Below are 144,179 nucleotides of genomic sequence, written 5' to 3'. Positions count from 1 at the left end.
TGTCCTTTAACTATCAGTTTACATGGGCTGATGCTTGCAAAGTGTCTTTTGAGGATGTGAAGTAGGAGCTTGCCAAAGCACCTATTTTAAAAGCACCAAAAAGGGGTGAAATATTCTATATTTTCTCACCAACAACCATGTATACTATCAACTATTGTTTAGCTCAAATTTGGGATGAAAAGTGGCACCATCCGATAGCTTTTGCCAGTCGGAAGTTGGGCATATCGGAAATTAACTACACCTATATGGAGAAGTTGTGCCTTGCAATGGTATTTGCGACCAAAAAATTTAGTCACTAGATTCTTTATGAGAGGGTGGTTTTTTATACAAAGGCGGAAGGGCTTCGATTGTTGTTGAATAAGTTATAGCTGCCTGACTATTTAGCAAAGTGGTTAATCACTTTGCAGGAATTTGATTATGAGATTAAGAGCAAGCGACCGAAGCTTCAAGGCATTGTAGAGTGTCTTGTGGATTTGGAAGAACCAAAAGAGGTCTTGGCTGAAGGAAGTGACATGGAAACTTTGTTCAAGATTGATACAGCATCTATTCCCTCCTGATATGATGCTATAACACACTATCTTTCTACGGGAGATATTAGAGCTGGGTTATCAAAATCGGAGAAGAGGAAGATTAAACAGCAGGCATTGAAATTTTCCTTGATTGTAGGCACATTATATCGACAAGGTGTTGATGATATCTATCACCGATGTGTGATGCATGACGAGGTTTCCTTTATTTTGGAAGATTGCCATGACTCCGCTTGTGGAGGGCTGGGCAGTTAACGGCACAGAAGGATTTATGAGCTGGTTATTGTGGCCATCCATTTTCCAAGATTCATTTAACTATGTCAAGAGATGTGGTACCTGTCAAAGGCATGACAGCAGAGAGAATTGGAAGCATCCACTTACGCCTATCATGGCTATCCTTCCATTTGAGAAGTGGGGCATTGACTTTGTGGGTCCTATCACCCCATTCATCTACTACTCAAAAGAGATATATTATAGTAGCAACTGATCACTTTACAAAGTGGTCAGAAGCACGGGTGATGGGACCTCAAATGGGCCGGCACTGGCTATGGCACTAGCCGAACCTCATGCTCATGACAGACAAACACACCCACACGGCCTCGCAGGCCAGGAGCGTCTATCTACTGCTAAAGGACAAACTATCCTAAAGCCTAATCTATGCGTTTATAGTTTTGCAATCCAACATTTTTCTTTCTATAAACTCCACAGAGGGAGAACCCATACACATTGGCAATAAATGCCATGATAATCACATACATGGGAGGCAACATCTCTCGGTGAAAACACCGCAGCCCCACTGCAGCTCTCCTACATCGCAAGGATTAGCCCCTTGATGCGCTGCTCAACATATAGAACAAATGAACAAACTCCACTCTTTCATTTTGAACGCATTCCAGGAGATACCATGTGTCCTTACCAAATAATCTCCCAAGAAATAAACGTCTATTATACGACTTAGCTTGCCTTTCCACACTTAAGAGTGGGTCATCATAATGGAAAACAAGTGGTATGCATCCAGTCCTTTGTATTCTGATACCATGGTTGACATGCACATGCAAAAGTGGATGATCCTAAAGTGCTCAAACATAATTTTCAATCAGAAACATGTTGTGCACAACCAGGCTTTCCAATGTTCATTCATTAACTCTTTGCCACGATGTAAGAATAGCACCAAGACAACACTTGTGCTACTATCCTCTTAATTAAAATACAACAAACTCTATGTCATGATATGCATTCGTTGCATAGGTGTAGAGGTTCATTTTGTCATGTTTTGATGTATGAAAAGTGATAAATCACAAACTTTGACAAGGAGATAAGGGAAACTGAGGCTAAACCTCATGCTTTGCCACTACCATACATCCACAAACAATCATTATATTTTTTCTTATTTTGTGAGTCATATTTCTATTTTTTCCTTATTTTCCCTATTTTCTTGATTTATTTGGCAATAAAATATGCTATTTTCTGATTTTTCTTATTCCAATAACTTCAACATACTAACATTCAATTTATTTTCCATTTTTCCCCCATGGGAACACATTTCACCCACCCGAAATGACAAAACTACCATTTTACCGCTTAAAAACCGCATTTTGGGTTTTCGAGAATTAAATAGCACATGTAAATCATTGCAAAATCAAAATTTTTTGATAAACAGTAAGTAATCATAATGCAACCAGCACTCAAACAAATTTTCATCCAATAAGAACATTATTACCATCATAAACTATCAAAAAACTTCATTTTCCTTCATAAAAATGGTCATACTGTGTTTTTACGAAACCGGAGACGCATTAAATGACTGCATGACCAGCGGATGGAGCCTCCATTACTCTCAATCTAATGCTACACATCAATCTTCAGCATCTCCATCAATCTCCATCACTGTTTGCTTCAATCTCCTTCCCGATTCCTCCTTCAAGATAATGCACATGAACGTTCCATAGAGAGGAGAGAGAGGGAGGAGAGAGAAAGACTAGATTCTGATCTATTCATCCAGACAGCCATATCTCGCGCGAAGACCGGCGATAGAATCAGGAAAGAGGGAGAAGTTACCGGCCAATCTTTATTCCATGGGTTGCATTCAGCCCCAAAATCGATTGTGGGAGGGGAGCGATTTTTGCGTGGCCATCTTCTCCACGACGTGCTGCCGCCATTCCATGTGAAAATGAGGGAGGAGGGGGGGGGGGGGGGTGTTAAAGTCCCAAAGGGCACCCCCTTTTGGCCTAAGTTTTGTCCACCCTTTCAAATCGTGGCCAATTTTTGGCCTCTTTCACATTCGGACTCCGTTTCGGCCTCTGAAAAATCCTGCGCATCTGTCTCAGCATCCCACACTAACTAGCATCCTGCACTGTAGTCAGAAAAATTATCAAAAATTCAGAAGTGTCGCTTGGGCGCCTTTTAAAAGCCATCTTTCAGTTGGTGCTTAAAATCGTCCTAGCTGCAGCTGCCGCCTTCAATGTGGAATATTTTTCCCCTAAATTCTGAATTTTTTGGCAAATTTTAGGCGCATCCCGGGCTCAAAACTCCGCTCTCATTGGTGACCACAGGATAGGGCGACTCAGCTCGTCGAATCCCACAACAAATATGTACAAAACAACCAAAGGAAGCATCAATCTGATACAAAATAGGTACATATTAAACCACAGCACAATGCTCACCCTATCCCTTGACAAAACCAAGGCATGAAATCCACAAGGAGTAGGCCTAGCATAATCTGATAGAAGGTCCGAAGCTAGTCACTAACTGACTGCTCCAACACGGCTAAACTAAAAAGAACTATCAAAGAGGTTGCCCTACGTGGTGGTCTGAACTACCTACCTAACTAAGGACAACACAACCAAGAGCTCCTACTAGGTGAGGACTCCTATAGCCTGATTAAGAAGTATTTTCTTTTAGCACATTTCTTCTTTTAGGTATTTATTCCCCCATACTCGGGAGTGTAAAAAGGAGGGAGCTGAGCATAGTGACCCAAGGAGAATAGGGTATCGGCCTCAGGTCCTGTCTCGGTACCCAAGGACCTACCAAGCCCTCGCGAGGCGACACTTAATCCTTTTCTGACGCTCACTTTTATTTTTGCTCCAGCCTTCCTTACTTTCCTCTTTTCCAACCAGACGCCACCCCTAGGAAGACAAGGCATCGGCCCCGGGTCTGACTCATCCCCAGGAACCTACCAGGCCTCCGCAAGGCGGTGAGCAACTGCTTATAAATTTTCTTGTCTTTTCTTTTCTATTTTTATAGAGGTTAGAATCCCTTTTTACACACCTTTATATATATTTATTTTCTTTGAGATATTTAGGGTTTTCTTTTCCTCTCTATCATCATCATTTTTCTTCGGCAGGCTTCTCTAACTGCCTCACAACTAACAAGAACTCCTAGAACAGCTGCCTAGCAGGCTAGCAAAACAGGGTCACTAGGACTACTTTCTGAAACAGGCCTCTCGATGCTTGGCAATGTCTTTACAAGAGGCAACGACTACTCAGACCTCCCTCAGACATACCTAACCTAAACCTGGGACTTCATGCCTTGGATGCCAGTCCCCAACAAGAAAAGAAAATCCCCTACAAGTACACAGACACATATAGCATCAAAACACGGTACTTGTAAAGGAGAGATATCACCTGGATAGGGCCACGAGAAGTCTCCTCGTGACATAGGCTCCTTCCAAGCTCTTCTTTAAACCTGCCTAGCACAGGACTAAAACAAGAAACCATTAACCACACCCATACTAAACAGATGACTGGCTCTCTTGGCCTAATGAAATAAAACATTTAAAACCTCACAAAACTAGCCCTCTTGGCCTAATGAAATCAAACAGAATAGCACCTACACATCCTCCCCGAAATAGTACAAATATACAATAATATGCTCCTTTCCAAGGAGGAAAACAAGGACTCGCAGCCCTAAACTAAATGCATAAGATTATGACTCATCCCTCCTGCATATATAGCAAGAGGCGTACGCATAACATGTTGTCTAATTAGCCTATGGGTCCAAGACAACAATGGTAGATGGGTCTTGGCTACTCTTTGCATCACCCATATCAACCATCGCCTGCCATATATTGCATGCTCTGATAACATTCCCCACAAGCTACCGGGTCTTGTCTCATTATTGATGGCAATATCCAAACTAGGACCACAGTTGAAGAAAAGGTCTTCTTCATAAGCAAGATTTACTAGTGAATCCGCAAACTGATTCCAGTAACGTGGAATCAGCTGAAGAGACACTCTCTCAAACTCCTCAAGTAGGGTCATAGTAGCAATTCGATGATACATACAAAGGATGGGATTCTGTACTGTGTATGTCCCATCTAGCTAATTCAAAATCAACCGGGAATCCCCTTTTACTAACAACCACCGAATACTACCTTGCTTGACAATATGTAGACCCATAATCAAGGCTTTATACTCTGTCATATTGTTAGTGAACCCTACCCCGAGATAAGCAGCTAACTTCATCGTAACTCTACGTCAGGGATCTCGGATTACTACTCCAACACTCCCCTTTTTATTAGGGCCCCTGGACGCTCTGTCAAAATATAATGTGTATGTCCACAATGGGATTACACAGCCTGCCATCATGAACTCCTCTATTCGTAATTATGATAATCAAAATTTAGCATGTTTAGAGGATGAACTGACAGCTCCATCCCGTCTTCTTCATTAAACTCAACAGGGATACTTGTCAACACTCGTAAGCAGTGATGGCAGAAGACTTTGATCTCCCACACAAAGGTTCCGTCTTCTTTCTCAATCACTTTGTATCCTTTGCTCCACCAGATAAGTTTCCCCTGATGGTATCTCTGCTCCAGATATGGGTGCTCCAAATAAGGAATTAACCGCCCCATCAAACCAGCTTTAAGCTCTTTTGCAGGTCTCAAATCAGCCCCAGCATGGAGTTGCAATGCATTTCTCCGTGTTAGCATACTTAACCTTATTTTTAAATTCTACTCCATGCAGCTAGTAGAGCCGTAGACCTATTTTTCCCTATCCTGACAATCTTATAGGGGCCATCCCATCTAGGTTCTAGCTTCCCTGGAATCAGCTCCCTACGTGCATCGTAATACAAAACTAATTGCCCTTTTTTAAAGGTATACTTATTTGCTTTAAGGTCATGCAACTACTTCATCCGACGTTTAGCTACCTCATGGTGTAATAAGCTCTACAATTTCAGTTCATCCAGGTGAGATATGGCTGTGAACCATTCAAAGAGTGCATCCTCAGCTCCCAAAGAGTGGTTAATTGCAAACCGCATGGTTGGCAACTCGATTTTGAGGGGTAACACACACTCTTCCCCATACACTAATTTAAATGGAGTATGGCCAGTAGCTCACTTGAACGTTGTATTGTATGCCCATACTGCCACATACAACTTCCTATCCTAGTCTCGTTTCTTCTCCGAGACTATTTTAGACAAGATACCCACAAGCTGCTTATTAGTACTTTCGACTTGCCCGTTGGCTTGTAGATTATAGGGGGTCATTTTGTTGTGCTTGATTTGCCAAGCTTCAGTCAGGCTTTTGATCACTTTATTTAAAAAGTGGGTTCCATGGTCCGACACTAATTCCTTCGGTGGACCAAAACGGTAGATAATCTATTCTAAGAGGAAACTTGCAGTCTCTTTTGCATTGTCCTACCTCGTCGCCCGCGCTTCTGACCATTTTGTGAAATAATCAGTTGCTACTATAATGTACCTCTTTTGAGTAGTAGACGACGGGGTGATAGGACCCACAAAGTCAATGCCCCACTTCTCAAATGGAAGGATAGCCATGATAGGCATAAGTGGGGGTTTCCTATTCTCTCTATTGTCATGTCTTTGACAGATATCACATCTCTTAACGTACTCAAAGGAATCTTGGAAGATGGACGGGCACCAATACCTAGCTCTTAAAGCTTTCTGTGTCGTCAACCGTCCAGCGAAGTGCCCTCCACACGCAGAGTTATGGCACTCTTCCAAGATGAAAGGAATCTCGTCAGGCATCACACATCGGTGGTAGATATCATCAACACCCTGCCGATATAGTGTTCCTGCGATCAAGGAAAACTTCAAAGCCTATTGTCTGATTTTTTTCTTTTTTGATTTTGATAAACCAGCTCCAGTCTCTCCTATTGATAGATAATGCGTGATAGCAGCATACCAAGATGGGATAGAAGCTGTATAAATTTTAAACATTTCTTCGATATCACTTCCTTCAGCCAAAGTCTCTTTCGGCTCCCCGAAATCCACAAGGCATTCCACAATCCCTTGCAACCTCGATGGCTTACTCTTAATCTCATAATCGAACTCCTGCAAAGTGATTAACCTTTTTGCCAGACGATCAGGCAATTGTAGCTTATTCATAAGCAATCTAAGCCCTTTCTCCTTCATATAGAAAGCTACCTTCTCATAGAGGATGCAGTGCCTGAATTTTTTAGTCGCAAAGACCATCTCAAGGCACAAATTCTCCATGTAGGTGTAGTTAATTTCTGATATGCCCAATTTTTGACTAGCAAAAGCTATCAGATGATACCACTTTTCCTCCCAGATTTGGGCTAAATAGCTGATGCTATGCATGGTGGCTGTTGAAAATATGTAAAATACCTTGTCTCTTTTAAGTGCTTTTAAAACTGGTGCTTTTACTAGCTCCTGTTTCACATCCTCGAAAGCTACCTTACATGGGTCGCTCCATACAAATAGACAGCTAAAGGATAATAAGTTCGTTAACGGCAACGTCATTTCTGCCAAGGCATTGATAAACCTCCGATAGTACCCTATCGATGAGACAGAAAGCTATGTACCTCTTTCGGAGTGCGTAGTGGGCTCATAGCGACTATAACCTTGATCTTTTCAGGGTCAGTTGCGATCCTTACTGAATTGACTACATGGCCTAGCAATAGCCCATAAGGCACTCCAAAGACACACTTCCGTGGGTTAAGAGCGATACAAAATTGTCTGCAGCCCTCAAAGCACTTTCTTAAGATAATCAACATCCTTTCCCTTACAGTGGCTGCCCCCAGGTCATCGATAAATATTTCAACTCATTTGGGAAGATGTTGCCATAGGTCTTGTCTGCTATTCGTTGCTATGATCCAGGTGCATTGCACAAACCAAAGGCCATCACATGGTACGCAAAAGTACCAAAGATAGTAATGAAAGTTGTTTTCAACTTGTCCTCTTCTACAATTGCCATCTGGTTGTAACCTGCAAAGCAATCCATGAACGAATATATTTCCCTACCCGCTAATTGATTCAAAATTTGGTCAATAAATGGCAACAGGTAGTAATCCTTAACCGTCTGCTTATTCAGCTCTCTAAAATCTACACATAATCGGATCTGGTTGTTTTTCTTCTTCCTGATGACAACTGGTGAACACCATTCTGTGTGCTGTACCGGGAAGATTAAACTAGCTTTCCTTAACTTCTGTAACTCCTCAAACAGCCCGTCCCTCAATTCAAAAGGCATACGCCTTACTTTCTGACGCACAGGATGACTGCCTTCTTTTACAGGAATAGTATGAACAACCAGGCTGGGAGGAATGCCTCTCAGCTCATCATAACTCCAAGCAAAGATGTCGCGGAATTCTTGAATCAAGGACACATAGTCCTCCCTTTCTGCTAAACTGAGCATGGAACCTAATTTAATTGGCTGCGAATCATTCGGCGTGCCAAGGTCCAACTCAATCACATCCGTGTCTCTTATCCTATCTTGTGGCTCTATCGGCTCATTTAGAGTTATCTGATAAATATCCTCTGTAGTCGATCCCTCTTTAGATTCATCACTGGATGATGTCTCACTACCAAATGGATCATCTGCTGTTTCTAATTCAGTAGAGGATAAAGGAGCTCTCTCACTCTGAGGAAACTCAGGGTAAGCATTGACTATTACTCGATTAGCACCTCTACCTAGAACCACTTGATCGGTAGGTATATCGACTTGACAGTCTGTTCGTAAGATCCAAGGCCTACCTAGCAAGACTCGATATCTAGGACGTCTTGCAAATCTTATCACCCTAAAGTCCAAGAAGCATTCTACACTTGCAACTATAACATGGACTTTAGTAATGCAACCTTCTGGTTGCCTTAGACTATCATCAGCCATTCTAAGAAGAGTGGAGCTATCTTTTTGGATGCCTAGACCCAACCTCTCCATCAAATCTGAACTCATGATATTGACAGAGGACCCAGGGCAATTCTTTTCAGCATGATCAAACCAATCTTCTACAACTCATGCTATGCCTAAAGGTTCTACAATATACCCAATACACAATATCTTCTTGAATTCCTTGCGTACTCCTGGAGATAATTTAATCAGCTTAGTAGGTTTACATCTGGTTTGACTTCGCAAAGAGAACTTGCTAAATCAAAATCATGATAGGTAGCCAAAGCTCTCTTTTCTCACCAAACCATTATTTCTTTTGGTCTCGGGACCGGCTTTGGTGCTTCTTTTTTAGCTCTTGCCTTCTTTCTTGGCACTTCCTCATCCTTCTTAGGATCGTTTTTTTTGTCAACAGGCCTTAGAGGTCCACCTTCCACACCAGGATTCAGGACTTGCGTCCCCTTATCCCCTTGCTTAGGGTTTTCCTCGACCGGTTTTGCATTATCTTCATCACTCTCTTTAGCCTTTTGGCTTCTTGTCACGGCTCGTAGGTTAGAGGTTTCAATGCCATTGATGCATACAACCTCGATAAGGCTGACTCCATTGCCTTGTGGCAACTCCTCTATAGTGGTCTTTCCTCTTTGCAATATTTGTCTTGGTCCATCATTTTGCTGGAGGTTACTACCTTGCACTCTATGATTAACTGGACCTGGCTGTTTACTCCCTTGTTGGATGAAACTGATCTTACTCCAACAGGTAGCGGCTAAGTGGCCCGACTTCCCACAAATATCACATTTAACATTTGGATAGTTTCTAGGGAAATGTTGTCCGTCACACCACTTACAGCTGAATCTTGAGGGACAACCCTCTTCAGGGCGTCGACTCCCTATCAGATTCTGCTCCTTCTTCAGGAAATTGACGTCAATAGCTATTTGCCGATATTGTTCAGAAATCATGTCAGTGTAGTGCTTCATCATATCCTTAAATTCGCCAGGGACATTAGAGGCACTCGACTCATAGCCTTGCTATCCATCATTCCATTGGCCTAACAATTTGATTGGGCATTGGTTGTTGACTCACAGGAACAACATTAGGATTCAAAACTTGGCCTCCAACATTTGGTGGAGCCAACTGACTAGCTGAGAGCGGAAGTTTGCTGCCGAGAAGTGCTTAAAAATAGCTAAAAATTACAAATATCAAGGGAAAAATATTCAACGTCGAAGGCGGCGGCTCGATCTAGGACAATTTTAAGCATCAAAGTGCTTTAAAGGCGCCCGAGCGACACTTGTTGATTTTTGATAATTTTTCAGACTGACATGCGGGTTGTCAAGAGTTACCGGTCAATGCGGGATGTCAAGCCGAATGCCCATGATTTTTCAGAGCTCAATTCGGAGTCCGGACGGGGAAGGAGCCAAGAAACCGGTCAAGATTTGAAGAGGTGGACATTAGAGTGGTCAAATGTAAGTGACCTTTGGGACCTTTGGGGCATTTTATGCCACAACAAATCGTGGCATCTTGGAGAGGAGCAAAAAAACGTGGAAGAATGGCGCTTGTTTGCGCCCGAATTTTGCGCTCTCCCTCTTGATGATCATCATTGCTGGCTGCACACAACCCCCCATAATGATTATGGGGCTTCATTCCTCTCTGCCTGCTGGTCATATCGCCATGCTTCGCTCCTCCAATGGTGGCCTGAATGCAGAGATGGAAATCTAGTCTTTCTCTCTCCTCCCTCTCTCTCTTCTAGAGGCAGATTCATGTGGAAAGAAGAAGGATTGACGGATGCTTGTCCAATGAAGACCGGATTGCTTCGTGATGCAAGAGGAGGGTAGATTGCTAATTCTGGACTATCATGGACATTAATGGTGGCTGGAAATCAGTCCCGAGACATGGCAAATAAAAACCTGCAACCCGCAAAGAATGGTAATTTTATTTTTACAAAGGAAATTGATGTTTTATGCAATTTGCTTCATGAATATTTGTTCCCATGGGATGATTATGCATTATGTTATTGTTTACTATGAGTTAGATCAGTTTATGCTCAGAAAATCAAAAAATCATAAGTGTTGTGACTGAAATTAATGGTGTAAAACCTATAAAACACGCATTTAAGAGGCAAAATAGGGGTTTTTTACAAAATAAAGGGGAAACATGAGATATAACATCAATAAAACCTAAAATTTTGCTGTCAAAGAATCTAAGGGCCACAACCCACAACCAATCTCAATTTCTAGTCATTTTTTATTGAAAATAATAGAGGAAAAATACCAAAAAGTGGTGGAAAATGGGTTTTAAATGGGAGAAAATTAGGAAACTATAAAAGGAGAATTCCATAAAATTACATAAGTGTTTGTGCAATGTATAATGAAGGTAGAGCACGAGGTTAGCCTCTGTTTACCCTCATTCTATGGTTTTGTCCGTATTTATTGCTTTCTCTACAAAGAAATACACATAAAACGACTCTTACACCTATCCACGATTGCAAAACATTAAACGGTAGGGTGAGAGGGGAGTTTGAGCATCAAAGTATAATCTTAAATCTGATTTATGTGTTGCATCATGGCTATAGGATGTTGTTTTAAAATAAAGGAAAAGGCAGCATGAGCGTAAGGCTCGGTGTCTCTCCTCGTTTCAATACATAAACATTAGCATGGAAATCATGAAAATATTGGTTTCGCACGATGCACAATGCTGATTTTCTATTGTTTGTGTACTAAACCATTCACATTATGCACTATGCATGGTTCATGGTATCGAAGGAAAATCTCCTGGACTGCATAGCAATTGTTTTCTTAGGACTTTGACCCACGATTGAGAGTGTGAGGTTATCCCTTGCTATAGGGTAGAGGGTCGGTTTCCTAAGGGACTATGAAGTAAGGAAGCATGATATATCTCCTGAAAATATGAGAAATATAAAAGAGAGGAGTTTGTGCTCGTTTGTGTTATATGTTTAGTAGCACATCAAAGGGCCAATCCGTACGATGTAGGAGAGCTGCAGTGGGGCTCCGACTATTAGTCGGTGGAGTGCCTCCTATATGTGTGTGACGAGGCGTTATGCCTAAGTAATTTGGGATCTCCCTCTGAGGAGTTTAAGGGAAATGTTGGACTATAAACTATAAATGCATGAATTAAGCTTTAGGGCAGTTTGTCCTTTAGCACTAGATTGACGCTCCTGGTCCGCGAGGCCGTGAGGGTGTTTGTGTGTCATGAGCATGAGGTCCGACTAGTGCTATAGCCAGTGCCGGCCCATTTTGGGTCCCATGAGTGGTGCATCTGCCGAGAGCAATTATAAGTTGTGGTTTTTGGATCTAGGGTTTCTAGGGACCAAAAGGAAGTTGGTTTATGTCCTCTAACAAGGACCGTTAAGCCGAAATCCAGAAAGCAGAACGTGCTGAGAGGGCTAGACGGCAGTTAGAGATCGTAAGCCGCTATTCTTCTCAAAGGAGTAGTCCAGTATGTATACGAAGCAGTGGTCTTAGTCACTTAACTGCTCCACCTATTTCATTAGGGGCAGGAGGAAGCATAAGTTCTTCCTCTTCTCCACCAAGTCTACCCACTTTAAGTGTGGGTGTGAATCCGTCACTTCAAGCTCTTACTACTAATCCGATTGTCACCATGGCACAGGTTATTGCGATTCCTGCAGGGACGCCGAATTTACCAGCTTAGGAGTTCCCTTACCCATTTTTAATGGGTTAGTGGAAGAGGATGTAGAATTTCACATTTGTGAATTTCAAAGATTGATGTTCAATTATCGCATCCAAGATGAGGGACATCTCATGATGTTCTTTAATATGACATTAAAAGGAAGGGCTGCGGTATGGTATCACAGCATAGAGTCTGGAACCATAACCACCATTGATCAATTCTATGCAGCTTTTCGAGCGGAATATGCCCCTGAAAGAGGTGGTCAATATTAGTTGCGAGTCTTGAATGTAACACACGAAGATCCTCACGAGAATGTGAAAGCATATGCTAAGAAGTTGAAGGAAGTATTCCGTAAGTTGCAAACTTACAGCCGGCTGCCCAATTGCAATATTTTTTGCATGGGTTGGACTTTAATATCCAAGTACAATTGAGCAGTGTGGCTTTAGCAGATATAGATACCGCTATTACGCGGGCAGAGGGAGTAGAAGCATGATTACAAATGGCCTACTCCTCTCGAATGAATGTTAATGGGGGTGTACTACCTAGTGGCAATCCAACATTGACGAATGGAAGTCAAGGGATGCCTATGACTAACCCTATTGGGAGAGGGAGTATGGTTTCGAATGTACCTTTACTACCGGCTCCTCCTAGTGTGACTATGCCTATGGCAAGTCAGTTGGCTCCACCAAATGTTGGAGGCCAAGTTTCAAATTCGAATGTTGTTCCTATGGGTCAACAGCCAATGCCAAATCAGATTGTTAGGCCAATGGAACGACGAGTTGACGATCGAGGCTACGAGTCAAGTGCATTTAATGTCCTTGGCAAAGTTAAGGATATGATGAAGCATTATACCGATATGATCTCCGAACAATATCGACAAATAGCCGTCGACGTTAATTTCTTAAAGAAGCAACAAAATTTGATAGGGAGTCGACGCCCTGAAGAGGGTGGACCCTCTAGATTCAGTTGTAAATGGTGTGGTGGACAGCACTTTCCCAGGAATTGTCCAAATGTGAAATGTGACATTTGTGGGAAGTCTGGTCATCTAGTTGCTACCTGTTGGAGTAAGATTAGTTCTCTCCAAAAAGGGAGTAAACAACCGGGCCCAGTGAATCATAGAGCGCAAGGAAATGACTTGCAGCAGAATGATGCACTAGGCAAATATTACAGAGGGGGAAAACAAATATAGAAGAGTTGCCACAAGGCAACGGAGTGAGCCTTATTGAGGCTGTACGAGTCAATGATGCTGAAACCTCTAACTTAAGAGCCATGACAAGAGGCCAAAAGGCTAAAGAGGTTGACAAAGATAATACAAAACTAGTTGAGGCAAACCCTAAACAAGGGGATAAGGGGACGCAAGTCCAGAGTCCTAGCATAGAAGGGGGACCGCTAAAGCCGGTTGATAGAAAAGGCGACCCTAAAAAGGATGAGGCAGTGCCAAGAAAGAAGGCAAGAGCCAAGAAAGAAGCAGCAAAACTAGTCCAAAGACCAAAAGAGAGGATGGTTTGGCGAGAAAAGAGAGCTTTGGATACCTATCATGACTTCGATTTAGCGAGTTCTCTTTGCGAAGTTAAACCAGATGTGAACCTCTTGCAATTGATCAAATTATCTCTAGGAGTACGTAAGGAATTTAAGAAGATCTTGCGTATTGGGTATATTGTGGAACCTCTGGGCATAGCACGAGTAGGGGAAGATTGGTTTGACCATGCTGAAAAGAACTGCCCTAGGGTTCTAGCTTATGTGGATGGAATATTAGTGGAACATGCCATTGTAGACACTGGATCCTCCCTCAACATCATGAGTTCAGAATTGATGGAGAGGTTGGGTCTAGGCATCCAGAAAGACAGCTCCACCCTTCTGAGAATGATTGATGATAGTCTAAGACAACAGAAGGTTGCGTTACTAAGGTCCATGTTACAGTTGCGAGTGTAGAATGCTTCTTGGACTTTAGGGTGATAAGATTTGTAGGACGCCCTAGCTATCGAGTTTTGCTAGGTAGACCTTGGATCTTACGAACAGACTATCAAGTCGATATACCCGCCGGTCGAGTGGTTCTAGATAGAGGTGCTAATCGAGTAATAGTCGAAGCTTATCCTGAGTCTCCTCAAAGTGAGAGAGCTCCTTTATCTTTTATTGAATTAGAAACAACAGACGATCCATCTGGTAGTGAGATGTCATCCAGTGATGAATCTAAAGAGGGGTCCACTATATAGGATATCTATCAGATAACTCTAAATGAGCCGATAGAGCCGCAAGATAGGATAAGAGATGTAGATGTGATTGAGTTAGACCTTGGCACGTCGAATGATTCGCGGCCAATTAAATTAGGTTCTATGCTCAGTTCAGCAGAAAGGGAGGACTATGTGTCCTTGATTCAAGAATTACGCGATATCTTTGCTTGGAGTTATGATGAGATGAGAGGCATCCCTCCCAGCCTAGCTATTCATACTATTCCTGTAAAAGAAGGCAGTCATCTTGTGCGTTAGAAGATAAGGCGTATGCCTTTTGAATTGAGGGACGGGCTGTTTGAAGAGTTGCAAAAGTTAAGGAAAGCTGGTTTGATCTTCCCTGTTCAACACACAGAATGGTGTTCACCAGTTGTTATCAGGAAGAAGAAGAACAACCAGATCCGATTATGTGTAGATTTTAGAGAGCTTAATAAGCAGACAGTTAAGGATTACTACCTGTTGCCGTTTATTGACCAGATTTTGGATCAATTAGCAGGTAGGGAGATATATTCGTTTATGGATTGCTTTGCAGGATATAACCAGATGGCAATTGCAAAAGAAGACAAGTTGAAAACAACTTTTATTACTATCTTTGGTATTTTTGCGTACTATGTGATGGCCTTTGGTTTATGCAATGCACCTGGATCGTGGCAACGAACAGCAGACAAGACCTTTGGTGACATCTCTTCAGATGAGTTGAAAGTATTTATTGATGACTTGGGGGCAGCCACTGTAAGGGAAAGGATGTTGATTATTTTGAGAAAGTGCTTTGAGCGCTGCAGACAATTTTGTATCGCTCTTAACCCACGGAAGTGTGTCTTTTGAGTACCTTATGGGCTATTTCTAGGCCATGTGGTCAGTTCAGTAGGGATAGCAACTGACCCTGAAAAGATCAAGGTCATAGTCGCTATGAGTCCACCATGCACTCCGAAAGAAGTTCATAGCTTTCTGTCGTGGATAGGGTACTATCGGAGGTTTATAAATGCCTTGGCAAAAAGAACGTTGCCATTAACGAATTTATTATCCTTTAGCTGTTCATTTGAATGGAGCGACCCTTGTAAGGTAGCTTTTGAGGATGTGAAACAGGAGCTAGTAAAAGCACCCGTTTTAAAAGCACCTAAAAGAGGTGAGATGTTCTATATATTTTCAGCAGCCACCATGCATAGTATAAGTTGCTGTTTAGCCCAAATCTGGGAGGAAAAGTGGTATCATCCGATAGCTTTCGCTAGTCGAAAATTGGGCATTTCGGAGATCAATTATACCTACATGGAGAAGTTGTGTCTTGCGATGGTCTTTGGGACTAAGAAATTCAGGCACTACATCCTCTATGAAAAGGTAGTGTTTTATACGAAGGCGGAAGGACTTAGATTGCTTATGAACAAGCTACAACTGCCTGATCGTTTGGCAAAGTGGTTAATCACTTTGCAGGAGTTCGATTATGAGATTAAGAGTAAGCCACCGAAGTTGCAGGGTATTGTGGAATGCCTTGTGGATTTCGGGGAGCCAAAAGAGATTTTGGCTGAAGGAAGTGATATTGAGGAAATGTTTAAAATTGATACAGCTTCTATCCCATCTTGGTATGCTGCTATTACGCATTATTTATCAACAGGAGAGATAGGAGTTGGTTTGTCAAAGTCTGAGAAGAGGAAAATCAAACAACAGACATTGAAGTTTTCCTTGATTGCAGGAACACTATATCGACAGGGTGTTGATGATATCTACCGCTGATGTGTGATGCCTGACGAGGTTCCTTTTATCTTGGAGGAGTGCCTTGACTCTGCATGTGGAGGGCACTTTGCGGGACGGTTTTGCCAGCGCAGAAAGCATTAAGAGCTGGATATTGATGGCCGTCCGTCTTCCAAGATTCTTTTGAGTATCTAAAGAGATGTGATACCTATCAAAGGCATGACAGTAGAGAGAATAGGAAACGCCCACTTACGCCCATCATGACTATCCTTCCATTTGAGAAGTGGGGCATTGATTTTGTGGGTCCCATTACCCCGTCGTCTACTACCCAGAAGAGGTATATTATAGTAGCCCCACTGATTATTTTACCAAATGGTCAGAAGCGCGGGCGACGAGGCAGGACAATGCAAAAGAGACTGCAAGTTTTCTGTTAGAACAGATTATCTGCCGCTTTGGTCCACCGAGAGAATTAGTGTCGGACCGTGGAACCCATTTTCTGAATAAGGTGATCAAAAGCTTGACAGAAGCTTGGCAAATCAAGCATAATAAAACGACTCCTTATAATCCACAAGCGAATGGGCAAGTTGAAAGTACTAATAAACAGCTTGTGGGGATCTTGTCTAAGATAGTCTCTGAGAAGAAACGAGACTGGGACAAGAAGTTGTATGTGGCAATATGGGCGTACAATACAACGTTCAAGCGAGCTACCGGCCATACTCCATTTAAATTGGTTTATGGGGAAGAGAGTGTGTTACCCCTTGAGATTGAGTTGCCAACCATACAGTTTGCAATTAACCATTCTTTGGGAGATAAGGATTTCCTTTTTGAACGTTTCACGACTATAGCCCACCTGGATGAGCTGAAGTTGCAGAGCTTATTATACCAGAAGGTAGCTAAACGTCGGATGAAGCAGTTGCATGACCTCAGAGCGAAGAAATATACTTTCAAAAAAGGACAGTTAGTCCTCTATTATGATGCGTGTAGGGAGTTGTTTCCAGGGAAGCTGGAACCTAAATGGGATGGTCCCTACAAGATTGTCAGGTTAGGAAAGAATAGGTCTACGGCTCTATTAGCTGATCTACAGGGAGTAGAGTTTAAGAATAAGGTTAATCTTAATAAGATTAAACCTTATTATTTCTAAGTATGCTAATATAGAGAAATGCATTGTAGGTCCATGCTAGGGATGATTTGAGACCTGTGAAAGAGCTTAAAGTCGGTTGATGGGTCGGTTAATCCCTTATTTGGAGCACCCATATCTGGAGCAGAGATACCATCAGGGAAAACTCATCTGGTGGAGCAAAGGATACAACATGATTGAGCAAGAAGACGGAACCTTTGTGTGGGAGATTAAAGTTTTCTGCCATCACTGCTTATGACTATTGACAAGTATCCCTGTTGAGTTTAATGAAGAAGGTGGGATGAAGCCGTCAATGCATCCTCTCAACATGCTAAACTTTGATTACCATAATTACGAGTAGAGGAGTTCATGATGGCAGGCTGTGTAAACCCATTGTGGATGTATATATTATATTTTGACGGAGCGTCCAGGGGCCCTAATAAAAAAGGGAGTGTTGGAGTAGTAATCTGAGATCCCCGACGTAGAGTTACAATGAAGTTAGCTGCTTATCTCGGGGTAGGATTCACTAACAATATGGCGGAGTATAAAGCCTTGATTATGGGACTGCATATTGCCAAACAAGGTGGTATTGGTCGGTTGTTAGTAAAAGGGGATTCCCAGTTGATCTTGAATCAACTAGATGGGACATACACATTGCGGAATCCCATTCTTTGTATGTATCATCGGACTGCGATGACCCTACTTGAGGAGTCTGAGAGAGTGTCTTTTCAGCTAATTCCACGTTATTGGAACCAGTTTGCGGATTCTTTGGAAAATCTTGCTTATGAGAAAGACCTCTTCTTTAATTGTGGTCCTAGTCTGGATATTGTTATCAATGATGAAACAGGACCCGGTCGCTTGTGGGGAATGTTATCAGAGCATGCAATATATGGCAGATGATGGTTGATATGGGTGATGCAAAGAGTAGCCGAGACCAATCTACCGTTGTTATCTTGGACCCATAGGTTAATTAGACAACATGTTATGCGTACGCCTCTTGCTATCTATGCAGGAGGGATGGGTCATAACCTTATGCATTTAGTTTAGGGCTACGAGCCTGTTTTTCCTCCTTGGGAGGGAGCCTATTATTGTATATCTAGATTCTTCCAGGGAAGGATGTGTAGGTGTTATTCTGTTTGATCTCGTTAGGCCAAGAGGGCCGATTCTTTTTTGTGGAGAAGTGTTTTATTTCATTAGGCCAAGAGGGCCAATTTTCTGTTTAGTGCAGGTACGGTTAATGGTTTCTTGTTTTAGTGTTGTGTTAGATAGATTCGAAAGAAGAGCTTGGAAGGAGCCTTTTTTTGCGTGGAAGCTTCTCGTGGCCCTATCCAAGTGATATCCTTCCTTTTTGAGTACTGTGTTTTTTTTTGCTATATTTGTTTGGGTACTTGTTAAGGGGGTTTTCGTTTCTTGTTGGGGACCGGAAGACCAAGGCATGAAGTCCCAGGTTTAGGTTCAGTATGTTTGAGGGAGGTCTGAGTAGTTGTTGCCTCCTGTAAAGACATTGCCCGACATCAAAAGACCTGTTTTAGAAGGGAGTCCTGGTGACCCTATTCTGCTAGCCTGCTAGACAGCCGTTCTAGGAGTTCTTCCTAGTTGTGAGGCAGATAGAGAAGCCTGCCAGAAAAAATGATAATGATAAGAAGAAGGAAAAACCTTGAATATCTTAAAGGAAAAATATATACGAAGGTGTGTAAAAAGGGGTTCTAACCCCTATCAAAATAGAAAAGAAAAGAAAGGAAAATTTATAAGCATTTGATCATCACCTAGGGAAGGCCTGGTAGGTTCCTGGGGACGAGTCAGACCCATGGCCGATGCCTTGTCTTCCTAGGGGTGGCATCTTGCTAGAAAAGAAGAAACTAAGGAAGGTTGGAGCGAAAATAAAAGTGAGCGTTAGAAAAGGATTAAGTGTCGCCTTGCGAGGGCTTGGTAAGTTCTTGGGTACCGAGATAGGACCTGAGGCCGATGCCCTGTTCTCCCTGGGTCACTACGCTCAGCTCCCTCCTTTTTACATGCCCGAGTATGGAAAAATAAAAAGCCATAACAGAAGAGATGTGCTACAAGAAAATACTTCTTGATCAGGCTCTAGGAGTCCTCGCCTAGTAGGAGCTCCTAGTTGTGTTGTCCTTAGTTAGGTAGGTAGTTCAGACCACCACTTAGGGCAACTTCTTTGATAGTTCTTTTTAGTTTGGTTGTGTTGGAGCAGTTGGTTGGTGACTAGCTTCGGACCTTTTATCAGACCATGCTAGGCCTACTCCTTGTGGATGTCATGCCTTGGTTCTGTCAGGGGGTAGGGTGCGTGTTGTGCTGTGTTTAGTATGTATCTATTTTGTATCAGCTTGATGCTTCCTTTGGTTGTTTTGTGCAGATCTATGGTGGGATTCGACGGGCTGCGTCGCCTATCCCGTGGTCGCCAATGAGAGCAGAATTCTGTTGCCGAGAAGTGCATAAAAATAGCTAAAAATTACGAATATCAAGGGAAAAATATTCAACATCGAAGGCAGCGGCTCGATCTAGGACGATTTTAAGCGTCAAAGTGCTTTAAAGGCGCCCGAGCGACACTTGGTGATTTTTGATAATTTTTCAGACTGATGTGCAGGTTGTCAAGAGTTACGGCCAATGGAGGATGTCAAGCCAGACGCCCAGAATTTTTCAGAGCTCAATTCGGAGTCCGGACGGGGAAGGAGCCAAGAAACCGGTCAAGATTTAAAGAGGTGGATTAGAGTGGCCAAATGTAAGTGACCTTTGGGACCTTTGGGGCATTTTATGCCACAACAAATCATGGCATCTTGGAGAGGAGCAAAAAAATGTGGAAGAATGGCGCCTGTTTGTGCCCGAATTTTGCGCTCTCCCTCTTGATGATCATCATGGCTGGCTGCACACAACCCCCCACAATGATTATGGGGCTTCATTCCTCTCTGCCTGCTGGTCATATCGCTGTGCTTCGCTCCTCCAATGGTGGCCTGAATGCAGAGATGGAAATCTAGTCTTTCTCTCTCCTCCCTCTCTCTCTTCTAGAGGCAGATTCATGTGGGAAGAAGAAGGATTGCTTGTCCAATGAAGACCAGATTGCTCCGTGATGCAAGAGGGTAGATTGTTGATTCCGGACTGTCATGGACATTAATGGCGGCTGGAAATCAGTCCCAAGACATGGCAAATAAAAACCCACAACCCGCAAAGAACGGTAATTTTATTTTTACAAAGGAAATTGATGTTTTATGCAATTTGCTTCATGAATATTTGTTCCCATGGGATGATTATGCATTATGTTGTTGTTTTCTATGAGTTTGATCAGTTTATGCTCGGAAAATCAAAAAATCTAAGTGTTGTGACTGAAATTAATGGTGTAAAACCCGTAAAACACGCGTTTAAGAGGCAAAATAGGGGTTTTTGCAAAATAAAGGGGAAACATGAGATATAACATCAATAAAACCCAAAATTTTGCTGTCAAAGAACCTAAGGGTCACAGCCCACAACCAATCTCAATTTCTAGTCATTTTTTATTGAAAATAATAGAGGAAAAATACCAAAAAATGGTGGAAAATGGGGTTTAAATGGGAAAAAATTAGGAAACGATAAAAGGAGAATTCCATAAAATTACATGTGTTTGTGCAATATATAATGAAGGTAGAGCACGAGGTTAGGCTCGGTTTACCCTCATTTCTATGGTTTTGTCCGTATTTATTGCTTTCTCTACAAAGAAATACACATAAAACGACTCTTACACCTATCCACGATTGCAAAACATTAAACAGTAGGGTGAGAGGGGAGTTTGAGCATCAAAGTATAATCTTAAATATGATTTATGTGCTGCATCATGGCTATAGGACATTGTTTTAAAATAAAGGAAAAGGCAGCATGAGCGTAAGGCTCGGTGTCTCTCCTCGTTTCAATACATAAATGTTAGCATGGAAATCATGAAAAGATTGGTTTCGCACTACGCACAACGCTGATTTTCTATTGTTTGTGTACTAAACCATTCACATTATGCACTATGCATGGTTCATGGTATCAAAGGGAAATCTCCTGGACTGCATAGCAATTGTTTTCTTAGGACTTTGACCCACGATTGAGAGTGTGAGGTTATCCCTTGCCGTAGGGTAGAGGGTCGGTTTCCTAAGGGACTGTGAAGTGAGGAAGCATGGTATATCTCCTAGAAATACGAGAAATATAAAAGAGAGGAGTTTGTGCTCGTTTGTGTTATATGTTTAGCAGCGCATCAAAGGGCCAATCCCTGCGATGTAGGAGAGCTGCAGTGGGGCTCCGACTATTAGTCGGTGGAGTGTCTCCTATATGTGTGTGACGAGGCATTATGCCTAAGTACTTTGGGATCTCCCTCTGAGGAGTTTAAGGGAAATGTTGGACTATAAACTATAAACGCATGAATTAAGCTTTAGGGCAGTTTGTCCTTTAGCAATAGATTGACGCTCCTGGTCCGTGAGGCCGTGAGGGTGTTTATGTGCCATGAGCATGAGGTCCGGCTAGTGCTATAGCCAGTGCCGGCCCATTTTAGGTCCCATCACTAGCCATAGGCATAGTCACACTGGGAGGAGCTGGCAGCAAAGGTACATTTTGGACCATGCTTCCTCTCCTGTTAGGGTTATTCATAGGCATCCCTTGACTTCCATTCGTCAATGGTAAATTGCCTCCAGGTACTAAACCCGCATTAAGATTTATTCGAGAGGAGTAGGCCATTTGTAATCGTGACTCTACTCCTTCTGCCCACGTGATGGCAGTGTCTATATCAGCCAAAGTCACACTGCTCAATTGTACCTGAATATTGAAATCCAATCCATGCAAGAAGTATTGCAATTGGGCAGTCAACGGAATAGGAATGTAAGTTTGTAACTTACGGAATACTTCCTTAAGCTTCTTGGCATAGGCTTTCACATTCTTGTGGGGGTCTTGGCGTGTTACATTCAAAACACGCAACCAGTATCGGCCACCTCTTTTAGGGGCATATTCTCCTCGGAAAGCTGCATAAAATTGGTTGATTGTGGTTATGGTTCGAGTCTCTATGCTATGATAGCATACTGCAGCCCTACCTTTTAATGTCATGTTAAAGAACATCATAAGATGTCCTTCACCTTGGATGCGGTAAATAAACATTAATCTTTGGAATTCACAAATGTGAAACTCCACATATTCTTCGGCTAACCCATTAAAAATGGGCAAAGGAACTCCTAAAGCTGGCAAATCTGGCGTCCCTGCAAGAATTGCAATGTGTTGTGCCATGACGACAATCGGATTGACAATAGGAGTTTGGACTGATGGGATCGCACCCCCACTTGAAGTGGGTTGACTTGGTGGAAGAGAGGAAGAACTTGCGCTTCTTCCTGCACCTAAAGGACTATATGCAATAGTTGGGTTACTAAGACCACTGCCTTTTATGCGTATCTGGCTACTCCTTTGAGGAGAATAGTGACTTACAATCTCCAACTGCCGTCTAGCCCTCTTAGCACGTTCTGCTTTTTGTATTTCGGCTTGACGATCCTTGTCAGAGGACATAAACCAATTTTTTGGTCCCTAAAAATCCTAGATTCGAGAACCACCACTTGTTGGCAGCTCCCGGTAGACGCACCACTGATGGGACCTCAAATGGGCTGGCACTGGCTATGGCACTAGCCGGACCTCATGCTAATGATAGACAAACACACCCACACAGCCTTGCAGGCCAAGAGCGTCTATCCGCTGCTAAAGGACGAACTGTCCTAAAGCCTAATCTATGCATTTATAGTTTTGCAGTCCAACGTTTCCCTTTCTATAAACTCCACAGAGGGAGAACCCATACACATTGGTAATAAATGCCACGATAATCACATACATGGGAGGCAACCTCTCGGTGAAAACACCGCGGCCCCACTGCAGCTCTCCTACATCGCAGGGATTAGCCCCTTGATGTGCTGCTCAACATATAGAACAAACGAACAAACTCCACTCTTTCATTTTGAATGCATTCCAGGAGATACCATGTGTCCTTACCAAATAATCTCCCAAGAAACAAACGTCTATCCTACAGCTTAAGTTGCCTTTCCACACTCAAGTGTGGGTCATCATAATCGAAAACAGGTGCTATGCATCCAGTCCTTTATATTCTGATACCATGGTTGACATGCACATGCAAAAGTGGATGATCCTAAAGTGCTCAAACATAATTTCCAATTAGAAACATGTTGTGCACAACCAGCCTTTCCAATGCTCATTCATTAACTCGTTGCAGTGATGTAAGAATAGCACCAAGACAACACTCATGCTACTATCCTCGGCAATAATTAGCACGCAAATCGCACCATTCAAACATCCCAACCCCCTACGTTTAGGTATTGCTTTCGTTGCATAGGTGTAGAGGTTCATTTTGTCATGTTTTGATGTATGAAAAGTGATAAATCACAAACTTTGACAAGGAGATAGGGCAAACTGAGGCTAAACCTCATGCTTTGCCACTACCATACATCCACTTATTTTCCCTTATTTTTCCCTATTTTCTTGATTTATTTGATAATAAAATATGTTATTTTCTAATTTTTCTTATTCCAATCACTTCAGTATACTAACATTCAATTTATTTTCCATTTTTCCTCCATGGGAACACATTTCACCCACCCCAAACGACAAAACTACTATTTTACCGCTTAAAAACCGCATTTCGAGTTTTTGGAAATTAAATAGCACATGTAAATCATTGAAAAATCAAAATTTTCAATAAACAGCAATTAATCATAATGCAACCAGTACTCAAACAAATTTTCATCCAATAAGAACATTATTACCATCATAAACTATCAAAGAACTTCATTTGCCTTCATAAAAATGGTCATACTGTGTTTTTACGAAACCCGAGACGCATTAAATGACTGCATGACCAGCCGATCAATCTCTAGTATCTCCATCAATCTTCAATATCAATGCTGCACATCAATCTTTAGTATCTCCATCAATCTCCATCATCGTTTGCTTCAATCTCCTTCCCGATTCCTCCTTCAAGATAGTGCACATGAACATCCCATAGAGAGGAGAGAGAGGGAGGAGAGAGAAAGACTAGATTATGGTCTCTTCATCCAGACACCCATATCTCGTGCAAAGATCGGCGATAGAATCATGAAAGAGGGAGAAGTTGCCGGCCAATCTCTGTTCCATGGGTTGCATTCAGCCCCAAAATCGATTGTGGGAGAGGAGGAGCGATTTTTGCACCACCATCTTCTCAATGAAGTGCTGCCGCCATTCCACGTGAAAATGGGGGGGGGGGGGGGGGGGGGGTTAAAGTCCCAAAGGGCACCCCCCCTTTAGTCTAAGTTTTGTCCACCCTTTCAAATCTTGGCCAATTTTTGGCCTCTTCCGTGTCCGGACTCCGTTTCGGCCTCTGAAAAATCCTATGCGTCCGTCTCGGCATCCCACACTGACTAGCAGCTCCCGGCATCCCACACGACAGTTGAAAAAATTATAAAAAATCCACAAGTGTCACTTGGGCGCCTTTTAAAAGCCGTCTTTCACTTGGTGCTTAAAATCATCCTAGATGCAGCCGCCGCCTTCAATGTCAAATATTTTTCCCCTAAATTCTGGATTGTTTGGCAAATTTTAGGCACATCCTGGGCTCAAAACTCCACTCTCAACGAGCAACGAGGCAGGACAATGCAAAAGAGACTTCTAGTTTCCTACTTGAGCAAATCATTTGCCATTTTGGTTCGCCAAAGGAAATAGTATCGGACCGCGGAACCCATTTTTTAAATAAAGCGATTAAAAGTCTGACTAAAGCTTGGAAAATCAAGCATAACAAGATGACCCCCTATAATCCGCAAGCAAATGGACAAGTTGAAAGTACCAATAAGCAGCTTGTGGGTATCCTATCCAAGATAGTCTTCAAAAAGAAGCGGGACTGGGATACAAAATTATATGTGACGGTTTGGGCGTATAATACGACGTTTAAATGAGCCACTGCCCACACCCTATTCAAATTAGTTTATGGGGAGGAGTGTGTTTTACCCTTAGATATTGAGTTACCGACCATTAGATTTGCAATCAATCATTCTCTGGGTGATGAAGATGCTCTATTTGAGTGGTTTACGACTATAGCCCACTTGGACAAGCTCAAATTGCAAAGTTTGTTGCACCAGGAGGTTGCTAAATGTTGGATGAAATGGTTGCATGATCTGAAAGCGAAGAAATATACTTTTAAGAAAGGGCAGTTAGTTCTATATTACGATGCGCGTAGGGAGCTATTTCCAGGAAAGTTGGAACCTAGATGGGATGGCCCTTACAAGATAGTTCGGATAGGTAAAAATCAGTCCACAGTTCTATTAGCTGATCTAGAAGGAGTGGAATTTAAGAATAAGGTTAATCTTATTAAGATTAAACCTTGTTATTTCTCAGTATGCTAATGCGGAAAAATGCATTGCAGGTCCATGCTGGGGCTGATTGGAGACATGCAGGAGAGCTTAAATTGGTTGATGGGACAGTTAATTCCTTATTTGGAGCACCCATATCTCGAGCAAAGATATCTTCAGGGAAGGCTTATCTGGTGGAGCAAGGGATATAAAGTGATTGAGCAAGAAGACGGTATCTTTGTGTGGGAAATTAAAGTTTTCTGCCATCACTGCTTACAAATCTTGACAAGCATCCCTGTTGAGTTTAATGAAGAAGGTGCGATGGAGCCGTCATTTCATCCTCTAAATATGTTGAACTTTGACTATCATAATTACGATTAGGGGAGTTCTTGATGGCTGGCTGTGTCAACCCATTATGCATGTATACATTATACTTTGATGGAGCATCTAGGGGCCCTAATAGAAAATTAAGTATTGAAGTAGTTATCCGAGATCCTCGATGTACAGTTACAATGAAATTAGTTGCTTATCTCGAGGTAGGAGCTACTAACAACATGGCCGAGTATAAAGCCTTGATTATAGGATTGAATATTGCTAAGAAAGATGGTACTAGGTGGTTGTTAATAAAAGGGGATTGATCTTGAATCAACTCAATGGGACATACACAATCTGGAATCCTCTCCTTCGTATGTATCATCGAACTGCTATAACCCTACTTGATGAATTTGAGAGCATATCTCTTCAGCTGATTCCACGTTATTGGAATCAGTTTGCGGATTCCTTAGCTAATTTTGCTTATGAAGAGGACCTCTTTTTCAACTGTGGTCCTAGTCTGGATGCTGCTATTGATACTGAGACAGGACCTGGTCACTTGTGGGGAATGCTATCAGACCATGCATTATATGGCAGGCGATGGTTGATATAGGTAATGCAAAGAGTAGTCGAGACCCATCTACCGTTGTTATCTTGGACCCATAGGTTGATCAGAAGTCATGTTATGCGTATGCCTCTTGCTATATATGCAAGAGGTATGGGCCATAATTTATGCATTTAGTTTAGGGCTGAGAGCCCTATTTTTTCCCTTGGAATGGAGCGCATTTGCATATATCTGCCTTCTTCCAAGGAGGGATCTCTATGAGCATTTTGTTTAATTTCGTTAGGCCAAGAGGGCCCTTTGTTTTCAGGTTTTAATAATCTATCTCTTTAGGCCAAGAGAGCCAATTAGTTTGCAGTGAAATGTGATATTTCTTTAGGCCAAGAGGACCCTATCTCTGTTTGGTGCAGGTATGTTTAATGGTTTGTTGTTTTAGTGATTGGACCATATAGGTTGACGAAGTCGCTGGAGGGAACCTTTGCTGCGAAGAAGCTTCTTGTGGCCATTCCAAGTGGTTTTGTCCCCTTTTGGAGTTTTTCCCTTAAGCAATTAATGATATATGTGCAGGTGAGGGTTTTCTTTCTTATTGGGGACCAAAAATTGAGGCATGAAGTCCCAGGTTTAGGCTCTGTATATCTAGGGGAGGTCTGAGTAGTCCTTGCCTCTTTCAAGGCATTGTCAGGCATTGAAAGACTTGTTTTAGATGGGAGTTCTAGTGACCATGTTCTGCTGAAATCCTAGGCGGCCGCTCTAGGAGTTCATGCTAGTTGTGAGGTAGTTAGAGAAGCCTATTAAAATAATGATGGAAAGAGGCCAAAACCCTAAAGCTCTGAAAGATAATATATGAATATACGAAAGTGTGTAAAAAGGGGTTCTAACCCCTATAAAAATAGAAAAGAAAAGAAAGAAAAATCATTGAGTAGTTGTTCATTGCCTTGCGAAGGCCTGGTACGTTCCTGGGGACGAGACAAGACTCGGGGCCGATTCCTTGTCTTCCTTGGGGTGACATCTTACCATAAAAACAAGAAAATAAAAGAAGGTTGGAGCGAAAATAAAAGTGAGCATTAGAAAAGGATTAAGTGCCATCTTGCGAGGGCTTGGTAGATTCTTGGGTACCAAGATAAGACCCGAGGTCGATGCCCTATTCTCCTTGGGTTGCTACGCTCAGATCCCTCCTTTTTACACGCCCGAGTATGGAAACTAAAAACCTAAAAGGAAAAAATTGTGCTAAAAAAGATAATACCTTTTGATCAGGCTATAGGAGTCCTCGCCTAGTAGAAGCTCCTAATTGAGTTGTCCTTAGTTAGGTAGGTCATTCAAACCACCACTTAGGGCGGCCTCTTTGATAGTTATTTTTAGCTTGACTATGTTGGAGCAGTTGGTTAGTGACTAACTTCGGGCCTTCTATCAGATTATGCTGGGCCTACTCCTTGTGGATTTCATGCCTTGGTTTTGTCAAGGGTAGGGTATGAGCTATGATGTCTTGTGTTGTGTATTTTCTGTATTAGCTTGATGCTCCTTTTTATTGTTTATGTGCAGATCTATTCATGGGATTCCACGGACTGAGTCGCCCTATCCCGTGGTCGCCAATAACAGATGAATTTTTATGTCGAGAAGTGCTTAAAAATAGACAAAAATTATGAATATTTGGGAAAAAATAGAATCAGTCGAAGGCGGCGGTGGCAATCAGTACGATTTTAAGCGGGAAGTCCCTAAAGCACTAGTGCTTATTTTCATGGAAATCAAACGATGGCAGATGACCAAGCTCGAGCTTTCCTAGATGTAAAATGACGTTAGGAATCCAATGCAAGTCTCAGATCTCCATTCTGAGGTCGTTTGATCCTCCATTTAATCCCCGCAAGGTTTGGGGTTGTGAAGAAGCTGAGAATCCGGAAGCCGAGAAGAGCGTGAGGGGGCCTAGCTTTGTAGATTTTGACGTCATGGAACCACTCGTCCTCCAGACAGATCTCAAATCCGATGTCGTTTGCCCCTCCAAAAGCAAAAAAGCCACTACCGAAAGTGTGAAACCAAAATGCATGAACTAGATAACTTGATTAGAAGATTAAAAGCTCTTAACAAAGAGCTTAGAGCAAAAAATCCTCACGAAATGTATAATATTTCCACACAAAATATTAATGATTTTAGATCCCGTACCCCACGCAAAAATGAAACCCAAAGTAATCTCCCACATGTAAAATGTTGGTGGTTAAGTGCTTACCCCGCACGCACGTCAATAAACTCTAGCCGCATGGTGCAAAAGAGGTCGAGGCTAAAAAAACCCGTAGGCCGCACAGGAACACCTCTTCAAAGGGAAAAAAGGGGATAATGGTTAAAATTGAGGCAAATTTTTTTATTATTAACCCCCTACCCCCAGCCGATGCATGGCAGGGAGAGGGAGTGTCAGAAGAGGAGAAGAACACGGGGGGAGGAGGAAGTATGCAATTAGCCATGTGTATGGCTATCTCCCCCTCCTTAGCCCTATAAGACCACCCCCTCCCCAAGCTTGAGGGAGGGGGAGAGAAGAGAGAGAGGTGTGCTGTCGTGCTGCCCGCCATCGCCGCCTTCACACCATGCTGTTACCGCCATCGACGCCTGCTGCACCACGTTGCCGCTGTTGCCTCACCACCATCATTGTCATAATCATCATTGTCATCATGTTTCCCTCCATCCCCATCATTCCTCAATTACCGTTTTCTGTTAGAAGACAGAAGCTTAGAAGCTTCTAAAACAAGGCTTCCATAAGCCTTGTTCATCCACACCATCCGGGGTTTCCTAAAACCGTATTTGCAAGGGCCGTATCCCACGCAAAATAGAAGATCCCGGACAGAGAGGGTTCGATATGCAAAAGTAACCCAAGGGAGACTTGCTAAAACAAAATATCTACGTCGTCTCTGGCTCCAAAGAAAATGGCGAGAGGCACACACGCAAGAGCTTCCACTCCGAGTTCGCGTGTGGACAACACCCCGAACCTCAATGCCCAGGTTCTTAAAATTGATTCTCGCATGAAAAGAATGCATTTAAGCATGTCTTTAATTTACGTAGCTGGGTTAAATACATTTGGAAATTTTAATTGCTCACCCGATTTTACAAGATTTAGCTGCATGATATGCATTTGAAATTGCTTGCACTTCCAAGTTGCAATCCTCAACGCATATTGCATAAGTAAAAAAGTGGATTTGTCTAAATGCATCCTTGTTTTCCTCACGAAAAAGAACAGCGCATAATGCACTTAGGTAACGATTTCCTAGTTGTGATTCGTAGGAAATAATCGTTGACGTCCATAAAATATTGTCCAAGTAGTTGCATTGCATGAAAGGGATTTATGTACCATGTATATTGCATGCGATGATAATTATGTCCTAGGTTGGGTTAAGTATTGAAGGACAAATTAAATCATTAATGGTCTCGTGGCATTCATGGAGTGTTGAGATGACAAGCTCAACACATGCGGACATTAATGATAGACCGCCTGGTTAGATGGATCCACACATCTACACTTAGCACGTCGGTGGTCATTATGACTCTCACATGGCCACTGACTCATTACTTATTATATTCAGGTTGTTACACCTATTTACAGCTGGCATAGTTATAGCGCCAGTCGACTATTGTAGTCGGTTATGCATTTTTTGACTTAGCAGGCCACTTTCCTTTATGTTATATCTTATCTATACTTTGTGTACATTGAAAAGTGTGTGGAAGAAGAAGAAGAAACTAGCAAGAAAACGTTTTGGCCTCCATCTCTCTTCTTGTCTCTTGAGTGAGCTTCTCCTTGTGCATTCTGTGTGTGTTCGGTGCAGCAAATTGAGCAAGTCCTCCCACCACGCGATTCTTGACATGGTATCAGAGCTGCACCACTGATTGAGGCTGGTTTTGAAGGCTAAAGCAAAGGAGAGGAGCCAAGGATTCGAGCAAGCAAGCAATGGGTAAGAAGCTCTTCCATTCTCTACTTTTTCTTTTGGGCAGTGCCTGTGGAGGCACTGGAAGCATGGTAGAGCAAAAATCTCAGATTGCACTAAGATTTGGTGTGTGCGAAGAGCACTGTGTATTTTGCAGATCGAACCTTCAGGGCTTTCTCGCTGCTATTTTGGCCATCCGAGGTCATTTCAGGCCCCGTTTTAGACTCGCAAGGATGCGGACAGCAGTACGAGATACCCTGTAATTTCAACTGTGTCTGCCATATACAGGTGCACAGGTTATAGATTTCAGTTCTGTAAGTTCAAAGGTGTCTACCAGTGAATAAACTGTATTGTTGAGCAGATAGTGAAAAAGGCTATTTGGTGTATTGCTGTGCACTACAGGTCGAGGGTTGCAGAAGATTTGCTTGTTGTTTGGTATTAGTTTTGTGATAATGGCAGAGAACAGTGGAAACCCCATCATTGAGAAGCTCAAAAAGAACAACTACCCTTCATGGAAGTTTCGTATCACGAACTTCCTTATTAAAAAGGCCTCTACGAGTTTATTTCAGGTGAAGAAAAGAAGCCGGAGGTGAGTGATCCTCCAACTGCAGAAGAGACAAAGGCACGGAAGGAATGGAATGCAAAAGACAAAAAGGTCATGTATTGGCTGTCTGTAGTAATTGACAATAATATGTTGGGACATATTAGAAATGCAGAGAATTCATATGCAGCTTGGACCATACTTGAAAGTATGTTTTTTATAAATACAAAGGCACGAAAGATTCAACTCAAGCAAGAGTTGAATACATTGAAGAAAGGAAAGATGTCTATCAATGAGTATGCACTGAAGGTAAGGAGCATTGCAGATGCCTTCGCAGCAATTGATGCAATGCCCGATGATGATGATTTGGTGTCATCTACCTTGGGTGGACTTAACAATGAAAAAGCTTGGAAGTCTTTTGTAACTTCCGGATATGTCAGAAAGCCATTTCCAGATTTCGATGAGTTGGTCTCCCTTATGATCACTGAAGAGATCAACATGCAGAGTGAGACATCTGAAAAAAGTGGTGAACAAGTCCAAGATTTCTACTCTAGTTCAGGAAGGGGACGTGATAGGTCCTCTTCAAGAGGCCATGGTACAGGACGTGGTAGTGACAACCAGCAAAACAGATTGAATAAGCAATTTGGCGATATGCAGGTTTTAGGAGATCATAGTAACTTTAGAGGTAGGGGGAGCTTTAGAGGAAGAGGTGAATGGCAAAACAAAGGTTCTAACAACTTTGGTATTGTGTGTCACTACTGTGGAAAAACAGGTCATATTGCAATCCAATGTTATGCTAAGAAATATGATATTCGCAGTGGTAAGTTGCAGCAAGGAAACCATGCATCGTCTTCACGACAGAATGAAGACAAAAATGAACATCTGTTTGTTATGCAGCATATGTTGAATGCTGTTACAAGAAAGGAAACACATGATGATGTTTGGTATGTTGATTGAGGTGCATCCAATCATATGACTAGCCATGCAGAATGGTTTGGAGAGATGCAGGATTTGCAAAATGTAGGTTATGTGCAGACGGGTGATGATTCATGCCACCCAATTTCACACATTGGAAAAGTTTCCTTTTCCTTGCATGATGGTAAGACAAAGAGTCTTTCAAATGTATTACTTGTGCCATCTATTACAAAGAACTTGGTGTCAGTTAGTCAGATTGTAGAGCAAGGGCTACAAGTCAAATTGAATGCAAAGGGCTACTTTGTAGAAGACTTCAATGACAACTGCAGGTTGGTTGTAAAGGGAAGTAGAGTTGGACATATGTTTACTCTGGATGCTGGAATTCCTACTATGAATGCTGCTATGTATGCTAAAGGAAAAGGTGTTGTTGCAGATATTGAAATTTGGCACAAATGCATTGGACATGCAAATGTACAAAGGCTAAAATTAATGCAGTCCAAAGGGTTGGTTACAGGTTTGCCTACACTTAGAGTTGCAAAATTTCATAAGGTATGCGAAGCATGTCAGTTTGATAAGCAAGCAAGACAACCCTTTTCACATGACAGAGATATAAGCAAAAATATCCTTGATGTTGTGCATACAGATATTTGGGGGCCTACACAAAATATATCTCTTGGAGGCAGTTCATACTTTGTCATATTCATTGATGATTGTTCTAGAAAGCTGTGGGTATATTTTATGAAGGAAAAGAGTGAAGCGTTTGAGCACTTTGGAACTTTCAAGGTTGTAGTTGAAAGAGAAACAGACTTGAAAGTAAAGTGCTTGAGGTCAGATGGAGGGGGAGAGTACCTCTCGAATGAGTTCAGTGATTTTCTGAGGTCTCATGGGATAAAGAGACAGTTCACATGCAGGTATACCCCACAGCAAAATGGTGTTGCAGAAAGGAAAAACAGGCATATTGCAGAAGTTGCACGCGCCTCTGAAAAGAATATGCCTAAGCATTTTTGTTATGAGGCTGTTCATATTGCTGTTTATATTATGAACAAAACTCCCATAGCTGCATTTCATGGTATGACCCCCGAAGAATGTTTTACAGGTAAGAAGCCTGATGTCTCACGCTTGAAAGTGTTTGACTGTATTGCATATGTTCATGTGCTAGATGAGTTGTCGAAGAAATTGGACCCAAAGGCTGAAAAGTGTGTCTTTATTGGATACTCTTTAGAGCACAAAGGGTATCATTCTTATAACCCTGTCACATGTAAGTTTAGAGTGAGCAGGGATGTTATCTTTGATGAAATGAGTAGTTGGTATGCATCTAGTGGTGATGCATTGGATGATGATAATGATCATGGCACTCATGTGCAAGCTGAAAAGCAAGAATCATGGACTCTTAGTGGACTAGAGACATCATCTGGTAGTCCTTGGTTTGGGAGACTAAGGAGTAGCTCTACATCTTCAGGTGCATCTAGTAGCACTACAGGTAAAGACAAAGGAAAGAATAAAGTGCCAGATGGCATTGATGTAGTTCTTGATGGAGACTCCAGTGGCTCAGAGAGCTTGGATGATGAGCTTGGCATTCCTTCAGTGAGGACTCCAGGTGTGCAAAGAGCACGTGTCAATGCAAAGACTCCATTGAGTGATTCGGTGGTACACAGATCTAGCAGGGTCAGATACCCTGTTAAAAGATTTGGTTTTGAAGGTTATGCAACTCACCATTATGCTTATATAGTGAAACTAGTTGAGGATGTTGAGCCCACTTGTTTTGAGGATGCTACTGGTCATACTCATTGGGATGCAGCAATGGATGAGGAGATGGCTGCGTTAGAGGCCAATAAGACTTGGGATCTAGTATCATTGCCAAAGGGCAAGAAAGCTATTGGATGTAAGTGGGTTTATAAGATTAAGCACAATGCAAATGGTTCTATTAGTAGGTACAAAGCTAGTCTAGTTGCAAAAGGCTATGCCCAGACATATGGCATAGATTATGGAGAAACCTTCAGTCCAGTTGCTAGGATGGCATCTGTCAGATGTGTGATTGCTTTGGCAGCAGCAAAAGGTTGGAGGTTGCAACAAATGGATGTGAAGAATGCCTTCTTGCATGGTGATTTGCAGGAAGAAGTGTATATGGATCAGCCAGCAGGTTATGAAGATTTAGAGCATCCCACATATGTGTGCAAGTTGAAGAAGGCGTTCTATGGGCTCAAGCAAGCACCTAGAGCATGGTCTGACAAGATCAGAGAGTATCTTGTCAATATTGGCTTTTATGTTTCTGATGCTGATCACTCACTTTACGTGAGATAGGGAGATGCAGGTTTGGTCATCATAGTCATCTATGTGGATGACTTGATTATTACAGGTGATAATGATAGTGGGATTACTAAAGTGAAGAACTTTTTGAAGAAGAAGTTTGAGATGAAGGATTTAGGTGAGCTAAGATAATTCCTTGGCATTGAGTGATCAGATGTGATGATGGCATATGGCTGTCCCAAAGACAGTATGGCTTGGATATGTTGTCAAAGTATGGTATGACAGCATGCAAACCACCTTCAGTCCCATTGGAGCAGAATGTAAAGTTGAGTGCTGATGTTGGGGATGAGATAGAAGACCCTACTATGTTCAGGAGGATAGTGGGGAGTTTGATCTACATGACCATTACAAGGCCAGAGTTGAGCTACGCTGTTGGTCTTGTGAATTGGTTTATGCAAGTACCTAGAAAGCCACATTTGGATGCAGTCAGACGCATATTGAGCATAGACTTCTCTATGAGGTAGGTAGTACAGATGTACTGTTGTTTGGATACATAGATGAAAATTGGGTTGGTAGTATGTCTGATAGAAGATCTACCAGCGGATACATGTTCTCTCTTGGTAGTGCATCAGTTACTTGGAGCAACAAAAAGCAATCTACAGTTGCTTTGTCGAGTACAGAGGCTGAGTATAGAGGTGCTTTTGTTGCAGCATGTGAGGTAGTATAGATAAAAAAGTTATGGGCTGATTTAGATGTGCAAGTGGAAGGTCCAATTGTCATTTATTGTGACAACATGAGCAGTATACAGTTGGCTAGGAACCCTGTGTTCCATGCCAGGATAAAACATATTGAGGTACACTACCACTTTGTGAGAGAGAAGGTACTAGGAGGTGAGATTGACTTGGTGTATGCCAGCACATAGGATCAGATAGCTGACATCTTCACGAAGACATTGGGTACAGAGAAGCTTCAAAAGTTTCGAAGCTTACTTGGAGTTGTAGAGATGCAGTTGAGCTTGAGGGGGAGTGTTGAGATGTCAAGCTCAACACATGCAGACATTAATGATGGACTGCCTGGTTAGGTAGGTCCACACATCTACACTTAGCATGTCGGTGGTCATTATGACTCTCACATGGCTACTGACTCATTACTTATTATATTCAGGTTGTTACACCTATTTACAACTGGCATAGTTATAGCGCCAGTCGACTAGTGTAGTCAGTTATGCATTGTTTGACTTAGTAGGCCACTTTCCTTTGTGTTGTATCTTATCTATACTTTGTGTACATTGAAAAGTGTGTGGAAGAAGAAGAAAAAACCAGCAAGAAAACGTTTTGGCCTCCATCTCTCTTCTTGTCTCTTGAGTGAGCTTCTCCTTGTGCATTCTGTGTGTATTCAGTGCAGCATCTTGAGCAAGTCCCCCCACCACGCGATTCTTGACATGGAGTTCTTTTATCGAAGTTTGTATTTAGAAAATGATGCATTTCATATTAAAGCTTGAATTCAATGCATTAAACGAAGGCTTCATAAGCATAGTTCTTGATATAAATCAACGTAGGGTTTATACGAGTTAGCCCTAAATTGTAAATCGTTATAGTTTAGGCAAGGAAAAGAAATGGTCATTGTACATTTTATAGTTGCATAGAAGGAAAAAAGTCTATGAATTGCATACTTGCATGGAATGTTATAGCTTGAAATTATTTACATCTTTTTAGGAAAAGTATTTGCATCTCTAAGGAAAGGTTACCTCTTATCGCAAGACAATTAGATCAATTAGGTAATTCGCTTGTAATGGTGTAACCCAAATGATGATCACCTCAATGCGCTACGTGGAGTTAAGCCGCATTAAAATTTTACCTAGTATCGCACTCGAGAAACCGCCTTAGTATTTCCAACCTCAAAGGTCCTACCCACATTCACGGAATGTTAGGGTTAGTTAAACGCCTATGCAAGAACGATCTAGGGTTCTTACCCTAAGGATCAATTGGCCTAATACTAGACTTCCGCAAGGAAATTAGAAACCCTAAGGCTAAGCGTTATCGGCCTAGCAGGGTTAGGGTTGGGTTGAGTCAAGAGGATATCCCAAACCCTACACCTTGACCAAAGGTATTCTTGACCAAAGAATACCGTGCGATGGGAGAAATGATCCTGCAAGTTAGGTGCGACACTTGTCTCGTGCAACAAGTTGCAACGTCACATGATTTTGTGACTAAACCACAAAATAGTATTGCCACTCCTTAGAACAAGTTTGGCAAGTTCTAAGTACAAGTCTAATTTGCAAGAGGATGAGTAGTCATCCTGCTACATCACCCTTCCCTGGGCTGATTTGCCAAGTTAGGGGAGTTATGAATTGTCTAGCAAGCAATTGACCAATCAAGTGAGGATAATGAGGTTTTTCCAGGATTTATTGACCTTAATATAAGGAACCTAAGGTGTTTGTCAATTCGGGTTAACAGGGTATAAACCCTAACCCAAGGATAAAAGGGTAAACAAGCAACTTAGCTTACAAAACCCTTGGGGATCTTGCCAAGTTGAAATTGATCCCGGATCGAATGCTTGATGTATTCGGAGAGAAGGAATTCACACCTTAGTAGTTGGCCAAACAAACGACCACTGGATTGATTGTGTTTGTACAATTAGGAGCACTATTTGTATTTCTTTGCTCAAGGAACTAATGCTGGAAAATAAATAATGCTTCAGGTTGAAAGCCTGGAGGGAGAGGCAGCATAAGTTACCCCCAACTGTCTGCCTGACCCTATCCAAGGGGGTTGTTAGCCACACCGGGTACATGGACCGAACCGACCACGAGAGGTCTCTCCGTGGGTGCTACTTGGAGTAGGAGGACGCTTGGGTGCCAGGGGGGCTCTAGCCGTAAATCCCTTGCCTCCGGGTGCTGCACAAGAGGCCGATGTGACTCGAGATTGGATCTCGAGGCCCGGATACTAGTCTACAAGCGAAAACTTGGAATAGCAATCCCTGAGGATTGCTGGAATTGCCTTCGGGCGGATTATGGATTAGCCTTCAGGCGGATTATGGATTAGCCTTCAGGCTAGATTATGGATTAGCCTTCGGGCTGGATTATATGATGTATCCCAAAGACTGATAAATAAGATCAAATGTTGAAAAGGAACTTGCTTGACATTGTTTTTTCTATGCCAGTGCTTAAGTTACGTGAAGGAACCGGTGATTCATTGGATAATTAAGGAAACTATTTTCGCTTGTCGAACTAAATGTTGTTCAAAGAGTAGAGAGAGAGAAAGGGAAAGACTCCATATCCATGAGCCTTCAGGCTCTCAAGCTCATTCCTTCATTTCCACACACTAAACTGAAAAGCACAAACACTCTACAAGATAAAGTGACCTAGTGTAAATGTAGACTAGACTGACTAACTCTAGTCAGGTCACTGACTAACTACTAACCCGACTTATTTAATGTAGTCACATCTAGACAGTTGTACACACTAGCTGTCATAGATGTCGGTCATAGATGAAGACACACTGACGGTGAGCTTTATTTCTAACACTCCCCCTCAAGCTCAAACACAAAACTCAAATCATCTGCATCACTCCAAGTAGCTGTCTAAAGTGAATGAACTTATCTTTACCAAGTGATTTGGTAAAGATGTCTGCTACCTTGATGGACCAAAAAACGGGCCGGCATTGGCTCATGCACTAGCCGGGCCTCGTCACTATGCACAAGACAACCCCTCGGCCTCGCGGCCAGGAGCGTCTATCAAAATCTCTGCCTTCCTAAACATTGCATTTGTAATACGTTGTAGTCCAACTGATCCTCACCCAATATTACTCTTCAGAGGGAGTCCCTTGCACATAGCCAAATAGGGCTCGAATCACATACACACGGGGTTCCTCCTACGGCTGAATGCCATCAACCCTCTGCGACTCTCCTACACCTCGGGGATTGGCCCCTCGATGCGTCGCTCAACATATAGACATTTCGCACAAACTTCACTCAAGGTACCAAATAAACGTGTCCAGGAATGTACCATTGTCCTTACTTGATTTCCCCTCTAGGATCCCACGACTAGCCTACAGCATGGGTATCTCACTGCCTCTCAACGTGGGCCATGTCCTCATAAACCAATTGCAATGCATGTCCAGGAGCTGACCACTGATACTTTTAAATATTTCCATGATTTATGCATTTGGTGGATGTCTAGTGCTCAAACATTTAGCCAAACAGTATCGTGCACAAATGAAAAACACCCTTTCAATGATTTTCAACTACCGTTCTTATGTGGCGTTGCACAAACCTAGCACCAAGGAAACCCTTGTGCTACTAGGCTCTTATATCATAATTATTATCCGTCCTAAATGCTATGCATAGAAATTAGCAACTTTCCCATCATATCACACGGCATTTAGACATATTTCAACTCCTCTACCTTTCCCCGTTTAAATAGTGCATCATTGGATAGGTTCATAGGGTATTTTGACATCATTTTATGTGCAGAAAGCAGAAAAACACACACTAGAACAAGAAAGTGGGGTTGAACTGAGGCAAATCCTCATGCTTCAATCCCCACAAACATTCACAAACATTACTCTTATTTATCCTTATTTTTCCGTACCCAAAATGTATTTTTTCCCTATTTTTCATGGTTTTTCCCTATTTTCCCTTATTTTTCTGCATTATTTAATTACTGAAAATTCAAAGCAGATTATGGGCTGTGGCCCTTAGTTCCTTCTTGCAGAAAAATGAAAGGTTAGTTGATGTTCCTATTCATTTTTCCATTTTTATGCCCAAAAACCTCATTTTCCTTTGTTTTTTCATATTTTACGTGTTTTAGTATATTATTTTGAGCCATAAAATGCATATTTTTCTGCTTTTCTGATTATGACCAGCGAGAACTCATGGAAAACAGTAGCATGCACGGTTTTTATCCCACATGAACAACTTTTCATCCATCAAAAGCCATAAAAACTCAAATTTCCTTTGAAAATTTTAAATTACCGCTTATTTGCGTGTTTCGGGTTTTGTGTCCATGGCTGCAAACTTGAAAATCAGTAGCACTTCATGTCCAGCAACATCACAAATCACCATTCTCAGCCCGTGGAACAATCCGATCCATGCCGGACAAGCCTCCATCGTTCTTTCTTCTTCCTTCTTCTTCCCACATGAATTCCCCCTTAGAAGAGAGAGAGGGAGGAGAGAGAAAGACTGATTTTCTCTCTCCCTCTACAGGCCACCATTTCCTGCGCGGATTGAAGCGATGCGGAGCGTATGACGGAGGTAGAAGCCAGGCATGATGTAATCTATGGCTTGTGTATCAAGTCTGATCATGATTGAGAGGGGGAGGGGGGGGGGGCGCCGTTTTTTTTCGCGCTGATCTGCGTGAGTACATGCCACCCTCCTTTTTTTTTACATGGGGGGGTGCCCCCTTTGAAGGGACACCCCTTCAATCCTCAAGTGGCCACCCTTTCATTTCTGGCCCTTTTTCGGGTACCCCGGCCGGTTTCCGTCCATCTTCCGCATACGGACTCCGATCGTCAGACTGAAAATTTCTATGAGCTTGTCTCGACATCCCGGATAGGCCTCCAGCTTTATTGATTGGCACAGGCGCGCGGAAAAATTATGAAAATTCTCGGAGTGTCGTACGAGCGCCCGTCAAGTACTTGACGCTTAAAATCGTCCTAGGTCGAGCTGCCGCCTTCGTGGTTGAGCATTTTCCCCCGCATTTCCATATTTTTCTCCTATTTTTAGGCACGTTCCGGGGCCTAAAATCCATCCTTCATTGGCGACCACGGGATAGGACGACTCAGTCCGTCGAACCCACAAACATATCTGCACATAAACAACCAAAGAAGCATCAAACTGATACAAAACAAATATATATTAAAACTCAGCACAATGCTCCCCCTACCCCTGGACAGAACCAAGGCATGACATCCACAAGGAGTAGGCCTAGCATCATCTAATAGAAGATCCAAAGTGAGTCGCTAACCAACTGCTCCAACACAGCCAAACTAAAAAGAAATGTCAAAGAGGTTGCCCTAAGTGGTAGTCTGAACTACTTACCAACTAAAGACAACACAACTAGGAGCTCCTGCAAGGCGAGGACTCCTATAGCCTGATGAGGAAGTATTTTCTTTCAGTACATCTCTTCTTTTAGAGTTTGTACTGGATGAACAGACTTGGGTATGTAAAAAGGAGGGAGCTGAGCGTAGTGACCCAAGGAGAACAGGGCATCGATCTCAGGACCTGTCTCGGCACCCAAGAACCTACCAAGCCCTCGCAAGGCGACACTTAATCATTTTCTAACGCTCACTTTTATTTTTGCTCCAACCATCCTTGTTTTGTCATTATTTTTCAGCAAGAAGCCATCCTTAGGAAGACAAGGTATCGGCCCCGGGTCTGATTTGTCCCCAGGAACCTACCAGGCCTTCGCAAGGCAATGATCAACTACTTATATATTTTTATTTCATTTCTTTTCTTTGATAGGGATTAGAACCCCTTTTTACACATCTTCGTATTTATATCCATCTTAACGGATGTACAGAGTTTGCATCAGCATTATGATCTTCTGGCAGGCTTCTCTAACTGCCTCACTACTAACAAGAACTCCTAGAACGGCTGCCTAGCAGGCTAGCAGAACAGGGCCACTAAGACTTCCTTCTAAAACAGGTCTTGCGATGCCTGACAATGTCTTTACAGGAGGCGATAACTACTCGGACCTCCCTCAGACATACTTAGCCTAAACCTGGGACTTCATGCCTTGGTTGCCGGTCCCCAACAAAATAGATCCCCTTGACCAGTACAGATACACATATAATAGAAAAGAAAGGTACTCGAAAAGGAAAAATACCACCTGGATTGGCCACAAGACGCTTCCATCGCAGCTGCGACAAAGGCTCCCACCAAGCTTCATCAAAGTCCATGAACCACGACATCTGTCCAGCATAACACTAAAAAACCCAATTAAACGCACCCGCACTAGACAGGGAAATGGCCCTTTTGGCCTAATGAAATCATACATGTCTTTGCGACAAAACTAAATCGGCCCTCTTGGCCTAATGAAATCAAACAATGCTATGCATAGCATTTTCCTGGAAACAATGATGATAGACGTCAAAGCATACCATTCCCAGGGGAACAGGGCTTGTAGCCCTAAACTAGGTGCATTAAATTATGACCTATCCCTCTTGTGTATATCGCAAGAGGTGTTCGCATCACATGTCGTCTAATCAGTCTATGCGTCCTTGATAATAGAGGCAGATGAGTCTCGCTTACCCTCTGCATCACCCAAATCAACCATCGTCTGCCAAAGAGGGCATGTTCAGAAAGCATACCCCACAAACGACCAGGTCCTGTCTCACCATCAATAGATATATCGGGACAAGGGCCACAATTAAAGAAGAGGTCCTCTTCATACGCAAAATTAGCCAATGAATCAGCAAACTGATTCCAATTCCGTGGAATCAGCTGAAAAGACACTCTATCGAATTCGTCTAGCAGGGCTATGGCAGTATGATGATACATACAAAGGATGGGATTCCGTACCATGTATGTCCCATTGAGTTGATTTAAAACCAACTGAGAGTCCCCTTTCACCAACAACTGGCGGATACCACCCCTCTTTGCAATATTCAAACCCATAATCAGGACTTTGTATTCGGCCATATTATTGGTAAAATTCGCCCCGAGATAAGCAGCTAACTTCATGACAATGCGTCGTCGGGGGTCTCGGATGACAACTCCTATACTTCCTTTTTTGCATGCACCCCTGGACGCCCCATCAAAGTACAAGGTGTACGTCCATAAAGGGTTTACATATCCCGCCATCTTGAACTCTACTTGTAATTATGGTAATCAAAATTCAGCATATTCAACGGGTGGACTGTAGGCTCCATCCCTCCATCATTATTGAATTCAACAGGGATGCTTGTCAAAATTTGTAGGCAATGATGGCAGAAGACCTTGATCTCCCAAATAAATGTCCCACCTTCTTGCTCAATCACCTTGTATCCTTTGCTCCACCAAATGAGCTTTCCCTGATGATACCTTTGTTCTAAATATGGGTGTTCTAAATAAGGGATCAGACGACCCATCAACCTCTATCACGATTTCCTTGCAGATGTTTGATCGATCTCTCCTAGACCTGTAAGGTAGTCATAGCATTAGTGCAATCAGAAATAATAAGGTTTAATCTTATTAAGATTAACCTTATTTTTAAATTCTATCCCCTCAAGGTCAGCTAACAACACTGTGGATTTATTCTTTCCTATTCTAACGATCCTATAGGGCCCATCCCATTTAGGCTCTAGCTTACCTGGGAATAATTCACGTCGTGCATCATAATACAGAACAAGCTGTCCTTTCTTGAAGGTGTATTTCTTGGCTTGGAGATCATGTAGCTGCTTCATTCGGCGCTTCGCCACTTCTTGGTGCAATAAACTCTGCAACTTAAGCTCATCTAAATGTGCCAGTGTCGTCAAGCGTTCAAAAAGTGCGTCTTCATCGCTCAAAGAATGATTGATGGCAAACCGAATAGAGCAGCTTAATTTCCAAAGGCAAGACACACTCCTCCCCATATACTAACTTGAATGGGGTATGGCCAGTGGCTCGTTTGAAGGTCGTATTATAGGCCCACACTGCCACGTATAACTTTGTATCCCAATCCCGTTTCTTTTCCGACACAATTTTGGACAGGATGCCCACAAGCTGCTTGTTGGTGCTTTCAACTTGCCCATTGGCTTGCGGATTATATGGGGTTGTCTTGTTATGCTTGATTTGCCACAGCTCTGTCAAACCTTTAATCACCTTATTCAGGAAATGTGTTCCGCGGTCCGACACTAATTCTTTCGGCGGACCAAACCGGCATATTATCTGCTCTAAAAGAAAACTAGCAGTTTCTTTAGCATCATCTTTCCTTGTTGCACGTGCTTCTGACCACTTTGTGAAGTAGTCAGTTGCTACAATTATGTACCTCTTTTGTGTAGTCGATGACGGAGTAATAGGACCCACAAAGTCTATTCCCCACTTCTCAAATGGAAGTATCGCCATAATAGGGGTGAGTGGTCGTTTCCTATTCTCTCGACTATCATGTCGTTGGCAAATATCGCATCGCTTAATATACACAAATGCATCCTGGAAGATGGCAGGCCACCAATAACCTGCTCTCAAAGCCTTCTGTGCTGTAAGCCGTCCAGCAAAATGGCCACCACAAGCAGAATCATGACACTCCTCCAAAATGAATGGCACCTCGTCAGGCATCACACACCGGCGATAAATATCATCAACCCCTTGCCGATATAATGTACCTGCGATCAAGGCAAACTTTAACGCTTGCTACTTAATTTTCCTTCTCTCAGCTTTAGATAATTCGGATCCCGCCTCTCCTGTTGATAAATAATGCGTTATTGCAGCATACCAGGAGGGAATAGATGCCGTATCTATTTTAAATAACCACTCCACATCACTACCTTCAGCCACAGATTCTTTCGGCTCCCCAAAGTCCACAAGACATTCCACGATGCCTTGCAACCTTGGTGGCTTACTCTTGATTTCATAATCAAATTCCTGCAAAGTGATTAACCACTTTGCTAGACGATCAGTCGGCTGTAACTTATTCATCAATAATCGAAGTCCCTCCGCCTTCGTATAAAGCACGACTTTCTCATAGAGAACGTAATGCCTGAATTTCTTGGTCCCAAAGACCATCGCTAGACATAATTTCTCCATGTAAGTATAATTGATTTCGGATACCCCCAGCTTCCGGCTGGCAAAAGCAATCGGGTGGTACCACTTCTCTTCCCAAATTTGGGCTAAACAGCAGCTGATACTATACATGGTGGCTGCCGAAAATATATAAAACACCTCACCTCTTTTAGGGGCTTTTAGAACGGGCGCTCTTGCTAGCTCTTGTTTCACATCCTCGAATGCTACCTTACAAGGGTCACCCCATACAAACGAACAGCTAAAGGACAATAAATTTGTAAGCGGTAACGTTCGTTCTGCTAAGGCGTTGATGAATCTACGGTAGTAACCAACCGAAGACAGAAAGCTATGCACCTCCTTCGGAGTGCGTGGTGGACCCATGGCAACTATAACTTTAACCTTCTCAGGGTCTGTTGCAATTCCCACCGAACTGACTACATGACCCATCAATAGCCCATAAGGTACTCCAAAAACACACTTCCGTGGGTTTAGGGCGATGCAAAATTGTCTACAGCGCTCAAAGCATTTTCTTAAAATGATCAACTGCCTTCCTCTCACGGTGGCGGCCCCTAAGTCATCAATAAACACCTTCAACTCTTCAGGGGATATGTCACCGAATGTCTTATCTGCTGTTCGTTGCCACGAACCAGGCGCATTGCATAAACCAAAGGCCATCACATGGTACGCAAAAGTACCAAATACAGTGATGAAAGTTGTTTTCAACTTATCCTCTTCTGCAATTGCCATTTGGTTGTATCCTGCAAAGCAATCCATAAACGAATATATCTCCCTACCCGCTAATTGATCCAAAATCTGGTCAATAAATGGCAGCAGGTAGTAGTCCTTAACTGTCTGCTTATTCAGCTCCCTAAAGTCTACACATAAACGGATTTGATTATTCTTCTTCTTTCTAATCACAACTGGCGAACACCATTCCGTGTGTTGTACAAGAAAAATCAGACCCGCTTTTCGAAGCTTCTGTAACTCTTCAAACATCCCGTCCCTCAATTCGAAAGGCATACGCCTTACTTTCTACCGTACAGGACGACTGCCCTCTTTCAATGGAATTGTATGAACAGCAAGACTAGGAGGAATGCCTCTCAACTCATCATAACTCCAGGCAAAGATATCACGAAATTCCTGGATCAAGGCCACATAGTCCTCCCTTTCTGCTGAGCTGAGCATAGAACCTAATTTGATTGGCCGCGAATCATCAGGGGTACCAAGGTCTAGCTCGATAACATCTGCATCTCTTATACGATCTTGGCCCTCTATCGGCTCGTTCAAAGTGATCTGATAGATGTCCTCCGTGGTAGATCCCTCTTTGGACTCATCGCTCGATGATGTCTCACTGGCAGATAAATCTTCTAATGTCTCCAATTCTGTAGAAGATAGAGGAGCTCTCTCACTCTGCGGGGACTCAGGATAAGCATCAACCACCACATGCTGGGCACCTCTCCCGAATATCAGTCGACCGGCGGGTATATCCACTTGGCAGTCCGCTTGCAAGATCCAAGGTCGTCCAAGTAATACTTGGTAACTTGGCCACCCTGCAAAACGAATCACCCTAAAGTCCAACATGCATTCTACATTTGCAACAGTGACATGGACCTTAGTAATGCAGCCTTCCGGCTGTCTCAAACTATCATTTGCCATTCTAAGAATTGTGGAGGTATCTTTCTGAATCGCAAGACCCAACCTTTCCATCAGTTCAGAACTCATAATGTTAACAGATGATCCCGTGTTGACAATGGCATAATCTACTAATATCCCATTGACATAGGCTGCAACCCTTGGGCAATGCTTCTCAGCATGATCGAACCAGTCATCACCAACTCGCGCAATACCCAAAGGTTCTACGATATACCCGGTACGTAGGATCTTTCTAAATTCCTTGCGTACTCCTGGGGAAAGCTTAATAAGCTGTAAAAGATTCACATCCGGCTTGACTTCGCAAAGAGAGCTCGCTAAATCGAATTCATGATAGCTTGATAGAGCTCGCTTTTCATGCCAAACCATCCGCTCTTTAGGTCGCTGAACCAGCTTTATTGCCTCTTTCTTAACTTTCACCTTCTTCTTTGGTGGTTCCTTATCGGCTTTACTTTCTACGGGCTTCAAAGGTCCCCCTTCCATGGCAGGATCTAGAACTTGCATTCCTTTGTCGCCTTGTTTAGGGTTTCCGTCGACAGGTTTATCCTTGTTGGCTTCTCTACCCTTTTGACCTCTTGTAAGGACAGCTCGCAGATTAGAGGTTTCAGCATCATTAACGCGTACAGCCTCAATCAAACTAACCCCGCTGCTACTTGGTAGCTCCTCTATTGTAGTCTTTGGTCGTTGAAGTATTTGTTTAGGCCCATTTTCTGGCTGGGAATCATTTCCTTGGGCACGATGATTAACAGGCCCTGGTTGCCGACTTCCTCGCTGGAGGGAACTGATCTTACTCCAGCAAGTAGCTGCTAAATGGCCAGATTTTCCACAAATGTCGCACTTAACATTTGGGCAATTCCTTGGATAGTGCTGCCCACCACACCATTTGCAACTAAACCTCGAAGGTGCACCCTCCTATGGGTATCTACTTCCTATTAAATTTTGTTGTTTTTTAAGGAAGTTGACATCAACGGCTATTTGTCGATACTGTTCCGTAATCATGTCGGTATAATGCTTCATCATGTCCTTAACCTCGCCAAGAACATTGGAAGAACTCGACTCATAGCCTTGGTCATTACCATGTCGTTCAATCGGCCTAACAATTCGATTAGGCAAGGTTGTTGAGCCACAGGTATGGTATTAGAATTGACCGCTTGGCCTCCACCACTTGAAGCCATTTGACTGCCTGTAGGCATCGACATGTCGAGGGGAGCTGGTAATAAAGGCACATTCTGCATCATGTTCCCTCTCCCATTAGGGTTAGCCATCGCTATCCCTTGACCACTACTGCCATTGGCTATTGCCATATTGTTTCCCAGCACTAAACCCATATTTGAATTGCCTCGAGAAGCATAGGCTGCTTGTAGTCGGGATTCCACCTCTTGTGCTCATGTAATGGCAGTATCTATATCCCCTAAGGGAACACTACTCAACTGCAATTAGATATTAAAGTCCAAACCATGTAGGAAATATTGCAATTGGGCAGCTGTGGGGATAGGGATAGAGGTGTCCAACTTACGGAAAACCTCTTTTATCTTCTTCGCATAAGCACGAATATCCTCGTGTGGTTCTTGACGGGTCACGTTGAGTACACGCAACCAATATTGCCCACCCCTTTCAGGGGCGAACTCCCTTCGAAAAGCTCCATAAAATGCATTAATGTTCAATATGGTTCCGGCTTCTAAACCATGATACCATATAGCGGCTCTTCCTTTGAGAGTCATATTGAAGAACATCATTAAATGTCCTTCTTCTTGGATGCGACAGTTAAACATCAGCTTTTGAAACTCCCTAATGTGGAGTTCCGCATCTTCCTCAACTAACCCATTAAAAATGGGTAGCGAGTAACCTAGAGCCAGCAAATCCGTCGTTCCTGCTGGAATTGCAATAGGCTGCGCCATGACGCGGATTGGATTTGTACTAAGAATAGGGGATGGTGGGGTTACACCTTCCACAATTAATATGGACTGGCTTATGGCAGGAAGGGGAGCACTAGAGCTTCCACCTTCTCCTAACTTGCTGCTTGTGGTCCTAAGACCACTAGATCCACTCCCTCGTAAGGGTTCAGCACCGCTACACTTAGGAGAATATCTCCTAAAAATTTCAGCACGTCGCCTAGCTCTCTTGTCTCTTTCTTGCTTTTGGATCTCTGCTAGACGATGCTTATCAATAAATAACGGATCAATCTCAGTATCCTTTGGCATAAACTGCTAGTTGGTCCCTAGAAAACCAGGATTCGAGGACCGCCACTTTTAAGCAGCTCCCGGCAGACGCACCACTGATGGACAAAAAAACGGCCCGACACTGGCTCATGCACTAGCCGGGCCTCGTCACTATGCACAAGACAACCCCTCGGCCTCGCGGCCAGGAGCGTCTATCAAAATCTCTGCCTTCCTAAACATTGCGTTTGTAATACGTTGTAGTCCAACTGATCCTCACCCAATATTACTCCTCAGAGGGAGTCCCTTGCACATAGCCAAATAGGGCTCGAATCACATACACACGAGGTTCCTCCTACGGCTGAATGCCGTCAACCCTCTGCGACTCTCCTATACCTCGGGGATTGGCCCCTCGATGCGTCGCTCAACATATAGACATTTCGCACAAACGTCGCTAAAGGTACCAAATAAACGTGTCCAGGAATGTACCATTGTCCTTACTCGATTTCCCCTCTAGGATCCCACGACTAGCCTACAGCATGGGTATCTCACTGCCTCTCAACGTGGGCCATGTCCTCATAAACCAATTGCAATGCATGTCCAGGAGCTGACCACTAATACTTTTAAATATTTCCATGATTTATGCATTTGGTGGATGTCTAGTGCTCAAACATTTAGCCAAACAGTATCGTGCACAAATGAAAAACATCCTTTCAATGATTTTCAACTACCGTTCTTATGTGGCGTTGCACAAACCTAGCACCAAGGAAACCCTCGTGCTACTAGGCTCTTATATCATAATTATTATCCGTCCTAAATGCTATGCATAGAAATCAGCAACTTTCCCATCATATCACACGGCATTTAGACATATTTCAACTCCTCTACCTTTCCCCGTTTAAATAGTGCATCGTTGGATAGGTTCATAGGGTATTTTGACATCATTTTATGTGCAGAAAGCGGAAAAACACACACTAGAACAAGAAAGTGGGGTTGAACTGAGGCAAATCCTCATGCTTCAATCCCCACAAACATTCACAAACATTGCTCTTATTTAACCTTATTTTTCCGTACCCAAAATGTATTTTTCCCCTATTTTTCATGGTTTTTTCCTATTTTTCCTTATTTTTCTGCATTATTTAATTACTGAAAATTCAAAACAGATTATGGGCTGTGGCCCTTAGTTCCTTCTTGCAGAAAAATGAAAGGTTAGTTGATGTTCCTATTCATTTTTCCATTTTTATGCCCAAAAACCTCATTTTCCTTTGTTTTTTCATATTTTACGTGTTTTAGTATTTATTTTGAGCCATAAAATGCATATTTTTCTGCTTTTCTGATTATAACCAGCGAGAACTCATGGAAAACAGTAGCATGCACGGTTTTTATCCCACATGAACAACTTTTCATCCATCAAAAGCCATAAAAACTCAAATTTCCTTTGAAAATTTTAAATTACCGCTTATTTGCGTGTTTCGAGTTTTGTGTCCATGGCTGCAAACTTGAAAATCAGCAGCACTTCATGTCCAGCAACATCACAAATCACCATTCTCAGCCCGTGGAGCAATCCGATCCATGCCGGACAAGCCTCCATCATTCTTTCTTCTTCCTTCTTCTTCCCACATGAATTCCCCCTTAGAAGAGAGAGAGGGAGGAGAGAGAAAGACTGATTTTCTCTCTCCCTCTACAGGCCACCATTTCCTGCGCGGATTGAAGCGATGCGGAGCGTATGACGGAGGTAGAAGCCAGGCATGATGTAATCTATGGCTTGTGTATCAAGTCTGATTATGATTGAGGGGGGGGGGGGGGGGGGGGGGGGGGGGGGGGGCGCCGTTTTTTTCGCGCTGATCTGCGTGAGTACATGCCGCCCTCCTTATTTTTTACACGGGGGGGTGCCCCCTTTGAAGGGCACCCCTTCAATCCTCAAGTGGCCACCCTTTCATTTCTGGCCCTTTTTCGGGCATCCCGGCCGGTTTCCGTCCATCTTCCGCATACGGACTCCGATCGTCAGTCTGAAAATTTCTGTGAGCTCGTCTCGACATCCCGGATAGGCCTCCAGCTTTACTGACTGGCACAGGCACACAAAAAAATTATGAAAATTCTCAGAGTGTCGTACGGGTGCCCGTCAAGTACTTGACGCTTAAAATCGTCCTAGGTCGAGCTGCCGCCTTCATGGTTGAGCATTTTCCCCCGCATTTCCATATTTTTCTCCTATTTTTAGGCACGTTCCGGGGCCTAAAATCCATCCTTCATACCTGGTCTTCAGTCTTCACATGCTCCAAGTCAATCTGATATGCTAAAACCATTTCCCTGATAAAATGGTAGTGAACCTCAATGTGTTTTGATCTTGCATGATAAACACGATTGCTTGCTAACATAACACTACTCAAATTGTCACAGTACAGCTTGACTTTGCTGTCCAAGTGTACTCCCAAGTCACTCAGTAACTTCTGTAACCACTTAGCTTCACAGGCCGCTAAGGCCGCACCACGATACTCTGCTTCCGTACTGGACAATGCAACTGTAGGCTGTTTCTTACTCTGCCAACTGATCATGCTACTACCCAATCCAAATGCATAGCCACTGGTTGACCTCCTGTCATATGTGCAACCAGCCCCGTCAGCATCAGTGTACCCCATCAAGTCAAGGGTTTTCCCATATGCATAAAACAGCCCATGATCTGTGGTACCCTTTACATATCTCAGAATTCTTCTGACTGCATCCAAGTGTGGTTTGCGAGGCTTTTGCATGAACTGACTGATCAGCCCCACAGCATAACTCAAGTCAGGTCTAGTGATCGTGAGATAGATCAAGCTGCCTACCATCTGTCTGTACATAGTAACATTCTCAATCTCTGTCCCAACATCAATCTACAGCTTGACATTCTGCTCCAAAGGCGTATCCATAGGCTTGCAATCAGCCATACTATATTTCTGTAACATGTCATGAGCATACTGCTTTTGTAGCAGCCATATGCCTTGAGGTGTAGAGACAACCTCAATCCCCAAAAAGTATTTCAACTCTCCAAGGTCTTTGACCTTAAATTCAGTCTGTAAACATGTCTTTATTTCAGCAATCCCATTTTCATCATCTCCTGTAATGATTAAGTCATCAACATAGACAACTAGAAAAACATAGCCATTATCTGTCTTTTTCACAAACAGACTATGATCAGCATCTCCCAATCGGAAACCATGTTGCTGTAAATAACTGCTGATGCGAGCATTCCATGCTCTGGGTGCCTGTTTCAACCCATATAATGCCTTTTTCAGCCGACATACATGTGCTGGAACTTCTGGATGTACATAGCCTTCAGGCTGTTCCATGTAAACCTCTTCCTGTAATTCTTCATTGAGAAATGCATTCTTTACATCCATCTGCCATAGTTTCCAGCCTCTAGCTGCTGCTGCCAAAGCAATCACAGTTCTAACTGTAGCCATCTTTGCTACAAGACTGAAAGTCTCCTCATAATCAAGACCATACTGCTGCACATACCCTTTTGCAACCAGCCTGGCCTTATATCTTTCCAATGATCCATCTGATTTACATTTTACCTTATACACCCACGCATCCAATAGGTGTTTTGCCCTCAGGCAACTGTACCAAATTCCATGTACAATTTTCAGCCAAAGCTGAATATTCCTCATCCATAGCAGCATGCCAATTCTTATCTGAAACTGCCTCATCAAACTTACTTGGTTCTCTAAAACCTGTTACTTTCGTCATATAAGCATAATGACGGGCTGAATATCCAGTGTAAGTATACCTATCAACAGGTCGTCTGACCCTCTCTGATCTCCTGAGCTGTGGCTCACTATGAGCTTGCCTCTCATGAGGCGGCACATAACGGCTTTGTCTAGCACCTGGCGTCATAACAGACGGAATCTCCAATTCACTATCTAAGCTGTCACTGCTAGATGAATCATAACCTGCAGTGTGAGTGGACCTGTTACATCTTCAAAAACCTTTTCTTTTCCCTTATCTGTTCTCCCCCTCACTGACATATCCGTGTCAGTGGATGTAGTAGTGCGACTTCGTAATCGTCCTGTCCAAGGACTCACTGTAGATGATACATCACCTGTCTGACCAATCATGGAAGTACTCTCTGCAGGAGTATTTTCAGCATGACTCATACTAGGTGAGCCATCAGTAGGCACTGCAACAGGATTCCCATACCAAGATGCTAACTCATCAAATACCACATCTCTGCTTATGAGTGTCTCATGCGTAGAAGGTACATAACACTTATAAGCTTTCCGTTCCTGTGCATATCCAATAAACACATTTTTCACTGCCTTAGGATCCAATTTCTTCCTCTTCTCATCCGGTATATGCACATATGCAATGCTGCCAAATACCTTCAAGTGTGAAATATCAGGTTTATGACCATACAGCCGTTCATACGGAGTGACATCATGAATCCCTACTGTAGGGGTTCGATTCAGCACATATACAGCAGTCACCACTGCTTCAGCCCAATAACCATTTGGCAGACATTTTTCATTCAGCATAGCTCTAGCTGACTCCATCAAAACCCTGTTTTTCCTCTCTGCAACACCGTTTTGCTGCGGTGTATAACTGCATGTGAGCTGTCTTCTGATCCCATGTTTAGCAAGATACCTGTCAAAGTAGTTTGAGACATATTCACCTCCTCCATCTGATCTCAAACATGATATGTAACAGCCCAATTCATTTTCAGCATGTTTCTTGAAGTCTTTGAATGCATCAAACACATCATCCTTATGTTTCAAGATGTAAAGCCAAGTGTACTTGCTGAAATCATCAATAAATGAGACATAATATCGTGCACCGCCAAAGGAAGCATTATGTGAAGGATCCCAGACATCAGAGTGTACCAACTGTAAAGGCCTAGTGCTGTTTTTTACATGTCTCATGAAAGGAAACCGTGCCTGCTTCCCAAACTGACATGCATGGCATACATGACCAAAATCATTATACTTGAATTTAGGTAATCCAAGTACTACTTCTTTCTGCTGCATATATTTCAGCTTTTGTACATTGACATGTCCGATTCTCTTGTGCCAAATCTCTACATCCCGAATGGCACTCTCATCATGTGCAAACATGGCTACCTTGAGTCCTGGAATGGTCGCATCCAATGTAAATATCCTGCCATCCCTTCTGCCCTTGGCAATTAGCTTGTAGCCATTTCCATACTCCTCAATGAAACATCCATCCTTGTTAAACCTCACTTGTAGATTCTTTTCTGCCATTTGACCCACAGACAACAAATTCTTTGTTATGGTCGGTACATGTAAGACATCATGCAGGCTTTTCTTCTTGCCATCAGGCATCATCAATGGAACAATCCCTTTATGCTTTATGTCATGTTGGGTATCATCCCCAGTACATACATGACCATGTGTACCTGCAACCATCTCATCAAACCACTCTCCATGCGGGGTCATGTGGTTTGACGCTCCAGAGTCAATGTACCATCTGTCATCTCTATCATGTCTCAATGCATTTTTAGATACCTGTTGCATGGAAAAGAGTCTATCAACTGACTCATCATGAGCACCACTGGAAGATGCATAGTGCCCATGTTGTCTGCCCTTTGCCTTCATATCTCCTTGCTTCTTGTAACAATCCTTTGCAATATGCCCATACCGGCCACAATAATGGTAGTCCTTGTCCCTGTTGGACTGATCAGATGACTGCCATGAACCAGAACCACCACCTCTACCTCGGGGTGATCTCCCCCTACCTCTAAAACCACCGGATCCTTGCTGGCCCTGTGTATTGGCACCATGCCAATTTCTTTGCTGCTGCTGCTGTCCATAGGCATTACGAGTGTCGCCACGACCTCGATATGAACCACAGCCTCTGGATCCTCTGCCACGCTGGCTAGAGTACAACACAGTGTCTCTACTCTGAGATGCACTAGAACCTGTATTCAAACCAAGTTTGACTTCCTCATGCAGCAACAAAGCAACTAGCTCTTCCCAGCTAGGGGGCTCTTCTCTGACAGAAATGGAAGTGTCAAAAGCTTTGTACTCTTTGCCTAAGCCATTCAAAGCAACAGCAATCATATCATCTTCTGATACACTTGAGCCAATAGTAGCAAGTTGATTAGCTATGGTCTTAATCTCCGTGGTATACGTTTGGATGCTCTTGCCATTCCTAGACATGTTATTGAATTGCTGTTTCAACTGGATCTTTCTTGCATGTGTCATGGTTCCATAATTTTTCATCAATATGTCCCAAGCATCCTTCGGAGTCTCACATCCAGTGATTTGAATTACCATAGCGTCAGATATACATAAGGAAAACCAATGCAGCACCTTGCATGCTCTTTCATTCCATAGCCTGTAGGCTCTTTTCTGTTCATTTGTTGGATTGTGTGCAGGCAACTTAGGAGAAACTTCATCTCCTGTACATAAATCCCAATAACCTCTGCCAACCAGAAAGTTTTTCATTCTGAATTTCCATAATGTAAAGTTCTTATTATCCAACTTCTCTCCAACTATCTGAGTGATATTGTCAGTCCCATGTGCATTAGCCATGATGCAATAGACTGTCTATCAAGTGCCTGACTCCCTGCAGTCCAATAAGTATGACTGACTAAGTTCAGTCCATAACAGTTTATGGCAGTTTTCTGCACTAAATTGCAGAAAAAAAACTAGGGTATTTCAGCCCACTGACACCCCAAAACAACCCTTAAACAAGTGGTCTCAACTGTAGATATAACTGTCAATACATAAGCTATGTGTTTGCTTCAGCTTAAGCTTATGTAACCTCACTGCCAGGGTACATACATGCAGTCTGAAAACTGTAAACTGTGAGTAACCAGCAGCAATTTCAAGTCCAAAACTGAGTGTGTCAACAAATTTAGTTTCAGGTTGCAGTCAACCAGAATTTAGCATACCAAGCTCCAAGCAGCTCCAAAATGTCTTCTGACCATGCCATAGATTTACTTTGTAGTGGCAAGTTCAATACATGAGCATCTGAGTAGGCATAGACAACCTGTCTTCATTGACCAATGGCATAAACCTCATGAGCTGTTTGTAATTAACCAGGATAGTGTAACTACATTTATTTCAGCTTCAAAATTCAGTTTTCAATGATGCTCATTGCTTGCTTCAATTCTCCATGCATTCAGCATGTATAGGCCAGTTCATATACATGATGGAACCCCCAAGATGACCTGTATTGCTTCAGTAATGCACAGTACTTGACATTGACTGTGTATGACAGTTTTTAGCCTGTCATTGATTTTCAGATCTGAGTATTCTGTCATTGACTGTGTATGACAGTTTTCAGCCTGTCATTGATTTTCAGATCTGAGTATTCTGTCATTGACTGTGTATGACAGTTTTCAGCCTGTCTCATTGATTTTCAGATCTGAGTATTCTGTCATTGACTGTGTATGACAGTTTTCAGCTTGTCATTAATTTTCAGATCTGAGTATTCTGAGAAAGAGATCTCAACTCCAAGACATTTGATCCAATGTATACATGCTTTGACACATTCTTGTGCTCCAAAGATGCCTTTTGAGTGTAGTACAAGGCTCCTGTGTGTTAGTAATGACTGAATGCATGCTGTACATTCATGTTTATAGCAGTTCAGAAATGATTACAGGTCTGTGTCTGTCACTCCAGCTCATAACAGAGCTCCCACACAAGCATTTACTCCTTGCACACTTCAAATACCTTCAATAGTGAGCATACATGCTCTATGAACCTTGTCCAGGTGCCCCACTGAAGATTGACAGGTTGCTGTCCACTTAGATTAGCAGGCACAGATTTTTAGATACAGGTTGCTATCCATTCAGATCAGCAGGCGCAGATTTTCAGATACAGGTTGTTGTTTTTCAAGAGGCAGTCCACGATTTTCAGAAGGCAGTCCACGCTGATTCCTTCCTTGACTATGGCTTCATTTGCAAGTGTCCAGCTTCTTCCTCATTCCTTACTTCCATCTCCTTTGCACTGCAGGTTGTCATGCCCATTCTCCCATAGCCTCATGGATGAAGCTTTGATACCATGTTCAAAGAGTAGAGAGAGAGAAAGGGAAAGACTCCATATCCATGAGCCTTCAGGCTCTCAAGCTCATTCCTTCATTTCCACACACTAAACTGAAAAGCACACACACTCTACAAGATAAAGTGACCTAGTGTAAATGTAGACTAGACGGACTAACTCTAGTCAGGTCACTGACTGACTACTAACCCGACTTATTTAATGTAGTCACATGTAGACAGGTGTACACACTAGCTGTCATAGATGTCGGTCATAGATGAAGACACACTGACAGTGAGCTTGATTTCTAACAAATGTGGTAGGTAATTAGACAACTAAAGCAACTCTGAGGAAAGTGCGGTGGATGCGACCATGGGTCCGTCCTACGGAAGGGTGGTCCCAGTTGGCCAGAAACTTTTCTCAAAGAAGTTGACAGCAAGGTGAATGATGACCTAGGATCTAGGGAGCTAGAGTCCTAAGTTATGCTGTTTTAGGGGAACGGAATGGGACTATGCCTTATGGACAGAGAGGTCGAGCTTTGCATCCCTCTCGTTCCCCATTCTCCTTGAACCAAGTGTAGCATGAATCTGCTTCGGCCTTGATTTTTTTGCGTAAATTAGTTGATGCTAGTTACTCTCTAGGAACTTGGCCATTAGGGAAACCCTGATTCAGATGGATCCTAAGTGGGAATGGCTGGAATGCTTCCGCTTCCTGGCAGACTTGAGAAGACCTAGATCGCAAACCCGGTGACATTCCGTGGGAGTACTGGGCAACGCTTTCTGGACTTTCTTTCTGATGGGCTGCTAAGATGTGTCCTATAAGTGGACAGGTGGACAAGTTACAGTTGGTATCAGAGCGAACCAACAAAGGATCTGTCTTTTACAAGGAAACTTAATGAGGAGAAGTAGAGCAAATGTTGCTATTAAGAACATTTTCTTAGTTACTTATCGATGTTGGCCTGCAGAGTCGCGAAGCATGGAACAAATTTTTGGTGTATACCGACCTGGAAAGGAGAATGAAGTTGCCGATGCACTCAGTCGCAAGACATTTCTGAATTCTCTGATTTTGCAAGATCCATCAACATCAAGATCTTTAGCCACAAAGGTATCCATGCCAAACAACCCAATTCTTGAGCTAGCTAGAGAAGAGGCATGCCATGATCCAACCTATCAGAAATTGCTAAGGGAGATCCCTATCAAGAATCAAAACCCGAAACTAAAAACAAAGTATCTAGAATTCTCTATCAATAATGGACTTGTCCACTATAGAACAAGATTATGTATACCAGCAAGCCAGTCACTCAAACAGAAGATACTTTGAGAAGCCCATGACTCCCCTTTCTCAGGACATCTTGGCTATGCCAAGACAGTCAATGCAGTCAGAAAGAGCTATTATTGGGAGAGGCTTAAAGGTGACGTTCTCAACTATGTCACTGAATGTTTGTCTTGTCAACGCATTAAGGCTGAACATGTCAAAATGCCAGGGAAGTTGCAACCACTTGACATTCCCCAAATGAAATGGGAATTCATTAGTATGGATTTTGTTGTTGGCCTACCCCAAGTTGAGGGAGGATACAACTCCATTATGGTTGTGGTAGATATGCTTACCAAGGTTGCACATCTTATTCCCATTAAGGCAAACTATAAAGCCTCAGACATTGCAAGGTTTTTCATCAAGGAGATATTCAAATTGCATGGCTTACCAAGAAGAATCATCAGTCATCGTGACTCTCTCTTCACATCACACTTCTCGAGGGCTATCTTTGAGGCCATTGGGACTTAACTCTATTTCAGTACAGCTTACCATCCCCAAACCGATGGTCAAACGGAGTGAGTCAACCAAGTTATTGAGGATATGCTAAGGGCACACTGCTGTCGCGAACCCAAAAAGTGGATCCAATATTTGCCACTAGTTGAGTTTGCCTACAATGCTTCCTACCAACAAAGCATCCAGATGACCCCTTTCAAGCATTGTATGGGCATGACTGTCGTAGTCCTTTAAACTTTTTGGATCCAACCTTGAGGGTTGAAGCCTCAAAGCAGATGCTGGAAGACATGGATGACCAAATCAAGTCAATAAGATAGGACATCCAAGCCGCCAAGGACAGACAGAAGGCTTACGCGGACCTGAAATGACAAGATAGATCCTTCGCTAAATGAGATATGGTCTTCATTTGTGTGCGTCCAAAGAAGAGTTCCCTATCCTTGGGTAAATGCAAAAAGCTAAGTCCAAGGTATTGTGGACCTTACAAGATTCTCAAGTGCCTAGGGCCTAATGCTTACAGACTTCAACTCCTTGAGAACCTAAAAGTCCATAATGTATTCCATATCAGCCTATTGAAAAAGTATGTACCTAACCCTAGTCACATACTTGATGATCAACAAATTGTAATACCTAGCCAAGGAGTCCTTGAGCTATGGCCTAACAGGATCTTAGATGTTAGGGAGAGGCATTTGAGGTCCAGGACCTTGAGAGAATACCTCGTCCAGTGGAAAGATTATCTCGAAGAGGATGCCACTTAGATGGATGAAAGTACTCTCAACCAACAATACCCCCAACTCTTCTTGCGATGAGGACATCTCGATTCCTCTAAGGGGGAGAGAATGTAATATTTCTGCACGAAATATTAATGATTTTAGATCCTGTACCCCACACAAAAATGCAACCCAAAGTAATCTCCCACATGTAAAATGTTGGTGGGCGTCAATAAACTCTAGCCGCATGGTGCAAAAGAGGCCAAGGCTAAAAAAACCCATAGGCCGCATGGGAACACCTCTTCAAAGGGGAAAAAGGGGATAATGGTTAAAATTGAGGCAATTTTTTTTATTATTAACCCCCTCCCCCCAGCCGATGCATGGCAGGGAGAGGGAGTGTGAGAAGAGCAGGAGAGCACGGGGGGAGGAGAAAGCATGCAATTAGCCACCCCCAAGCCCTATAAGACCATCCCCTCCCCAAGCTTGAGGGAGGGGGAGAGAAGAGAGAGAGGTGTGCTGTCGTACTACCCGCCATCGCCGCCTTCACGCCGTGCTGCCGCCGCCATCGATGCTGAGGAAAGAGGTGCAGCACTGAAGAATGGTTGTTTATCAGTCTGTGGGCTGCCCAGAATAATTATTAGAAAACCCATAACACACAAGACACGCGGTATGCTCCAATTTTATGAAAAATTTTGCTTGTTTTTGTTGTTTCATGGTCCAAATGTTGTTCATATGTGATGAATTTTTGTTTAAACCTTGTTTGCATCATGTTTGAGGGCTGTAACTATAGAAATACAGAATCCGTAATGATTTAGAGTCATTATTAATTCTTTAAAACCCATAAAATGGCATTTTTAATGGAAATCAGTGGTTTTTTCCGTTTTTGAGTTGGAGAAAAGGAATGGAAATGGGATAAAATCAGAGAAAATGTTAAGTTCCAGTAAAAAAAAATAAGACAATATAAATAAACCAGAAAATATCTATTTTTCATGAATAATAAATAGGAAAAATAGCAAAAAATAGAGAAAATTGGAATTTTTAATCTCAAAAAATATGAAAAAATAAGATTTATGTACATGAATGTTTGGCAAGATTAAAGCATGAGGTCAAGCCTCAGTTTGACCTTGTCCTTTGTGTTACAAAAATGATACAAAACAACCATTTCCACCTATGCACTGCAGTAACACCTAAACGGTGGGGGGGGAGGAAGTTTATGCGACAATCTAATTGCTAAAAAGATAAAAATTCTAATTTTTCTCTTTGTGCATAGCATTTAGGGATCGTTTCATAATTAAATATAGGCAACTAGTAGTATGGAATTTCCAATACTAGTCCCTAAAGCAGCGCAACACGTAACACTTAGTTAAAATTCATGAAAGGGTTGTTTTTCGCACCTCACATGGCTGGTTTATTTAATCTTAAAATAGTTTGCACAATTGTCATACACCTTGCATCAAGCATGCCACGTGGTATCTCCTAGAATGCATTGCAATTGATTGATAAACTTTGACCAACGTTGAGAGGATAGAAAACCTAAGCTATAGGTTTAGACGGGTGCTTCTGTTGGGGAAAGTTTTGTGAGACAAATCAAAATCTCCTGGAACACTGAATTATGAAAGAGTGGAGTTCGTGCGAATGTTATATGTGTTAGCGACGCATCTTGGGGCTAATCCCTGAGGTGTAGGAGAGTCGCAGTGGAGCCGTGGCAATCAGCCAAGAGGTGCTTCCCTATGTGTGTATTACGAGGCATAATGCATATATGTTATATGGGATCTCCCTCTAAGGAGATGGGAAGGTGAATGTTGGACTACATATTGGATATAAACGCAAAATCGTCATAAGCATTTATAGTGCAAAGTGAGTTTTAGATGCTCCTGGCCCACGAGGCCATATGGTGGGGTTGTCTGTCGTATGCATGAGGTCCGGCTAGTGCCATAGCCAGTGCCGGCCCATTTTAGGTCCCATCAATGGTGTGTTTGCCGGGAGCTGCCAACAAATGGTGGTTCTCAATCTAGGGTTTTTAGGGACCAAATAGTTGGTTTATGTCCTCTGACAAGGACTGTCAAGCCGAAATACAAAAAGCAGAACGTGCTGAGAGGGCTAAATGGCGGTTGGAGATTGTAAGACGCTATTCTTCTCAAAGGAGCAGCCCGTTACGCATAAGTGGAAGTGGTTCTAGTAACCTAGGTGTTACGAGTAGCTCTTTGAGTGCAAGTGGAAGTCTTGGTACTTCCCTATTTCCAGTTAATCAACCCACAACAAATGGGGGTGTAGTGTTGCCTACACAAACTCCTGTTTTCAATCCGGTTGTAGCCATGGCACAACCTATCGCAATTCTAGTAGGTACACTAGATTTACCAACATTAGGAGCATCGTTGCCCATTTTCCATGGATTAGCAGAAGAAGATGGAGAACTCCACATTAAGGAGTTTCACACGTTCATGCTCAACTATCAAATCCAAGATGAAGGACACCTAATGATGTTCTTCAACATGACGTTAAAAGGAAGAGCGGCAGTGTGGTATCACGGTCTAGAAGTCAGAACCATAGCTAGCATTGCCCAATTCTTTATGGCTTTTCGTAGAGAGTTTGCCCCCCTAAGAAGGGTGGACAATATTGGCTACGTGTTCTGAATGTAACACACCAAGAGCCAAATGAGAATGTCTAGGCATATGCCAAGAAACTAAAGCAAGTTCTTCGCAAACGTAACGCTTATATTCCTATTCCAGTGGCTACACAGTTGCAATATTTCCTACATGGATTGGATTTTAATATCCAGGTGCATTTGAGTAGTGTTGCTTTGGCTGATATTGACACTGCCATTACCCAAGTAGAAGGAGTAGAGTCGCGCTTGCAAGTGGCTTATGCAGCAAGGATAAATTGGAATGGTAATAATTTGGCCTTGACCAATGGGAGTCAAGGGGATCCCATGTTAAAAACGGGTGGCAGAGGAAATATTATGTCGAATTTGCCTATGTTACCAGCTCTCCCTAGCATGATTATGCCTATGGCTAGTCAGGTGGCCTCGCTAAACAGTGGTGGAAACCAAAAAATGAATCCTAATGTTGTCCTAGTTGGTCAGCATCCGATTCCTAATCAAGTGGTTAGGCCCATGGGGCAACAAACTGACGATCGCGGCTATGAGTCGAGTGGTTAGGCCTATGGGGCAACAGACTGACGATCATGGCTATGAGTCGAGTGCTTCTAATGTCCTTGGTGAAGTTAAGGATATGATGAAGCACTACATCGATATGATCTCTGAACAGTATCAACAAATACCTGTGGATGTCAACTTCCTTAAGAAGCAGCAGAATTTGATAGGAAGCCAACGCCCTGAAGAGGGTGCCCCCTCAAGATTCAGTTGTAAGTGGTGTGGGGGCCAACACTTCCCTATGAATTTCAAGAATGTCAAATGTGATATTTGCGGGAAGTTTGGCCACTTAGCTGTGACCTGTTGGAGTAAGATTAGTTCTCTCCAACAAGGGAGTAAACAACCAGGTCCAGTTAACCATCGCACACAAGGGAATAATCTCCAGCAAGATGATGGACCAAGGCAAATACTACAAAGAGGAAAGGCTATTATAGAGGAGTTACCTCATGGCAGTGGAATCAGCCTTATTGAGGCTGTACATGTCAATGATGCTGAAACTTTTAATCTACGAGCCGTAACAAGAGGTCAAAAGATTAAAGAGGGTGACAACGGAATTGTAAAACCTATCGAGGGAAGCCCTAAGCAAGATGCTAGGGAAAAGTGAGTCCTTAATCCTAATAAGGAAGGTGGACCATTAAGACCTGTTGGTAGTAAAGTCGATCCCGAGGAGGATAAAGGATTGCTAAGCAAGAAGGTGAAGGCTAAAAAAGAGGCACTAAAGCCGATTGAAAGACCAAAGGAGAGAATGGTTTGGCACGAGAAGAGAACTTTGGCGAATTACCATGACTTTGATCTAGCAAGTTCCCTTTGTGAAGTCAAACTAGACGTGAATCTCCTGCAATTGATTAAACTTTCTCCAGGAGTACGCAAGGAATTGAAGAAAATCCTGCGTATAGGGTATATAGTAGAACCTTTAGGCATAGCTAGAGTGGGGAAAGATTGGTTCGATCATGCTGAAAAGCATTGCCCTAGGGTTCCATCATATGTGGATGGAATATTAGTGGAACACGCTATTGTGGACATTGGATCCTCCGTCAATATCATAAGTTCGGACTTGATGGAGAGGTTAGGTCTAGAGATCCAAAAAGACGGCTCCACACTTCTTAGGATGGCTGATGATAGTCTAAGACAGCCAAAAGGTTGCATTACTAAGGTCCACGTTATAGTTGCGAGCGTGGAATGCTATCTGGACTTTAGGGGAAAAGGTTTGCATGACGTCCTAGCTATTGAGTTTTGCTAGGCAGGCCATGGATTCTGCAGACAGACTGTCAAGTCGATATACCCACTGGTCAAGTGATTCTAGGTCGAGGTGCCCATCGTGTAATAGTGGATGCTTACCTTGAGTCTCCTTAGAGTGAGAGAGCTCCACTATCCTCCACTGAACTAGAAACACTGCCCATCGTGTAATAGTGGATGCTTACCTTGAGTCTCCTCAGAGTGAGAGAGCTCCACTATCCTCCATTGAACTAGAAACAGTAGATGATCCATCTGGTAGTGAGATGTCATCGAGCAATGGATCTAAGGAAGGGTCCACTACAGAGGATATTTATCAGATAACCTTGAATGAGCTGATAGAGCCTCATGATCGAATAAGATACGTGGACATTATTGATCTAGACCTTGGTATGCTAAATGATTCGTGGCCAATTAAATTAGGGTCCATGCTCAGTTGTTTGGAAGAAAGAGAGGATTATGTGTCCTTAATTCAAGAGTTTCACATACTATTCCTATAAAGGAAGGTACCCACCCTATATGTCAGAAAGTAAGGAGTATGCCTTTTGAATTAAGGGACGGGTTATACGAGGAACTACAGAAGTTGCATAAAGCAAGTTTGATCTTCCCTGTTCAACATACTGAATGGTGCTCACCAGTTGTGATCAGGAAGAAGAAGAATAATCAAATCCATCTTTGTGTAGACTTTAGAGAGCTGAATATGCAGACTGTTAAAGATTACTACATGTTGCCATTTACTGACCAAATTTTGGATCAGCTAAGCGGGTAGGGAAATATATTCATTTATGGACAGCTTTTCAGGGTATAACCAAATGGTGAGTGCTAAGCAAGACAAGCTAAAAACGACATTTATTACAGTATTTGGTACCTTTGCGTACCATGTGATGGCATTTGGGTTGTGTAATGCACCTGGTTCATGGCAAAGAATAGTCGACAAGACCTTTGGTGACATCTCCCCAAAGGAGCTAAAAGTATTCATTGATGATCTGGGGGCAGCCATCATAAGGGATAGACAATTGATCATTTTGTGAAAGTGTTTTGAGCGTTGCAGAAAATTTTGCATAGCTCTTAACCCACGGAAGTGCGTCTTTGGAGTCCCTTATGGGCTCTTGTTAGGCCATGTGGTTAGTTCCGTAGGGATTGCAACTGATCCTGAAAAGATCAAGGTCATAGTCGCCATGAGTCCGCCACGTACTCCAAAGGAAGTGTATAGCTTTCTGTCATCGGTAGGGTATTATCGGAGGTTTATCAATGCCCTTGCAGAAAGAACGTTGTCGATGACCAACCTATTGTCCTTTAACTGTCAGTTTACATGGACTGATGCTTGCAAAGTATCTTTTGAGGATGTGAAGCGGGAGCTTGCCAAAGCACCTATTTTAAAAGCACCAAAAAGGGGTGAAATGTTCTATATATTTTCAGCAGCAACCATGTATACTATCAGCTACTGTTTAGCTCAAATTTGGGATGAAAAGTGGTACCATCCGATAGCTTTTGCTAGTTGAAAGTTGGGCATCGAAAATTAAATACACCTATATGGAGAAGTTGTGCCTTGCGATGGTATTTGCAACCAAAAAATTCAGTCACTACATTCTTTATGAGAGGGTGGTTTTTTATACGAAGGCGGAAGGGCTTCGATTGTTGTTGAATAAGTTACAGCCGCCTGATTGTTTAGCAAAGTGGTTAATCACTTTGTAGGAATTTGATTATGAGATTAAGAGCAAGCGGCCAAAGCTTCAAGGCATTGTAGAGTGTCTTGTGGATTTCGAAGAACTAAAAGAGGTCTTGGCTGAAGGAAGTGACATGGAAACTTTGTTCAAATTGATACAGCATCTATTCCCTCCTGATATGATGCTATAACACACTATCTTTCTATGAGAGATATTGGACTTGTGATATCAAAATCGGAGAAGAGGAAGATTAAACAGCAGGCATTGAAATTTTCCTTGATTGCAGGCACATTACATCGGCACGGTGTTGATGATGTCTATCACCGATGTGTGATGCCTAACGAGGTTTCCTTTATTTTGGAAGAGTGCCATGACTCCGCTTGTGGAGGGCACTTTGCTGGGCGGTTAACGGCACAGAAGGCTTTATGAGCTAGTTATTATGGGCATCCATTTTCCAAGATTCATTTAACTATGTCAAGAGATGTGATACCTGTCAAAGGCATGACAGCAGAGAGAATTGGAAGCGTCCACTTACGCCTATCATGGCTATCCTTCCATTTGAGAAGTGGGGCATTGACTTTGTGGGTCCTATCACCCCGTTCATCTACTACTCAAAAGAGGTATATTATAGTAGCAACTGATTACTTTACAAAGTGGTCAGAAGCACGGGCGATGAGGTAGAACAATGCAAAAGAGACTTCTAGTTCCCTACTTGAGCAAATCATCTGCCGTTTTGGTCCGCCAAAGGAAATAGTATCGGACCGCGAAACCCATTTTTTAAATAAAGCGATTAAAAGTTTGACTGAAGCTTGGAAAATCAAGCATAACAAGACGACCCCCTATAATCCGCAAGCAAATGGACAAGTTGAAAGTACCAATAAGCAGCTTGTGGGTATCCTATCCAATAGGCTGATATGGAATACATTATGAACCTTTAGGTTCTCAGGGAGTTGCAGTCTATAGGCATTAGGTCCTAGGAACTTGAGAATCTTGTATGGTCCACAAGACCTTGGACTTAGCTTCTTGCAATCTCCTAAGGATAGAGAACTTTTCTTTGGACGTACGCGAATGAAGACCATGTCTCCTTCCTTGAAGATTCTATCTTGATGCTTCAAATCTGGAATGCCTTCTGTCTATCCTTGGCGGCTTGGATGTCCTGTCTTATTGACTTTATTTGATCATCCATCTCTTCTAACATCTGCCTTGAAGCTTCAACCCTCAAGGTTGGGTCTGAGAAGTTTAGGGGACTTCGACAGTCATGACCATACAATGCTTGAAAAGGGGTCATCTGAATGCTTTGTTGGTAAGAAGCATTGTAGGCAAATTCAACCAAAGGCAAGTATTGAATCCACCTTTTTGGCTCATGATAGCAATGTGCCCTATGCATATCCTCGATGACTTGATTGACTCGCTCTATTTGGCCATCCATTTGGGGATGGTAAGCTGTGCTAAAACAGAGTTGAGTCCCAATGGCTTCAAAGATAGCTCTCTAGAAATGTGATGTGAAGAGAGAATCACGATCACTAATGATTCTTCTGGGTAACCCATGTAGCTTGAATATCTCCTTGATAAACAACCTTGCAATGTTGTCTGAAGCTTTATAGTTTGTCTTTACTGGAATAAGATGTACAACCTTAGTCATCATGTCAACCACAACCATGATGGAGTTGTATCCTCCCTGAACTTGGGGTAGGCCAACAACAAAGTCTATACTGATGAATTCCCATTTCATTTGGGGAATGTCAAGTGGTTGTAGCTTCCCTGGCATCTTGACATGTTCGGCTTTGATACGTTGACAAGACAAACATTCAGTGACATATTTAAGAACGTCACCTTTAAGCCTCTCCCAATAGTAGCTCTTCCTAATTGCATTGAGAGTCTTGGCATAGCCAGGATGTCCTGAGAAAGGGGAATCATAAGCTTCCCATAATATCTTTTGCTTAAGCGACTGGCTTGCAGTATACATACTCTCATTCTATAGTAGACGAGTCCACTATTGATAGAGAATTCATGATACGTAGCCTGCAGCTTTTGGTCCTGATCCTTGATAGAGATCTCCCTTAGCATCTTTTGATAGGCTGGATCATGGTATGCTTCTTCTCTAGCCAGTTCAAGTATTGGATTGTTTGGCATAGATACCTTTGTGGCTAGAGATCTAGCTGTTGATGGGTTTTGCAAGATTAGAGAATTAAGGAATGCCTTGTAACTGAGTGCATTGGCAACTACATTCTCTTTTCCTGGTCGGTACTTGATTTCAAAGTCATACTCCTCCAGCACTTCAATCCATCGGCGTTGCCTCATGTTGATCTTGTTCTGGGTAAAGATCCACTTGAGACTCTTATGATCAGTCACTAGAGTAAACTTGTTACCCAACAAGTAGTGTCTCCAAAGCTTTAGAGCATGGATGACAGCTAACAATTCTAGATCATGCGTAACATAATTCTTCTCATGACTCTTCAGTTTCCTTGAAGAGTATGCTATAGGATGACCTTCCTGCATGAGTACACATCCTAAGGCAAGTGCGCTAGCATCAGTTACTACCTCAAACTCCTTATTGAGGTCTTGAAGTTTTAGGATAGGTGCTGATACCAAAATTTGCTTCAATTTATCAAAGCTGGTTTGTTTGGGAGTTGACCAAGCAATGATGTTTGCTTCTTTAGTAAGTCCGTCAGAGGTGCTACAATCAAAGCATAGTTTTTTATGAAGACCCTATACCATCCTATTAATCCAAGAAAGCTGCGTATTTCTTTAACAACTGTTGGTATTGGCCATTCTAGCACATCTCTGACCTTGGCTGGGTCCACTGAGATTCCTTCTGCTGATATGATGAATCCCAGATATTCAATCTGACATTTGAAGAATGCACACTTCTTCATTTTAGCATACAACTTATGTGCCCTCATTGTCTCAAGGACAATCCGAAGTTGGGGTTCATAATCTTCTTCCTGTTTAGAATAGACTAAAGTATCGTCAAAGAAGACGAGTATGAAGTCATCAAGATATGGCCTAAAAATATCCTGCATTAACCTGTTGAAGGTGGCAGGCGCATTCGTAAGCCCAAATGACATAACTAGGAACTCAAAGTGCCCATATCTTGTGTTGAAGGCCGTCTTTGGGGTATCTTCTTCCTTGATCCTTATTTGATAGTAACCAGACCTGAGATCAATCTTGGAGAACATCTTCGCACCTTGAAGATGATCAAGAAGCTCATCTATTCTAGGAATAGGGTATTTGTTCTTGACAGTTGATTGATTCAACCCTCTGTAATCAATACATAGTCAAAGTGTTCCATCTTTCTTTTTCTAGAACAGTACTGGAGCTTCCCATGGTGAACTGCTAGGACAGATGTAGCACTGATCTAGCAGTTGCTTGAGTTGTTCCTTCAGCTCAATTGCTTCCAGTATGGACATTCTATAAGGTCTCTTTGCAATTGGCACAGCTCCTAGTACTAGCTTGATCTCATGATCCACTTCTCTTTGAGGCAGGAGTTCTGTCAACTCTTTAGGAAATACATCCGCATATTCCTTTAGCCATGAAGGTCCTTCACTAGACTCCTACTTTTGATCTAACTTGTTGAGCTTAATCAAGTAGACAGGTAGTCCCTTTTTGACTCCCTTTATAATCTGAGATGCCTTGGCCAATTGAATTTTTTGCACTCCAGCCTCACCTTGAGTTGTGACTAAATCCCCTTTAGAGTTCCGAAAGGAAATTTGGCCCTTTCCACAATGAATGTGGGTGTCATTAGGTTTAAGCCAATCCATTCCGAGTAGACACTCATGGATACCTAAATTCATGACTTTGAATTTGACCGAAGTTGTCTTTCCACCCAGAAGGAATTCCACCTTAGTAGTTTTCCTGGTACATGTAACCTCACGACCATTTGCCAATTCCATAAGCAAGATAGGTCCTTCTACTATGGCTATTCCTAATCTTTTTGCACAAACTGGTGAGATAAAGGAATGTGTACTGCCACAATCAATCAAGGTCTTGAAACCTTTACCTTGATAGTCCGACGGTGTCTGAATCACCAAGAACTGGCGATTCTGCCCTTTCTTGTGAAGAGCGGCATGGATTGTCGCCCTTTCAAACTCTACTTTCATGGTTGGATCTTCTTCTTCTTCGCTCATTTGCCTATTGGCAACGCAGGCGGTTCTTCCTTTGCCTCGGGTAGCAGCTCCCTGTCCACGACCAGTTCCTTGGAAAGGTGCTTGGCGATGTCCTCCCCCAAGCTTGGGACATTGCCTCTTGAAATGATCGAGCTCATTGCAGTGGAAACAGTGGAGTTTTCGACCATTGCTTTGAGTAGGAACAAAGTTGTTGACATTGTTATTTCTTGCTTTCTTTCTTTCTCTCACCTAGCCGATGCACCGTCGATCCTACGAGTGTAGTGAGCTTACCTTGATGCTCAATCGAGTACTCTCCTCTCTGTTGCACTCTGGTAGCTCCACGATCCTAGATGCTAGTCTTAGGCTACTCCTTAAGCAGGACTTGACTCCACAAGAGCGTGGCATGCCTCCCCTATTCTTCGACCCTAATGCTATAGATAAGGCTAGTGCTTTGGCCGCTTGATCGATAGTCTTCCGCACGTAGCCATTCCAATCCACCTCATCTAGAGTGTGGGCTGCTACATTCTCCAGCATGGGCACACTAATCCGATGCATTAAGGAATTGTATCGTTGGCTGGAGAAGAGCACGTGCACCAACTTGGCCTATAGCCTGGCATTAGTGTTGGGGATGTCCTGGATGCTTATGCCGTCGTTCGTAAGTACCTCTTCCTTCTTCATTTTCAGCAAGGCGTAAACATCCCTTTTTTGCCGCCTTTCTATCCTAGGTACCAATCCTAGAGCTTTTTCCACCAAGACTGGGTCCAATCGGACCGGTACCTTCTTTGCGCCCTCTCCTCGGCCTACTGTTACAATGCCTGCTTCCTGGTTTGAATTGTATGTTTTGAGAAATTCCACGCATTTGAAGTGATCCGGCTCCTGCGAGAATTTTTCAATATATTTTGTCAGGTTGCACTGTTCCACCAACCTTCTGGTTGCCTCTCCTTCGCCACCACGACTCCGATGTTGTGGATGGTTCGGAATTTCAGCTGGCCGAAGGCGCGATTCTCCAATTGGATGCAATATAGCTACCTTTCCTTGTCAGTGAATGGGAGTCTGTGGGCGCGGTCTTGCTGCGACATTTTCTGCTCCTTTCTTCCGGCTGAGAGAAGAATCCTTCCTAGGATTGGGAGTTAAAGGGTGGCATTGGTCTTGTTGGGGTAGGAATTTACGTGTGAAGAAGCCACGTGTAGAATCGTGGGTTGTATTCCAGTTGCGCATGACAATCAAGAGCAGCCGGTTGGATAGAAACCTGGGAGATGTAGGTCAAGACATCATGAAAGAGATCCCCAGTATTAAGGCGGCTGGCGACATGTAATTCCTCTTTGGTGAGGAGTTGGTCAATATAGGGGTGGGCGAGCACATGGTCGTCCAATTGCTCATTGCGGGTGATGGCCAAAACCCTAAATGAGATGGGTGCCACATAAGTGGGGTCGTATTCAATGGTTTTAATTGCCATGTGTTGCTCAGCATTGGTCATTATTCGGCAACCTTTTTTCTCCCATTGGATTTGCAGAGCAAACCATTGCTGTAAGAACGTGGAGGGCGAGCTTGCCATCTAAAGGAGCTCGTGCATCTCGTGTTCAGGAACAGAGCAGGGAGGCTTTTGATATGAAGTGACTAGGCGTTTGAGCTCCGCTTGCTGCTTTGAGATTTCAGCGTTTGCTATGAGTTCGACAGTGATCTTGGGGGATTTAGTAGTTATAAGTTCGTATTCCTCCCATGTGCATGGTAATGCACAAACCTCCGAAGCAAGGGTTCTGTCAAGGAGGCCTAGGTCTAGCCTCTCATAGCTTCTAGCGAATGTGGTGAAAGTGTCATCCAACATCCTAATGCAGGTTATTAAGTCATCCCTAGAGGTCGCAACAAGGTCGTTAGCCAAGGAGAGGAAAGGTTGTACCACATACAAGGGTCTAAGACCTGCTGGTGGGGATGGTGCAACTGGACTAGACAGTGGTGACTCTCTCATCAGTGTCACAGGTTGGGCTTTGTACGCAGAAGCACATTGAGGTGGTGCAGGAAGCTCTGGGGGCCTGGGGGTTGGGCTGGGTTCTGAGTGAGCAGTCATAGGGCTTTTTAAGCCCTCTGGATTGAGCAGGTTTAAGGCTTGTGGCGTTTGCTTTGGTCGATAGATGAGTTGAGGCTTACTAGACGTTGCTGGCAATGGCATGCTGATTATGTGCTGGTTACCACATGTGCAAGCCTTCCTTTCTAGGGCGATATCACTTGTAGATGAGCTTTTTAGCTGGCCATTTTTAGGCACCCAAATCCAGGGGTTGCCCTCGTAGTATCCCTGTGTTCGCAAGAGATCTTTATGAATCCATCGCAGCATGGTTGTTTGTCTATGGCAATAGCGTCTATACTGCCTCCCAGTATAGCAGAACAAGATCTCCTTGTTTGAAGTCTCGCTGCTTGACATGCTTGTCAAACCACATCTTTTGTTGAGCCTTCTCGCAGATGAGCGCGTGGGTGGCTAGAAGACGAGTTTCTGATAGGCGTTCCAGCTCGGTCAGGCGTTGCGTCCATGCTTCCTTTCCTTTCCATCATTCTTGGAGCGCTATTCTCAGGCTAGGGACGAAGAATTCTACCGGTAGAATTGCTTCAGTCCCATAGGTCAGCCTAAAGGGTGTTTGACTGACGGCCGTTTTATAAGCTGTGCAGTAGGCCCACAAGGCTGCCATCAACTTGTTGTCCCAGTCGCTTCTCGAGGCTGAGACCACCTTAGTCAGGATGTTAATAAGAATTTTGTTAGTTGATTCTACCTGGCCATTAGTCTGAGGGTAGTATGGCAAGGATTTGCGATGGATGATAAGAAAGGTGGATAGGAGATGTACTATCACTTCGTTGATGAAGTGTGTGCCTTGGTCGCTAACCAGTTCGATGGGGCAACCAAAGTGCAAGATCTCTTGCTCCCATAAGAACTTGGCAGTCATTCTAGCATCGTTTTTTCATGTTGCTCTTGCCTCTGCCCATTTCGTGAGGTAATCCGTGGCCACTACGATGTACTTGGCTTGCGAGTACTACACTGCAAGGCTTATTGGTCCTATGAAGTCAATTCCCCATTTTTCGAAGGGTTGGCGAGCAATAATTGGGGTTAACTCCATTTGATCCTTACGAATCGGAACTTTTTCTCGTTGGCACTCATCACAATGCTTAACAAATCGCTTGGCGTCGTGGAAAAGTATGGGCCACCATAGTTGGGACTGCAACACCTTCCGTGCTGTCATGTCTCTGCTAAAGTGTCCACCTGCAATGCCGCTGTGCGCTTTTGAGAGCACATCATGCATCTCATGTTCACACACACACCTTCACAGCAATCCGTCTTGCCCCAACCTATAGATTTGGCCTGTAATCAGCTGGTAGGGCTGGCGCTTCAATATCAAGTGCCTAAGTCGTGCCTTTTCTATTGGTCGCTCAGGTAGTCCGTGCTCGAGCACTTGGACTATGTCATCTGCCCAGTATGGCGTCAGATCAGCCTTAAATAGGTCTCTCTCTCTGGACAGGTGGAATAAGTAGGCGTCAAGTAACTCGTCAATGATGCCTTGTCCAACTGCTTCTCCTATGGGTATACAGGACAGGTGATCAACCATGTAATGCTGTTTTCCCTTTCGTACTACCACGGAGAAATTGAACTCTAGGAGCAAGAGGAGCCATCGAGCTATGTGTCCTGTAGCACAAGGTTTGTTCACCAAGTAGAGCAAGGCTTGAAGGTCCACGAAGAAAATGAAAGGTGTGGCCAGTAGATAGTGCCGGAATTTCTTCACGGCAAACACCATGGCTAGTCCCTCCCTTTTTGTTGTTGAATAATTCATCTCCATCTCAGTGAGTTGCCTATTAGCAAAGCTCACTGGGTAGTCCAAGTTATGCTCACTCAGTTGGCACAACACTGCTCCCACGGCAAACTTAGAGGCGTCAATGTGTACGTGGAAGGTAGTGGTCCAGTCTGGGGCTCGTAGAATTGGTGCCGTTGTTAGAGCCTTTTTCAATTGTTTGTATGCCCGTTGGAATGCTTTGGTCCACTCGAAGACGATTAGTAGCTTGTACAATGGCCTAGCAATCAGCGCGTAGTTCAGTACAAACCACCGATAGTATCCTGTGTGACCTAAGAAGCATTGAACTCCCTTGTAATTACTTGGGGGTGGAAGGTCAAGGATAACCCTAACCTTCGAGAAGTCCGTGGTAATGCCGTTCTTCAACACCATGTGTCCTAAGATGCATCCGTGCTTCACCCAAAACTGACATTTCAAGGGGTTTAGGGAGAGGCGATATAAGCGACACCGTTCAAAGACCGTGCGGAGTTTTTCTAGATGTTCAATCCAGGTCGAATGGACACACAGGTCATCAACGAAAACCTCCAACTCCTTGCAAAGCATGTCCTTGAATATGGTGCACATAAGGCGTTGAAAGGTGGCGGGGGCATTGGTTATCCCAAAGGGCATGACTACGTATGCAAAGACGCCCCACTCAGTGGAAAAGGCGGTCTTGTGCCTGTCTGCAGGATGCACTTGCACCTGGTTGTACCCCGAGAAGCCATCCAGGAAACTGTAGGCTTCCTTACCTGCCACTCTCTCAAGCATGTGCTCGGTGTACGGCAAGGGGTAGTTGTCTCTCTTTGTAGCAGCGTTCACCTTCTTGTAATTGATGCACAGTCGAATCTTGCCATTCTTCTTCATCACAATGACTATGGGTGACACCCAGTCTGTGTGCTCAATTTTGTAAATGAATCCAGCTCTCATTAGCTTGTCGATTTCCTCCTTGACAGCATGAGCGTGCTTTGGATTCATGGGGTACGGTTGCTGCTTGACTGGCGTTGCATCCGACGTCATGGGTATGTTGTGAGTCACAACACTCGGATCTACCCCTCGTAGCTCATCTAAGGACCAAGAAAATACATCTATGTACTCCCGCAAAAGAGCGACAAGACTGTACTCTTCTTCAGTAGTCAAGTCCTCGGCAATGAACACTAGTCGGGGTACTTCCCCTTCTAGGGCTAGGTTTACCTCCTTGACCTTGGCTGGCCCTTCGATTGGTTCGCTTGTTTGCCCTTGGTGCTTGGCACCTAGCAGAACCACTACCCTATCCCTTTTTTTTGAATTTAGTGAAGCGTTTAGGGAGGTCTTGCGGCTTTCTCTGTTCCTCTGATTGTGCATCCTTGGGACGCTTTGCCTCATCCTGCCGTAACCGTCTGCGCCTCAGGTGGACGGGTAAGTCCCCCTTGGTGCGTCTGGTCATGGGTGGCCTAGGGATTTCTGGGTCGCTATCAGAAATAACTTCCAATTCAGAGTCAAACCCTCCATTTTCACCAGAAGAGGTGGTCTCCCCTGGTGGCCGCAGTTTAGATGGCGATTCAGTTCTAAGCATTGATGTCATTCCTGGTTGGGCTAGGCCGGCTTGCTCAAGGTCTACGGCTCCTATGCATTCCAACCAAGCACGATCACATTTCATACACATGACTCCTTGGTCCATTCTAAGGGCCTGTTTTTTCTGCGGCTTGGCGTCTACCCATATCTGCTCAATTTCTCGTCCTTCAGTGTCGTACTCTATGGTATCCACTTCACCCTCACTTTCATCACCAAAGGATTGGCAGTCTTCGTATTCATCACAGGAATCTCTATCGCTCGACTGTTCATCATCTCCCAAGGCTTACTTTGCCTCATCTCGTTGGTCGGGGACCAAGGCCCAGTTATACATGAGGTTCAGCTCGTGCACCCCAGTCCACTTCCACTCGGACTCCTCCAAGAGGTCCTGGAGCGGCTTGAAGTTAGCGGCTGAGTTGCCCACTAGCCGGTCCATTAAGTGCTCCAATATTCCCTGGAGTTCCCTTTTGTTGGAAGGCACTTGGAAGGTAACAGGATCTGGCCCTCCATGGGGGACTTGCTGCCATCATGTAGAGTGGCGTAGGAAGTGTTCATTTGTCTTGCCGACCGTTTTGATGGCTTGCTCGTATGCCTCCTGGTCAGAGAACGGCAGGTCGATTGTAGCAAGGACGTGCATCCAATCCTGCTCATCCTCTGGGTATGGGATATACTTGGTCAAGGACTCATAGGGCTTCCTGACCTGAGTGTTCCCTTTGAGCATAGTAGAGATGGCGTCCAGGTCGACTAGTGAGGTCTTCCAAGTGTCCATTTCTATTCGTACGGCATTAGTTCTATTGCCAAGGAAGATCAAGCCGTTACCCCAATCTTTGATGACTCTAGCGTTGCGCATCCAGGGTCGGCCTAATAGGACATCGTAGTCCACTCCCTTCATGACTATAAAGTCAACGGAGAATTGGACTCCTGCGATCTTCACTGGCCAATTTTTCAGGACCCCGAATGGTTTCACTCTCATACCGTTTGCTAGCGTGACGTTAAACCTAGCAGCTTCAACAGGCGGGTTTCCCCAAGTCTGCAATACCGCGTGGCTAAGCACACTAACTCTGGCTCCCGTGTCTATGATTCCCTTCCTTGTTGCGTCACCCAGGGCTAGGACCGGCAGGACTGCATGCATCTCAGAGCCTTCCCAAAAGGCGTTGACGTGCAAAGATTTAGGTACAGAGTGTAGTGTGAGACTGGGCAATTGTGTTTCTGCATCCTGGTCTTGAGGGTCTACCGTGACCTGCTCTTGTGAGCCCTCGACCCAGTGCCTAAGGTCTTGCCATAGGGCAGGGTGTTGCTTAAGTAGATCTTCCATGCCAAATGTTACAGGGGTGGTCACTAGTGTGGTCAAGAGATTACTAAATACTCGTCGCTCCTTTAACTTAGAAGGTCCGGGCCAATGGCCGCGGCTGATCTGCGGCTCTGTTGCGTCTAGGCTTGGTCTCAGTGGCACTGCTAGTGGCATAGTAGCCTCGGCTGACTTAGGTTGAGGAGGTGACATTGGCATGCTTATGCTAGAGAGATCATCGATCTCGTCCCCCGTGATCGGTTCAGCATATTTGAGGTGCTGTTGAGCCTCCCTCACCCATTCCTTCACCTTTTCTATGGCCTCCAATTGTCGCTTGGGGTGTGGGTATTCCCCTATCTTAGCGCTTCCCTTTTCGACTGTCTTAGGGGCTGAAGTCTCTGCCTCCGCGTCTGAGACTTTCTTCCCAGCAGTTAAAGTCGTAGCACTCTCGGTCTTCAATGCGACCTTAGCGTCCGACCTCTTCTTTTTCTGCCTGCGGCTTTTCTTCCCTATTGAGGCTGCGTCCAGGTTGCTAGGTCCTGGCAGAGAGATGCCGGCCTACTTGGTTTGGGCTCGGGTCATAACTCGTAAGGGAATAGGTGTGGCCTCCCCATCGGGGTTTTTGACACCAAATAGCCCTAATGAGATGGATGGCAAATTAGCTGCGCTAGAGGACGGCCTCCGCTTTGGGCAATCAATGAAAAGATGGGTGATTCCGCACTCTACGCACCTTTGATCAGCCTTGTCCCTGTTTTGCTGCTCTCTTTCAGGGCAGCGTGATGAGACATGACCGGGGTGTCCGCAAGTCCAACAAGTGATTGGATCCTGTGGCTGCCCTCCTAGGCCTCTACCCCGTCCTCTTCCCAATGCCAATCACCGACACGGGTCGATAATCCATGAGGGCCATGTTACCCTCGTCGTCATGCGAGACGTAAGGGTATATGTAGGTCTCTTCATCATTTGGCTCCTCCACGTAATGAACTGGAGCATTGCTCGGTGGGTGGGTCACATAAGGACCAGGTGGTCTAGGAATGCCGGTGGGATTTATGTCCATTCTAGGGACGGTGGGTTTCATATTGTTAGGCATGGGTAGAGCCAATGGGGCTCCCCTTCCGAAGAATGGCTACGGCTTGTTAGCTAGATAAGGCTGGCTGTAGGGTTGCGAGTATGGAAACCTTCTTGGTAGTCTGCATTGTGCGGCATCGTGGCCGAACCTCCCGCAGTTGGCGCAAGGTCTTGACACTCGACCGGCAAGTGGTTTCCTCCACAGTACATGCACTGGATGTGCCAGCGTGTTGGTCATCTCAGCATGTCCTGTATCTTGGCTAATTCCATCTTGACCTCTGCCAGGCCTTAGTCTGTCTCGGTGGCTTTCCCCTTATCTTGGGGTGATGGGTTCGATCGCTCACTAGAGGCTGGCATTCTCTCTAAACTCCGCGGGTTGGTTTCTTCTAGATTTGAGCTCCTAGAGCTCCGCTCTTTCAGCTGGTCATCGACTCTGATGGCTTCCTCAAAAACCCTAGCCACCATGTCTCCCTGTAAGCTTGAGTTGCCTGCCAGTGCCTTATATAACTCCTAATCTCGAATTCCGCTGATGAATACAGTTGACACTACCCTGTCAGTCGGTCGCTCGCCTAAGGGGATTCTTTTAAAGAGACTTCTCACGTGGGTCACATAGTCATGGATGCCCTCCTCCTTCTGTTTGACATTCATCAAGCGTACTAGCAGGTTGTCGGAGTATCCGGGCTCGGCAAACCTGACGAAGAGATCCTTGAGGTTATTGAAGTTGGCTCATTCTATGGCATCCAGGCTTGTATACCACGTCCTACCCTTATCGCTTAAGCAAAGTCCGAATGCTTGGGAACGTTGAGTCTGGTCGTTGAGGCCATTGGCTTCGCAGACTTGCTCAAACTGCTCGACAAAGCTGTACGGATCGTCATGTGGCTAGTACTTGTCGAGTTGCTTGGCAACAATTGGTATTTTGGCCTGGCTCTTTGAGCCCTAGTTTGCCCCTAACCCTGCAAGCAGCGGCGTCGCTAGTGCAGTGGCACTCTGCTCTACTGCGGTGTTATCGAGCAACCGTTTCATGAGGAGCTCACTCAGTGTCGTCAGGTCTTCCCCCTAGCACTCTTTCCTGGTCCGTTCGATTCCGGCCAGCCAAGTTTAGCACTTGTTGCACCTCATGCAGCTCCATGCTTTGCCTTAGGCTCCTAGCTTGTTGATCCCTATTATACTCGGCTATGCCTTGCAATGCCTTGCGGGCTAGCCTTCTCTCCTCCTCTAGGTCTGCAATGATTGCATCTGCCGTCCTGCCACGGTGCTCGTACCGGGCATGTGCATCGTAACTGCTCACCATCTGTTGTATAGCATCTAGGAATGCGCTCACATCGAGCTCCTCGGTAAACCAATGGTCTGAGCCTTCCTCTGTCATGGTCGAATTCTTGCGCCTCGCCGCGTTGTCGATCAGGTTGACTAGTCGTGACAGGTCCTTGTTGTTGGCGCTCCTCGCTTTGTTCTCTCCTGCGCTTTGCGTGTTTGTCTATGTCCTGGGTCCTCTCCTATTGGTGGGTTCCTTGAGCGATTTATCTAAGTGAGTTCCCTTATTTACTGAATACAATTCTTAATTTACAGCCACTCGGTGAGTGTGTTGTTCCTCATGCACTTGTGCCCAATCAGGCTTTCAGTTTCCTTAAGTGTACTTCAAGTGCAAAGTTCAATGTGAGTGTAGCAAGCAATTCCTCGGCGCCTCACTCACTCTCACTCGTTTCTGGTCTGATAGGCTTGTAGATCCATTTTCCGGCCGTTCAGTCAGGGTTCAGGACTCCTTGTATGTTTCCTTGTTTGCTTCCGACCAATCAGGTCTTCGTGGCTCAGCGGCTTGCGTCCTAGTCCGTAGATCCCTCAATTGTCTACTACCCACCGCTAAGCAGCTGTGTACTACAATTTCTCTTATCCCGTGTGCCAGAATCAAGTGCTGAACGCCCGAAGGGTTTCGACAAGTTGCGCTAATGTGCATTTGCCGGTCGGGTCAAATTTCTAACAACTTTGACAAAAAGTTGCATTCGGACCGAGTGGTCCAAATTGCAAGGTCCGAGTGGGTCACTCGGACGGGCCGAATGTCGTGGGGTCAAGGGCCGAATCTCCAAATCTTGCTCGGACGATTTTTACTCGGACGGGCCGAATGGTAGGTTTGACAGATTTGGACAGGCTAATTCAGACAGGTCGAACCGCAGTTGGCCGAAGGTCGAATCCCGGGTGTGGCCGAGTTCCGATTTTGGAATTCGAACGGGTCGCTCGGATGGGCCGAATGTGCCACGTGGTCAAAAAGTTTTGGCTCGGACGATTCGAGGAGGGTCTCTCGGATAGGTTGACTCGAACGCGACTAGGGTTCCGGCTGAGTGGCTGAATGGCAAGGGGCCGAAGGCCGATTCTGGGCCTCGGCCCAAAAGCAATAGCTCGGACGGGCCGAAAACGGCGCGACGGAAATAGCGTGATGCCGATCTTGCCCGATTCTTATGATTTACTCAACCATTACAAGCACAAACCTCCAGATACCATCTAGGGTGTTTAAGGGAGGGATTCATATACCTGAATGGGTCGGTGAGTGCGTCGGTGCTGCGATCGAATCACACGGCCTGGGGCTTTCTAGCTCTCTCTCTCTCTTTCTCTCGCACTGAAATGGCACAAATGAGTTCTCTTTTGGCCTCCCGGTTCTTATATGCCCTCCCAGCTGTGGCATTGACACCCCTAATCCCTCTCTTGTCGATCTTAGTCCTCACTAGCGAGCATTTTGCGCATTTGCATGACTTTTTCCCTGTTTTTACCCTGTTTTGAAACAGTGAACCCTACCCTTTTTCGGTTCGATCTCCTAGCTCTAACCTACGGAAAATGCAACAAAAATCGAAGGAAAAAATTTGGAATAGGTTCTCCATGCTTTCCAATCATCAAACAACCAAAATATCCAAAATACTTATTTGTTCCGAAGATTAAAAGCACTCAACTTCCTACCTATCTCAAGCTCTGTTTCGGGGATGAATACCCTACTTCGATGCTCGATGTGAGGCGCGCAAGTGCTCAAGCTTGAATCCGTTGGTCCCGGCAACTGAACCAAAATGTGGGAGCTTTCGCTCAACCGCCAAGACCCACGAACCGCTTATTATTCAAGCATTCCAAGCGAGTTCTAATGGCTATCTCTCACTTAGCCGATCCTACGAGTGTAGTGAGCTTACCTTGATGCTTGATCGAGTACCCTCCTCTCTCTTGCACTCCGGTAGCTCCATGATCCTAGATGCTAGCGCAAGCATCCTCAAGCCTCCTCCATCTCCAAGCTCCATCCTCCATAGCCGCGTGCGCAAGAGAAGAGAAGGGGAGAGAAGAGAAGAAGAGGAGAGGAGATGGTGAAGAGCTTCACCCTCTTGATCCCTCACCATCACACACACTCACTCCCTCACACTCTCACACTCCCTCTCTCAAGAGCACGCACAAGCAAGAAGGAGAGAAGAAGAGAGGAAGAAGAGGACTTCTTTTGCCACACACCAAAGAACGAGCTTCTCATTCACTTTTCAACTTTATATACAAAACCCTAAATCCCTTTTGGGCGGTCATCCCCTTTTCCTCTTTTACATGGCCGGCCATAGCCTAGGCCCTCTTTCCCATTTCCCACCATTCTAATTTATCCTATTCCCACTAATGCATACACTTTGCACAGGAGCGAGCCTGGCACTCTTTTACACAGATTTGGGGGTGCTCCCACATTTTAATGGTGCGCCTTTTCCTCTTTCATTGCCGTGGCCCAACACTGAAGCCTTTTGAGGGTCGTGTCCGAACATTTGAATTTTTCAAGGGATTGGTTGCCAGTCAAGGCGCCTTTTTTGCTCTTGCGCCTTTTTTGCTCTTTTTTCTTCTTCCCAGTTTCTGCTCCTTTGTGCTGCGGTAACGTGGTCGGAAACACGGTAACACCCTCTGACCTCGAATATGTAAAGTTGAGTTTATGTGAGGCTCCACAAAAATTAACAGCTTCACGACTTTCAGGTCTTCCAACCACTTGATCCTCTTTAGGTTGGTTTGAAGGTATGCAAACTGGTGGGCAGATATATAGTAGATTCTTGAGGTGCCCGTCCATCTTCCTTCCATGTACAAAGGTGATGGATTATAGATATGCTCTAGGATGTTCATCATCCCAACCCTTTGTTGATAATCCGGATAATGCATCGCAGTCATAAACATGACTCGGAACACTAAGAACTTGTTCCATGCTTCATAATTTTGCAAGACAGCATCGAGAGTAAGGAAATGTTTGGAACAACAATACTTTCTTCACTTCATCTTGTTAAGATTTCATTAAAAAAAATCCGTTGTTGGTTGGCTCTGATACCAACTATAACATGTCCACCTATTATCTTCAAGACACGTCTTAGCAGTCCATCGGAAAGGATTTCTAGAAAGCTCCGCCCAGCACTCCCATGGAATGTTACAAGATTTGCAATCTAGGACTTTCCACGTCTGCCATGTAGCGGAAGTATTCCGTCCGTTCCCACTTAGGACCGACCTGAATTAGGGTTTTTCCTATTGGTCATTTCCTAACGACAACTAGCGTCGAACCCGAGCGAACTACTTTACACAGAAACGGCAGTGATAAGGGGGGCATGCAGCCCCCCCAGGTGGCAAGAGGTGCCGTGCTCCCCCCTCCACCATATAAGACCCCCCCTCCTCCCTAGGAAAACTCAGGTCCTCCCCCTCCTCGTTATTTTGCACAGCGCCCCCTCCAACAGGCGGCCCCCCCAAGCTTGGCGCGGTAGTAAGGCCCCCCTGGCATCCTGATCGACGGCCCCCATGGATCATTGTGAAGGAGAAGAAGAGAGAATAGAGAGAAGGAGAAGAAGAAGGAGAAGAAGAGGGAGAGAGAGAAGGAGAAGAAGAGGGAGAGAGAGGAGAAGAAGAAGGAGAAGAAGAGGGAGAGAGAGGAGAAGAAGAAAGAGAATAAGAGAAGAAGTGTGAGAGAGAAGAAGAGAAGGAGGAGGTGAAGAAGAAGAGGAAGAGGGAAAGAGAGGAGGAGAAGAAGGAGAAGAGGGAGAGAGACAAGGAGAAGAAGAGGAAGAGAGAAGAGAAGAAGAGGAAGAAGAAGAAGAGGAAGGAGGGAGAGAGGGAAGGAGAGGAAGAGGAGAGAGAGAGAGAGAGAAGAAGAGAAGGAGAAGGGAGAGAGAGAAGGAGAAGAAGAAGACAGGAAGAAGAAGAAGAGGGAGAGAGAAAGTAGGAGAAGGAGAGAAGAAAAGAAGAAGAAGAAGAAGAAGAGGGAAGGGAGAGAGAGAAGGAGGAGGAGAAGGAGAAGAAGAGAGAGAGAGAGGGAGAGAGAGAGAGAGAGAGAGAGAGAGAAGGTTCTAGAACTTTTCCAACCTTCCCTCCCCCCTAAGCCCAATTCACACACAGGCTCCCTTTTTGTGCCTTTGGGAGTATATCTTCACCATCAGGATATGCTCACGTGGCATTATAGTGCTAGAGTTCTGCAATCCCTGCACAAGAAGACACGTCCCATTAAAGCTCTCTATCAAAGTTCATGTATGAGATACACAGCTCCCAATAGGCACTCCCTATTCGTACATTGTCTCTTGGCCAAGGTTCTTACAGACTTTCTCTCCACGACTCAGAGAGTCTCATAATTGAGGATGGCCCCGAAGTGGAGATCTTCCTAAGTGAATGGGAATCCCACAACCATGGATGGAGATTCGAGTCAAGATGCCACCATCCATGCAAACACACTGCCAAGGGTAAACACTAAAGTTTCTCCCCACAATCATGTACTGCTTCGATGTCTTGCTTATCTCATGAGGATAGAGGATCATAATAAAATTTATATTGCATGGTTTGATAGGTAAAGAGCCTAGGCATGAATCTAGTTACGATAGTTGTAATATTCATAAGATATTTCATGTTTATGGTCAATGAAATGATAGGTAAAATTGATTAAGGAAAATGCAAACACTTGCATGAAGAACATTCTACTGATTAGAAGATATTTTTGTATTATACACTGAATGGATTACCCTAGTTTGCATTTAGAAAGAGCTAGAATCTTGCATTATTTTCATGAAAAGGATTGGAGCCTCGCATCGAAAGAGATAAAAATACTCCCTTATCAAAAAAATGCAATAGCATCCTAAGATTGCAAACCAGTTTTTCATGCGTAAGGATGATAGAGTACATTAAAGTAACAGTTAGATCATGCACATGTTGATATATGTTAACTTGCACACTCAATGGGATTGCACAATAAACATTGTTAGAATAGTAGTTCTAAAAGAAATTCCATTTAGAGATCCTTGTCCGAAGATTGGATAACCTATGGCTAATCAGGTTGGAATCTTGTTAATGTACTCTTGGTGATGTACTAGCAATATGGGTTAGCACTTGGTGACCTGTGATATTAGATAGCTACTCTAGGAATTGGGTTGATCTTCTACCCTAAATAGTTAGCCAGGATTAATAAAGGTCAAGATGAAATCACTCAGTTCATTTAAAGGATCTAGAAGGAACTTGTTAAATCGACCTTGCAAAGCCCTAACCCAAGGGGGAGAGCGAACTTTAGGGTAGTTGATTCATGCTAAGCATGTTTCTTGGAACTGTTGAAATGGTTTTAACAAAGGTTGATCTTGTTAAAGATGGATTGTTGACCCAAGTTATGCTTGGTTGTTTGAAAAGGTTGTAAAAGTGTTTTGATACATCCAAGTTAAATTCTGGTTGTGCATGTAATGGGATTGCGATGCTTGAAGCAAGAGGTTGTGCATTCAACTGTTTGTTAATGTGGTTTTGGATGTTAACCCAAGTGGAGTGTGGTTGATGATTTCATGGCCGGGTATGTGATGATAAATTGCCATGGGAACAAAAGGGACGTTTTCCCTAGTAAATGTTATTAGGCTGGTTGCTTCAGCTGTGGTTGATTTCCTAAAGGGTTAATTAAGGAAGGATGGCGCTAGCTACTCCCCACGAACCACCAAACCCTAACCAAGGGGGTTATGAATCCGCACCGGGAATGTGGACCGAACCCGCTGCAAAAGGTCTCTCCATAAATTACTTGGCGTAGGAGGACGCTTGGGTGCCAATGGGGGCTCTGGCCGTTAATCCCAATGCCTTCGGACCCTACACAAGTGTTCTACATGACTCGAGATGGGATCTTGAGGGCCTTCATACTAGTTACAAGGCGGAATCTTTGTAGGATAAACCTTCGGGTTTTTTTGCCATGAGATGGAAGGATTTTTCTGCAGAGGCAGAAGGAACACTTAATTCTCCTGTATGGGTGGAAGACAAGCATTAATCTGAAGATAAGTTAAGGAAGTGTTTGATCTTGTTTTATCTTGTCTTCGTGTTAGTGGCCTAAATTACGTAAAGGAGCTTGTGATTAACGGGTTAATTAAGGAAGCTGCTTTTATGTGTCAAACATAATGTGGTAGGTAATTAGATAACTAAAACAACCCCCGAGGGAAACGTGGTGGATGTGACCAATGGGTCTATCCTACGGAAGGGTGGTCTCGATTAGCTGAGAGATTTCCTCAAAGGAAATGTTAACAAGGAATATTAGGAAAAGTTGAGCGAAGACCTTGGAGAATGTTGGTTAGAACCCTGGTTCATACCATTTTAGGGGACCGGAATGGGACTATGCCCAACAGGCAAAGAGGTCGAGTGATGCCTCCCTCTTGTTTCCCATTCTCTTTGAACCAAGTGCGGTATGAGTCTGCTTGGGTCCAGTTGTATCTACGCAAAGTGGAGCGGCTGTCGACCAACGCTAGAAGGCTATTAGAAAGACTTGACTGCTAGGAACCCGGACTTCAGGTCGATCCTAGTGGGAACAGCTGGATAAGTTCCGTTGTGAGGCAGACTCGAGAGACCCTAGTTGGCAAACCCTGTGTCATTCCTTGGGAGTGCCGGGTGCGACGTCTTCTAGATTGATCTCTCGACGGGTTGCTAAGACGTGTCTTGCAATTTGAGGGGCGGGCACATTACAATTACATGGGTTTGTGCGAACCTCAATGTGCCATATGCATAAATCTATGCAAAGTCATCTATGATTGCGGAAAGAATTAACCTATGATCCCCTATGAGTTCGTTAATTATCAAAAAATAAACAAATTCAAGCTACTTGTTGAAATGAATTCATGCGCATGCCTATGCCTCAATGAATAGCAGAGATGGCAATTTGTACCTGGATATTCAAAGATGAATTATCCATACCTGACATTATATTCATATTCACATAAATGCCTTGGTCGGTGGCTCCATTTTTGGATGCGGGATTACTGCTGATGCGTGTCTCCCTCCGTTTTGGGCCCATGCCTTCACTTACGAATCTCTCTCTCTCTCTCTTCTCTCATCAAAGAAATGGTGTGTGTGCCAAGGTGACTCCTTTCGATTGCGATGGGGTTAAACTAGCAAGGAGATGGGGGTTAACCTGCGGGAAGATGGAGTGTTGAGCTCGTGGGGAGATGGAGAGAAGAGCAACACATGTGGTCACCCTCTAAGGAGGGGAAGAGGAACGAGTTTCTTCAGAGAGTCTCTCACTCACTCTCTCTCTCCTTCTTTCTCTATCTTCTTCTTCTTCTTTTCCTCCTCTTCTTCTTCTCTCTCTCTCCTCTTCTTCTTCTTCTTCTTCTCTTCTTCTTCTCCTCCTCTTCTTCTCCTCTCTCTCTCTCCCTCTTCTTCTTCTTCTTCTTCTCCTCTTCTCTTCTCTTCTTCTTCTCTTCTCCTCCTCCTCCTCTTCTTCTCCTCTCTCTCTCTCTCTCCCTCTCTCTAGAAAAAAATAGGGGGAAGAGAATAGTGCATCGAGCCCCTCCAAAAAGCTCCCTCTCTTGACCATGGGGAGGGGGGGGAGTGGAAGAGGTGTGGTGGTGGTGGTCTTTCCCGCACCCACCACCTATCATATGCACTAGTCAAAGGGGGGGGGGGTGAAGGTAATAGGTCTGTGGCCTTCCTCTTCCATCATCGTCATCACTGTCGTGTCTACATCCTCAATGCCATCACCCACTCAACGTCATAAGCTTCCTCGATGTCATTGTCGTCATCTCCTTCCTCCCCTTGCCACTCGTTTTGGCGGTGGTTGGGAGGAGATAATTGGGAAACAAAAATTATTTCATTTGATTAAAATGGGGGGGATATTACATTTGATAAGCATGGTTATGTCTGTATGGGTGACAACACATCGTATAACATTGATCAGAAGGGTATAGTTCCCTTGGTTATACATGATGGTAAAAAGAAGAATCTATATGATGTATTGTATGTTCCCTCCATTACTAAGTATGTGCGATCAATTGGGCAAATGACATAGCAAAATCTGCAACTTGTGATTCAATAAGCATGGCTATTTTATTGAGGAATTATGCTCACTCTAGATGCTAGTATTCCATGGCTAATATGAGCTATGCTTGCACATGAACACAATGGAGTTGGAGATCTTGAGATCTGGCATCAGAAGATTGGACATGTGGATGTTCAAAGGCTACAAACTATGCAAAGAAAGTAGCTACATGCTCACCTATTCGGATTTAGGTCATGTCTGTGATACATGTCAGTTTGGTAAGCAATCTCAATTTTCATTTATGAAGCATGTTCAAAATAGCTCTAGACCACTACAATTGATTCATTCAGATGTTTGGGGACCAACCTATAATGTTACTCTTGGTGGATCTAGACACTATGTAAAATTCATTGATGATTTTAGCAAATATACATGGGTGTATATATTGAAGCATAAAGATGAGGTGCTTGTCATTTTTAAGGACTTTAAGTATCAGGTCAAAGAATTTGATTTCTCTATCTCTTGTTTGAGATCCAATAGTGGTAGTGAGTATGTATCCAATGAATTTGATAGTCAGGCCTTCAACCTGAAGCATTAGATATCTTTGAATTAGATACCTAGCTACCCTAAGTCACAAAATCTTTAAGGCATAGGCGTTAACTCTAAATATCCCATTTTCAGCATTAATATCTTGTACATCTAGAGAACCATTATCGTAAAATTTAATAACCTTAAAGGGTCCTAACCAGCAAATTTTAAGCTTCCCGAGGAATTTGTAATGGAAACTGTCATAAAGTAAAACTAAATCATCCTCTTTAAACTGTCGTACTTTAATATTTTGACTATGCTAAGCTTGTGATACTTTTGCATTGCTTCCAAACTTTGTAAAGCTAATAATCACTCCACATCTAACTGATTCAACTTCTCCTGATTGTAACAACAAGGCTACTCATACAGAAGGTAACTCTTGCTCAATAGTAAATATAGCATTGGTTCCATAAACCAAATTGAACAGTGTATTTTGCACTATCACCTTGTAAGTGGTTCTATAGGCCTAAAGTGTCTCATAGAGACGCTCATCCCAACCTCGTCTATGAGAAGCAATTGTTTTAGCTAAAATACCACAAATAATGCGATTAGTCACTTCTACTTGGCCATTAGCTCTGGGATAATAAGGTGTTGATTTGAATGCTTTATTTTATTTTATTCTATCAACTCTCTAATCAAAGCATTTAAGAAATGGAAACCTCAATCACTTACTAGTTCTACTAGGTAATCAAAACGTGTAATAGAATTTAGACACCTCAATGGCTTTATCTATCTTCAGCACTTTTGCTTCCACCCACTTAGTGACATAATCAGCACAAACCAAGATATACTGATTAGATTTGTATCTTGTAGGCAAATCAATTAGACCCACAAAATCAATGCCCCATTTCTCAAAAGGTGCTAATGCCAATATAGGTGTTAAAGGTGTAGCAAAACTTTTAGAAGGTCAACCAATCCTTTAATATACATCACATTTTTTGCAGTAATAGTGAGCATCCTTAAATAAAGTGGGCCACCAATAACTAGCTAATAGAACCTTCCTTGCTATTAATTCACCAGCAAAATGTCCACCACAATGTTTATTATGCAAAGCCTTTGAAACCACCAGAATTTCATCTTCCCATACACATTAGTGATAAATACCCTCTCTTGGAAAGAATTGATAATATAACCCCCTAATAATCCATAGGAGCATGCTTGCATGAATATCTGTCGCTTTTTTGTTTATCTACACCAAGTGGGTATGGACTAGTACTAAGAAAGTTAGCAATATCCGCATACCATAGAACTTGTCTCTCCACAGTAAAAAGTGTTGTGTCAAGCAAATCATCTTCCATACCTTTCTCCTTATCTAATGTTAATAATCAAGAAAGATGATCTGTTAGAACATGCGCTTTACTAGGATGAGTGACTATCTGAAAATCAAATTCTTGGAACAATAACATCCAACAAATTACTCACCTAAAAAGTTTTACTTATTAAGCAAATACTTTGATACTTCATTATCAATATAGATAGTTATGTTATTCCCCAATAAATAATGGAAAAATAAATCGGATGATCCACCTTATTGTCATCTACTTGACATAAAACAACACCCACATCGTATATAGATGCATCTGCATGAATGTGGAATTCTTTTGTCCAATCCAAGAGTTCTAATACTAGTCCTTCAATTAACTTTTGCTTAAGGAGTTCAAATACTTTCTAACAAGTATCATCCCAATTAAATGGATTATCCTTTCATAGTAAATTTTTTAAAGGTGATGCTATCTTTGCAATATCAAAAATGAATTATCAATAATAATTTAAATGCCCGAAAAATCCTCGCACTTGTTTAAGATTTGTTGGTGGTGGAAGTGTAGAAATCTTAGCAATTTTAGTAAGATCCATGGCAATACCTTCCTTAGAAACAATATACTCCAAATCAGTTCCTTTTGAAACTCCAAAAATGCAATTTATTAGGATTTAATGAGATACCCACTTCATCACAATGTTCAAGTACTTGTGATAATAGTTGAGGCATTTATTTTGCTATATCAAAGACATAAAAGTCGCACAAACCAAACTTTGTAAGTGAATGTGCCCCATTTAGTAGTAAAAATGGTTTCAGATTGATCTTCAAGATGAATCAACACTAGATTGTAGCCACTAAACCCATCCATAAAATAATATAGTTCGTGGCTTACAACTTTATCAAATACTTGATCCATAAATGGCAAAGGAAAATGATCTTTTCATGTCTTATTGCTAAGCTTAAACAACATAGATATGGATTTTCTTGCTTTTCTTCTTTGGCACTACCATGATAGGAGATATCAATTCACTATATGCGATAGGATATATGAATCTTGCATCTAGAAGCTTTGTAATCTACACTTTGACCAATTTCACAAACACAAGATTAGTTCATCGTTGACATTGGGCAAGCAGGTTTTGTGCCTAGATCCAAATCAATATAATTTTGATAGAATTCAGCCTCAATACCCTTAAGTTCCATATAAGACCAAGCAAATCCACCAACATGGTCTCATAATACTTTCTCAAATTTAATCCTATCTTGAGGTTCCAATTGAGCACCTAGATTTAAGTATTTTCATTTTGCCACTTCAGGTTCTTCAACATATAAAGAGGCTATTTTGCGAGGTTAACCATAGGCACATATTTTGATAATTCCATTGAAACATGTTCAAGTAGACTATGCCTTGCACTTGATTTTGGTGCTTCTTCCCCTACATTCATAGGATGTACCAACGATAAAGCCCTATAGGATACAATAGCTAGATTATCCTAAGTGTCATAAATAGTTTCTATCTTATAGAGACATTTGATACATCAGATAATGACTTTCTAGTATATCTTCCGTGCTTTTTACTCGAGTAGACCAAAGTAGTTTTCAAATTCCTATTGAACCTTACTTACTAGTAGGGCACTTAACGTTCGACGATAATAATGTAAGATGAACGAGGTTTTTAGAGAATCAATTAATTGCAGAATCTGCTTTTGATCACATAGATATTGGGCACGTAACGCTCAACGATAATAATGTAAGATTTTGTTATGTTTATCCAAACATTCTTGATCATTTGAATTCCAAGACCATTGGTTACTTTTAAGCTTGAGAATAAATAAGGGCAATTTTTCACCTTTTTCACCCTAGATTTGACAACCCAAATAGTGTACCTGTTTAAGCTCTAGAAAATTCTTTGGTGTGAAAGGTTTGAACCATCTAAGCTATGGCTCATGAATCCATCCCCATAGATAGTAAAATCCATACAACCTCATGCACATTTCTCAAGTGAGCCTTAACCAATTTAAGTTGGCTTCTATGGTATCCAACTAGCTGCCCCTTCGAATGATGATACATCTTCTTATTATTGCCAATAGAATGCTTAAAGGAATGATACAACCAAGGGGAGCCAATATAATTCCTCGTTTGAGATTTAGTTTTAAGTGTGGACATAGGCCTATCTCTTTGCTCATGTTCAACTAAACATTTTCTAGAACTAGGCAAGTTTTAATCTGTTTTGTAATGTCCCCCCCCCCCCCCCCCCCCCCCCCCCCCATAGGAGCTCTCCCCCCCCTTAATTTAAAAAAAAATATTATTAGATCAAATTTTTTAAACCTCCCCTCTCTCTCCCCATCGACATCACGTCGAAGAGAGAGAGAGAGAGGGAGTGATGTGGTAGTATGGGGGGCATGCAGCCCCCCAGGTGGGAGGGGTAGTGGCCATGCCCACCTCCTCCCCCTCCTATAAAAGGGGAGGCTCCTCCCCCTCCCTCATCAATAGAGAAGTTGCGCCCCCCTCCATTGCGGCACATAGTGGCCCCTCCTCCTTGGCATTTAGAAGCGTCCCCCCCCACTGTGCTGGTATGCAGTCGCACCCCCCCTCTACGTGAAACTCATTTGAAAGATATTCCCATTTGAAAGATATTACTAGACCGACTTTCCACATCCTGCGTGAAACTCATGCAAATGTTATTTTCAGCATTGGAGTTACCAACACTGCAACTTGTAAACCATACGTAAGGAATCATGACCTCCGCATTGGCAAACCAAGACCGGGGTTCAAAACCGCAGGTGAACTCCCTCTTGGGAGGAGGTTAAGAGGATAATGTTGAGATAAATTTCAAATTTTTTTTATTTATCTTCCCCAGCCGATGCGTGACTGAGGGAAGGGGATGGGCTAGTAGGAGATCCATGAGGAAAGGAAGGGAGAGGGCCATGCAAGTTACCACGTGGGAGGGAGGTCCCCTCTCCCCCAAACTATAAAAATCCTCCTTTGGGGGGGGAGTAATGAAAGGCATGAGAGAAGGGAGAGGCTGTTAGGTTGCGCGCAGTCATCATCTTGAGAGGAGGCTGAAGGAGACGTCGAAGCTGCGTGGGGTGGAGGAGCTGCGTAAGTCTGCCGCCGCCCGTGGGACTGAGGCCGCCGCTACCATCGCCGAAAGCCCCAGCTGAGCCATAGGCTTCCACACTGCCACGTAGCTGATAGAAGCTATTAGAAGCTTCTAAGGGGGATTCTCTAAGCCCCCCTTCCCATTGGATCTCCATAAGTCCATTTTACCCCGGGATTTAGAGCCCCCTTCCCATTGAACCCTCCAAAAACCCAATTTTTACCCCCTGGGCTTTGAGGAGGAAGCCTATAAGGCCTTCCTACCAAATCTCCCAAAAGACCTTTGGCTCAGTTCTTTGTAAAGAAGAAGAGGGGTTTCTCTAAGCCCCTTCCCACTCGATTTTCCCCATAATCCATCCCTATTTTCCCCCTGGGTCTCGTAGAGAAGAAGAGGGTTTCCTTAAACCCCCTTTCCACAAGATCTTTACCCTAGAAGAAAATAAGTATAAAGCCTTTCCACCAATCTCCCACAAGCCCCTAGGCTTGGGATTTAAAGTCCCTTTTTCCGCAAGGCCCCACAAAACCATTCCTAACCCCGGAATTTCAAGGAGAAGAATAGCTCTCAAGCCTCCGTTGCTGCAAGGGCCTTCACAAGAACCCTTTCACGAATCCCCTCTTTTCCCGAAAGAAAGAAGGCTCAAGCTCCGAACCCTAAGACCTTCCAAATCCAAATTCTGCAAGTCGGTACTTCTGTCAAGGAGCCGTACTTCAAAGGGAATTTCCACGTAGTACAAGGGAGACGACTCAAGATCATAAGGACTGCGAGCCAAGGCAAGAAGTTCAAACCCACGAAGGCAAACCAGAAGCGAAATTCGCGATGGCCCCTAAAAAGTCACAAGGCACAACCGCAGGAGGATCATCTCCTAATATTCATGTGAATATTTCACCGAAAGTCCAGGTTTTCCTTCTATTTTTTATTTATGCTTGGTTAATTCATGGAATTAGGACACACTTATGACTGTCAAATCCACCTAATTAGATGCGATTGAAATAAATTGTCTATTTTAAATTTACTAGAAGTAACTCATGATTGAAGATTGGTCATTTGTACTTTCAAAGGAATGAACGAAAAAGAACATAAGGTGTCGAAGCATTTTTAGCAAGTTGCCTTTGTGCATTGCAAAGTAACGAATCTAGAACAACTAAGGACTACCATTACAAGGTCAAGATTATTGTAGTACACCTTTGATTACGCATGGAAAGATTAAATCGCATGTAGCATTTTTAGACAAATCTTCTTCATAATAATTCATTAAAAAAATTCGTTATCAACCATAGGAAATTGCAAGGCATGGAAATGATTCTAAGGGTTGCATGAAGTAGGTTAATTCTAGCTTCAATTGGCATAAATCTCAATTAACGACGTAGTAGTCAGGAAAAGGTTGCATGTTGTACATTCGACATATGCATGAAATTCATTCATCAAGGGTATACTTAGGGAAAGGCTGCATGGTTCATTTAAAGCGTAAAATCTTAAAAGCTTAGTGGTATGATTCGTGAATGCAAGTCCTAGTAGGATCAATGGAAATTATGCCATAATTTAACATGTGTTTTGGTCTTAACAAGTAAAGTTAGGGATTGTGAATCTAGTCATACGTAGAGGTAGTAAATTGCATGCTTATGTGAATTGCGACGTAATGCGACTAGTTTGCCCCTTTTAGATCAAATTAACATCCCTAGGATTGATTCGTCCTTGTCGTAAGACAAGTAAATTGGATTACCCAAAACACCTAAACCACAAAGGATTTGCATAGGATGGCTAAATCGATACAATAAATACTCCAAGTGCTAACTAGGGTTTAGCATGTGAGGACTTGACCTAGTTTTGCACTTGTTGGCAAGTCGAAACCCTCATATCCAAGGGTCCTGCCCACATTCACGGAATGTAGGGACAATTGGACGTACTTACAAGAAACGAACTAGGGTTTCTGCCCTAAGGATCACTCGTTCAAAAGATGAGACTCGGATTGAGTTGGAACCCCTAGGACCGAACGATGTCGGCCTAGTGCAATCAGGAATGGATTCGATATGAAGACACCCTAAACCATGTTTCTTATCTAATCATGATTCCGTGATTAGAAGATGCCGTTCGATGGGTGAAATAGTCCCATGTATTAGATGCGCCACTTGTGCAACAAGTTGCAACATCACATGATCTTATGGTTTGATCACAAGAGAATGGCCAATTCCTCGGAATGAGATTGGTAGATTCTTGCGCAAGTTTAACTTGCAAGAGGATGAGTAGTCATCCTGTTATAAAGTTGCCAAGATAAGGGAATTAGGTATTTGCTTGGAAGCAAGGACCAATCAATAATTTCAAGCAACATATTCGCCATGATTTATTGTTAATAGAACTTAAGGTATTGGTTAAGTTGGGTTAATAGGGTACGGCCCTAACCCAAGGACTTAAGGGTTAACAAACAAACCCATGGGGATCTTGCCAAGTCACAATTGATCCCAGATCGAATGTTGGATGCATTCAGAGAGAAGGATTCACTCCTTAGCAGTTGGCCAAATAACGACCACTGGATATGATTGTGCTTGTAACAGTTTAGAGAGCACTGTTTGATTTGTTTGCTCAAGGAACTAAAGGATGAAAAGATATATAATGCTTCAGGTTGAAGGCCTAAAGGGAGAGGCAGCCTCCGTTACCCCTGACTGTGTGCCTAACCCTAACCAAGGGGGTTGTTGGCCACGCCAGGAAGGTGGACCGAACCCGTCGTGTGAGGTCTCTCTGTTGAGCGCTACTGGGAGTAGGAGGACGCTTAGGTGCCAGGGGGGCTCTGGCTGTAAATCCCTTACCTTCCGGGCCCTGCACAAGAGGCCAACATGACTCGGGATTGGATCTGATGCTTGCATACTAGTCTACGGGCGGAATCTTGGATTAATAATCCCTGTGGATTGCTAGATAGCCTTCGGGCGGATTATGGATAAGCCTGCATGCTGGACTTTATGAATGTATTCCAAAGATAAATATGATAACCTGTTGAAAAGGAACTTGTTTGACACTGTTTTTCTATGTCAAGTGCTAAGATTATGTGAAGGAACCAGTGTGTCTAATGGGCTAATTAAGGAAGCTACTTGATGCATGTCCAACTAAATGTGGTAGGTAATTAGATAATTAAAACAACATGAGGAAAGTATGGTGGATGTGGCCATGGGTTCGTCTTACGGATGGGTGGTCTCGGTTGGCCGGGAACTTTTCTCAAATCATAATGGACAGCAAGGATATATTCTCAAAAAAAATGAATAGCAAGGGCGTTGACCTAGAATCTAGGCTATAATAAATCCCAATTTATGCTGTTTTAGGGGAACGGAATGGGACTATGCCTTATGGCAGAGAGGTTGAGCCTAGTATCCCTCTCGTTTCCCATTTTCCTTGAACCAAGTGCAGCATGAATCCGCTTCAGCCTTGGCGTTTTTGTGTAAAGTAGTTCGCTCAGGGTTTGACGCTAGTTGCCGATTAGGAAATGACCATTAGGGAAAACCCTGATTCAGGTCGGTCCTAAGTGGGGATGGCTAGAATACTTCCGCTACGTGGCATACGTGGAAAGTCCTAGATCGCAAAACCCGTAACATTCCATGGGAGTGCCGAGCGGAGCTTTCTAGACCTCCTTTCTGATGGACTGTTAAGATGTGTCCTGAAGGGAACAGGTGGACATGTTACAATTGGTATCAGAGTGAACCAATGAAGGATTTGTTTTTTGAGAAATCTTAATAAGAAGAAGTAAAGCAAATGTTGTTGTTGAGAACATTTTCTTACTTTCAATGCTGTCTTGCAGAATTATGAAGCATGGAACAGGTTCTTAGTGTTCCGAGTCATGTTCATGACCACGATGCATTCCCCGGATTATCGACAAAGGATCGATATGATGAACATCCTAGACCGTATTTATAATCCATCGCCTTTGTACGTGGAACGGAGATGGATGGGTGACTCGGGAATCTACTACATAGCTGCCCACAAGTTTGCATACCTTCGAACCAGCCTAAAGAGGATCAAGTGATTGGAGGACCTGAAGATCGTGAAGCTGTTCATTTTTATGGAGGCTCAAGTAAACTCAACTTTACATATCAAAGGTCGGATGGTTGAGCTGAACTCATATATATACGAGGAAGTAACCCGTGTAATCCCCGCCGACAAGATCAAGGTGTTGGGACGCTACGAGAAGAATGGGTACCAAAGGAAAGGATACCCTAATCTTCCGATGAATTACCGATTCCTAAAGATCCATGACCTGAAACCATACTATTATCCAGTTATCGTAGCTAAATGTAACACAACATTATTCTCCCCAAACTAATGTAACAGTTGCTTTACCATCCCAAGAAATATTGTACTCTGTAAGGGCTAGGCCCACATAAATGATATAAGACTTCTTTTTATCAATGTCTAACTTGTCTATGAGAATTGATAAAAAGTTAAGGGCTAGGTTTCTTGGTTGATAACTGAATTGGGTATGAAATATAAATCATAATGGTTAGCGAGTTATAACGTTAAGAATCCTTTATCCAGGCACAACCCCATGTACAGATTCCCAATTTGCCCCCTACATCAAGTACGGGCGTGATCCAGGAGAAGAAGTTTCTTCTCAAGCAGATCAAGCCACCAGAATGACGGAAAAGGTAGGATTGTCCAAGCGGATGCTGAGATTTGGATAGAGTCCATGGAAGATTACTTTGAAGCAGCCGGTACTACACCCGCCAACCAGGCTATGCTCGCCAAGCTAAAGCTCACCGGCAAAGCCAGGCTTTGGTGGAAGCAAGGGTGCAGAGATCAAGGGATCTCAGAGGGATCCGTTACTTGGGAAAAGCTGAAGAAAGCTGTGCAAGGAAGATACTTACCGCCTGTGTATTGCACGCAGAAAATGAATGAGTTCTACGAGCTGAAATAGCTGGGACTCACTCTTGACGCATACTACTCAAAATTTGTCTCACTTCTTAAGTATGTGCCACAGATGGACATGACACAGGAGGTGTCAAAATTTTGTGCTGGTTTAAACCCACCAGTGAATACCCACCTCGAATCTATGAGCCCAATAGATCTATAGGATGCACTCATTCGAGCTGTGCCCATAATTCAAGAGGTGCAAGCTAGGCCAAGAAGTAACAAAACTTGGTCTTGTAATGACCAAAACAGAGGAACATATAGGCCCCAAGTGAAGAGAGTCCAAGATCAAAACCGGGGACAAAGAAAGAAAGCAAGTTCTAATAATGTCAACAACTTTGTCCCTACCAAAAGCAATGGCCGAAATCTCCGTTGCTTCCACTGCAACGAGCCCGGTCATTTCAAGAGGCAATGTTCCAAGCTTGGCGGAGGACATCGTCAAGCACCTTTCCAGGGAACTCGCCATGGCCAGGGAGCCGCCACCCGAGGCAGAGGAAGAACTACCTGTGTTGCCAACAAGGAATTGTGTGAAAAAGAAGATCCGACCATGGAAGCAGAGTTTGAAAGGGTGACAGTCCATGCCGCTCTTCACAAGAAAGGCCCAAATCGCCAATTTTCGGTGATTCGGACACCATCGGACTATCAAGGTAAAGGTTTCAAAACCTTGATTGATTGTGGCAGTTGATGGGACCTGAAATGGGCCGGCACTGGCTATAGCACAAGCCGGACCTCATGCTCATGACACACAAACACCCTCACGGCCTCGCAGACCAGGAGCGTCAATCTAATGCTAAAGAACAAACTGCCCTAAAGCTTAATCTATGCGTTTATAGTTTATAGTCTAACGGTTCCCTTAAGCTCCTTAGAGGAAGAACCCATACACATTGGCAATGCCACGATCACACACATAGAGGCAACCTCTCGATAACAACACCACGCCCCCACTGCAGCTCTCCTACATCGCAGGGATTGGCCCTTTGATGCACTGCTAAACATATAACACAAACGAACACAAACTCCTCTCTTTTATATTTCTCGTATTTCTAGGAGATATACCATGTGTCCTCACTTAACAGTCCCTTAGGAAACCGCCCCTCTATCCTACGGCAAGGGATAACCTCACACTCTCAATTGTGGGTCAAAGTCCTAAGAAAACAATTGCTATGCAGTCCAGGAGCTTTTCATTTGTTACCATGAACCATGCATAGTGCATAATGTGAATGGTCTAGTGCACAAACAAAAGAAAATCAGCATTGTGCATCGTCCGAAATAAATCTTTTCATAATTTCCATGCTAACATTTATGTAATGAGAACAGGCACCGAGCCTTACGCTCATGCTGCCTTTTCCTTTATTTTAAAACAACATCTATAGGCATGATGCAACACATAAATCAGATTTAAGATTATACTTTGATGCTCAAACTCCCCTCTCACCCTACCGTTTAGTGTTTTGCATTCGTTGATAGGTGTAAGAGTTATTTTATGTGTATTTCTTTATAAAGAAAGCGATAAACACAGACAAAAACATAGAAACGAGGGTAAACCGAGGCCAACCTCGTGCTCTAACTTCATTATACATTGCACAAACACTTATGTAATTTTTTGGAATTTTCCTTTTATCGTTTCCTGATTTTCTCCAATTTAAAACCCATTTTCACCATTTTTTGGTATTTTTTCTCTATTTTATTCAATAAAAAATGATAGAACTTAGAATTGATTGTGGGCTATGGCCCTTAGGTTTCTTGACAGCAAAATTCCAGGTTTTGCTGATGTTATATCTCATATCTCCCCTTTATTTTGCAAAAAAACCCCATTTTACCCCTTAAATGTGTGTTTTACAGGTTTCATACTACTAATTTCAGCCATATCACTTATGATTTTCTGATTTTCAGAGCATAAATTGATCAAACTCATGGCAAAGAACATTATGATGCATAATCAGCCCATGGGAACAATATTTTATCAATCAAATAGCATAAAAACTCATTTTTTCTTCATAAAATTTGAATTACCGCTTAGGCTTTGTGTCTCGGGATCTCGGTTTTGGTGTGGGACTGCGGGTCAGCCCACATTCAATGTCCAGCATCTTCAAAATCAGTAATCTTCATGTCTTCATTGATCCGGAAGCAATCCGGTCTCAACCGAACAAGCTTTCCTTCACCATTCTTCATTTTCCTCTTGCACACAAGAACAGCCCCTTAGGGGAGAGAGGGAGGAGAGAGAAAGACTAGAATCAGAATTCTCCATCCACGCCACCATTGGACGAGCGAAGGGTGGTGATAAGATCGGCAGACAGAGGGCAATCAAGGGCCAATGTCAATTGGGTGAGTTGTATTCAGGCTGGCATCATGATCTCCATGATTGGGGGCGCAATTTTCGGCGCCAGACTGCCACGCTCCCTTCTTCTTTCTCTCACCACATTTTTTCCCAAAGTTTCATGCTACATAAAATTTTGGCTCCCAAAGGTCATGCCCACTTGGCCTCTCTAATGTCCACCCCTTCGCATCTTGACCGGTTTCTTGGCCATTTCCCCGTCCGGGCTCTGATTCAAGTGCTGTAAATTTCTGGGCATCCGACTTGACATCCCGCATCGATTGGCAACTCTTGACAACCCGCATGGTAGTCTGAAAAATTATCAAAAATCAACAAGTGTCTCTCGGGCGCTTTTTAAAGGTCGTATTTCACTTGGTGCTTAAAATCATCCTAGCTGGAGCTGCCGCCTTCGATGTTAAATATTTTCCCCCTAAATTTCAGATTTTTTAGCAAATGTTAGGCACATCCCGAGCTCAAAACTCCGCTCTCATTGGCAACCATGGGATAGGGTGACTCAGCCCGTTGAATCCCACAACAGATCTACACAAAACAACCAAAGGAAGCATCAAGCTGATACAAAATAGATACATATACTAAAAACACAACACAGTGCTCACTCTACCCCCTAACAAAACCAAGGCATGACATCCACAAGGAGTAGGCCTAGCATAATCTGATAGAAGGTCCAAAGCTAGTCACTAACCAACTGCTCCAACACGGCCAAACTAAAAAAAACTATCAAAGAGGTTGCCCTAAGTGGTGGTCTGAACTGCCTACCAAACTAAGGACAACACAATCAAGAGCTCCTACTAGGCGAGGACTCCTATACCCTGATCAAGAAGCATTTTCTTTCAGCACATTTCTTCTTTTAGGGTTTTATTTTTCCATACTTGGGCATGTAAAAAGGAGGGAGCTGAGCGTAGTGACCCAAGGAGAATAGAGCATCGGCCTCAGGTCCTGTCTCGGTACCCAAGAACCTACCAAGCCCTCACAAGGCGACACTTAATCCTTTTCTGACGCTCACTTTTATTTTCGCTCCAACCTTCCTTATTTTCTTCTTTTCCAGCGAGATGCCACCCCTAGGAAGACAAGGCATCGGTGACTCATCCCCAAGAACCTACCAGGCCTTCGCTAGGCGATGATCAACTGCTTAAAAATATTCGTTTCTTTTCTTTTATAGGGGTAGAACCCCTTTTTACACACCTTTGTATATATTTATTATCTTTTGGGATATTTAGGGTTTCTTTTCATCATCATTATTTTCCTCTGGCAGGCTTCTCTAACTGCCTCACAACTAACAAGAACTCCTAGAACGGTTGCCTAGCAGGCTAGCAGAACAGGGTCACTAGGATTCCCTACTAAAACAGGTCTTTTAATGCCTGGCAATGTCTTTACAGGAGGCAACGACTACTCAGACCTCCCTCAGACATACCCAACCTAAACCTTGGGACTTTATGCCTTGGACTCCGGTCCCCAACAAGAAAAGAGAAACCCCCTACAAGTACATAGACACATATAGCATAAAAACACGGTACTCATAAAGAAGAAATATCACCTGGATAGGGCCACAAGAAGCTCCCGCGCAACAAAGGCTCCTTCCAAGCTCTTCTTCAAACCTATCTAGCACAGGACTAAAATAAGAAACCATTAACCGCACCTACACTAAACAGACAACTGGCCCTCTTGGCCTAATGAAATAAAGCACTTCACTACAAAACTTGGTCGGCCCTCTTGGCCTAATGAAATAAAACATTCAAAACCTTGCAAAACGGGCCCTCTTGGCCTAACGAGATCAAACATAATAGCACTTACACATCCCTCCCCGAAATAGTACAGATATATAATAATAGGCTCCTTTCCAAGGAGGAAAACAGAGGGCTCATAGCCCTAAACTAAATGCATAAGGTTATGACCCATCCCTCCTACATATATAGCAAGAGACGTACGCATAACATGTTGTCTAATCAACCTGTGGGTCTAGGATAATAACGGTAGATTGGTCTTGTCTACTCTTTGCATCACCCATATCAACCATCGTCTGCCATATATTGCATGCTCTGATAACATTCCCCACAAGCGACCAGGTCCTATCTCATCATTGATAACAATGTCCAAACTAGGACCACAGTTAAAAAAAAGGTCTTCTTCATAAGCAAGATTTGCCAGTGAATCCGCAAACTAATTCCAATAACGTGGAATCAGCTGAAAAGACACTCTCCCAAACTCCTCAAGTAGGGTCATCGCAGTTCGATGATACATACAAAGAATGGGATTCCACATTGTGTAAGTCCCATCTAGCTGATTCAGGATCAACTGGGAATCCCCTTTTACTAACAACCGACGAATACCACTTGTGTGGCAATATGCACTCCCATAGTCAAGGCTTTATACTCTGCCATATTGTTAGTGAATCCTACCCCGAGATAAGCAGCTAACTTCATCGTAACTCTACGTCGAGGATCTCGGATTACTACTCCAATACTCCCTTTTTTATTAGGGTCCTTGGATGCTCCATTAAAATATAATGTGTACGTCCACAATGGGTTTACACAACCGGCCATCACGAACCTCTATTTGTAATTATGATAGTCAAAATTCAACATGTTTAGAGGATGAACTGACGGCTCCATCCCACCTTCTTCATTGAACTCAACAAGGATACTTGTCAATAGTCGTAAGCAGTGATGGAAGAAGACTTTGATCTCCCACACAAAGGTTCCGTCTTCTTGCTCAATCACATTGTATCCTTTACTCCACCAGATAAGTTTCCCCTGATAGTATCTCTGCTCCAGATATGGGTGCTCCAAATAAGGGATTAAGTGCCCCATCAACCGGCTTTAAGCTCTTTTGCAGGTCTCAAATCATCCCCAGCATGGACCTGCAATGCATTTTCCCCATGTTAGCATACTTAGAAATAATAAGGTTTAATCTTATTAAGATTAACCTTGCTTTTAAACTCTACTCCCTGCAGATTAGCTAGTAGAGCCGTAGAACTATTTTTCCCTATCCTGACAATCTTGTAGGGGCCATCCCATTTAGGTTCCACCTTCCCTGGAAACAGCTCCCTACGCGCATTGTAATATAGAACTAATTGCCCTTTTTTAAAGGTATACTTCTTCGCTTTAAGGTCGTGCAACTGCTTCATCCAACGTTTAGCTACCTCCTGGTGTAATAAGCTCTGCAACTTCAGTTCATCCAGATGGGCTATGGTCGTGAAACATTCAAAGAGAGAATCCTCATCTCCCAAAGAGTGGTTAATTGCAAACCGTATGGTTGGCAATTCGATTTCGAGGGGTAACACACACTCTTCCCCAGAAACTAATTTAAATGGAGTATGGCCGGTAGCTCGCTTGAACATTGTATTGTACGCCCATACTGCCACGTACAACTTCCTGTCCTAGTCTCGTTTCTTCTCAGAGACTATTTTAGACAAGATACCCACAAGCTGCTTATTAGTACTTTTGACTTGCCCATTTGCTTGCGGATTATAAGGGGTCATTTTATTATGCTTGATTTTCCAAGCTTCAGTCAAGCTTTTGATCACTTTGTTCAAAAAATGGGTTCCACGGTCCGACACTAACTCCTTTGGTGGACCAAAACAGCAGATAATTTGCTCTAAAAGGAAACTTGCAGTCTCTTTGGCATTGTCCTGCCTCGTCGCTCGCGCTTTTGACCATTTTGTAAAATAATCAATTGCTACTATAATATACCTCTTTTGAGTAATAGACGACGCAGTGATAGGACCCACAAAATCAATGCCCCACTTCTCAAATGGAAGGATAGCCATGATAGCCGTAAGTGGGCGTTTCCTATTCTCTCTGCTGTCATGTCTTTGACAGGTATCACATCTCTTAACATACTCAAAAGAATCTTGGAAGATGGACGGCCACCAATATCCAGCTCGTAAGGCTTTTTGCGCCGTCAACCGTCCCGCGAAGTGCCCTCCACATGCAGAGTCATGACACTCTTCCAAGATGAAAGGAACCTCATCAGGCATCACACATTGGCAGTAGATATCATCAACACCATGCCGATATAGTGTCCCTGCAATCAAGATGACCTTCAAAGCCTGTTGTTTGATTTTCCTCTTTTCTGATTTTGATAAACCAGCTCCAGTCTCTCCTATTATGACAAATAATGTGTAATAGCAGCATACCAAGATGGGATAGAAGCAGTATCAATTTTAAACATTTCTTCAATATCACTTTCTTCAGCCAAAGTCTCTTTCGGCTCCTCGAAATCCACAAGGCATTCCACAATACCCTGCAACCTGGATGGCTTACTCTTAATCTCATAATCGAATTCCTGCAAAGTGATTAACCACTTTGCCAAGCGATCAGGTGGCTGCAGCTTGTTCATAAGCAATCTAAGCCCTTCTGCCTTCGTATAGAAAACTATATTCTCATAGAGGATGTAGTGCCTGAATTTCTTAATCCCAAAGACCATCACAAGGCACAGCTTCTCCATACATGGTGGCTGCTGAAAAAACATAAAACATCTCGCCTCTTTTGGGTGCTTTTAAAACGGGTGCTTTTACTAGCTCCTATTTCACATCCTTGAAAGCTACCTTACAAGGGTCGCTCCATTCAAATGAACAGCTAAAGGATAATAAGTTCGTTAATGGCAACGTTCTTTCTGCCAAGGTATTTATAAACCTCCGATAGTACCCTATCGATGACAGAAAGCTATGAACCTCTTTCGGAGTGCGTGGTGGACTTATAGCAACTATAACCTTGATCTTTTCAGGGTCAGTTGCGATTCCTACTGAGCTGACCACATGGCTGATCAATAGCCCATAAGGCACTCCAAAGACACACTTCCATGGGTTAAGAGTGATGCAAAATTGTCTGCAGTGCTCAAAACACTTTCTTAAGATAATCAACATCCTTTCCCTTACAGTGGCTGCCCCCAGGTCATCGATAAATACTTTCAACTCATCTAGGGAGATGTCACCAAAGGTCTTGTCTGTTGTTCGTTGCCATGATCTAGGTGCATTGCACAAACCAAAGGCCATCACATGGTACGCAAAAGTACCAAAAACAGTAATAAAAATTGTTTTCAACTTGTCCTCTTCTGCAATTGCCATCTGGTTGTATCCCGCAAAGCAATCCATGAACGAATATATTTCCCTACCTGCTAATTGATCCAAAATCTGGTCAATAAATTGCAACGGGTAGTAATCCTTAACTGTTTGCTTATTCAACTCTCTAAAATCCACACATAGTCGGATCCGGTTGTTTTTCTTCAACCTGATGACAACTGGTGAACACCATTCTGTGTGTTGAACAGGGAAGATTAAACCAGCTTTTCTTAGCTTCTATAACTCCTCAAACAACCCGTCCCTTAATTCAAAAGGCATACGCCTTACTTTCTGATGCACAGGACGACTGTCTTCTTTTATAGGAATAGTATGAACAGCCAGGCTGGGAGGAATGCCTCTCAGCTCATGAAAACTCCAAGCAAAGATATCGCGGAATTCTTGGATCAAGGACACATAGTCCTCCCTTTCTGCTGAACTAAGCATGGAACCTAATTTAATTGGCCGCGAATCATTCAGCGTGCCAAGGTCTAACTCAATCACATCCACGTCTCTTATCCTATCTTGCAGCTCTATCGGCTCATTTAGAGTTATTGATAAATATCCTCTATAGTAGACCCCTCTTTAGATTCATCGTTGGATGATATCTCACTACCAGATGGATCATTTGCTGTCTCTAATTCAGTAGAAGATAAAGGAGCTCTCTCACTTTGAGGAGACTCTGGGTAAGCATCGACTATCACTCGATTAGCACGTCTACCTAGAACCACTCGATCGACGGGTATATTGAGACAGTCTGTTCGTAAGATCCAAGGCCTCCCTAGCAAGACTCGATAGCTAGGACGTCCTGAAAATCTGATCACCCTAAATTCCAAGAAGCATTCTACACTTGCGGCTGTAACATGGACCTTAGTAACGCAACCTTCTGGTTGTCTCAAACTATCATCAGCCATTCTAAGAAGGGTGGAGCTGTCCTTTTGGATGCCTAGACCCAACCTCTCCATCAACTCTGAACTCATGATATTGACGGAGGATCCAGTGTCTGCAATAGCATGCTCCACCAATATTCCATCCACATAAGCTGGAACCCTAGGGAAATTATTTTCAGCATGGTCAAACCAATCTTCCCCTACTCGTGCTATGCCCAAAGGTTCTACAATATAAATGCAAGATCTTCTTAAATTCCTTACGTACTCCTGGAGATAATTTGATCAACTATAGAAGGTTTACGTCTGGTTTGACTTCGCAAAGAGAACTTGCTAAATCAAAGTCATGATAAGTAGCCAAAGCTCTCTTTTCTCGCCAAACCATTCTTTCTTTTGGTCTTTGGACTGGTTTTGGTGCTTCTTTCTTGGCTCTTGCCTTCTTTCTTGGCACTTCCTCATCCTTCTTAGGATCGACTTTCTTGTCAACGGGCCTTAGCGGTCCACCTTCCATGAAAGGATTCTAGACTTGCATCCCCTTATCCCCTTGTTTAGGGTTTCCCTCAACCGGTTCTGCATTATCTTTGTCAACCTCTTTAGCCTTTTGGCCTCTTGTCACGGCTCGTAGGTTAGAGGTTTCGACGTCATTGACTCGCACAGCCTCAATAAGGCTGGCTCCATTGCCTTGTGGCAACTCTTCTATAGTGGTCTTTCCCCTTTGCAATATTTGTCTTGGTACATCATTTTACTGCAGGTTATTTTCTTGATCTCTATGATTAACGGGCCATGGCTGTTTACTCCCTTATTGGAGGGCACTAATCTTACTCCAACAAGTAGCAGCTAAATGGCTCGACTTCCCACAAATATCACATTTAACATTTGGACAGTTTCTAGGGAAATGTTATCCACCACACCACTTACAGCTAAATCTTGAGGGTCCACCCTCTTCAGTGCGTCAATTCCCTATCAAATTCTGCTGCTTCTTCAAGAAATTGACGTCAACAGCTATTTGTCGATATTTTTCGGAAATCATGTCGGTGTAATGCTTCATCATATCCTTCACTTTGCCAAGGACATTAGATGCACTCGACTCATAGCCTCGATTGTCTACCCGTCGTTCCATTGGCCTAACAATCTGATTTGGCATTGGTTGTTGACTCACAGAAACAACATTAGAATTCGAAACTTGGCCTCCAACATTTGGTGGAGCCAACTGACTTGCCATAGGCATAGTCACACTGGGAGGGGCTGGCAGCAAAGGTACATTCTGAACCATGCTTCCTCTCCCATTAGGGTTAGTCATAGGCATCCCTTGACTCCCATTCGTCAATGGTAGATTTCCTCCAGGTACTAAACCCGCATTAACATTCATTCGAGAGGAGTAGGCCATTTGTAATCGTGCTTCTACTCCCTCTGCCTGCGTAATAGCGTGTCTATATCAGCCAAAGCCACACTGCTCAATTGTACTTGAATATTAAAATCCAATCCATGCAAGAAGTATTGCAATTGGGTAGCCGGCAGAATAGGAATGTAAGTTTGTAACTTACGAAACACTTCCTTAAGCTTCTTGGCATAGACTTTCACATTCTCATGGGAGTCTTGGCATGTTACACTCAAGACACGCAACCAATATTGGCCACCTCTTTCAAGGGCATATTCTCCTCAGAAAGCTGCATAGAATTGATCAATTCTGGTAATGGTTCCAGACTCTATGCTATGATATCATACCACAGCCCTTCCTTTTAATGTCATATTGAAGAACATCATGAGATGTTCCTCATCTTGGATGCGATAATTGAACATCAATATTTGGAATTCACAAATGTGAAATTCCGCATCCTCTTCAGCTAACCCATTAAAAATGGGCAAGGGAACTCCTAAAGCTGGTAAATCCAGCGTCCCTACAGGAATTGCAATGGGTTGTGCCATGGCAACAATCGGATTAACAATAGGAGCTTGAACTAATGGACTTACACTTCCACTTGAAGTGGGTAGACTTGGTGGAAGGGAGGAAGAACTTGTGCTTCCTCCTGCACCTAACGGACTATGTGGAGCAGTTGGGTTACTAAGACCACTGCCTCTTATGCGTATCGGGCTACTCCTTTGAGGAGAATAACGACTTATGATCTCTCATCGCTGTCTAGCCCTCTCAGCACGTTCTACTTTTTGTATTTCGGCTTGACGGTCCTTGTCAGAGGACATAAATCAACTTTCTTTTGGTCCCTAGAAACCCTAGATTTGAGAACCACCACTTATACGCAGCTCCCGGCAGACGCACCACTAATCGGACCTGAAATGGGCTGGCACTGGCTATAACACTAGCCGGACCTCATGCTCATGACACACAAACACCCTCATGGCCTCGCGGACCAAGAGCGTCAATCTAATGCTAAAGGACAAACTGCCCTAAAGCTTAATCTATGCGTTTATAGTTTATAGTCCAACAGTTCTCTTAAGCTCCTCAGAGGGAGAACCCATACACATTGGCAATACCACGATCACACACATAGAGGCAACCTCTCGGTAATAACATTGCGGCCCCACTGCAGCTCTCCTACATCACAGGGATTGGCCCTTTGATGCGCTGCTAAACATATAACACAAACGAACACAAACTCCTCTCTTTTATATTTCTTGTATTTCCAGGAGATATACCATGTGTCCTCACTTAACAGTCCCTTAGGAAACCGCCCCTCTGTCCTATGGCAAGGGATAACCTCACACTCTCAATCGTGGGTCAAAGTCCTAAGAAAACAATTGCTATGCAGTCCAGGAGCTTTTCCTTTGTTACCATGAACCATGCGTAGTGCATAATGTGAATGGTCTAGTGCACAAACAAAAGAAAATCAGCATTGTGCATCGTGCGAAACAAATCTTTTCATAATTTCCATGCTAACATTTATGTAATGAGAATAGGCACCGAGCCTTACGCTCATGCTGCCTTTTCCTTTATTTTAAAACAATGTCCTATAGGCATGATGCAACACATAAATCAGATTTAAGATTATACTTTGACACTCAAACTCCCCTCTCACCCTACCGTTTAGTGTTTTGCATTCGTTGATAGGTGTAAGAGTCGTTTTATGTGTATTTCTTTATAAAGAAAGCGATAAACACGGACAGAAACATAGAAACGAGGGTAAACCAAAGCCAACCTCGTGCTCTACCTTCATTATACATTGCACAAACACTTATGTAATTTTATGGAATTTTTCTTTTATCGTTTCTTGATTTTCTCCCATTTAAAACCCATTTTTCACCATTTTTTGGGTATTTTTCCTCTATTTTATTCAATAAAAAATGACTAGAAATTAGAATTGATTGTGGGCTGTGGCCCTTAGGTTTCTTGACAGCAAAGTTCCAAGTTTTGCTGATGTTATATCTCATATCTCCCCTTTATTTTGCAAAAAACCCCCATTTTACCCCTTAAACGCGTGTTTTACGGGTTTTATACTACTAATTTCAGCCATATCACTTATGATTTTCTAATTTTCAAAGCACAAACTAATTAGACTCATGGCAAACAACATTATGATGCATAATCGGTTCATGGGAACAATATTTCATCAATCACATAGCATAAAAACACATTTTTTCTTCATAAAAATTAAATTACCGCTTAGGCTTTGTGTCTCGGGATCTCGGTTTTGGTGTGGGACTGCGGGTCAGCCCACATTCAATGTCTAGCAGCTTCAAAATCAGCAATCTTCATGTCTTCATTGATCCGGAAGCAATCCGGTCTCAACCGGACAAGCTTTCCTTCACCATTCTTCATTTTCCTCTTGCACATAAGAACAACCCCTTAGGGGAGAGAGAGGGAGGAGAGAGAAATACTAGAATGAGAATTCTCCATCCAAGCCACCATTGGACAAGCGAAGGATGGCGATAAGATTAGCAGACAGAGGGCAATCAAGGGCCAATGTCAATTGGGTGGGTTGTATTCAAGCAGGCATCATGATCTCCATGATTGGGGGCGCAATTTTCGGCGTCAGACTGCCACGCTCCCTTCTTCTTTCTCTCACCACATTTTTGCCCAAAGTTTCATGCTACATAAAATTTTGGCTCCCGAAGGTCATGCCCACTTGGCCTCTCTAATGTCCACCCCTTCGCATCTTGACCGATTTCTTGGCCATTTCCCCGTCCGGGCTCCGATTCAAGTGCTGTAAATTTCTGGGCGTCCGGCTTGACATCTCGTATCGGCTGGCAAATCCTGACAACCCACACGGTAGTCTAAGAAATTATCAAAAATCAACAAGTGTCGCTCGGGCGCTTTTTAAAAGTCGTATTTCACTTGGTGCTTAAAATCGTCCTAGCTGGAGCCGCCGCCTTCGATGTTAAATATTTTTCCCCTAAATTCTGGATTTTTTGGCAAATGTTAGGCACATCCCGAGCTCAAAACTCTGCTCTCAGCAGTAGGCATTCCTTTATCTCACCAGCTTGTGCAAGAAGATTAGGAATAGCCATAGTAGAAGCACCTACCTTGCTTGTGTAATTAGCAAATGGTCGTGAGGTCACTTGTACCAGGCAAACTGCTAAGGTGTAATTCTTTCTGGGAGGAAAGACGACTTCGATCAAATTCAGGGTCATGAACCTAGGTATCCATGAGTGTTTACTCGGAATGGATTGTCTTAAACCTAAGGATGCCCGCATTCATTGTGGAAAAGGCCAAGTTTCCTTTCAAAACTTTGAAGGGGAATGGATCACAACTCAAGGTAAGGCTGGAAAGCCGAAAATTCAATTGGCCAAAGCATCTCGGATTATAAAGGGAGTTAGAAAGGGACTACCTATCTACTTGCTTAAGCTCAATAAGTTAGATCAGAAGCAGGAGTCTAGTGAAGAACCTTCATGGCTATAGGAGTACGCGCACGTATTTCCTGAAGAGCTGACAGAACTCCCACCTCAAAGAGAAGTGGATCATGAGATCAAGCTAGTGCCAGGAGCTGCGCCAATTGCAAAGAGACCTTATAGGATGTCCATCCCGAAAGTAATTGAGCTGAAGGAGAAACTCAAGCAACTGCTAGATCAAGGCTACATCTGTCCTAGCAGTTCACCATGGGGAGCTCCAGTACTGTTCCAGAGAAAGAAAGATGGAATGCTTCGACTGTGTATTGATTACAGAGGGTTGAATCAATCAACTATTAAGAACAAGTACCCTATTCCTAGAATAGATGAGCTTCTTGATCATCTTTAGGGTGCGAAGATCTTCTCCAAGATTGATCTCAGGTCTGGTTACTATCAGATAAGGATCAAGGAAGAAGATATCCCAAAGACGGCCTTCAACACAAGATATGGGCACTTTGAGTTCCTAGTTATGTCATTCGGGCTCACGAATGCGGCTGCCACCTTCAATAGGTTAATGCAGGATATCTTTAGGCCATATCTTGATGACTTCGTACTCGTCTTCTTCGACAACACCTTAGTCTATTCTGAACAGGAAGAAGATCATGAACCCCAGCTTCGCATTGTCCTTGAGACAATGAGGGCACACAAGCTCTATGCTAAGATGAAGAAGTGTGAGTTCTTCAAGCATCAGATTGAATATCTGGGATTCATTGTATCAGCGGAAGGAATCTCAGTGCATCCGGCCAAAGTCAGAGATGTTCTAGAATGGCCAATACCAACAACTGTCCAAGAAATACGTAGTTTTCTTGGATTGATAGGATGGTATAGAGTCTTCATCGAAAACTTTACTTTGATTGCAGCACCTTTGACGGATTTACTGCATGGCCAGCTGCCGAACAATCTAGCTTTGATAGATTAAAGCAAAGTTTGGTATCAGCACCTATACTGAAACTTCCGGACCTCAGTAAGGAGTTCGAAGTTGTAACTGATGCTAGCACACTTGCCTTAGGATGTGTGCTCATGCAAGAAGATCATCCTGTAGCATACTCTTCAAGGAAACTGAAGAGACATGAGAAGAATTATGCTACCCATGATCTAGAACTGTTAGTTGTCATCCATTCCCTAAAGCTTTGGAGACACTACTTGTTGGGTAACAAGTTTACTCTAGTGACGGATCATAAAAGCCTCAAGTGGATCTTTACCTAGAACGAGCTCAACATAAGGCAACGTCGGTGGATTGAAGCGCTGGAGGAGTATGATTTTGAAATCAAATACCAACCTGGAAAGGAGAATGTATTTGCCAATGCACTCAGTCGTAAGGCATTCCTTAATTCTCTAATCTTGCAAAATCCATCAACAGCTAGATCTCTAGCCACGAAGGTATCCATGCCAAACAACCCAATACTTGAGACTGCAACTCCCTGAGAACCTAAAGGTTCATAATGTATTCCATATCAGCCTACTAAAGAAGTATGTACCTAATCCTAGCCATGTACTTGATGACCAACAAGTTGTAATGCCTAGCCAAGGAGTCCTTGAGCTACAGCCTGACAGGATCTTAGATGTTAGGGAGAGACAACTGAGATCCAGAGCCTTGAGAGAATGCCTCGTCCAGTGGAAAGATTATCTCGAGGAGGATGCCACTTGGATGGATGAAAGCACTCTCAACCAACAATATCCCCAGTTTATCTCGAGTTGAGGACATCTCGATTTCTCCAAGGGGGAGAGAATGTAATATTCCTGTTTGAAAGATATTACTAGACCGACTTTCCACATCCCGCGTGAAACTCATGCAAAGGTTATTTTCGGCATTGGAGTTACCAGCAATGCAACCTGTAAACCGTACGCGAGGAATCATGACCTCCGCATTGGCAAACCGGGACCGTGGTTCAAAACCGTAGGTGAACTCCCTCTTGGGAGGAGGTTAAGAGGATAATGCTGAGATAAATTTCAAAATTTTTTAATTTATCTTCCCCAACCGATGCGTGGCTGAGGGAAGGGGATGGGCTAGTAGGAGCTCCATGAGGAAAGGAAGGGAGAGGGCCATGCAAGTTACCACGTGGGGGGGGGGGGGGTCCCCTCTCCCCCAGACTATAAAAACCACCCTTTGGGGGGGGAGTAATGAAAGGCGTGAGAGAAGGGAGAGGCTGTCAAACTGCGCGAGGTCGTCATCTTGAGAGAAGGATGAAGGAGACGTCAAAGCTGCGTGGGGTGGAGGAGCTGTGTAAGTCTACCGCCGCCTATGACTGAGGCCGTTGCTGCCATCGTCGAAAGCCGCCAGCTGAGCCATAGGCTTCCATGCCACCATGTAGCTGACAAAAGCTGTTAGAAGCTTCTTAGAAGCTTCTAAGGGGGCTTCTCTAAGCCCCCCTTCCCACCATTGGATCTCCATAAGTCCATTTAAGGTTGCTATCCTTATTCTGCTAACAAGGCACACATCGAGACATAAAGTCCTTAACATCTTTCCATAGGCCTCTCCAATAAAAGCTATTTGAGATGAGATCATAGGTTTTAAACACCCTAGGTGACCAAATTAGTGAAGAATGCATCTCTTCTAGGATCTACTATGTGTGTGAAAGAGGAGGTGTGGGAAATTTTAATCCAGCCATGTGCCCATATGAGACCATTTTTGAGCTAATATGGGGAGTGCTCATACATAGCGCCTTGTTGTAAATTTTGAAAGATAAGGCTAAAATCAACAAGAAGCAAGTAGATCTCTTGAAGTTCCTTTGTCCAATCACTATGAAGTTCTATGATCGATGAGGCTTTGCATGCCCACATATGGGAGAGTGAATTGGCCACCACATTGTCCTCCCCACAGGTATGAGTGAGCTCAAAATCATAGACTTCCAAAGTTGCCACCCCATCGCCTTTGCTCAGGAGTCAAATTAGGCTGCGTCAAGAAGTACTTGAGCACATAATGGTAACTTTTCACCTTAAATCTATTGCCATATAGATAGTGGTGCCACTTTTTAATAGCATGAATGATCATCAACATCTTTTGATCATAAATATGTAGTAGTTTACCGCGGGATTTAAAGCCCCCTTCCCATCGAACCCTCCAAAAACCCAGTTTTTACCCCCCGGGCTTTGAGGAGGAAGCCTATAAGGGCTTTCTACCAAATCTCCCATAAGACCTTGGCCCGATTCTTTGTAAAGAAAAAGAGGGGTTTCTCTATGCCCCTTCCCACTCGATTTTCCCCCATAAGCCATCCCTATTTTCCCCCCGGGTCTCGTAGAGAAGAAGAGGGTTTCCTTAAACCCCCTTTCCACAAAATCTTTACCCTAGGATTTTGAAGAAAATAAGTATAAAGCATTTCCACCAATCTCCCACAAGCCCCTAGGCTTGGGATTTAAAGTCCGTTTTTTCGCAAGGCCCCACAAAACCATTCCTAACCCCAGAATTTCAAGGAGAAGAATAGCTCTCAAGCCTTTGTTGCCGCAAGGGCCTTCACAAAACCAGAAGCTGAATTCGCGATGGCCCCTAAAAAGTCACAAGGCGCAACCGCAAGAGGATCATCTCCTAATATTCATGTGGATATTTCACCGAACCCACAAGTCCAGGTTTTCTTTCTATTTTTGATTTATGCCTGGTTAATTCATGGAATTAGGACACACTTATGCCTGTCAAATCCACCTAATTAGATGCGATTGAAATAAATTGGCTATTTTAAATTTACTAGAAGTAACTCACGATTGAAGATTGGTCATTTGTACTTTCAAAGGAATGAATGAAAAAGAACATAAGGTGTCTAAGCATTTTTAGCAAGTTGCCTTTATGCATTGCAAAGTAAGGAATCTAGAACAACTAATGACTACCATTACAAGGTCAATATTATTGTAGTACACCTTTGATTACGCATGGAAAGATTAAATTGCATGTAGCATTTTTAGACAAATCTTCTTCGTAATAATTCATTAAAAAAAGTCGTTATCAACCATAGGAAATTGCAAGGCATGGAAATGATTCTAAGGGTTGCATGAAGTAGGTTAATTCTAGCTTCAATTGGCATAAATCTCAATTAACGACGTAGTAGTTAGGTAAAGGTTGCATGTTGTACATTTGACGTATGCATGAAATTCATTCATCAAGGGTATACTTAGGGAAAGGCTGCATGGTTCACTTAAAGCGTAAAATCTTAAAAGCTTAGTGGCATGATTCGTGAATGCAAGTCCTAGTAATATCAATGGAAATTATGCCATAATTTAACATGTGTTTTGATCTTAACAAGTAAAGTTAGGGATTGTGAATTTAGTCGTATGTAGAGGTAGTAAATCGTGTGCTTACGTGAATTGCGACGTAATGCAACTAGTTTGCCCCTTTTAGATCAAATTAACATCCCTAGGATTGATTTGTCCTTGTCGTAAGACAAGTAAACTGGATTACCCAAAACACCTAAACCGCAAAGGATTTGCATAGGATGGCTAAATCGATACAATAAATACTCCAAGTGCTAACTAGGGTTTAGCATGTGAGGACTTGACCTAGTTTCGCACTTGTTGCCAAGTCGAAACCCTCATACCCAAGGGTCCTGCCCACATTCACGGAATGTAGGGACAATTGGACGTACTTACAAGAAACGATCTAGGGTTTGTGCCCTAAGGATCACTCGTTCAAAAGATGAAACTCGGATTGAGTTGGAACAAATAGGACCGAATGATGTTGGCCTAGTGCAATCGGGAATGGATTGGATATGAAGACACCCTAAATCCTTTTTCTTATCTAATCATGATTCTGTGATTAGAAGACGCCGGTCAATGGGTGAAATAGTCCCATGGATTAGATGCGACACTTGTGCAACAAGTTGCAATGTTGCATGATCTTGTGGTTTGATCACAAGAGAATGGCCAATTCCTCGGAATGAGATTGGTAGATTCTTGCACAAGTTTAACTTGCAAGAGGATGAGTAGTCATCCTGTTATAAAGTTGCCAAGATAAGGGAATTAGGTATTTGCTTGGAAGTAAAGGACCAATCAATAATTTTGAGCAACATATTCGCCATGATTTATTGTTAATAGAACTTAAGGTATTGGTTAAGTTGGGTTAATAGGGTATGGCCCTAACCTAAGGACTTAAGGGTTAACAAACAAACCCGTGGGGATCTTGCCAAGTCATAATTGATCCCAAATCGAATGCTGGATGCATTCGGAGAGAAGGATACACTCCTTAGCAGTTGGCCAAATAATGACCACTAGAAATGATTGTGCTTGTAACAGTTTAGAGAGCACTGTTTGATTTGTTTGCTTAAGGAACTAAAGGATGAAAAGATATCTAATGCTTTAGGTTGAAGGCTTGAAGGGAGAGGCAGCCTCAATTACCCCTGATTGTCTGCCTGACCCTAACCAAGGGGGTTGTTAGCCGTGCCGGGAAGGTGGACCAAACCCGCCACGTGAGATCTCTCCGTTGAGCGCTACTTGGAGCAGGAGGACGCTTGGGTGCCAGGGGGGTCTGGCCGTAAATCCCTTGCCTTCCGGACCCTGCACAAGAGGCCAACGCGACTCGGTATTGGATCTCGAGGTCCGCATACTAGTCTACGGGTGGAATCTTGGATTAGTTATCCTTGTGGATTGTTGGCTAGACTTCGGGCAGGTTATGGATAAGCCTGTGGGCTGGACTTTATGAATGTATTCCAAAGATAAATATGATAACCTATTGAAAAGGAACTTGTTTGACACTATTTTTCTATGTCAAGTGCTAAGATTATGTGAAGGAACCAGGATGTACGGGGTGGTCAACTGATGCTTAATACCCCTCTTGTCACAAAAGTGCTCAACGGCTATAGAAACATACTCCTCCCCAGTATCTAACCATAGGCATTTTAGCATATACCCATATTGGTTCTCAACCAAAGCAAGCCAATGTTGAAATGTAGCCAAGACTTTCAATTTTTGCTTAATAGGATATGCCTAGATCTTACGTGTATAGTCATCAATGAAGGTAACAAAATACTTCATGCCACCTAATGACTTACAAGGCATGGGACCACATATATCCAAATAAAAAAGAGCCAATGGCTCACCCATGCATATCATACCATCTTTTTTATGCGTATTATGTGCCTACCAACCATATAAACAATGATCAGACTCAAACCACTTATAGTCAAGGGACAAAAGATACTACAAATGAGTAAGCATTTTCATTCCTTTTAAGGACATGTGCCCAAGGCAACGATGCCATAGAGATACATGTGGAATGACATCCACTGCAAAATATGGTCAATTGACCCAGATACAAGCAAGGGATATGTTTGGGTAAAAGGCCCTTGGGCCTGCCCGTGTACATTGACCGCCCATATTCTTTATTCATATATATGCGATAGTGCAATAAGGCTATCATGTATATCATTCTTGATAGCACCTACATTGTGTGTGCTCTTCTCTCCCGCATCTTCCTCTTCTCCTTCTCCACTGCCATTGCAACCCCTTCAACTAGTATCAAAGCTTTGGATCAAAGCTTGATCGTGGAGCTTGGCCCACAGCCCAGATTGAAGACATAGAGCTTGGAGCTTCAATGACAACCATGGATTTTTCCCCCCGAGGTAAGATTTCATCTCCTGCATCTCTCCGGCCCTCATAGGCTCTTTACAGGTGTTCATTGGCTTCATTGGGCACCTTGTATGCCCCCATTTGCCCCCTTATCCTCAGGATAACCAACAGGCCCCACAGTAGCAGCTCACGTTTTTTTTGTGCATGTTTCAAAATCTGGCTCAAAAATCCCATCTTTTCTTATATCTTGGGCATTGGAAACCCAATTTAGGCAAGGTAAGAGTCTAACTTGGGGTTTTGGCACGCTCAAACGCAATGGCGATGTCAGATTTGCCAAATTTTGATCATAGAATTTTTTGCAACATATCTGAGTTTGATTTACACTAAGAAAATGTCATGATCTTAGCTTATGTGATGCTCCCGAGGCTTGGTATTTGATGCCCAGATGCTTTGGGGATGTTTGCCCAATGTTTTGAGATGCTTTGGGACTTGGTTTGAGCTTCCATAGCACGATTTATGCAAGGATTTACTGTTGTACATTGTTTGGGCAGCAATGATTTATCAGGGATGGCTTACACATAATGCTCTTTGTTGACATTCAGTGTCCTATTGGATGTATTGATGCTTGGCCATCATGGTTTATGCTCGAATATGCTATTTGAAAGCTATTGAGCCCTGATTTGGATGCGGACGATTCGTTGTTGGTTGGGATTTATGCTACCTTGGTTGACAGGTTATTTTACCTCCAGTTTGGTTATGCTTATGGTCTACGGGTGCTCCCGACTACTCAGGATGATATGCTGATGTATTTGGATGATGCCACTTTGATGTTTATGCTCCCAGATGCTTCTTGAGAAAAGAGTAGAGCTCAATTCTTGGTTCACTATCATTTTCTTCGCAGCTGGCATTTCACTTGACAAGGTTTATGCCCCGTGCTACTCATTATGGGATTGATGTCTGATGTGGATGCTTTTGGGTTCCGGCTGTAGTATGGAAGATGTTTGGGCTTGAATCAACTTGCATTTGAGAATTTTGTGGAGCAGTTTGCATTTGGTCGACTTATCACTTATGTAGCTTGGATGCTATTTGACCCTTAATGCCCTGATTATGGATCTTGGATTTACTTTTATGCAGACATGTATTGAGCAGTGTTGCTTCCTTGTCTTGTCAGTTGGTTATTGAGCAGTTTGATCATTGATACTTGGATTTATTGTGGGATACCTAGTTGATTAGTGGACTTTACAGTGGTTGGGCTGCAATTATGGCTTTCTTGATCCCTTGTTGTCTAGCTTCTATGCTAGTTGGGCTCTTGTTGCCCGTCCATGTTAGAGAGCAGATGCTATTTGTATGCTTACCTGTCTATGCACATGGTCTACTATTGTCTACCTTACAGAGCCACTTGTATGGATGATGTTGTACAGGTGTTTGGGCTTCTCTTGGAGCTTGACTCTTGTAGGATGCTTTGCCACTTGTCGTCTTTACTTGACTTGGATGTTCCTAGGTGCATGATGTACTGCAGAGCTATGCATATGTATATAGTTATGGGCTGATTTCATGGTTGAATACCATATGCTCTTATAATAGATGTCTTATGCTTTACCATACTGTGGTTGGTTATGTCATGCAATTGGCTACAACTCTTCTTCATGTGGGAGCTTTTGCATCCTTGGCTGATGCCTTTATGTCCTCTTGTCCATTGAGGTTTCATGAGCCTTTGTAGCATGCTTCTACCATTGATGTGCTTGTAGATGATTATCTTCATGAGCAGGTTCCCTCCATTGGGATAGCCCCTGACTCATTGAGCTCCGTGGATGCTATGGATAGCCCTATTCATGATGACTTGGATTCCTTGTCATCTTCTACAGGTTCTTCAGTTGCAAATGTTGTATACTTCCATTGTGGAAAGCTTGGGCATGTTAAAAGAAAATTTTTTAGACAGATTAGAGAGCATCAGAGATAGAGGCAGACTCGACCTGAGCAGAAATCCAATGATACAGCAGGTGTTACCACTCTTTCTAGTGGTGAGATACATGCAGTTACCCATGATGATGTAGTTGAGCATGTCCTCTTGTCATCTAGTTTCCCTATAGCTTACTTGCTCAGTGATCAGGCCTATGTCTTTGATTGGCTGTTGGATTCTTCAGCCTCTTGTCATGTTACCCCTCATAGAGCATGGTTCTCTTCTTACAGGGAGGTTGACAAATGTATTGATTTGGTGCTTGAGTAGACTTATGCTATTGTTGGTATAGGGGACATACACCTAGATTTGCCTAATGGGACTTCTCTTGTGCTCCATGATGTATTACATGTTCCTATGCTTAGTAAGAGCTTGATGTCTATCTGTCAATTGCATGATGAAAATTACTCTATTTCTCTTTAGGATAGGCCATGGAAGATCTACCATGGTTGCTTGGTTTTGGCCAGAGGTTCTAGAGTTGATTCTCATTACCTAGTGCATGTCTCTCATGTGGGAGATTCTATAGTTGCAGTTATCCAGATACCACATGCATTGTTATGGCATTATCACCTAGGCCATATGCACCACAGAGAGATGGAGATCTTGTCTCGTTCAGACTCATTGTTGCCTCCTATGTCACATGCAGATCTTGATACTTGCCCTGATTGTTCTTATGGTCCTTGTAGAGCCCCTTTGGCTCATGGTGATTGTGAGAGGCATGATCCTCTAGATCTTGTCCATTGTATAGTTTATGGACCTATTTCTACCTAGTCACTTGGTGGAGCTTTACATTTTGTGACCTTCGTGGATCATGCTCACCACCATGTTTGGGCTTTTCGCTTGGTAGGGATTGAGGATACTGCAGTTATGCTTGACAGGTTTATGGATTCTACTAGTTGCAAGCCTAGGTGCTTGCAAATGGATTATGAGAGTCATGCTATCTCTCCCAGCTTTCAGTCCTATTGTCAATAGTCTGGCATTGATTTCCTATGGTCACGGTATTACGAGATTGCTCATGGCATCTGTCTGACTCTACAGGAAAAGGTTGCTTCTATGCTTACCACAGCTGGGTTATCTTATGGCTTTTGGGATGAGGGCCTTATGATGGAAGTCCACTTGCTTAATAGGACTTCGTCTCTGACTTTGGATAGTATTACACCACACGAGGATGTTTGGCTGCTAGACATTTGTATGTATGCCAGATATGCCTATGTTACGTAGATGTATCCTCCTTGATTATGGACATGGTGACTTTCAAGCTTACAGGTTATGGGATTTGGATGCCCAGCAAGTTATATGTAGCCATCATGCTGTCTTTTATGAGACACAGATATCTCTCAAGCCTCTTGATGTGTGTTTTGTGCACTTTATGGTTGATACTATAGCCATATGTCATTCAACTTGACTGAGGCTGCATACTATCTTGAGACCCTGTCTGATATGTGTCTCGGATGTTGTCTCTTCTTCTATGATTGACTTTGGAGAGTCTATGTGCTCTCGGCTGTCTCCTATGCACCACACTGATGCTATGTACTACTCTGATGATTATGCATTACAACCTTGCACTCATGAGTTGTGCTTGCTTCATGAGAAACATTCTTGGATTGCTCCTGTCGAAGTGAGCGGATCTAGAGCATGGCTATGGCGGCTTGTAGGCATAGAGTGAACTCATGATGATAGAAACAAAGACACTGTTTGTTACACAAGTGAATTAGGTTCCAAGATGGAAGCTTGGACTCATAAACACAATCTTGTGTATGACTAACAATGACAAGATACTTAACTGCTGAAAGTACAAAGCATCATGACATTGTATTCATTCTACATGAAAAGTGGTAGTCAAGTACAATGCTTTATAGTTGTTGGATGGGTAGCAATCTTCCCTCTCAGTGCATATGGGATTATTGTAGCCTGCATGTCCTAAGCCCAAACTGCCTCATATAAAGAGGCTACATTAGGTGTGATTGCAAATATCTCAACACCCCTCCTCAATCACAACCAAAAAGTACAAAGTGTGTAGACCAGAAAGTACAAAGTGTGTAGAGGCTTAGTGAAAGTAACACCTACAAAGTGTGGACACACCATAAACATGGCAAAAACACCAGAGGTTGTCGTAGAAAAGGCTAGGTGTGGGTACCACAAACATGATGGTCATCCAGCGGCTGTAGCAGGGGCCTTACAGAGGCTGTAGTACAAGGCTACATGAGGAGTTTTACAAGCTTATGATAAAGACATTTGGGCTAGACATTACAAGGCTAAAGAAGTTAGTAAAAATTTGGATCAAGGACTGGTAGGCCCTTGCAGTTTTTAGCATTACTCTTGACATAGATCTTCAATTCATTGTAGGTCTTCTTGTCAGAGTAGTCCAGCTTGCTCTTTTTGATCATGTACTTGCTGTTCCTTTGCTTGACGCTTCAGAGTCTTCATGATTTTTCTGCTTCTTCTTCTTATTCTTTTTCTCTTTGATCTTTTCTTCATGGTCATCATTTTCATGGACTTTGCTTGCATTAGTCATCTGGTTCTTGCCTTTATGGTCTTCAAATGAATTGATTGCACTTGGATGTAGGTTACTATATTTCTTCCTATAGAAAAAGCATCTTCTATGTAGTACAATTTGGCAAGGAGAATTGTATCACTCTTCATAACAAGCATCTTCATAAAGGAATTCATTTTGTTCATTCCCATAATTGAGAATGAGCTTCAAATTCTGAGTTTGCACCACAGAAGTTACACTTTAATGTGTTAATAGACACAAGAAGATTAGTGTTTATCAACACTGAATGAGTATAAAAAAGATACTATCTTGAAGCTTGGTGTTGAAACTGAGTTTGATTTCTTACTTCCCTTGCTGATTTGAATTGGAAACTGAGTAGATCAGAGTGAATTAGAATTGCAGAGGGTTGGCTGAGCCCAAAGGAGTGAGAGATTGAAGAATTTTATGAGCTTGAGCCCAAAAGCTATGGCTGCCCTTTAGGGTTTGCAATGGCGACTGGTTTTTTTGCTGATTATAGTAGCTATAGTGAAGTATTTGCCACGAGATTTAGTGAGGGAGAAGCTTACATAACAAGCTTCAAATGCCCTATGGCAGCAGACTGAATCGTGGCGCGCATGATTGGCAGAAGCTGTACAACCGAGATAGGGCGCAGATTTGGCAGTGAGCTCAAATTCACGCAATGCTGGGCTCAACGATGGGTAATGTTGGACTGTGATGTACCAGGGAGCTTCGCCACGAGTAGAGGAATGTTTCTCCAGAAGGAATTGTGAGCTGAGATGGCTTGTAGTGTGAGATCCAGGGGCTCAACCAGAGCTATGTGCTGTTTGGCTATGGCTGCCACAAGCTTGGTTGAAGATGAAGTTGAGAAAATAATTCATATAGTGATCCTGAGCAAGATGTGAGCTGGGCAGAGATTGAGAGGAACCAAGAGAGGTTGGAGAAGTAGTGCCATGCCCGACTGATGCCATGTTGAAATGAGTGGATCTAGAGCATGGCTATGGCAGCTTGTAAGCATAGAGTGAACTCATGATGATAGAAACAAAGACACTGTTTGTTACACAAGTGAATTAGGTTCCAAGATGGAAGCTTGGACTCATAAACACAATCTTGTGTATGACTGACAATGACAAGACACTTAACTAAAAGTACAAAGCATCATGACATTGTATTCATTCCACATGAAAAGTGGTAGTCAAGTACAATGCTTTATAGTTGTTGGATGGGTAGCAATCTTCCCTCTCTGTGCATATGGGATTATTGCAGCCTGCATGTCCTAAGCCCAGACTGCCTCATACAAAGAGGCTACATTAGGTGTGATTGCAAATATCTCAACAGCTTCACTGTATGGAGCTACGGAATCGCTTGTCTTTTGGATGTCATGGACTCAGGGATGCTTGACTCTTCTTTCACAGAGGTTCCCGCTTATTGCACAGCTCACTTTTCGATTGGCGTTGGGTGAGATGTCATGATTCGTCACCTTGTCTCTTTTCCTTTTTTCTTTGTTTTTTCACTCCTTGGCCCATTGGCTTTTAGTGGGAGGTTGTTGGGATAAGAGGCCCTTGGGCCTGCCCGTGTACAATGACCGCCCATATTCTTTATTCATATATATGAGATAGTGCAATAAGGTTGTTATATATATCGATCTTGACAGCACCTACATTGTGTATGCTCTTCTCTCCCGCATCTTCCTCTTCTCCTTCTCCATTGCCATTGCATCTCCTTCGGGATACACAATATTGGACTTAGTACCACATGCAATGATAAGATTCCCATGGGTAATCTTCCATGAGGAATCACCAAAAGAAACTAGATAACCTACATCATCCAAAGTGTTGTTGAGATAGCAAGCTCAGCATGTGCGGATATTGATGATGGACCGCTTGGCTAGATGGGTTCGCACGTCTACACTTAGCACATTGGTGGTCATTATGATATTCACATGGCCACTGACTTATCACTTATTATATTTAGTTTGTTACACCTACCTATAGCTAGCAAAGATATAGCACCAGTTGATTAGTGTAGTCTGTTATGCACTGTTTGACTTAATAGGCCACTTTTCTTTATGTTGTATTTTATATATACTTTGTGTACATTGTATAGTGTGTGGAAGAAGAAGAAAAAATTAGCAAGAAAACGTTTTGGCCTCCATCTCTCTTCTTGTGTTCTTGAGTGAGCTTCCTCTTGTGTATACAATGTGTGTTTGGTGCAGCAGCTCAAGCAAGTCCCCCCACCACACGATTCTTGACATGGTATCAGAGCCGTGCCACTAAGAGAGGCTGATTTTTAAGGCTGAAGTGAAGGAGAAGAAGCAAGGTTCGAGCAAGCAGGCAACGGGTAAGAAGCTCTCCCATTCTTCCACTCTCTCTCTTGGATAGTACCTGTGGAGGCACCGAAAGCAGGGTAGAGTGAAAATCTCAGATTGCTATGAGATTTGGTGTGCGAGTAGAGCACTATATGTTCTACACATTAGGCCTTTAGGACTGTCTCGCAATTCTTTTTGCCATCTGAGATCGTTTTAGGCCCCGTTTTAGAGCCGCAAGGTTTCAAACAACAGTTTCAAGGTACACTATGATTTCGACTGTATTGACCGAAAGTGGGTGCACAAGTTATAGATTTCAAATTTGTAATTTTTGAGGTGTTTGCCAGGAAGAGAACATAAGGTTCATCTGCAAACAGGTTGCAGATTACATGTACTATTGAGCAATCAGTGAAAAAGATTGTTTGGTATATTGTTGTGCACTTGTTCTGAAAGGCTACAAAAGACTAGCTCGCTGTGTTGTATCCTTTTTTGTGATAATGGTAGAGAACAATGGAAATCCCATTATTAAGAAGCTCGACAAGAACAACTATCCTTCATGGAAGTTTCGTGTGACGAACTTCCTCATTGGAAATGGCATTTATGAGTTTGTTTCAAGTGAAGAAAAGGAGCTAGAGCTGCAGATGAATTAAAAGCATGGAAAGAATGGAATGTAAAAGACAAAAAGGTGATGTACTGGCTATCTGCAGTCATTGATAATATGATGTTGGGACATATCAGGAATGCAAAAACTTTACATGCAGCTTGGACAATTTTTGAGAACATGTTTTCAGTAAATACAAAGGCACGGAAGATTCAACTCAAGCAAGAGTTGAATACCTTGAAGAAAGGGAAAATGTATGTCAATGAGTATGTTTTGAAGGTGACAAGCATTGCAGATGCTTTAGCAGCAATGATGCAATGCTTGATGATGATGATGATTTGGTTTCATCCACTTTGAGTGGCTTTAATAATGAGAAGGCATGGAAATCATTTGTTACTTCAGTATATGTACGAAAGCCATTTCCAGATTTTGATAAGCTGATCTCTCTCATGATTACTGAAGAGATCAATATGCAGGGTGACTCATCTGAAAAAAATGGTGAACATGTCTAGGAATTTTACTCAAGTTTAGGAAGGGGACGTGGTAGATCCTCTTCGAGAGGCCGTGGTACGAGATGTGCTGACGATAACCAACAAAAGAGGTTCAATTAGCCATTTGGTGAAATGTAGGTTTCAAGAGGTCGAGGAAACTTTAGAGGTAGGGGGAGCTCTAGAGGAAGATATGGATAGCAACATAGAGGTTCTGGAAATTTTGCTATTGTTTGCCATCATTGTGGCAATGTAGGTCATATTGCAGCCTATTGTTATGCTAAGAAGGATGATATTCGCAGTAGTAAATTGTAGCAAGGAAACTATGCATCATCTTCACAACAAAATGAAGACAAAAATGAGCGTATGTTTGTTATGTAGCACATGATAAATGCAATTATAGGAAAGGGGACGCATGATGATGTATGGTATGTCAATTTAGGTGTATCTAATCATATGACAAGTCATGTTGAATGGTTTGGAGAGATGTAGGACTTACAAAATCTAAGTTATGTACAGATGGGTGATAATTCATGCCACCCAATTTTACACATTGGAAAGGTTCCCTTGTCCTTGTATGATGGCCAGACAAAGAGTCTAACAGATGTATTACATGTGCCATCAGTCACAAAGAATCTAGTATCTATTGGCCAAATGGTAGAGCAAGGGTTGCAGGTTCGATTCAATGCAAAATGTTGTTTTGTAGAAGATTTTAATGATAAGTACAGGTTGGTCACAAAAGGAAGTAGAGTTGGCCACATGTTCACTTTAGATGATGGAATTCCTGTAATGGATGCTACTATGTATGCTAAAGGAAAAGGAGTGGTTGTGCAGACATTGAAGTATGGCATAAACGTATTGGACATACAAATGTGCAAAAGCTGAAATTAATGCAGTCCAGAGGATTGGTTATTACAGGGTTGCCTTCTTTTAGAGTTGCAGAATTTCATAAAGTCTATGAAGCATAATAGTTTGGTAAGCAGGCAAGACAACCCTTCTCGCATGATAAAGAAGTGAGCAGAAATATACTTGATATAGTCCATACAGATGTTTGGGGGCCTATACAGAATGTATTGCTTGGTGGTAGCAAATACTTTGTCACATTTATTGATGAATGTTCAAGGAAGCTATGGGTATATTTCATGAAGGAAAAGAGTGATGTATTTGAGCACTTCAAATCTTTCAAGGCAGCCGTTGAAATAGAAATAGGCTTAAAAGTGAAGTGCTTGAGATCAGATGGAGGGGGAGAGTACCTCTCTAATGAGTTTAGTGGCTTCTTGAGGACTCATTGGATAAAGAGCAATTTACTTGCACGTATATCCCACAGCAAAATGGGGTTACAGAAAGAAAAAAGTGGCATATTGCAAAAGTTGCACGAGCATTAATGGCTGAAAGAATATGCCAAAATATTTTTGGTCTGAAGCTATCCATACTACTGTCTATATTATGAACATAACCCCCACAGCTGCAGTTCATGGGATGACTCCCGAAGAATGCTTTACTGGCAAGAAGCTCGATGTATTACACTTGAAGGTATTTAGTTGCATTGTATATGTTCATGTGCCAGATGAGCTATGGAAGAAGCTTGATCAAAAGGCTGAAAAATGTAATTTTATTGGATATTATTTAGAGCAGAAAGGGTATCGTTGTTATAACCCTATCATAAGCGAGTTCAGAGTGAGCAGGGATGTTATTTTTTATGAGACAAGTAGTTGATATGCACCTGTTGGTGATGTATTAGATGATGATAATTATCATGATAGCTATGTGTAGAAAGAAAAGCAAGAATCACAGAGTCTTAGTGGACCAGAAACCTCATCTGGTACTACACCTACAGTGAGCCCTTGGTATGGGAGACTAAGGAGTAGCCACATATCTTCAGGTGTATCTATAAGTGTTGCAGGTAAAGACAAAGAAAAGAAGAAAGTACTAGATGGTAATGATGCATCTACTAGTCATTTGGGATTTCATGGAGATTCTAGTGGCTCAGAGAGTTTGGATGATGAGCTTGGTATTCCTTCAGTCATTAGGACACTAGGTGTACAGAGAGCTCATTGTAATGTAAAGGCTCCATTGAGTGATCTAGTGGTACACAGGTCTAGCAGGGTCAGATACCCTATTAAAAGATTTGGCTTTGAAGGTTATGTAGCTCACCATTATGCTTATATGGGGAAACTAGTTGAGGGAGTTGAGCCCACTGGTTTTGCGGGTGTTGTTGGTCATGCTTATTGGGATGCAGCAATGTATGAGAAGATGGCTGCATTAGAAGCCAATAAGACTTGGGATTTGGTACCCTTGCCTAAGGGTAAGAAAGCTATCGGCTGTATGTGGGTTTACAAAGTCAAGCATAATGCAGATGGTTTAGTTAGCAAGTATAAGGCTAGGCTAGTTACAAAAGGCTATGCTCAAACATATGGCATAGATTATGAAGAGACATTCAGTCCAGTTGCTAGGATGGCAACTGTTAGATGTATGATTGCCTTGGAAATAGCCAAAGGTTGGAGTTTGTAGCAAATGGATGTTAAGAATGCTTTCTTGCATGGTGAATTGCAAGAAGAAGTGTATATGGAGCAGCTAACATGTTATGAGGATTTAGAGCATCCCACATATGTGTGTAGGTTAAAGAAGGTGCTCTATGGGCTGAAGCAAGCACCTAGAGCATGTTCTGACAAGATTGGAGAGTATCTTGTCAATATTGGATTTTTTATTTTGGATGTTGATCACTCACTTTATGTGAGAAGAGGAGATGCAGGTTTGGTCATCATAGTCATTTATGTGGATGACTTGATTATTACAAGTGACAGTGACAATGGGATTGCTGAAGTTAAGGACTCCTTGAATAAGAAGTTTGAGATGAAGGATTTAGGTGAGATGAGATACTTTCTTGGTATTGAGGTGATCAGATGTGATGATGGTATATGGCTATCCCAAAGGCACTATGGATTGGATATGTTATCCAAGTATGGTATGACAACGTTAGAGATGAGATAGAAGACCCTCCTATGTTTAAGAGGATAGTAGGGAGTTTGATTTACATGACTATCACAAGGCCATACTTGAGCTATGATGTTGGCCTTGTCAGTTAGTTTATGAAGATGCCTAGAAAGCCTCATTTGGATGCAATTAGATGTATATTGAGATATGTGAAGTCCACTTTACATTATGGACTTTTTTATGAAGCAGGTAAGGATGTACAAGTCTTTGGATACACAGATGAAGATTGGGCTGTGGTAGCATGTCAGACAGAAGATCTACTAGTGGATTCATGTTTTTCCTTGGTAGTGCAGCAATTACATAGGGTAGCAAAAAGCAACCTACAATTGCTTTATCGAATACGGAGGCTGAGTATAGAGGTGTTGCTATGGCAGCATGTGAGGTGGTATGGCTGCAAAAGTTATTAGGTGATTTGGATGTGCACGGAGATGGTCTAGTTGTCATTCATTGTGACAACGTGAGCATCATACAGTTAGCTAGGAATCCAGTGTTCCATGCTAGGACAAAACACATCGAGGTGCACTACCACTTTGTGAGAGAGAAGGTACTTGCAGGAGAGATTGACTTGGTATATGTCAGCACACAAGATCAGATAGCTGGCATTTTCACAAAGGCATTGGGTGCAGAGAAGCTTCAAAATTTTCAAAGCTTACTTGGAGTTACAAAGATAGAGTTGAGCTTGAGGGGGAGTGTTGAGATGGCAAGCTCAACAAGTGCAGGACATTGATAATGGACCGCCTGGCTAGATGGGTCTGCACGTCTACACTTAGCACGTTGGTGGTCATTATGATACTCACATGGCCACTAACTTATCACTTATTATATTTAGTCTGTTACACCTACCTAGAGCTAGCAAAGATATAGCACCAGTCGATTAGTGTAGTCATTTATGCACTGTTTGACTTAATAGACCACAAAAGTTTTACCAAGACCCTAGCAAGACCTTCAAAACCCAAAAGGGATGACCCTTGTAGGGCCAACAGAAAGACTTGGCAGCATGAGTCTTAGCACCATCCTCAAGTCAAGTTCCAACAACACTTAAAACTCCACAACTACACAACTTATTAAACAAAATCCCTAGCTTAGATGACTTGCATGGTATTACATGCAAATTCTATACATAGACAATATGAAAGGTCCTAATAAGAACCATAGCAATAGCAATAAAAAGAACAACAAATTGCAAGAGGTAAACTAGCCTCTTCTTAGCATAAAAATAGTTCAAACCATTTGTATGCTTCTGATAAGCAAAAGAGAAGCAAGTCAAATGTCTTCCAAAGTTCAAGAAGGGTTGGTAGGCTCAACTTGCACATAGAGATATCTTCAAGGTCAAACTTCATTAGTTGGCCTTCTCTGTAGCTAGTGCCTTCATCTTCAAATACTTTGACTCCTATTGCTTTTCTTGCTTTGGTAGCTCCAATACCCCATAATCTTCAAGAAGGATGACCAACAAGATTTATAGTTTTTTGAAACTAGGAGGTTAAGGGTAGCCCATGTGGTTCAAAAGGATAGAAGGAAAAAAATCTTACAAGAGCATGAATCCACTAACCTTCATTTCCAAAATAGTAGAGAAGGAAGGGTGAACTATAGCCATTACAATCTCATATTATGTTGGAAGAAAAAAGGGACTAAGAATAGCCTATCTATACTAATGCATTATTTTCATCGTAGGTTCCGAATCTCTAGAGGGATTTCCAATAGTCCTTAAGTGTTGAAGGTTCTCAACTCCCAAGGCCTTGGTGAGAATGTCAGCAATTTGATCCTTTGGTAGTGCTGACATAAACCAAGTCAATGTCACCTGTTAGAACTCGCTCTCGAATGAAATGGTAATGGACCTCTATGTATTTGGTCTGTGCATGATACATTGGGTTTTTAGCTAGTTGAGTGCTACTAAGGTTATCACAGTAGATGGTAATCTTTTTATCGACGTGCATCCCTACATCACCAAGTAGCTTGCATAACCAAGCTACCTCACATGTTGTAACTCTTACTATTCCAAATAATAGCATCACTCCCAAAGGAAAACATAAAACCACTCATAGATCTCTTGTTTGAAATACTACTAGCCCAATTTGCATCTGTGTAACCATAAAATTCCAATGGTACATGTACATCATAGAATAAGGCATAGTCCAATGTGGACTTGACATAGTGCAATGTGCATCACAGTGCATCCAAATGTGGCTTCCATGGAAGCTACATAAATTAACTCTCCAAACCAATTGTGTAGTTTAGGTCTAGCCTAGTGATCGTCAAGCAGATAAGGTTACCCCTCACAATCTTTCGATACATAGTGACATCCTCAATGAAGTCACACTCATGTTTACTAAGTTTAGCATTAACATCAAAAGTTATAGAAATATTCTTGCCATCAACCATACCATACTTCTTCAACATATCCAACGAATATTGTCTCTGTGACAATCATATACCCTCTGGAGTCCTGATTATCTCTATGTCGAGAAAGTAGTGTAGCTCTCCTAAATCCTTCATCTCAAATTCAACCTTGAGAAGACCCTTCACATTATCAATCTCTGTCTCAATGTCACCCACAATGATAAAATCATCCACATGTATATAGTAATGATTAGCCTACATCACTCTCGCATACATAGAGTGAGTGATTAGCCTATGCTCTCCGAAATCCAATGCTAATATGGTATTCTGCAATCCTATCATGCCATGCTCTAGAGCTTGCATACATAATTTGGATGATTCTCATTCATATAACCAAGTGGTTGCTCCACATAAACTTCCTCTTGTAACTTCCCTTGTAAGAAAGTATTCTTAACATCCATTTGATGCATGATCCAACCTTTTGATGCAATCACTACTATGACAGTCCTTATAGTGGCCATTTTAGCCAATAGAGCAAAGGTATCCTCATAATCAATACCATGAGCTTGCACATACCCTTATGTAATCAGTCATGCCCTATAGTGCCCAATAGATCCATTTGACCTTGTAAACCCATTTTTAGCTAATAGCTTTTTTACTTTTAGGTAAGGGCACTAACTCCCATCTGTCATTATCCATTAATGCAGCCACTTTTTCATCCATAGCATGATCTCAATACTCATTATCCACTACACCCTCAAAAAAAGTGGGTTCCACATCCTACACAACCTTAGCCATGCATACATAGTGATGAGCTACATAGCTATTAGATATCAGTCACACTACATTGACTTTCTCACTCTACTTGCCCTATGTGGACCTACATCACTGCTAGGTACTTTAGCATCCTCTTGTGCCTTCCATACACTGGGTGTTTTAATAGATGGAATCCCAAACTCCTCATCCAAGCTCTACTTAGAGCCATTAGAATCAACATCAATAAGATAGAAACTTGATGATACATTTGTCACAATAGGTGAGTCCCCAACTTTCTCTTTATCTTTTCTTAACATTGGTGATATACTTGGTGGAGTAACTTGTGACCTCAATTTTCCATTTTAAGGTCTATCAATAGAACCATGAGTAGGAGACTCTTGTGGAGTGCATGCAAGAAGCAAGCTTTTGAGCGAGCTTGTTTTGGCAACCTCGAGTTTTATTCCACTTAGTCCACTTGGTCCTCTTTTTCTTTTGGGCATATTCAAGCACCAATGCTGCTCCTCCATTGCCACCACCACCACCACTACCACCACAAGCACCGCCACCCCCACCACTATATCTTACTCTCCCTCTCCTCATTAGAACCACAACCAATTCTCCTCTCTCTCTCCTCATATGTTGGGGACCAACCATCGACATCTCACTCCCCTCAATAACATTACCACCACTAGCACTGCCACTACACCACCACATCTTACTCTTCTCCTCCTCATTAGAACCACAACCAATTTTTCCTCTCTCTCTCTCTCTCTCTCTCTCTCTCTTATATGTTGAAGACCAACCATCGACATCTCACTCCCCTCAATAACATCTCTCTCTCTCTCTCTCTCTCTCTCTCTCTCTCTCTCTCTCTCTCTCTCTCTCTCTCTCTCTCTCTCTCTCTCTCTCTTTCATTTCTTGGAGATCCACAATATGCATCTCCCTCTCCTCCTCCCCCTCAATAACACACACACACACTCTCTTTCTTTCTCTTTTTTACCCCCAACTCTCTCTCTCTCTCTCTCTCTCTCTCTCTCTCTCTCTCTCTCTCTCTCTCTCTCTCTCTCTCTCTCTCTCTCACCCCCAACTCTATCATTTATTATCTCTCTCTCTAACAATGCATTAGTAGTTCTCTCTCCTTAAACTTATTTATGTCACTAAGAATTCTTCATTTTAAACTCCTGACTTTAACAATCAAATATTTTAATATACTAATATATTTCACATTATATTGCATGAACTTACTATAAAAACTATAAAAAATATACTAAATCCACAAATGCATTTTCAAGTTAGTGAACTACTATATGTGCAAAACAAATGAACATATTTGTTGCAAATATTAAATATCAATCCAGGTGTCCATTGCTAGAGGGTGAAATGGGTGTTCTCTAACAAACTCCTAGAATCCCTTGTGAAAATGTGCTAGCTCAATCAAACATGAAAGCATGTATTCAAAGACAATAGTATTGAAGGGATTTTCCTCAGTCAAGTAGGGAAGCATGTGTTTGAAGAGAATGGTATCCATGGGATTTTCGTGAAATGTAAATGGATATATAAAGGACTTAGGTAGGTTACAATGTATCTTCTTTATGCTATCATCCACAAATAGTATCATTATAGGGCTAAATTGTGGCCAATCAATATCATCAAAACATTTTCGAAATTGTGGCTTCACCATGACACCTTACCGAAGAATGAGTTACGAAAAGAATTGCATTGGAGGTATCACTTTCCTACAATCAACCATATTCTCGATGAGAGAGAGAGAGAGAGAGAGAGAGAGAGAGAGAGAGAGAGAGAGACAGAGAGACAGAGAGCATTGAATCACAACTCCCCTCATTCATCTCTCTAAGGAGACATGAAATTTTTTGTCACCAAACAGGGGTTGCCGGCAACCCCTTTTAAGTGAAAAAAATTCACAAGTTGCCTCCATCTCTCTAAGGAGACTTATGAAAATTTTCTTGGTTGGGAAGGGATTGTTGGCAGCTCTATGTTTAGTGATTTTTTTAAAAACAGAGGACTTGTAATAAAAAAATCGTTGAGAAGGGAATCCTGGCAACCCCCTGTTCGGTGAAAAAAAAAATTCACAAGTCTGCTCAAAGAAATGATGGATGAGACTTGTGAAATAAAAATTCATCTTGAGAAAGGGTTATAATCAACCCTCTTCTCAACGAGTTATTAGCAACCCCCTTCTCGACCAAAAGAAAAGTCAAAGTAAGTCACATAATCTCTCTCTCTCTCTCTCTCTCTCTCTCGTTTATTTCACTTTTTCCTTCTCTCATTCGTCTCTATCTCTCTCTCCCCCCTCTCTTTATATATTTTTTAGTAATCAATTAAAAATAATTAATAATTAAGTTATTAACTAAGTAATAAATTAAGTAGTGCATGTGTGTATGAGCTTCTCTCTATGTGTATGTGTTTGTGAATGGCCTTTATCTTCATTTCTCACAATGTGTATCTCTTGAAACTCTGTGTGTTTCTCTCTTTCTCTCTTTAGAGTCATTAGGACTCAATAGAGTCAATAGAGAAAGAGAGTATACACACACACACACAATTTTTTTATGAGAGAGAAGAAGAGAAGAAAGTTTTAAAATAATATTTGATGAGAGAGAATAGATAAAAAATAGTTACTAGTTAGGAAGATCAAATTATGTATATATTTATGATATGTTTTAAAATGAGACATAGTAGATTGAGACTTTTTGAATGAACTATATTGAAATGTTTGAACCTTATGAATAAAAAATAGTAATCTCTTTTGGGACATTTTTTAATCCTAACACAGAAAACTAATAATTAACATAATATACAATGGCTATTACCTTTTGCATTGTGTATTTGGAAAAATAAAGATCTTATCAAAGATTTAAAAAAGTTTTATACTATTGAAATTATAATCAAAATGTGACATTTTTATCTAATTGTACTTAGACAAAAAACTTTTAAATAGAGAAAGTTGATCTCAAGTTGGAGAGAGAGAGAGAGAGAGAGAGAGAGAAGAGAGAGAGAGAGAATGTGTGTGTATGCATTTTGATAAATGTCCAATGTTATTAATGTAAGAGAAGCCCAAAGGTAGTATTGTAGTATTATAAAAGAGAGATGTTATAATTGTTCTAAGCCATATATATATATATATATATATATATATATATATATTGTGTGTGTGTGTGTGTGTGTGTGTGTGTGTGTGAGTGAGTGAGTGAGTGAGAGTGTGTGTGTGCATATATATATGTATTGATAAAGATCCAAAGCTATTAATATGTAGGAAAGACCCAAATGTAGTATTGTAAGAGAAAGTTAAACGAACTTTTAAAGCCACACACAGACACATATATGCACACACACACACATGGAGAGAGAGAGAGAGAGAGAGAGAGAGAGAGAGAGAGAATGTGTGTGTATTGTGATAAAGGTCCAAAGCTATTAATATAGGAGAAGTCCAAAGGTACTATTGTGGTATTATAGGAGAGAGTTGCTAGAATTTTTTTAAGCTACAAGGAGAGAGAGAGAGATTGTGTGTGTGTTTTGATAAAAATTCAAAGCTATTAATGTGTAAGAAAGTCCCAAAAATAATGTTGTAGTATTGAGAGAGAGAGAGAGCGTGTGAGTGAGAGAGAGAGAGTGAGAGAGTGTGTGTATAAAGATCCAAGGCTACTAATGTAGGAGAGGATCTAAGGAAATATTATAGAAAAGAGTGCTAGAAATTTTTGAAGCCAAAGAAGGGGGCGCCCCCTTCTTTGGCTTTCAAAAATTTCTAGCACTCTCTCATATAATACTACAATACTACTTTTGTTCCCCTTTCTTTGGCTTCAAAAAATTCTAACACTCTCTCATATAATACTACAATACTACTTTTGGGCCTCTCTTACATTAATTTGAAAAAGGCATCTCTTTATCCAAACTACTTTTCACATTTCTTTTTTTTCTCTTTATCGAGAATTTTGAAAAAGACATATCTTTCTTGTCTCTCATCAATATTTTTTTAATATATATATCTCTCCCTCTCTCTCTCTCTTATCCAAAAGTCATTTTTATCTCTTTCTCCTCCCTCTCTTTTCCATTGAGTCCTAATACCCTTTCAATTGAAATTCCTTGTATTCAAGGTATCTAGAATGTATTTTTGATTTTAAGGACTAGGTAAACCATTGATGAATCACTTAGTCAAGCTGGATTAGAGTTTGTATGAGCAATAATCCTTAAATATATGTCTTTAGTTCTATAATATACAATAAACAAACCTACCTTGATTTGTCTCTCTATGTATATGTGTGTGTGCATGCATGTACGCATGTGTGTCTCATTAAGAACTTGTTTCTATATCTCTCTCTTATTCAAATATGTTTATTTGTCTCTCTATGTATATGTGTGTGTGCATACATACACATGTGTGTGTGTGTGTTTTTTTTTAAATTATTATTAAGAACTTGTTTCTATGTATCTCTCTTATTCAAAAACTATTATCACAAAAAATCTCTCTTTCTCTCCATCTCTCTTAATATAGCACACACACACACACACACACACACATGTATTTATGTGTGTATATTGAAAGTCTTAATACACACATACACACACATATGATTAGCTCAAAGAAGTATAACTATATTTTATAGCCTATGAATATTAATATTACAACAATATGATTCAAGTTAGCAAAGACATGCACAATGAGAGATCAAAATGATAGTCTCTCTCTCTCTCTCTCTCATTAAGCATATTGATTGAGCACCAAATTTATACTTATTTTCACCAATCAATATCCCTTCTTGCTACCATAATAAATAATCCACAAATGTGTAAGCTTTAATAATGAGTTTTTTTAAAAAAACCAATGTTTAATGATGTTGCTAGAGCCATGCACAAAGAAAAATATTTAGTGAGTCCTTAGAATATGCAAATATAGAGATGTTTATGAACCAATCCATGCTTATGGAAGAAAACTTATATCTCATATTTGAAAATAGAAAAAACATTTCAACGTTGCCCATAGTGTTGACCAGCAAAGTGAAGACTTTGATAATTCTTAGAGCAAATGGATTTTATTTTGTGAGAAAATATAGACATACCTCGCTTGGTTAGTTATGATCAAATCTATGATAATCTTTTACTATCATTGTCTATCAGTTTGTAGAATAATAGTACACTTGCCAGAGTGTGATCCACTCAATGTCTGTGTGATTGATGACCTATTTTTTGCATAGTGTAATGTGCCTGTCCAAGCTTGTTTTTAGCAGTCCACTGAGAAACAAATCTAAGCGTTGTTGCTCGGCACTCCCATGGAATGTTCTGAGGTTTGTCACCTAGGATTTCCCGACTCCGCCTCACAATGGAATGTTTGCGGCCACTAGGATCGACTTGAAATCTGAGCTCCTAAGGGTCAAGGTCTCTTGATAGTATTCTAGCGCCGGATTCTGGGCATCCTACTTTACGTAGAAATACCCAATCCGAAGTAGGCCCATGCTGAACTTGGTTCAAAGAGAATGGGAAATGAGAGGGATGCACTGCTCAACCTCTCTACCCATAGGGCATAGTCCCATTCTAGTGATATGAAACGGGTTTTAGCTTAACCATACCTAAAGGTCAGCCGATGGTAAAACCTTGTAAGAAGCCTCCCAATTCTCTAGGACCACCCTTTTTAAGATAGACCCATCGGGGTTCTGCCCACCCGCTTCCCTAGATAGCTTTAGTTTTCTAATTAGGTCCTATCACATTTATGTGTGACATTCAAAATCAGCTTCATTAATTAAGCCTTTTAGGGAACAGGGTTCGTTTGCGTAATTTACAACATTCTCACGAAAACAAAACCAGCAGCCGTTTTGACAAACAAGTTCCTTAACTTATCTTCAAGTTAATCTTTGTCTCCTGCCCATATAGGAGAATTATGCATCCCTTCTGTCCAACAGAAGTACCTGGTCCAAATCACATGGCACCATAATTTCCATCCAGTATCTAGAATAGGATTTTCCAATGCTTCCAAATGCTGGGCTCACGGTAGTCTTCAACTTTGTTCCAGACTCGGCAAGGGGTGTTCAAAGCTCCACTGACCCCAAGCGACCTAGAAGCAAGACACACTTTCCGTGGTTGGCCTTATCACCACTCGATCTTTGGCCCGTGAATTGAGCAGTGCCCTCTCAGGGTAATCCACAGTGCGATCTTGGAGAGATGATCCACCCATGCAAATATCCTTCCTTAATTAATCCAATTAAGAATCAAACATAATCAAAGCAATCAACTTAATATCACCTTCCAAGGAAACATTCCTTTATTTCCCATGGCAATTTGTCATCATAGACCCTTGCCATGCATTTACCACCAACACAAGCACTTGGAATAATCATCCAAATCACATCCCACAATTAGTTTAATGCAAAAGCATTTAGGACATTATTTGATCAATCAACAAAAACAATGGTATCCTTTTCCAAACATTGCAAGAATAGTCGTGATAACCTTTCCATCGTGTGTTTGCTCTCCCCCTTGGGATCATAAGCAGTTCTTAGTAAAATTTACTTAGCACGCCCTTCTTTGGCTAAGGCATATGTTAGGGGTTTAAACACTATACATGACATAAGTTCTATCAATCACTTATATTGATCGATAACCCATCCTTCTTCCCAACAGGTACAAAAGCATCCATCTTTCATTCGACTAAGGGTTTCCTAATCCCTAGAGTTTTGCCTTTGAGGGTTGGAGATGTTGCTTGCATCTAGCCTGAATAGGATTGACATAGTTCCTCACTATTGGACGAATCTCAAGGTATTGTAGTTTTAATCCTAATGTTTGTATTCGGATACAAGGGTTTGTGCGAACCTCAATGCATCATATGAGTAAATCTACGCTCGATCATCTATGGATACGGAAAGACTTTTCTAAAATCCCCTACGAGTTTATTAACTACTGAAAAATAATTCAAGTTACTTGTTAAAACAACTCATGCGCATGCCAAGCGACATACCCTATGTCTCAATGAATAGCGGAGACAACAATTAATACATGGATATTCGGATATGAATTATCCATAGCTAACGTTGTATTCGTATTTGTGGAAATGCCCTGGCCGATGGCTCCATTGTTAGATGCGGGATTACCATTGATACGTGTCTTCCTTCATTTGGGGGACCATACTTTTGACTTATGAATTTTTCTCTCCCTCTTTGTCTCCCGTCAGAGAGATAGTGTGCCGGGGTGACTTCCTTGATTGCGTCAAGGGGGTTTAATTTGCGGGAAAAGGGAATAAATTGCGGGGAAGAGACGGAGTGTGTGGCCACCCTCTAAGGAGGGGAAGGGAGGAAATTCCCAAAACCTTCCCTCTCTCTCTCTCCCTCCCTCTTCTTCTTCTTCTTCTCTTCTTCTCCTCCTCCTCCTCCTCCTCCTCCTCCTCCTCCTCCTCCTCCTCCTCCTCCTCCTCCTCCTCCTCCTCCTCCTCTTCTTCTTCTTCTTCTTCTTCTTCTTCTTGTCTTCCTCTCCTCCTCTTCTTGTCTTCCTCTCCTCCTCTCCTTCTCCTCTCTGTCTCTCTCTCTCCCTCCTTAGGCAGCCGACAACAAGGGGGGTCTCTCTCTCTATCTTATGGTAGCAAAAGGGGGGTGGCAAGAGGTCATCTCCCCTGTTCATCTAAGGGGGAGAAAATAACGTGTCTCCACCCTTCAACGATTTTCCCCCTTATTTGTGATTTGGAGGGGTGCTTATATAATGGTTTGGGAGGTTTATTACGTGGGGGGGGCAGAACATATAGTAAGGGGGGAGTGAGGTGGCACACGTGTGCCCCTCCTCCCCATCGTAATTGTCGTCTTCTTCATCTCTCTTATTTACGTGTTTGGCTCCCTCCGTCAACTTCTAGTTCAACTTCCCCTTCACCTACTTTTGCTAAATTACGGCTCCCCTCTCCATCTCATAGTTTAACTCCCCTCCCTCATCGACATGTGGTTTTAAATCCCCCTCCCTCCACCAACCGATGGCGTTGACAGGGGAGAAACGTAATAATAAATTTAGTTTTTACTTTGGAAATAAAAGGAAGGGGGTGCTCTTAACGATGGCAGAATACTACATCGGCGTCGAAATATTACATCCTCTCCCCCTTAGAGAACGCGAGATGTCCTCATCTCTGAAGAATTGGGGAAGACAAGCATTAATGGGGCTTAGGACCTGTGGGTTAAGACCCGTCATGCGTCCCCTGCACTACTCTGATCACTCATAAACATGCGGTCTTTTGAAACAACAACTTATTCTATTAGATCTATCTGAGTCTAGATTACAAGTGAAGAGTTTATTGTAGTTACATCTCATGGATATCCTCTAGGTTTTTCCTAGGTATCTGGTATATTCTAGATCACTGGAGCTTGTATAATTTCATTCCTTGTAAGTTCAAGTTCTCTTCGAGTCATGTTGGAACAATTGACGTGGTTATGCCCAATGTTGTGGCACTCAGAGCATCAGTGTTTAGGGTGCTTTGGACATTCCCTTTTGAAATGACCTAACTCCCTGCAATAGAAACAGCGCAGAGCTTTATCACTTGGGGTCGCACGGTTCTTAGCTATCCTTAGCAGGAGTTTCTTCTTTAGACCAAACTGTCCTAGGATCCTTTTAGTAGATCGAAGTGGTCCTTTACCTTGGAAACTATGTTCCCAGATTGTCCGCTTCTTAGTTCAGGACTGAGCTTCATGGACAATCGGCTTTGCTTGTAATACTAAAGAATACTTCCAAGCTTTGACATTTTGGAAAGATCCAATTCCATATTAGTTGAGAAGAAACGACTTAATAGTAATTCATTGCAAGTTATAACTGCTAGAGTATCTCTTAGTCATTTGCAAGTTCTAGGCTCAAAATAGATGTAGCTCATATTACTCAAGTTAACTGTAGTTACAAGAGTAAATTTTATTCCAATACAAGTTGGGTTACATGTTAATAGAAATTCTAGGATTTCTAATCATCCTGAAGAGGTGTAGTAGACTCTAGGTCTTTGTCTTCAACTGATCCCTCTATATATCCAAAGATTGCACTTATGTAGCTTTGTTTCCCTGGGGGATCCATATCTTTTGGACTTAAGTCAGGGCAGTCTTCTTGGACATGCCCTAGCTCATTGCAATGGAAGCATTGACGGTAAGGACATCTCCTACGGATGTGCCCTATCTCTCCACATGTGTGGCATCTCTTGCCCTGATCTTGGGAAACATCTTTGTCACAATTGCTCAATCCAAGTTCTTGTACGATTGGCTTTGCTCGAAGTAATGCATCTTGCAAGTTCGTTGGAAGCATTGCTTCAAGACGGTGGTTCAGAGGAGTGTTTAGGCCATGGCAAAACTTGGATACTTATTGTGCAATATCCATAGGTGATGCGTATTTTACTAGGGTTACAAACTTTGATAGTAGGCTTCCAAGGTTAATTCTAGCTGTTTGAGCTTGAAGAATTCATTCATCTTCAAAGTCTGGTAGGTTGGCGGAAGGTATCATCCATGTACAATATCTTTCACCTAAGCCCAAGTAACAGTGACTTCAGAAACACCTTGATCTTTGCACCATTTCTTCCACCACATCCGAGACTGGCCAACTAACTTGAGTTTTCCTATCATTGCTTGATTGGAGAAAGAAATTTCTGAAGCAAAGAAATAATCATCCATCGACTCAATCCATATCTCTACCTTGGCTTGAGAAGGAATTTGCTTGAGAATGAATTTCTTCCCTTGCATGTCAGCATTTGTGGGTGTAGAAGATGCATGACAATCAAGCCATACCACTCAGGTTATTTTGTTTAGGATATGCCTACAAACCATGCATTAATCAATCATATATCATTATGAAGTTTCACTCTAATACCAACTGTAACATGCCCGCCTGTCGGTTGTTCAAGCACGTTTTTAGCAGTCCATCGAGAAACAAATCTAAGTGTCACCGCCCGGCACTCCCATGGAATGTTCTGAGGTTTGTCACCTAGGATTTCTCAAGTCCACCTCCCAATGGAACGTTCGCGATCGAACCCACTAGGATCGCCTCGAAATCTAGGCTCCTAGGGGTCAAGGTCTCCTGATAGTATTCTAGTGTCCGATTCTGGACATCCTACTTTACGTAGAAATACCCAATCTGAAGCAGACCCATGCGGCACTTAGTTCAAGGAGAAGGGGAAACGAGAGGGATGCGCCGCTAAACCTCTCTACCCGTAGGGCATAGTCCCATTCTGGTCCCTTGAAATGGCATGAATCGGGTTCTAGCTTTAACCATACCTAAAGGTCAACCGACGGTAAAACCTTGTGAGAAGCCTCCCAGTTCTCTGGGACCACCCTTTCATAGGATAGACCTGTCCGGGTTTTGCCCACCTGCTTCCTTGGATAGCTTTAGTTTTCTAGTTAGATTCTATCACATTTATGTGTGACATTCAAAATCAGCTTCATTAATTAAGCCTTTTAGGAAATAGGGTCCGTTTGTGTAATTTACAGCACTGTCACAAAAACAAAACTAGCAGTCCTTTTGACAAACAAGTTCCTTAACTTATCTTCAAGTTAATCTTTGTCTCCTACCCATACAGGAGAATTATTTATTCCTTTTGTTCAATAGAAGTACCCGGTCCAAATCACATGGCATCATAATTTCCATCCACTATCTAGAATAGGATTTTTCAATGCTTCCAGACATTGGGCTCACAGCAGTCTTCAACTTCATTCTAGACTCGGCAAGGGGTGTCCAGAGCTCCACTGACCCCAAGCGACCTAGGAGCGAGACACACTTGGCAAGGGGTGTCCAGAGCTCCACTGACCCCAAGTGACCTAGGAGCAAGACACACTTTCCATGGTTGGCTTTTTTACCACTCAACCTTTGGCCCGTGAATTGAGCAGTGCCCTCTCAGGGTAATCCGCGGTGCGATCTTGGAGATGATCCACACTTGTAAATATCCTTCCTTAATTAATCCAATTAAGAATCAAGTATAATCAAAGTAATCAACTTAATATCACCTTCCAAGGAAACATTCCTTTCCCATGGCAATTTGTCATCATAGACCCCTGCCATGCATTTACCACCAACATAAGCACTTGGAATAATCATCCAATTCACATCCCACAATCAATTTAATGCAAAATCATTTAGGACATTATTTGATTAATCAAAAAAAACAATGGTATCCTTTCCCAAACATTGCAGGAATAGTTGCGATAACCTTTCCATTGCGTGTTTGCTCTCCCCCTTAGGATTAGGAGTGGTTCTTAGTAAAATTTACTCAACACACCCTTCTTTGACTAAGGCATATGTTAGGGGTTTAAACACTGTACATGACATAAGTTCTATCAATCACTTATATTGATCAATAACCTAGCCTTCTTCCCAACAGGTACAAAATTATCTGTCTTTCATTCGATTAAGGGTTTCCTAATCCCTAAAGTTCTTGCATTTAAGGCTTGGAGATGTTGCTTGCATCTAGCCCAACTCCTGAATAGGATTGACATAGTTCGGGATCTCAAGGTATAATAGTTTTAATCCTAATGTTTGTATTTGGATACATGGGTTTGTGCGAACCTCAATGCGTCATATGAGTAAATCTACGCTTGGTCATTTATGGATACAGATAGAATTTCCTAAAATCCCTTACGAGTTCATTAACTACTGAAAAATAATTTAGGTTACTTGTTAAAAGAACTCATTCGCATGCCAAGTGACATACCCTATGTTTCAATGAATAGTGGAGATGGAAATTAATACTTGGATATTTGGATATGAATTATCCATACCTGACGTTGTATTCATATTCGCGGAAACGCCTTGGCCGTGGCTCCATTGTTAGATGTGGGATTACCATTGACACATGTCTTCCTTCATTTGGGGGCCATACTTTTGACTTAAGAATTTCTCTCTCCCTCTCTGTCTCCCGTTGGAGAGATAGTGTGCCGGAGTGACTTCCCTTGATTGCAACGAGGGGTTTAATTCACGGGGAAAGGGAATAAATTGCGGGGAAGAGACGGAGTGTGTGGCCACCCTCTAAGGAGGGGAAGGGAGGAAATTCCTAGAACCTTCCCTCTCTCTCTCCCTCTCTCTTCTTCTTCTTCTTCTCTTCTTCTTCTCTTGTTCTTCTCTTCCTCTCCTCCTCTCCTTCTCCTCTCTCTCTCTCTCTCTCTCTCTCTCTCCCTCCTCAGGCCGGCAGCAAGGGGGTCTCTTTATCTCTATCTTATGGTAGCAAAAGGGGGGTGGCAAGAGGTCATCTCCCCTGTTCGTCTAAGGGGGAGAAAATAGTGTGTCTATGCCCTTCAAGGCTTTCCCCCCCTTATTTGTGATTGGGGGGGTTTATATAATGGTTTAGGAGGTTTATTACAGGGGGGAAATGGATAGTAATGGGGGAGTGAGGTGGCACACATGTGCCCCTCCCCCCATCATAATCATCATCTTCTTCACCCCTCTCATTTACGTGTTCGTCTCCCTCAGTCAACTTCTAGTTCGACTTCCCCTTCACCTACTTCTACTAAATTATGGCTCCCCTCCCCATCTCATAGTTTAACTCCCCCTCCCTCATCGACGTGTGGTTTTAACTCCCCCTCCCTCCACCAACCGATGACATTGACAGGGGAAGAAACATAATAATAAATTTTGTTTTTACTTTGGAAATAAAGGGGGGGTCCTCTTAATGGCGGTTGAATACTATATCAATGGTGGAATATTACACATAGCCACATTCTCATGTACATCAACCCCAACATATTCCTCACATTACTATACTAGCTATTTATTTTGTCAAAAACAACATCCATGCTAACTCTCAGCTCACATGTAATAGGGTTATAACATCTATAGGGGAAGGGCAAGAAGCGAGCTTTTTGAGCGAACATTTGAGTGAACTTTTTTGGGAAACCTCCATTTGTTATTCCACATATTCCACTTATTTCTCCTATTCTCTTGTGCGCATATCAAGTACCATTACCACCCCTATTGCCACCACTATCTCCACCACCACCACCACCATCGCTGTCACTGCCACCACCACCATCGCCACTACCACCACCATCACCTCTACTGCTGCCTCCATCGCCGCTGTCACTACCACCTCCACTACTTCCACCACTACCATCCCCTCCCATGTTTCTCCCCCCATGTTAATTACCTCAAGGATAGGTCTCTCTGTCTCTCTCTATCCCCATCTTCCACCAATTATTCTCTCTCTATTTTCTCTCCTCCCCATCTCCCTCCATCTCTCTCTCTCTCTCTCTCTATCTATCTCTCCCAGTCCCATGTAGTAATATCTCTCCCAATCCCATGTAGTAATCTCTCTCTCTCTCTCTCTCTCTCTCTCTCTCTCTCTCTCTCTCTCTCTCTCTCTCTCTCTCTCTCTATTGGAAACTTCTCGCTTCTCCCTCTCTTACACTTACCTTCTCTCACTTTCTCTCTCTCTACTTGTGTCACTCACAAATACATATACAACCACACACACTCTCTCTCCCTCTTTCCTTTTCTCCTCTCTCTCTCCCTCTCTCCTTCCCCCCCATCTCTCTCTCAAATAGAGTAAGTAAATAAAGCAACTAATGAATATTAGATCAGAGAGTACTAGACCAAATAAGCAACTCCTCTCTTTCTCCCCCTCTTACACACACACACACACATTCTCTCTCTTTGTCTCTCTCTCTCTCTCTCAATTAGCAACTTTTCACTTTCTTCCTCTCCTACACTCACCCTCTCTCTCATTCTCTCTCTCTCCCCCCTTGTGTGCTCACAAATACACACACTCTCTCTTAAATAGCAACCTCTCTCTCTCCCCCTCATACACACACGCACACACACTCTCTCTCTAAATTAGCAACTTCTCTCTCTCTCTCCCCCCTATTCATTTTGCAAGGGTCATCCATTCATTTTTCATAACCTTGTTATTTTTACAAGGGTCAAGGGTTTGCATGAGGTAAATTGTCTTAAACACTTTTAGCTATTAAAATTAGGACGAAAAGAATATCACATTGTTATCCCACATGCATATACACATTCATGTACCTCTCACTTTTATATGCATGATTTGATATTATATCCTAATATATCACCTCCATTGTGCACACATAAGTGAAACTACATCACACATGTTTTTGCTACTTTCAATTGACCATTATTGTGTGGACTTACTACAAGGAGGATAGGGTATCAAATAGTTTGTTACACTCACTGCAATAACATGCGATATTTATTGTTTTTTGCCTTGTTCGAATAGTTAATATTGAGACAACAATATTACCTCATTGTTACTCAATCTACTGTGCAGATATACATTCACATGCATGCATGTTTCTACACTTGACCCTTCCCTAGATATTTTGCACGTGCTTTGTTTACACATCTTGTAGTATTGCAATTGAGTGAATGCCTATACACAATCTCCTTCACTTGCACATTCCTCTCTCTTTCTCCTCTTCCCTCTCATCCTCATTTCATTATGCTTGTAATAAATAAACAAAATCTAATAATTCTGAAAGTACATATTCATCATGCACATCAAAGATCAATCGAGTTCCATTACTGGGGGGTGGAATTGGTGATCCCCTAACAAAGTCTAGGACTGAACCACGAAAGCACGCTAGCCCGGTCAAGTAGGGAAGCATGTGCTCCAAAAGGATAGTGTCCATAGGGTTTCCCTTGAATGGGGATGGGCATATAAAGGCATTGGATGGGTTCATCTGCATCTTCTCCATGCTGCTATCATACACAAATAGTGTTGTTGTTGGGTTGAAGTGTGGCCAATCAATGTCATCAAAACATTTCATGAAAAGGGGCTTTGTGTAACTCCTTCCAGCAAAAGTTGTTGTGGGAGTTGCTTTGCACTTGCCTTGTCCATATTGAAATGCAAAGGTTGATGCTTTCTTTGATGACTTTACACATTCACTTCTAACCAATTGGAGTAGCTCACTTAAGTTGTCTTCCTTCATGGAGCTCCAGATGGCAATGTCAAACAATATAGATATTTCCTTCAAAAACCTTGCAAGCCTTGGCCACAAAATCACCCAACACCTATCGACTTCTAAGGGCTTCACTAGTAATAATCCCCTTTGCTTTGGCCACCTATGCAGAAGCACCCCATTCATATCAAACATGATTAATTTTTGGGTTGTGAGAGGTAGCTATACATATGCATATGGAAGGGCGAGCATCCATGTATTGGTATGACAAAAAAGAACACTACACTATAGTCAAGTCTATGTAAACATGTTACCTTTGCTCTTAGATATCTTCCATCTTCGGTGAATCAATACAGACATGCAATCTGTCTATTGGAATTTAGCCCTACCAATGCAAAGTCACCACATCCCCAATTGCAATCTAAAATGGTGTCCCTTTCTTTTGTGTATGTTAGCAAGCCTGAACGAGCTCCAAAAATCCATGCCACATTGCATGCCACCTACAGTATTTGGTAGTCATATAACGGATTAGGAATCTACTGAATGTTTACAAAACATCTCTACAGTAGTTTAACAATACTGGATCTCATATTGACCTCTCATTGGGGATCCTAATGTATCTCGAACCCACTCATTCGCAATAATGTCGTCTTTTGTGAACTCTGGAGGGATGATTCCACTATAAGCGATATTTGAATGCATGTACGCTAGAATATATAGCACACGTACTTCCATTTAAAGCTTGAAATATTAATTTTAATAATTGCACTCACTAAATGGAGCCAACAAGTGTGATACATAAATAGTATCCAACATGACCATATCATGACTTTAAAACTCTCACCTCTCTACCTCTGATGACACAGACATGCA

This window comes from Lygodium microphyllum, unplaced genomic scaffold, assembly GCF_053477565.2.
Source record: "Lygodium microphyllum isolate KBCC unplaced genomic scaffold, Lygodium_microphyllum_v1.1.10 scaffold_48, whole genome shotgun sequence".
In the NCBI taxonomy this organism is placed as follows: Eukaryota; Viridiplantae; Streptophyta; class Polypodiopsida; order Schizaeales; family Lygodiaceae; genus Lygodium; species Lygodium microphyllum.
Note: the sequence above shows the minus strand (reverse complement) of the source record.